Genomic DNA, 144,179 nt, shown 5'->3' on the forward strand with positions numbered 1-144,179 from the left:
GTCAACTCCTAGTTTTCTGTTCCTAGTTTATTTTCCAGTGTTTTAGTTTGAGTTTCTTGTTTCTAATTTCTAGTTGTGCTTTGTATTTGAATGTGATGTTTCCCAGCATTTGAGCTGCCGTGTTGAGTTTACTCTTCCGCTTATGAGTCCTGCATTTGGGTCCTACATCCTGCCTGCCACACAGAAAACCATGACAAAATCTGGTAGTCAGGACAGTCTGAGGCATAATAGTCCCCACTGTGTGCTACATATAAGAAAAAACAGCTCTGAAAAAATGACCCAAACTGACTCTTCTGAAACTGACTGAGGTCAGTGTGCCAAAAACACTTTTAACTCTTTATTGCTGTTAAAATTAAATATAGAAATAGAACCACTGCAGCAAATTTTATGGCGAATCTTCCATCTGTCTTTATGATATCTCATTAATGCTGCACCCAAACTAAGGAAAACAGCCTCTGTAGATCTTGGCACGCCCAAACTTATTGCAACTGTGTGCAATTAATTTCAAGTATGGCTACTTTGTAGACATGACTAGCACTGTGACCACTCGCAGTCAGCTGTCATCTTCATACTGACTTTGGCTGATCAAGCCAGTGACAAAACAACAATAAGTCTGCTGTCAGTCAGCTTTCAGTTTGTGAATGAATGAGGTCAATTAGATGCAATCTGTTTGTAATATTTCAGCAAAGAGCTGTCAGAAATGAGCAAAAGTCTGCACGAATAGTCATTCACATTAACTTCTTACCTTAAGGGTTCAGTCAGAATGCCATATTTCTGATTCCTCCATAAAAAGTTATTTAGTTCCTGCAGGATAATGATTTACCTGCAATATAACTATTATACAAGCAAATGGCAACCAGCTGAGTCAAGTCTGCTATTACAAGAGATATGATGCAGTTAACGTTAATCTAATTTGTGCAGACTGACTCAGACAGATTGCAGGACGTTGCCAATTTGTCTTTTTTTGATGCAAATTATTTACAAATTGTTATTATTTACAATAAATGCCAATCAGTCTGAGAGTGATTACAGTCAACTTGATTCAGGTCCCAATTGTTTGGAGACAGACTATGTCCAACAATCCAATCTGTGCATCCGCTTTGCAATCGACAGTGGTTGCGTAAACCACTACTACTTGCAATCAGAAATAAATGCAATTACTGGATAACCACAGATTTTTTTCTAGTTGCACAGAGGTTACCATACTATTTTTACTCTAGTGTGGCTGAGTCATAAAACCACAATGGTTAAAATATTTTACTTTCGTTTATTCCTGTCAGGACAATGAATGTCTTTCCAAAAATTCACAGTTTTTGAGACATTTTAGCCTGTACTCAAGTGGCAGAGCACGCCACGTTTTCCCAGAGACCACATTGTCAGTAAAAAGTCAGCAACATCCTGACACACACAAAGCAACAGATCAGAGATGTGTATCCCAGCCTCAGTGAGTGCTTCTAACCCCCCAGTGGTGGATGATGAAGCGTTTCACTGTCATTTTGACTTCCTCTGGCTTTGCTTGCCTCCACTTGACAGGCTGAGACCGAGGTAATTGGTGCCACATATGATTCTGTCAGCTTGGACAGCAGGTAACAAGAGACGGTGAAAGACAAAAAGAAATACAGACAGAAATTTACTTCAAGGCCCCCGGTGTAACTGGGCTTCAGTGAAAATTTCCATTTTGTCTTCGACTGCGACCTTAAATTTAATTCCTCTGTGGTTTGTTAATGCAAAAGTGGCTTAGTGTGGAAAATTATATATGTGTGGGTGTGTGTGTATAAATTGCCATATTTATGCAAATTAGCCAATTTTCCCTGACGTCTTTGCTTTCTACAACCTTGTCTAAATTTCTCAAAAGTCAGATATTCTAAAAAATTTAACCACCAACCCCGAATAAATTCCTTGATTTGTTTTTAAAAAATGCACACACACACTTTGCAGCACCAGCTCTTCTCCCCCATCAGCTACAGCCATGCATTTTTAAGCAGGGTGTCAGAAAACACTGCATCATATTCACACATGTACATATTACACACGTGTGTGCAAGCTGAACACAGAGAAGCATCCTCATCCTCAAGTCTAAATATGTGGCACTGATAATTCTGTCTACTACACGAGCAGCCATCGCACAGAATTAGGTCAATTCACACAACACCCCTCCTTCTCTCTCGCTCTGTCTTTGCTGATTACCAACTCATTTGCCTCATCTTTCCTCCTGGTTATCAGCTCTCTTTACCGTAATTTATATAATCAGCAGGTTGTAGAGCAATAACTCCCAATCCAAAAGTTGCCGTACTGTGCCTATTGTAAATATCACATTTTTTTCCAAGGGTTTCAAAGGTGCACAACCTGCGTTGAGACTTGAAAGGGTCTCCAGCAAAAAATGATCCGCCAGGAATCATTTCTGGATTTGCTTAACATGTGATGTGTATTTCTTTGATATGGAATTTTCAAAAGCTCGGTCTGTGATTGCTGATGGCAAAGCTGCAGATGTTCTGATCTTTGCAGATGAATTATTCGGCACAGTGCGCCTAGTTTAACAGTCTGGCTCATATACAGCCTTTAATTTAACAGGAGTGCGAGAGGCAGACTGAGCTGTGCAGCCATCTTGCCATCCCCGAATCGCACTCTCTTTTCAGTCTCATCTTTGGGCATGCAGCCTCCCTCCCCCCACCACTCCATGTGCCAGCCTAGAGGGTGTGCTGGGAGGGCATAACCAGTGTGTGTGTGTGTGTGTGTGTGTGTGTGTAACCAGCGTGCATGTGTGTGAGTGTGTGTTGATGTCAAGGGCAGCCTTGCTACTGTAGCTTTTCAAGCTTTGCTGCCAGTATGTCAGTGCTGCTGCCCTTTTCTTATACGTCTACATTTTCCCTCCAATGCTGCCTTCTTCTATCACCCATGCTTGACCTCATTGCCTCACTGTCATGCAGAGCACATGGTACACAAATTCATCTCATACTGAGGCTGATGCAGATTCTCCACATTCTTTGGAAACGATGTGACCTGTCTGTGGAGCTCTGCTGGGGTGTGTTGTGTGTTTTAATGTCTTGGATTTACATAGTGGGCCTTTATTCCCCACTAACCAGCTGACTGTCTTATCTTGTGTAAGCAGCACTGTAGGCTAAAACCCCCATATGGCTGCCAGAGAACCTGTCTCACCTTCCTTGTCTGTTTATTCACACCAATGGAATGATAAGATGTTTTATGCTGCTTACAGTCACAAATACAAACAAAGACCCTGCATTCACCGCGTTCAACGCTCCGTCTGGCCTATTTTTCATGGGAGATGGCGTCCCACTGGTGTGTGTGTTTTCAGAGTGTAAGGTCTCTAATGGGAATATTAAGGGGCCAGTGTCAAGCCACCCTAAAAGAGTGCACATCAAACCAACCTCCTCGCACCGACCTATCACAAGCTCTCAGTCAAATCACATCCTAATTCTCCACACTGTGTATATTTGTGTGACTCCTCTCCCTGGTGATATGTGTCATCGTGACTCTTGGAGTGTGTTTGTGCATAAAACATTATTCCAGAGACACATCTATCAGACTATCCTTGGAAAGTGTTGTGCATTTAATTAGATTTATATCTCTTTAATTGAAATACTGTTTCTTCAGTTCTCTACCATACTTATTTACTTGCTACTTTGCATGTCTCAGTGTGTTCACGCTATCAAGTAAGGCTGCAAAATGTAATCTACAAGCACGTGGATTGTGTAGTAAAAACCGTCAAAAAGTTAAATGTGGAACGAACGTTGTACGTTTCTCATGCTGAAAGTTCTCCATCTTGGCTACTAAGCAGAAAGACAGGAACCACCAAAGAATTATGAGACAGTATGAAAGAGGAAGAACTGTCAGCAACAATGATGACTCGAATCCTAGGAGTCATCATGTCATCAGAGAAATCCTTTTTGTCTGTTAAGCCACTTCAAACTGCTCTACAAATCATTCAATAACTAATCTTGTGTCTACACTTAACAGACAGCTTAGCAAATAACCATTTTTACATTCTTTTATCCTTAGGTACTTTGTTACTAGTATTTGTGTATTGGAGGTAGGAAGGTTCAGGGTTTAAGTAGTCATCATCATGGGCTCATCCGATTAGAATGAGACTAAGCAGTCATCAGTCATTTGCAGGTTTTGTCATTTTATTGGATAATGGAAATGAAATGTAAAGGAAAGACACACATGGACTGCTATCTCTGAAAGGAAATAGAGTATGATTTAAGTAACTCAACATAATACGCGAACTCAGGAGACTCAAAGAGAAACTCACCTCAGCTGCCGCCCCATGTGGGAGTGAAGAAAGAGTGAGGGGTAGGTGAGTGCAGTCCTTATATAACGAGTGACAGGTGAGTGCAATTAAGGCCAAGCACCACCCCCAATCAAAGGTGAGGAAAAGAAACGAGGTGCATCTGGTGAAGTGAATGTGCTGAAAGGTGAGCCTTTACAACAGCCGCCCCCATATTTCTACTGAGAAATATGTTCAAAGGATTAGAGTTGCTCTTTTTCACGAAGCGGGGGCATGCTACAGGTCTGATATAGGTTCAGGAGGTCAACCTGGAGGTCGACAACGTAGGCCAGACAGTTCAGGGGGATGATCATGTAGCCAGCGGTGGCGGCAAAGCAGGTCCAAATGCCAACCGCGTAGGATGCAGCTGCAGGCCCAGACCTGCAGACCGTCAGGCAGTTTTGCAGGTGCTGGGGGTAATTTACGGGACTTGGCAGGGGCAGGACCAGGTGATCTAGGAGCAGGTGGCGCCCTGACCACTGGCGGAAAGTTAGCCACAGGCGGTGGAACTGGTGATAGTGGCACTGCAGGTGAGGACGTAGATACTGCTGATGGTAGAGTAGGAGGTGGCTGAATGAATTCAGAGCCATCAGTGGACACGAGGATGTGCTGGAGCGGTTCACCTGAACCTGAACTGGAAGATGTGAACAAACATTGGGCATGCGTGGAACTGCTCTGGGGTTGGAAGTCTGTGATCGGACCTTGAAGTGTCCATCCTAAGCGGGTTTTGACTGCTGAAGGAGATCCAAATGGTCCATGTCTAACTGGTGCAATAGGCGTAATAAGGTGGGTATGATCAGAGCCTATGAGCAGTAGTGGGGCTGCTTTGTTAATGAAGGGTAATGGGATACCTTGAAGATGCTTGTATCTTTGTTGGAGAGATGATACGGGGTAGGTGTGGTCTGAAAGTGCTAAGTGACTTGTAGCGAAGGCATTATCAATTGTGTAGGTTTTCTCTGGGTGTGCAATGGGTGAGATTTTGAAACTTACGGAAGAACCTTGAATATTTTCAACTTCTTGACGGACAGTTCTAAGTGATAATCTCTCTGCCTCCCCAGTTAGGTTGAGATGCTGAGCTGTTGATGTCAGAAGCATGGTGCGTTGGGAGCCATCGTCAAGTACGGCATATGTTTCAAGAGTTCTTTTGCCATTTTGCAGGAGCACTTTCACAAGTTTTAATAGTACACTGGGACAGTCACTAGGTTTATCAAAGTACAGTGTACTCACTACAGGATTAACTTCAGTTCTAGGTCTCTGATTCACCTCACATAGGATCTGTAGATGTCTTCTCATGCAGGTAGCACAGTCTTTTCTCAGATCGCACTTTGCAGCCTGATGAGTTCTAGCACAACGCCAACACAGTTTGTTTCTCTTTATCCAGTTTATTTTCTCATCCTTTGTCTTGTTAATGAACTCAGGGCACTTGCTAATGTGGTGTTCAGGTGAGCAGCAATATGCACATCTTGCCTTAGTCGTTATGATGGGTTGTGTTGCCTGTACAGGATCGGATGGATTTGTCCCATGTAATATTGTTGTGAGTGGAGGGGTGTACTTATGGGCAGGTCGTGGCTGGTTAAAGGATGAAGCAGGACTGTCCTTTCTTGGTTGACACTTGCATTCCATTTGCAACCAGGACGAGAACAAAGGTAAGTCATACATCATATCTCCTTGTTCCCTGTAAATGTGCCGTTTGAAGCGACTGGAATGCTCTGCAGGCAACTTTTCAAGTAGGCGATCGACATGGGAGCCACAATTTAGTTCTGTCAGTCCTTGATCACCCATAGTGCTAAGCAAACCAACTAAAGCTTGCACACGAAGAGCAAAGTTATCCAGAGTCCGACCATCACCTGCTCTGATAGGAGGAAGCTCCAGTATATTCCGTAGCTCTTTCAATGCTAGCTGTCTTGGTTGCCCATAACGCTCATCAAGAGCTTTGATGGCTTGAGTGTATGGGTCAGGAGCATAGGAAAAGGAAATAGCTAACCGTTTAGCTTGGTCTACTTTCAGATGATCGAGAAGGACATGATATTTAAAGTGCTCTGTCTCATGAGGGTCAAGCAGGTTAGTAAGGGCCATTCGTAACAGCCTATACTGGATTTCATCTTCACTGGTAAGGTCTGGGAAAGAAGGACCCTCAAGCTTATACACATGTGTTCTAGTGCTAACAGGGTGACTAGAACTAGCAGTAATGGGTACCGAAGGTTTCTGTTCATGTAAGCCATTGGATGTAGCTGGTTGCTGCTTTACAGGAGGGTGCTGCCTTGGTTCTGGAATGCAAACGAGAGGTTGAGCGGGGTCTTCATCTAGAGGAACAGCAGGTTGAACACATGAAATCTGGTGCGGACCTTGCAGTGGCGTGGCCAGGAAATTAAAAGGAGTCTCATCTGGTGTAGGAAAAACTGGTCTAGGCAAACCACTTGAAGGAACTGCAGCATCTAATATTGTTGAATTAGGGAAAGGAGGGCTGGCAGCCGGAACTGCACCAGACTGACGGCTAATCTGTGGGGGCTGAAAGGGTGATTGACAGGTTGCTGGATCAATCGCTGGGAACTGCTCATGTTGCTGATGTGTTTGGGGAATGACTTGTAAACCGCATACAGAGGATTTGCTTTCATCAGATGAGACAGTGTGAATTGAAGATCTGGAGGAACTGCGAGAATGGGGAGGAGATAACTGAATCATAAATTGCCTAATCTCCCTCATCGTCACCAGGAGTTCCCTCATCACCTCATCTTGGTTGGTGGGTGAAGGAGCAGGGGATGTCTCTGGTTGACTGTCAGGATCCTGCAGCCCATGTGTGTCTGTGTCACTATGCTGGCATTCTGTTTGACTCCCTGTCTCACATCTAGCACTTCTACTCCCAGGGTACTGAACGTCATATTGCTGCAGGTAGATAGGAGGTCGCCTTTCACGACCAGAACGTCTCAAATCTTCAGTCAATGGCTGCTGTGAATCCATGATGATAACACTACTCCGGCTCGGAGGACCATGTATTGGAGGTAGGAAGGTTCAGGGTTTAAGTAGTCATCATCATGGGCTCATCCGATTAGAATGAGACTAAGCAGTCATCAGTCATTTGCAGGTTTTGTCATTTTATTGGATAATGGAAATGAAATGTAAAGGAAAGACACACATGGACTGCTATCTCTGAAAGGAAATAGAGTATGATTTAAGTAACTCAACATAATACGCGAACTCAGGAGACTCAAAGAGAAACTCACCTCAGCTGCCGCCCCATGTGGGAGTGAAGAAAGAGTGAGGGGTAGGTGAGTGCAGTCCTTATATAACGAGTGACAGGTGAGTGCAATTAAGGCCAAGCACCACCCCCAATCAAAGGTGAGGAAAAGAAACGAGGTGCATCTGGTGAAGTGAATGTGCTGAAAGGTGAGCCTTTACAACAATTTGTAACTAATAACAACAACAATTATAACAAGGTGGTTGCTGAAAATCCATTAGATAAAAACATGGCGTATCTTGGCATGCTGTGCAGAGTGTCCTTACAAGATTTGAGGAAACTGTACAAGTGGGGTATAAAGGAAGACGCGGCAGATGTAGGAAACTACAGCAGATGAACAGTATCCTTATCCTTTGTTAAGGGTGTCCTTAACAAGGAGGAAAAAATCAAGTAAAGACCTAACAAAGAACCTGAGAGATGCATCGAGCTCTTTGGATGAACCATCTACTGTTTGCCACATCAGAAATATTCTCAGTTGAAGGGAGGTTGTGAAGAAGCCATTCTTAAGGAATGGAAACAAGTGGAAAAGGTTGAGGTATTTCACATTACACTAGCTTGGCCTCCGGGTGTCTCAGAATTCCTTCTTAACCTTGATGGCTTCGTTCAACTTCAGTGTCCATTGTCTGATTTGGAATTACCATCATGACAGGAACCAACCACTTTACAGCCACAACTCTGTCCAGCCCCCTCAATAATAGAGATGCACGAGGTTTAGACTCCATGTCCCCAGCCCCGCCAAATGTTTATGGAGTTCTGCTGGAGGTAGGAATTGAGGATACCAATGTAAGCAGCCCCTGCCAGAACTCAGGTTCAGATCAGGCAGGCCATTCCATGTCGCCCCTTCAAGTCTCGCTGCCATTGCAGACATGGGTAAGCTGGGGATGGGACCGCCCTAGAATGCAAGCCAACAACCAATCCCTATGAGGCCTCCTGTGAATGGTGAGCCCATAGTAAGGCAGGGCCATGTCAGCTGTTCACCTGGCGCTCTCCCTTGTGCTCCCTCCAGTTCCCTATCCTGGGCAAACTGGTCTTTTGATTTGTACTTTTTCATATCAAGCAACTCTTTCTTTGTCTGGCCCCTCACAGAATTTTCCTTGGAAACCCTACCAGAGGCAAAAGCCCCAACATCATTGCATCTGGATCACTGGGACACAAAAAAAACCTCCACCACAATAAGGTGGGGAATCATGGAGGGGATTAATTGGGGGCTTTGCACGTACTAACAAACACATTTCATTACCTTTGTCAAACGGCTTATTAGCCTCCCCAAGTCTGCCTTACTGATCAAGGCACAAGAATAGTATCACTTGTCTCTTGAAAACGAATGACTGTGTTTTCTAGTGAGCCCTTTAAGAACAGTTTCAAAAAAGTCGAAACACTTCCAACTGGCTTTGACATCCTAACATCTCTGGCAGTGCTGCATTCTGCACCTGACAGTGAGGCTCTCCACCTTTACACTGCTGGATCAAATAAAACTCGAAAAGGAAATATCCATCCATGTGATTCACTCTTACTATAAGACCACAAAAGAGATGAGAGTGAAATATAGTTTCATTCGATTGATCCCTCACAGAAGTTGGTTACATTGAATCTCATCTTTTTACAGCTAATATTTAAGATTAATTTAGATTCGACATGTTGAATTATGTTACAAAATATCAAAACTACATTAGCTGTTTTGTAAAGGTCAGGCCTACACTGAACTCCATTATGACTTGGGGGGTTTTACACATGAACTTTTGGCATTAAGAACTTTATGTTTTTTTAACATATTATGGGGCTCATTGTCAATAGATTTGCCATGCTTTATGTTTGAACTGAAGTGCCTCTTGCCCACACTGTCATGACACAAGGTTCTGAAACTCATTAGATTTTCAAAGCCAAAAATACATCTGACAGATTTAGAAACAAAGTGTGGGCAAATCTTGTGAAACCTGGTTTATGTTTCCTGTGCTGGCAGAGCATTACTTCCTCCATTTCATGACATTTAACTACAGAAAGGCAATGATGTAGCAGAAGTGTGCTCATGTGAGATTTCCTCACTTAAACCAAGCATATACCCAGGAGTATAACAATGGAAATGCACATGATGCATAACTCATTCAAAAAAGCCCTTGTTGCAACATAAGGGAGTGTTAAGTTCGGTAAAAAGGGCTTAGTAAATTGTACGTATCAGTGTGAATTTCTGTGTTTCATCAGGCCAGTTAGAGCCACTGGCAATACAGCTGCAACATTAGTGGGTCAGTGTGCCATCAACCCATTCATCAGCACTTCTTCCTCTCTTCCCTCTGCCTCCATCTCCCCTCTGACTCACCATCAGTCCGTCGTTCCCTCGCTACCTACCGCTCACTCCCTCTCCCGCTCGCTTAAGTTTGTGAAGAGTGCATATGCAGAGTGCTTTAAAGCTCATGAATGAATTCCTTTAGAATGACAATTCCAAACGAAGTGTGTAAAGGAACTTCGCTAATAAGGTGCATTTTATAAATGCAGCAAGTATTTGACAGATAGGAAATTAGACAGTCAAGAGAAGTCGAGATTCTCGAGATTTGTGGCAAAACTAAGATAAAACTAAAGACAGGTCTGTTTTTTTGAGTTGTGACCATGTGTTGGAAGTTTTCTCAGTAGTTCAGTCAAATAAAGAAGATGTAGCTAAAAGTGTTCACGGTCATGCCTATAGTGACCTCAGAGACCACTTCTTGTGGGGGGCGAGTCAGGCCATGGGCAGGTTGTAGAAGATTTTGTGGCTTGGTGTGATGAGTCCTACCTTTAACTGAATGTGTCAAAAGCTAAAGACATGATTATTGATTTTAGGAAGTCCTCTTATAGCTCATCACCTACTATTATTAAAACTCCTGATACTGGCATTGTGGAGAGTTATAAGTATTTAGGTGTGGTGGTGGTTAGGTGGTGCTTGACCATAACCTGTGCTTTGAACCTCGTGCTGAAGCCAGCACTAAAAAAGTTCAGCAAAGACTGTTCTTTTTAAGGAAAATGAGATCCTTTAATGTCTCATCTGAGATGTTGTCTTTGTTTTACAGAAGTTTTATTGAATCCGTTATGTCTTTTTGTATCGCTGCCTGGTTCGGTATCTTGACTGTGAAGGATAAGAATTGGTTGGGACTTCTGGTAAAAACTGCTAACAAAATTTCAGGGCGCTGGCAAGACAGACTTTTGGCCATTTATAACAAACATGTGCTGAGGAGGGCTCATTCTATTGTTAATTGTTTGAACCATCCACTTCACAGTGAGTTTGACTTGTTGCCCTCTGGCCGCCGTTTTAGAGTACCTGTGAGGAAGACCAAAAGACTCCAGGCTTCTTTTATCCCTACTGCAACCCGTCTCCTTAATGGCAAATAACTGCCTTGTGGCTTTTTATTATTGTTATTTTTATTATTAATATTATTGTTTTGTTTATTCTTATTGTTGCATTGCTGCTAAATTAATTTCCCCTTGTGGAACAACAAAGAATTTGAATTGAACTTGAATTGAAATAGTTGGTTGGCTAGTTGATTTCAACAGCTGCTGGGTGAAATTATATTTTACAGAGGAATTCATGGTTCTTAAGGATTTATATCATCATCACCAAAATTTGTATTCATTTGCCAGTAAAAGTTCTTGAAATTTCCAAAAACCTTCTGATTGTTATTTATTATATCGTAGAATCATATAAATCATTTGTGCATTGGGATTCTGTCAAAAAATACATGGAACTCCCGATAATGTGGGCCGCTCTCGTTCATGTTGTGCTGTTTTTACTTCTTTAGCTTTGTTTCTGCTACACAAAAGACAGGAGTCAGAATATGCTTCTTTGTAGTAAAGTTAAACTGAGTGTTAAAAAACAATGGAAACTTTCAATTTTAGTGACTGGCTTGCTTCTTGTATACGCATTATGATTTTTTTTCTGTTGTTTTCAAACTACTTCCTCTTTGTGGTTAGCACTGTCTCATTCCCTTTCATGTTCAGGAGAACCACTCAACATTGTAACTACAGTACTTTGAAAAATTGTTTTTCCCCTTCCTGACATCTTATTCTTTCTTTCTTATTTATCACACTTAAATGTTTCAGATCGTATAACAAATTTTTAAAATTAGACAAAGGTAACCCAAGTAAATACATATTACAGTTTTAAAATTGTGATTTCATTTATTAAAGGAAAAAACTTATCCGAGCCTACCTGAACATGTGTGAAAAAGTAATTGCTCCCTAAGTGTTTGTGATAGCTGCCAATGAGTCTTTCACACTGCTGTGGATGAATTTTGGTCCACTCAGAGATGTTTAAATGCAGCTACATTGGAGGACTTTCCAGCATGAACGGCCTGTTTTAGGTCATGCCAAAGCATCTCAGTCTGATTTAAGTCGGGACTTTGACAAGGCCACTCCAAAACCTTTTTGAGCCAATTAGATGTAATCATGCTGCTGTGTTTTGGATAACCTTTCTGCTGCATATCCCAAGTGAGTTTGAGCTTCAGAAGACGCACTAATAGTCAGACGGTCTCCTTCAGGATTTTCTGGTAGAGAGCAGAATTCACTGTTTCAAGTCGTCCAGGTCCTGAAACAGTAAAGCAGTCCATAGCACTACCACCAACCTGTTTGACTCTTGCTATGATGGTCTTATGAAGTGGTGTGTTAGTTTTATTTCAAATGTAACAGGACTCTTCCATGGATGTTGTTTTTACCAAGTCTCTTTCTTATTGTTGAATCATGAACTCTGACCTTAACTGAGGCAAGTGAGGCCTTCAGTTCTTTAATGTTGTTCTGTTTTATTTTGTTTTTTCTCCATTTGGCTCTGTCTGTCTCTGGCTGGAGTCCCAAAACCTTAGAAATGGCTTCACAACCCTTTCCAGATTGAGATATATCAATGACATCTTAGTTGATTGTAGCGGTAGACTACTGTTCCCATAAGGCTGTGTGTGGGGGTACTTCCGGGTCTCGAGTAAAGTTGGAAAACATCACCCTCATCACCCACACATTTATACGTGGTGTCAGAAGTGGGATCGGCGGTCTCCACAGTATTTTTGAGTACAGTACGGTGCAGTTAACTGCAAGAGAAGTTTTCGCATCGGTAACCCGAACAAGACCGGCATGCAGGTGAAGCGCGGCCGAGGCTGTTACCGGCGCTAGCAACAAGGCGCGTGTGCGCGCTCGGTCGAGCACGAGCCTCACATGTCGGAGGGAGGAGACGGGGTCGGCGCACCGGAAAGCTTGGATTCTGAACGCGAGGAAGCCAGGGGTCCACACGTCACGATGGCGACCATGGTACAAATAACACCCCCAGAAACATTTGACTTTTCTCATCCTGCCGAATGGCCAAAGTGGATCAGAAGGTTCGAAAGATTTCGCATTGCAACCGCTCTTGATAACAAATCAGACGAGTATCAAGTTAACGCACTCCTGTACGCTATGGGAGATGCTGATGATGATGTTTTGGCAGTTTTACCACTGTGCGATGCAGATAAAAAGAAATATGCAACTGTCAAAGAGGCATTTGACAAACATTACGTAGGAAAACACAACGTAATTTTTGAAAGAGCACAGTTTAACTCCAGACGGCAACAGGATGGGGAAAGTACAGAGTCGTTCATCACTGCTGTGCACAAACTTGCAGAAAATTGTGCATTTGGAGCACTCAAAGACGAACTCATAAGGGACAGAATTGTGGTTGGCATAAAAGACAAAAGACTGTCTGAGCAGCTGCAAATGGACTCAGAGTTGACTCTTGCTAAAGCCATTGCGAAAGTTAGGCAGAGCGAAACGGTAAAGAAACAACAATCAATACTTCACAGCAGCGCGGCAGTGGAGAAAACACTGAACATGGACACAATACGGACAAATACAACACGTGGGAAAACGCAGACGTGGCAGAAGAAAGAACAAAAGCCAATCAAGCAAAGTGAAAAGGAATGTGGCCGCTGTGGTCGCAAGAACAAACACTCATGGAAAGAATGTCCAGCCAAAGAGGTACAATGTCGAAAATGTCAGAAAAAAGGACACTTTGCTGTGGTCTGTCACAGTAGTGAAGCTGCAGCGCTACGCGAAGTGACAGAAAAACAAAAAGATACAGACAGCGAGGATTGTGTGTTCTTGGGAGAAATAGAGACTGAGAGGTCACAGCCCTGGGTGCAAAAGGTCAAGTTAAATGGGGAAAATGTATATTTTAAACTTGACACAGGGGCGGATGTTACGTCTATTCCAGAGGGTTTGTACAGTCCAGACAGAGATGGTAAGATGCAGAGACCCAGAAAGAAGTTACTAGGGCCAGGCAGTAGCCCACTCAATGTTAAAGGCTGCTTCAAGGCACAGCTAACAGTGAAAGGGTGCAGTGTTTCTCAAGACGTCTACCTTGTGTCAGGTCTAGTTCAGCCACTATTAAGCAGGCCAGCGTGTGAGGCTCTGGGTCTTGTGTACAGAGTAAGCACAATAACGGAATCGGTGACAGATTTCAGGGCAGCATACCCAGATGTTTTTAAAGGTTTAGGTATGCTGAAGGAGCCTTACCACATTGAGCTAGAGCAAGGAGCTGTACCAATAGCCCTATCTGCCCCAAGACGTGTTCCTCTTCCCCTCAGAGATGCAGTGAGAAACGAGCTGCACAGAATGGAAGAAATGGGAGTTATCTCCAAAGTCACTGAGCCGAAAGCCCCCCAGAATATGTGTGGACCTCACACCCCTCAACACAGAAGTCAAAAGAGAAAGGCACATCCTCCCAGCAGTAGATCAAACACTCGCGATGCTGAAAGATGCTAAAGTGTTCACAAAGCTCGACGCCCGGTCTGGATTCTGGCAAATTCCGCTCACGCCAGAGTCAAGGCCACTCACTACCTTCATCACGCCTTTTGGAAGGTTTCAGTTCAACCGCCTTCCTTTTGGCATTGCATCGACGCCGGAACATTTTCAGAGGCGAATGTCACAGATGCTGGAAGATTTTGAAGGGGTGATTTGTCACGCCGATGATGTGCTTGTATATGGCAGAGACGGGCAGGAGCACGACCAGAGGTTGCACTGTGTGCTCCAAAAGTTTCAGAAGGAGGGTCTCACTCTGAATGAGAAGTGAGTTTGCTAAAAGTCAAATAATCTTTGTGGGGCACAAAGTGTCAGCAAAAGGCATTGAGGCTGATCCCAACAAGGTAACAGCAATCCAGCAGCTGCCGCAGCCTCAGAGTGTGGAAGATGTGCGCCGTCTCATGGGCATGGCCAACTATCTTGCCAAGTTCATGCCACAACTAGCCACAATCACCACACCATTACAAGAACTGCTAAAAGACAGAAACGAGTGGATGTGGGCGGAGCCACAGGAAACAGCGTTTCAGAGACTAAAAGGGATATTAAGCTCTCCAGAAGTGCTCGCTCAGTACTCCAACTCAGCAGATACACGAGTCGCTGCAGATGCATCGCCATACGGTATCGGGGCTGTTCTCACTCAGAAACAGTCTGACAACTCCTGGCGACCAGTCACATATATCTGAAGAGGTCTCACAGACACAGAGAAACGCTACGCGCAGATAGAAAAGGAGGCGCTAGCTGTAACGTGGGCGTGTGAACGACTGTCATCTTACCTCATGGGCCTACAGTTCACTCTAATCACAGATCACAAACCCCTGGTCCCTCTTCTGAGCACAAGAGGCCTGGACGACCTGCCTCCACGCATCCTGAGATTCTGCCTCAGGCTGCTGCGCTTTACTTTCACCATTGTCCATGTTCCAGGGAAGAACCTCGTCACCACTGATGCCCTCTCACGAGCACCGCTGGCGGGGCCTCCTTCTGCTGGGGATCTTCAGCTGGAAAAAGAGGTGGAGGTTTTCGTGGACTGTGTGGTTTCCCATCTCCCAGCCACAGATAAAAGGCTGGAGGAGATTAAGTTGGCGCAGGAAATGGATGACCTGTGTAGAAAGGTGGTGTATCAATGTGGGACAGGCTGGCCAGAAAAAGGTAAACTAGGTCCCGAGTTAAAGGGGTACTGGCAATACAGAATGGACTTCAATGTAGTCCATGGTCTTCTCATGAAAGGGGAGAGACTTGTGATACCACCTCAAATGAGAGCAGAGGTTTTGTCACGTTTACATGAAGGCCACCAGGGCGTTTCAAAATGCAGGGCCAGAGCAAAAGAGTCGGTGTGGTGGCCGGGCATCTCAACCCAAATACGTCAGATGGTAGACAGGTGCGAAACATGTCAAAAACATAGGTTACAGTGCCGTGAACCAATGCTGGCAACTCCTGTTCCCGACCGCCCATGGCAAAAAGTCGGCATGGATCTGTTCGAGTGGTCAAAGAAACACTTCCTGCTGATTATTGATTTTTTTCTCAAGGTACATTGAGATAGCTGAACTGAGACACACAACTGCAGAGGTCACTATTAATGTTATAAAAGAGGCCTTTGCAAGACATGGAGTTGCCGAGACTGTGGTGTCGGATATCGGGCCGCAGTTTTCATCAGTACAGTTCAAGCACTTTGCCAAAGAGTACCAGTTCACACATGAAACGAGCAGCCCTAGGTACCCCCAAGCCAATGGGGAGGCAGAACGCGCTGTTCGTACCAGTAAAGACTTGTGGAAAAAGGACTGTGTCTACAACAGAGCACTGCTAGCGTACAGGGCCACCCCACTGGAACATGGGCTCTCGCTGGTGCAGTTGCTTATGGGGAGACACCTGCGTACCCCGCTGCCACAAGCTGTGGCAAAGCTGGTGCCAAAGTGGCCTGACCTACAGGCTTTTCGCAAAAAAGATGAGGAGGGGAGGCGTGAGCAGGCAAAACACTACAACCGCAGACATAGAGTCAGACCGCTTCGGGAACTATCATCAGGACAGAAAGTGTGGATTACCACTGAAGGAACCACTGGAGCAGTAGTTGGACCTACCAATGCTCCCAGATCTTATGTGGTAGAGACAGACAGGGGTTTTCTGAGGAGAAATAGGAGCCATCTCAAAAAACTAAGGAATCAGGAAGTGTGCAAATACATTTTTGGGCTACATAGTGTTGGCTTTTTGGATGACTACATACAAAGGCATTTATGTTATGCTGTAGTCTAAATTCCCAAACATCAACCTGTCTTGATAAGCTATTGGGCACCAGTAGCAGAAGTTCATTTTTTCAGGTATCAGATATTAATGGTTTGATAGGCTTTCCTATCATAGTTGTCATATTCCAGCACTAACTTGTCTTATCTCTAAAATCATTCCACAAGTACACTTTCTGTTTTGATTTCTGTTTAATTCTCACTTTCCTCGAAGCTGAATGCCTTGCATGCGTACAAGAGATAAACACAGAAAGGCATACCAGCCTAAGATTCTCAAATTTTTGGTCCAAATAGCATGCACAAGCCTGATTTCCCTTCTTTCACTGCGTTCCCATTTCCCTACTTTACTTTGGCATTCCCTCCATCTCTCGCTGGATGGATGGTAAAGTAGAGAGGAGGAGGCAGAAGAGGAAAAAGGAGGGGGTGGATGTGTTGTTCAGTTCTGCTGAATGTGCTCACATGTATGAAAGAAGAAGCATTTATTTTAGGACTATCGCGTGGGTGTACACAGATTTGAAACACACACACACACACACACACACACACACTGGAGAAGTGAGAGCTCGCAAACCCAGAGATAGGCCTGACCTACCTTTATATCAATCTTGTTTTGAAAGCTGCTGGAAGGGTGCTTTTCTCTCTAGCTCCCAGACTCTTCCTTATACCTGAATACTTCAAATGCATTACACATCCCCTCTACACACACACACACACACACGCACACACACCCAGGAGAAGCAGGACAAATAAAGAGAAAAAAACACAACAGGACAAGAGGTGAGAGCCAGAGAGCATGAAAGGAAAATAAAAGGCAAGTGGTTTGCCTCTCAGCAACACATCGCACAATAAGTGTCCACGTTGTTGTGTCATATTGTGCCAGCATTGCCACAGCATTATAGTGTGTAGAAGCTGTTGTCATGGTAATAAGGTCACTGGCATGCTCGTATGTCAAAAGGGATTTATAATGGGCTGACACCATTTTCGCTTCTGCATGTGCCAGCCGTGTGTGCGTGCTTGTGTGTGTGTCCGTGTGTGTGTATGTACGTGCCTGTGTTTATGTATACAGTATGTTAGACAAAGATGGACTGGCATTTTGAGTGGGGGGGTAATTTCCCCAAGAGCAAGGTTGAATTTCCACATTTAACACAAACTCTACATTATTTCCCCCAAAACTCCAGCCCTATTTTAAAATAAAGCTCTTAAAAAATACCCTTTATGCCATTCAGAAAGTCCTCAGCCAACACATCCTTTTTCTCCTCCTCAGTATTTAACATTGGTATTTACATTGTGACACATAACTTGAGGGAAATCCCTGTGGGGATTTCCCTTCTGATAATATATTTGTTTGTAATTGGACATAAAAAGCAAAAGTAAAAGTAAAATGTCACGTGGGCGCTCACCGTACTTGATGCCTCAGTGGTAGTATTTGGATTGTAAATGGAAAGTCCCTGACATTGACACATTCACACAACTAGAATAAACTCCAAAGTGTCCCTGTGTCGCTCCAGAGAACATATTAATGGAACCTACTTAGCTGGGCTTGTGTACCACACAACACTCCACCACCCCATTTCCTTGCTCGTTGTTGTTTGCCCCCCAGCTCCGAGGCTTTTGACCCTAGCTACTAAGGGCATTTTTTTGCTCTGCTCTCTATTTGTCCATCTTGGACATCTGTCAGCTCAAATGCTAGGCCATATGCTGTCTATTGCTGCAAAGTCATTGCTTATGTGATTGTGCGAGTCCTAGATATTGACTGGCTGGCTTTGATTAAAATCCTGATTATAATCCAGGGCAAGCATTGCATCCATTTTCAAAAAGAAAAATTGGTGTTGTCGCCTAAAAACAGTTTCAAAAAGTGATGTTCAAAAAATAATACAAAGGAAGGAGGCGTTGATGAACTTTCAGAGCACTCTCACTCTCTCATCTGATGTAAGACCATAAGCCTCTGTCCCTCAGCCTTTCTGTCTCCTTCCCTCACTGTCTTCATTCAGCTCTTCTCTAACCCTCCAGCCAGAATTGTGATGCTCATACATTGAGTGAAACAATGGAGGCTTTAGGAGATCATCTGAACATCCAGGGCTACAGAGCTTCATTGACTGCGAGAAAACAAAAGGACAGTGAGGGGGTGGCATTTGCCGTCACACGTAAGATAAAAGAAGTAGCTGACATTAACATAAATTACAGCTACCGTGGGATTACAGACACAGGGCAGGTAACAGTAACTGGGAGATGTAGTCAGCATACCAAAGCTGTTTCAGGAGCCTCAGGCAATGACCTCAAGTCATGCAATCAAAGGGTGGGAGTAGGGCAGGTCAAAGGGCAGGAAAAACTCTGAGAATTCCCCGAGGCTCAGCTGTTTAGCTTGGTTTGATAAGGTGACAGCAAGCGGTGGAGAAAGTTAAAGGGTATGATTGGGCTCAGTTACACTTTTAGCGATGTACCTAATAATCCTTTTCTGACAGTTTGAGGAGGTGATTGGCTCGTTCAAGCCGAGGAGCTTGATGACAGCGACACTTTAAAGTTCAATGGTGCTGTTGGCAAGTTGTTTATTTTTGAAGCATACATGGAAACTTGCCATTCACATTCACTGCTTGTGCCGAACCAGTAAAAACAAATGATAACTGAATGAACTGTTTTCCCACTCGTGCGTGTTTGCCTTTGTGATTATGACATCATACTTTCATTTCCCACACGCTGTTAGTCACCGCAGTACTGTTACCTGATTGGAAAGTACCTTTCTCACACTGCTCCATCTTGACACAGTAAAACTGAAAAAGTTAGGTGACTTCCTCTGAAGAAGGTTGAATGCCCTCCCCCCACAAATACCAAAATATTTCCCTAAAACATCTGCTACACGTGAGTCCACGCTGTTGGCAGCTTTGACACTTCCCTTTATTCATCTAATAGCCCTTTCCAGTAGTACTCAGCTCGGCTTGACGCAGCTTGACTCAAATCGGTTTCAGTCGTTTTCCATTACAATCGAGTACCACCTAATGTGCGTTTGATCGTTATAGCAATGCGCCCGAAAGTCCAGTGACATCATTTGTATGTGACATGAACGCCACAACAATAGAGGATGTTCATGTGATGGTATCTATGGCTTTTTGTCAGACTTTTTTGTGTAATCATTTCCCTTGTTGCTGGGTTTTAAAATTTATGGGTTTTATTTACATGAAGGAGTTGATCCTTCATGATGCTGTGGAATGTAGTCTATTGATGTCACATTTTCGGACCACTTGGAACCCCAGCTGAGTAGGTACTAAAAATGTACCTTGTACCCAACTAATAGAAAACCTAAAAACCGAATCGAGTCGTCCTGAGTAGGTACTCAAGTCGGCTCAATTCATACTTGTTATTAATCTCTGTCTCTCTTCCACAGCATGTCTTTTGTCCTATCTTCCTCCTCTGACCCGAACCGGTTGTTGCAGATGGCCCCGCCCCTCCCTGAGCCTGGTTCTGCTGGAGGTTTCTTCCTGTTAAAAGGACGTTTTTCCTTCCCACTGTCGCCAAAGTGCTTGCCCATAAGGGGTCACATGATTGTTGGGTTTTTCTCTGTATGTATTATTGTAGGGTCTACCTTACAATATAAAGCACCTTGAGGCGACTGTTGTTGCGATTTGGCGCTGTATAAATAAAATTGAATTAAATTGAACTAGTTTGATCCTGATCTCCTCCTAGATGTTCTGTCTTGATCAAACTTAGCTTTAGGCACCAAGACTCGTAATGTTTTCACATGTTACACATACATTTTAACAGCCACGATGGCGGTTTAAGTTTTAACTGGGAAGTTCTCCTTTTCTATCTGGTGCGTCTTTATCATTATGCTCCATTACCTGAGGGTGACAGACAGTCACAACAGCTGGCAGAGAGAGAGAGAAATGCTTCTGGACATTTGCTACAACCTTCTTTGGATGTAGCAAATGTCCAGAAACATTAAAATAGGCTGCAAGAAGTTGCTGTAAACTGCGGGCATTCATTCCTTTGAGGTGAAGTATTGCTTTGTTTTTTCAGTTATTTCCATCTTCATGTTTACAATCTAAAGCTCCATATTACTGATATTAATGCGAAGATTAAAGTGTCCGACTGTAGCAAAACTGTAGTAAAAGCCGTGCCCTTTCCTCTTTTAGTGTTGCTCAGAATAATATTTAGCAGTAATTAAGCTATGTAGGCTTATGATTCTCAGGTAGATCAGCATTTCCAAATAACACAAAACACACATTATTGAATGTTTACCAAATTGAGGAGGTAGAATGCCTATATACTTTAATCTGAAAAATAAATTCTAGGTTTGTGCTTGTTAGGATGTGGCTAGATCACAGCCAAACAATACCTCTAATCCTAAATGAGGTTTAAATTTCCAAGGTTTTTCTATATATTTTCTATCTATCATCTTTTCAAAACTCTGTCGTTAAATGTGACTCATTCACGCCCACTTTGCTTCACTTGGCACCATTATCTTGAGTCTTCTTGTCTCCATCCCGTCCCTGTCCTGCCTTTGTAAATGCATTGGAATTGGGGAGGGGTTAACGGCAGTTTGATGACCTCTTATCACTTCTTTGCCTGCACCTCATGTTATCACCAAAGCTATCAGCACGTCATTCCAATGCAAGCGATGTCCAAACAATGCGTTGACGGACTCTACCTCCAGCTATCTCCTTTCTCCCCCAGCCACCGTTTTCTTTATATCTGAGGCCTTTGCTCTGACGTACTGATTAGAACCCCCTTTCCTCGTCTTTTTCCCCATCCTGTCTGCATTCCAGCCCTCAGCACATCTATATGAACCCTGTCACAGCTGACGTCCCAATGCTTTGTGTGTGTATAATGTGCATCTACGAGTGAAGGAGCGCTCCTTTGTGCCTTTCTCCCCCTGACGCTAGCTTGGTCCCATGACAATGCTTCCCTTATATGCACATGAAACACAGGGGCACATGTGCAAACACGCAGACGTACATTACACAGAGCAAAAAGTGTTAAGAGTGGCGCTGCGGAGGTGAGGAGACGATGAGTCTGTTCTTCGTCACTGCTCTCACAGCCGTCGTTGGCATCACACAGTGTCTAAGATTTCAGGGAAAAAGAAGAATGGAGCAGTTTATGTAGTTCAGGCTGCAGAAGTCAACCATGATGACGCTCGCCCCCCCTCAAGCTCCCCCCCTCATCTCCTCCAGGCGTGAGTTACCTCAGGAGGGGTGAAGAAGCCCATTCACAGGAGAAGATGGCTTGAGAAGACGGGAGGGCCTGCGTGCCAGGCATTCCACAGTACACAGTGGACACATTATTATGACATTTACAAGGGCAGCAAGAGAGATACAACGTGATATGAGAGTGAGAAAAGGTTGTCCTCTCAACATGACTGCTAGAAAGGGGAGGCAAAACCACAAACTAACGTCAGAGTAAAGAGAACCAAGTTCAAGCACATTCTTTTGAACCGTTGGATGCATATTTAAATCTGTTCTGCGATTAGGGCGAATGAAACCATTTACAACTCCTCATTATTTCCCCTGCTTACGTGTTCAAACCTTCAGCAAAGATAGCAATCATAGACTTTTTGAATCACTTGTTTTTTTGTCCTGCCACTATAACATTTTTTGTTTCTCAAACAGCCACCCATAAAGATGCTTCTTTGCTTTGATATTGACATTGAGAATACGAAGACAATTCCGGAAATGAGACGAAGGTAACAACAACATGGCCAAAAGTAAACCCCGTTCGGGATTCTCTTGCATTCCTCTGGTTTGGGGCTGTTTTCTTTGGTTTGGGCTGGAGCCATTTGTTCCAATTCAGGGGAAGTCTCGTTGCTTCACCATACCATGCTATTTCAGAGAATAATGTGCTTCCAACTTTGTGGCAACATTTTGGAGAAGGCCCTTTCCTGTTTTAACAGGACAATGCGTTCATGCCTCGAGTCCACAAATGAGACTAAGACAAATGTCTTTTGCTAGGTTTGTTGTGGACTGAGCTGTCAGAAGTGTAGACTGTCACTATAAGAGGATATGTATATATGAAAGATGGATGTAATTACATTGAAACCAGTAACGACCAGTGTTGGGAGGTTATGTGATTATATTTAAATGAGAGGTTCGAGAGTTTCGTTTTCAGCTACTGCTTGCTAGCCTGGTTAGCAAACTACATTTATAAGACATCTACTCATCAGTGCTAAGTAACAAGCTTGTAATATACTAGAATTTCACTCTTTCTATCAAAGAAGCCCATGTCCTTTGATACTATCTAGATAGATGACTGATAAATACAATTCATCCACCATAAGGAAGCTATCAGTAGTTGCTAAACACTTTTTTTTCCTTTTTTTTAGCTGTAAACATGTTTTTTAATCTTGTAAAGCTGACTATTTTAACATGGGACTCTATGGTGGCTGACTCTCGGAGACAGCCTCAATGGCCATTACAGGAATTTTCTTTTGCTCAGGAGGTTGACGCTTGATGAGGATACAAAGAGGAGACAGCTTAGCTTAGCAGAAAGACCTGCACATGCAAGCAGGAAGAGCTTGCATCAAAAGGTAAATATATTTTCCTAAAAGCACTAGGCGGTGACTTCCTGGAGTCTTGTCCTCAGTGAGTTTGCCAGGCAACCAGCACATGGAGGTCACTGCACCTGTCCAGGAAATACCACACAATAACACCATAAAACCGCAATGCTAATCAGCAAGCATCATTTTGATTTTGTTCATGTTTTTCTTGTCCTATCACCTCTTACTGATCTTATTTGCCTTTTCTGTTTCTTTGAATCTGTTCTGTCTACTTTTATTTGATGCATCTATATTAAATCAATATTCATGCTGGTAATAATTTCTTGGTTTCATTACCAATTAAATGATCCATCTTTTCTGACCACCATGGTAATTTGGTCATGCATTATAGCCTTCTTCCCTGATCACATAAGAATGATAACACTGTTTTTTTATAGTTAATATCTCCCAATAAATTTAACCTTTATTTCACATGGTTTTGTTATGCTAGGCTACTGAGGTCAGACAGTGACACAACTTAGACTCTTAACCTTTGTAGGAAGCAGATTGTTGAGGAAGTAAGGCCTGCAAACTCCACAGGAGCCTAAACAACATTCAGGCTAAGAGGCCCTTCTTCTTCTTCTTCTTCTTCTTCTTCTGCTAGTGATCCAGTAATAAAGTACATTAAACAAAGGCTGATTAAATGTTTTGCCCTGTGAGCTCAGTGTTATTTCTATCTATTATAAAGACTAAGATGTGCATAATATGTGAGCAACATTATGCTCTGAGTATAATCTAGCTTGGATCTTATGGCACTATATGACCACTAAATATACTTTAATTTGACCATATTTTAACTGCAAGAACTCTAATAGGTTATGGCTCTCTTTGTTTACTATCTATTAAAGAGAGTGTTATCTCACGTAATGTCTACTTTGATGCACTGTGCAGCCTGTTGCTACTTATTAATGTGTTGCAAAATAAAGTGAGACATTTTTTATTTCTTGTGTGCTTTGGTTACTTTCTTCTAACAGTCCACCGTGGAGTAACAAGTTGCTCTCATGTGTGTGAAAAGTGTCGATAAAACGAGCAACAATGTATAGTGTTTCCATCCTCCTTCAAGCCCTCATGCTATAAGATCAACTCAGTAGATCCCAGCTGTGAACAACTATGAGTGTGAACAACTATTAGTCTTGGCTCTCCTTTATCTCTTAGCAAGAATTTCATGAACTACAGATTCCTTATTTAATGTCATTATATTAGCAATTACTTAGACTATTACTTAGGCAGAAATATTTGTTTGCCTGCCTTCACACATACGAATGTGAGTAGCATCCCATTCTTCATAATCCACAAGGTTTAATATGAAGTCAGCTGATTTCTTGCAGCTATAACGGCTTCAACTTTTTGTGGAAGGCTTTCCACACGGTTTAGGAGTTTGTTTATGGGAATTTATGACCATTCTTCCAGACCCACATTTGTGAGGTCAGACACTGATGTTGGACGAAAAGGCCTGGCTCGCAGTCTCTGCTTTAATTTATCCCAAAGGTCGTGTGTCAGGTTGAGGTCAGGCCAGTCAAGTTCTTCTACACCAAACCCGCTCATCCATGTCTTTATGGACCTTGCTTTATGCACTGGTGCACTGTCACGCTGGAAGAGGAAGGGGCTATCCCCAAACTCTTCCCACAAAGTTAAATTGTCCAAAATATCTTGGTATGCTGAACCATTAAAAGTTCCTTTCACTGGAACTGAGGGGAACTGAGGGGCTTAGCCACCTACACCTCCAACAAACTTTATACAGCCAATCCCAGACACGTTGATTGGATTGCAAGATGAAGACGGGTGAATCGCTGCTCCAGGGAGCACATCTCCACTGCTCTAGACTCCAATGGCGGCGTCCTTTACACCACTACATCCGACTCTTTGCATTGTGTTTGGTGATGGTTCTTGAGCTAAATTTCACTACTGCACTTGTTGTTGAGGTCTAAGTACTTGATTTCATACACCCGTGGTCGTGGAAGTGACTGGAAGACCTGAATTCAGTGATTTGGATGAGTGAGTGAATATTTTTGGCATTTATAGAAACATAATGTATAGCCACAGCTATACTGGCCTGTTCATGTGAACAACATCAGTAAGGAGCACTCGGCATACTACAGTGAAAGTCTTCAGCTGATACAGTCACATGAATAACTTTGTATTAAACACATTGATGAAATGTTTGCGTGGACAATGCAGGACTGTGTTTTGAGCCCATTATAAATGCATTCATGATTACACAGTTCAGCCAGTATCTCAAACTCATTTCTGTTCATCGCTGATCAGGATCTGTACCTGCAAAGAGATGAGCGAGTGGGTTTCTAATCGGACACACATTTCACTGGTCCCGAGTCTCGCAAAATCAATTAGACAGATTGGTTGCAGTAAAGATTAATTTGCACCACTGAACACTGGAGTCTTTGGCTCGCGTAACTGAGGTTTTTAACATTATCAGCTGTTGTGAAGAATGTTTGTGGAGGCAAATGATCAGGTGAAATGTGCATGATCATCCCGTTGGCATATTTTAGCAATGGTATGTTGTTGACAAACGGAAGTGAACAACAATTCTAGTCACGTAGACATGAGGAGATGGTATGACATACCACCAGTCTCAACAAGAATCCTGTTCTCCAATCTGATGGCCAGAAATGTGTCCTCTAAATCTACAGCGAACAATAGTTGTTTTTTCATTCATTTGTATTGAATGACACAAGTAAATCCACTTTAGTATTCAGCTGCTCCTCCTGGTGGGAACAGATCTAGATGGCGTAAATTTTCTTCCATCACAGTGAGGGACTTAATGGACATACGGTAAAAGCAAGATTAAAAAGTGCTGAACTCCAAGACAGTGAAGAGGTGATCCATGGGGAAACAAGTTACTGATTACTGTTTTTTTTAAACTGCAAAAGAGCATGTTGGCCTTGGCGGAAGATGCACTCCCTGAATGCCCATTTAGGTTGTGTTTATTTCTGTGTAACCAAGATTTTGATCTAATTGCTCTTCCAGTGTACTGCAAATTAGTGGGATGCAGTGAATCAAACCCATGACAATCTAAAATTACTAGATTTTCACAACACTAAAGATTGTGGTAGAAGTATAACTTTTTAGAGCAAAAAGAAAAGCTTATTTTAGGGCAGAGTCATTTATATGGTTTTACTTGTTCTTCCATACATGCAAAATCAATAGTCTAGTGACCTCTGAAATTAAGGCCAATTTAGCCGTGCTTCAAAAATAGAGGAATTTTAAGATGGCTGTAGTGTTGCAAGAATTACTTCTTCTCATCTTAAATTGTATTTCAGGAGCTGTGTTGTGTTAGTAAAGCATAATACATCTACCTGATGGAACTACTATTTTTCAAGTGATTTGACTGCCCAGGGGAGACTCTGCCTGTGATTTACTCTATATGTAGGCTTTTGCATACCATAAGATGACTTTTGGAAACGTGCTGGCTTTTACTGACAGTCTGACTAATTGCTGAATCAGACTGTAATTTGAGATATGCTTTTGCCTACCATCTGTACTGAGACTGAAACCAAAAGATGTCCAGTCAGAATTCCCCCACTTACGTCAGGAAGCAAAAGTGAAACAATAACGGTGCAGTGCATTACTCAATGCCATGAAATAAGACAGTGGGAATTGGAGGTGAAAGCAAAATAAATCTAAGTAAAAGTCTTGTCTTTTTACTTTTTAGAACAGTTTTTACTTTTTTTGGATCTAGCAGTCAATTAATAACTCAAAAGAACTAGTTGAAGCCCTAAGGGTGCTTGTGCATCCTGTGTATATAAACTGCTACAGTGAATAGAGTTGTTATACCATGTTCATTATTTCTCACTGCTGATTTCTTGATCAAAGCAACTTTAAGTTATATTTATGCTATGACTGAGTGTAGCAGGTACAATGCAAACAAAACAAAGCCTGCACACACACCCAAACAAGTGGTTTAATGTTTACTATAAATATACCTCACTCTCCTCTGGTAATCACCTAGATGTTCTATGAAGCTATGTGCTCCACATCTTCCCTCTGAATCATCAGCCATCATGTGAATTGAGGTAAGCAAACACACTCATACAGTAATACTCACTACAAGGAAGGAAACTACTTTTGTGTGGGAGACTTTTCTCTTATCTTTATGCTATGTCAGCATTGTTTTTTTAGTTTCATGCCTATAAAACACTGAATTTAGTAAGGCTGAATTGATTTCATTGCTGGGGGTCCACTAGGGGGGCGGGGACAATTAGGGAGTCAGGGGTGATTGGACAAAGCCGGGCTGGAGCAGACGATGATTGGCCGTTCATGAACAGGCCCCGCCCACGGGTGGTGCCCTGAACCTGCTGTATGTTGAAGCGTTGCGTTCAGCGAGCTTCGAGTTTAGAGGGTCTCTCTCTGTCGGGGTGACAAGTCAGACAACGGGAACAACCGAAGGGGAGTAGCTGCCGTGTGAAGAAAAAAATTTAAAAAACACACACTTTTCACGGTTTCACCGCTGGATACGTAACTCGCTCTGGAGTTGGATTAACTTAAAACCCGCCTTTTTTAGTTTTTGTTTTTAATTTGCTTTAGAAGACCGCCACTCACCGAAGACAATGGGATCCCAGGCATCCAAGGGAGAGGTGGCCGCGGAGGCAAACGCTGCCGCCGCTGATGCTGCGGCTGCCAAAACCAACGGACAGGTAAATATACCGTCTAGTGGCTCCGTATGACTACTTTATCACAGAAGGATGGCATAATAAATTGATAAAAGTTGAGTTTCTCACACGAAAACCTCGCATATAGCGGATTTGGCTAACGATGAATCGATTAAACTTGAATGTAAGGACAATTTGGGGTAAGTCAGGTGGGGCTTTGTAGCATCTCGTCTCAGGCTCAGACGGGTGTTCACAGAGCTCCCCCAAAAAACATATCAGTCTGTGGGGAGGGGGGCTGTTATTTGTCACGGTTTTCCCAGTTTCAAGTAAGTATGTGTTTATTTGTCACTGAGGTCGAACCGAGAACGCTTTTTGACAGTGCCAGTCACAAAAGGGGGAGGGGGGCGGCTTGCTCGCACGTAGGCAGTCTACTACTCCTCCCTGAAAAGAGCCCTGTTGCCGTCTCACCGCAAATTTTGCAAATTGGTACTTTCCAAAACGTAAGTAAAATTAGTCATTAATGAGATGTCAAATGTCACTAATATTCAAAACGATTAGATCATCATGAAAAGATTTTCCGTCACTCTTATCAAATAGTCTTCCGATAGGGGGGGGGGTTATTTCATACATAAATATTTTTCTTCGGAGTTTTAAATATTTTTCCCCTGGAAAATTATCAAATTTTTCTTGGGTAAACAAAAAATAACAAATTATGGTGTTTTCTTTCGTCCATCGATGAGCTTCAGCCTCGTCTTTGTTGAGCCCGCCTGTCTGGTAACCCGGGCGGTCTGTGAGGCGCTGCCGCCGCCTATCGCCTGATTAGGGTACTGCAAGGCGTCGCCTCTTGAGCCAGACGACATGGTGGTTAATTGATGAGCGCAACGATGCTCGGCAAAGATATGAGACCTCCCCAACAGCAGTTATTGCTGTTTGTATTTTATGTTTGTTTTTTAAAATAAAAAACACAAGACTTGATAGAAACCTGACTTATTTTGTGGCTTTTTTTTTTTTCTTCTTTTTTTTTGTAACCCTTTCTCCAGGAGAACGGTCACGTGAAGACCAATGGCGATGTCTCTACAAAGCCCGATGGGGATGCTGCAGCTACCAACGGCTCTGCGGAGGCCGCCAAGGAGCCTGAAGCCGGTGCGGGAGGTGACACTATCGAACCGGCGCCTGCTGCAGACGGAGAGGCTGCGAAACCCGAGGGCGAGGCTGCGGCCAAAGAAAGCACCAAAGAGAAGAAGAAGAAGAAGTTCTCCCTGAAGAAGTCCTTCAACTTCAAACTGAACATCAAGAAGAGCAAGAAGAGCGAGGCTGTGAAAGAGGAAGCGGCTGCCGCTGCCCCCTCTGAGGAGAAGCCTGCTGAGAATGGAGCCGCTGCTCCTGCTGAGGAGAAGAAGGAGGAGGTGAAGGAGGAGGCTGCTGATGCCGCCGCCGCTGCCTCTGCCGCTGAGGCTCCGAAGGTGGAGGAGGGGCCGGCTAAGGAGGAGGCCCCAAGGAGGAGGCCAAAGAGGCAGCTGCTCCTGCCCCCGAGGCCACGAAACCGACAGAGGAGAGCAGCTCGACCCCCGCTCCGTCTGAAAAGAAAGAGTGATTGTACGTTTAGCTCACAATGAACTGGGTGAACTGTTTTTCAAGAGAGAGAAAGAATTTAAGAGTATATATATATATATATATTTATATATATGTGTATATGTATACATATGTATATGGATATATGTATATGTAAATATATACACATGTATGTGAGAGACTCCTTCGACGTGCCACTTTTTTCGTCATGATAATAAGACGACAGACTAGATTCACTAGATCACTTTCCTGGTTACTGCTCGACATCTGAACCTGGACTGAGTTTTAGGCTGCGGGTTTGGTCGCTGTGCGTGGGGAGGGGGGTTGGGGGGGGGTGGATTTTAATGGCTAGCTGGCCGGCAAATGACACCATGAAGTACCGATGGATGACGAATGGAGGTCGAAGCATCTTTTCCCTTAAAAATCTACAGCTCAAGATGCCTCCTGCCGAAGGAACGACGCTAGATAAGATACTAGGACACCACCACCACTTGAAATGACTGTTAAATAGAAGAAGAAGAAGAAAAAAAAAAAGAAATCAGAAAATTAAGAGACTTGCCAACTTTTTACATTCCTATATTTTAACCCAAATTTGAAGTATTTTGTGGTGTATTATAGAGAACCATCTTAAAGATTCAGAGAAGCTATGTCTTGTTTGTTCAAAGAAAAAAAAAAGATAGACGACTTTGATTTTTACCTTACTATGAAAAAAAAAAGAACACTTAAGCTTGCTATGTTCACTGTTGCGGTTTGATATGAAGCAGAGTTGTTTATCTGTCGTGTGTGAGCCTGAATCTGCTTTGTCTCTGTAAATAAATTGGATTGATTTCTGTTCTTTATTTTGCTAATGTTGACAGATGTTACTGGTTTTATTGTAAAGTTGATAATGGTAAATAAATGTTGGTTACCTGCCTGTTGACGTGTCTTCATGCTTATTTCCATCATGCATGGCACTGCTCTTGCCACGGTACAGTTGACTTAGAATCTCTTGAGCGTGTCTATCATATTATCACATTTATAACGAGTAAACAGGCGTCCACTCGCAGTAGTCAAGCAACAGGAAATTGAGCAACACACATAAACGCCATTAGACAAATACAAAGTCCTTAAAGAAGCAAACCTTTCCACTTGGACGTAATCTCTAGGCAGTTATTAGGAAACTTTAGTTCTTTGGTCAGTAATGTCTAGAAAACTGCAACTTTGTTGCAAAGATTTTGTTCAGAGTTCTTCGAGTACCAAATTTCTCTACGAAAGCACCGAGAGTAAATAAATGCAGCCGCTGTGCTGTCCCCTCCAGGTTTGACCTCAAAGTCTAATTTATTAAAGTGATAGTATCTCAAGTTTTAGAAGCTAGAAAAAATGTACCCACTCTTCCACACGTAGAGCAGTGTTACTACACAGTCTCTGGTTTGGTATAACCACTTTCATTAGTCACCACTGTAACAATACCTCTTATACCTGAATTATGCTGTAATGGGACTTACTTCGTAACTGGGAACTGCTTTTAACCCTACACTGTAACCTTTGACATAACCTAACGTGCACCTCCCAAGAAATGTAACTAAACATAAGGTCGATGCAGCCCGCAACGACGTCAGTGGCATGGCTGGGTTAAGAGGGGTTTCCGGTTATGTTGTAAGTAAAGATGTAGATTTCCTGCAGAAGTCTGAATCAAGCTTTAGTCAGCAATTTATACTTGTTTTGTGTGTTTGTATAAATACAAAGTAGTTAATGTGTTAACGTCGGGTGGCTCTAGTAAGAGATTTAATTTACTACTACTTTACTACTCTGACCACATACAGGACTTTATGCTATTTATAGATTCAGCCTTCTCATCCGAATCTATGGAAGAACTCTTGCTTTTGCAGAATTCCAGATTTCCATGAAAGTTCGCAAAATTGAAGATCTTAAAAATAGTAAAACTAAGCTTTTAAAAGCTTTCTTACAGTCTGCAAACTTTTCAGGCGATTTTTTCTGCTAATTTTTATAATAACATTTATACGCTGACACTGTGTGTGCATTTTGTTTATATGATGGCAACCATCTGAACAAAGGTTAACGTTTCAAAAGCACTAGGAGGCATTACAAGATGGCTTTCCAGGGAGAACTTTGCTGTTGTACGTGGTCAGAAACACCAATATTCCAATGGGAATCATTTTTTTTCTAGATGTATATTTGTAATCAGATACAACCCAGTAAATCTGAACAGGTAAAGTTTTATTCTACTAATACATAAGTAAGTAATAATGATCAAAAGGGACTTTTTCCTTCCCACAGTCGCCAAGTGGTTGCTCATAGAGGGTCAGCTGATTGTTGGGGTTTTCTATCAGATATTGTAGAGAGAAATATTACCTTACAATATAAAGAACCTTAAGGCAACTGTTGTTGTGATTTGGTGTTGTATAAATAAAACAGAATTAATACACAAGAATGAACTATTATAGGACACCCGTAATATTAAAATATATATATATATAAAACAGGACTGGTTTACTTGCATTATATTTGGCTTAATACATCCAATTGTCATGTCAAATTATTTAGAAATAGCTAAAAAGGTAAAATGTAATATAAATTTTAACAATTTCTGGTTACATATAACTTGCAGCCCGAGGCTGTATTGACTTTGTGCTTTTCCACTAATGGAAAACGACTGGAGACATCTCAGTGGGCTAAAAAAACAAAGAAAAAAACCCAAAACACATTCGTCTCATCATAGTATTGATGGTCCACAGCTCATTAAAAAACCAAAGCCCACTATTTCTATTCTTAGTGATAAGGAAATCCCACATGGCCCAAGGTTCTAAGATAATTGAGCACTCTTGACATTCCAGTGTGAGTCCGCTGACCCCTGGCTCCTCAATTAGTCCCGTGGCCCTGAGATCACTACAGCTACATCCACCCCCCGTCTCCTTCACATTCACAGTGTTCCTTCCATTAGAAGGAAGGCAACAAGGCAACCACCCTCCTGAACATGGCCAGCTGAACACAGCAGCCCTGCTCTGGGTGATCTGACCCAGTTCACATGCTGATTTGATGAGTTGAGATCTGAGCTACATTTGGATCCAGCCTTCAAACAATTCTGAATTATTGAAACAAAGCCGGAGCTCCCAGCTGACGAGGCGCCGTGCGTCTTGTAGATTTCACTTATTAACCTCCGACAGCAGACATTTTCTTACTAACAGACAGAATTGTGCATAAAATAATGGCAGAAGAAGCGCACTTAATTGTGTAAACCATCCACATCCGCCTACACTGCGCACGGGCACGAAAGATACAGTGAGCTACAAATTATTGATGGCTGCTCCGCAAGGAGTTCACCTCTCCATTGTGTGGTTTATTCTGTACATCGTTGTTCTGTTTGCACTGCGTGATGTAGGTGAGATACTGTGACTGATCACTTCAGAGCTGCTGCATTTTTCATTCAGCACTGACAGGCTCTGCAGAGATTTGGGAAGTTCAAACCAAGCACAAATGAGCGCACACCGCCATCTGGTGGCCAGTCTCAAATCCTAATCTGTTTCAGGTTTCGTCATTGAGTTCAGTAGTAAAAGGAAAATGGGTTCTTTATGTACTTCACATTACGTGCATTTGTTAAAGTATATTTAGTAGAAGAACGGGATAACATTTACCTCTGGCTCATTGAAACGCTTTTATTTTTCAATGAGAACAAACAAAGCAAACCAACCACCAGCTTCTTTCACTGTCCAAACTCAAATTTCAAGTTGAGACAACAGTCAAGAACCAACCTTACATACAACTAAACTATGTCTAAATTTTGAAGCTGATATCAGCATTTGGTAAAGATGTGAGAAAGTGGGAATGTTGTGGAAAACCGTTTATAAGTATGGTCGTCCACAACACTCCCATCTACGCAGTAGCAGGAACGGTTTGTTACTGCGTATAGAACATAGACATACATCAATAATCTCTGTCAAATTGAGTATATTCTCTGTATTATTGGAGGGTCCTGACCATACAATATAAAGCACCTTGAGGCAACAGTTGTGGATTGGCGCAATATAAATGTTAAAAGGAGTCCAGGAGTTTAGAAGTAAATGGGAAAATGAGCCCACTGCTCCCTTCACCTATGACCTCAGTAAACACATTCTTGATGACTTTATTGATTTATTTTCCATTTTTTCTGGTTTCAGGTCATATTGATTCCCACATTGTGTTCAGTTTGAAAACTACAGTCCCCCATTAGAGCCAAAAAGGATGGAAAAGGAGAGTTGTTTTTCTTGTTGGCCTACCTACTTATTGTTTCTCAGCTTTCCACGCCTCACTTGTCACATCTGGTTTCACAGCACCAAGATGGCAATGGCCAAAACATTCAGCTCAAGGCTTCAAGACTGGACTTCAAAAAGCAATGGTGTCCATGTACTTAATTTTATACAGTCTATGGTTTCACCCTGAAAGAAGTGGGTGATGACAAATTGATGTTGTTGAGTTTGTCTTTCTTCTCTTTCCCCTGACTCATAACCATTTGTGGTGACTGGATGCCCCGCTCTGATCCTGGTTGTACCAGAGGTTTCTTCCTTGAGTTTTTCCTTCCCACTGTCGCCAAGTGGTCGGTGACAGGGTTTGTCTGATTGTAGGTGTTTTTTTCTAATATTTTAGTGTCTTTTCTTTATTCAAGAAGAAGAAGAAACACTCAATGCATCATGGGAGTCCCCCAGCAGTCTACACCTATCGCAGCATAACTAAGAGAGGATTCAGGCTCACCTGATCCAGCCCTAACTATATGCTTTAGCAAAAGGGGAAGGAAAGGAAAATGATTCAGGCCAATTTTATGATTATTGCCAATTACTTTGAAGACACCTTAGTTTATCGTCATGGACCTCTGAGAGTCCCTAGACAACTCAGTTAATGTATTACAAAAGGTACTAAACAGAACCTTGCAACAACCTTGCTATAAGATAAAAGAATTTTAAAGAGATCAATAAAATGTTGGTGTAACTGGTGTGTTTATGTTAAAGGGTGGAACATACTGTGGAAGTGTGAGCTGAGCACAGACACTACCGTTCCTATACATATTCAGGTATTTCTTCTGTGAATATTAGAGGAGAGCCATCATCTCCTAGGAAATTTTAGGCATCACCTCATTTCCTGCCTTCACGTAGATTTTTATGTAACTATTTGTAGGTTTTTGTGTCAATTTATAGTTGACATGCAATTATTTATGCATAGGAAAGTACACAAATCAATGCAGTGAGGTTCCCAGGCATTTGGCATTTTCAGTATTCAGCTTTTCAGATAATTATTCTCAACTGAAATCATTTAATATTGTTCCCTGTGTATCAACACTCTTACATGTTTACGCATCTGCCTTCAGTATATTTTTTCCCGTTTGCTCTGGTGACCTTCTTTTGGCAGGTGGAGTGGGCTAGGGGGATTTGGGGGGAGTCCATGGATTTTAAATATCGGGGGGCGGGGGTCATTTCAATCCCTTCTCGAATCTACAGTAAAGCTGTTTTTCCCTGAAGTAAAAGGATTCTCGACACAGGGGAAGACGAAAAGTTCATTCTTATTTTATCAGCTCACAGACTGGTTGTTGCTGGAGATTACAGTGACCAACCGCACATTTTAGAACTGACACTGGCTACTGTACGTGCAGAAACTTGCCTTCATTGCTTCTTGCAGCTTGAACCCAAATACCAAGTGCAACTGAAAACGAAAAGAAATCTTTGCCATAGAAAGCCCTGAAGGCAAACGGCCTACAGAGCGCACTAATCTGTCCGGTGGAGGATGGATCTTAGGGCGCTCTTCGGTTTGTAATACCGGCGCCTCCCTGTAGGGCGGTTCAGCCTCTGTGATTGGTTGACAGGACCTCAACGAGTGCTCCCTGGAGCCACAGAGGAACCGGTGAGCACGGAACAGGGGGGTAAAATGGCGCTGTCTCAAGGAACAAAGAAGAAAGTTTGCTATTACTATGACGGTAAATATCGAACTTATGCACCTTGGTTTGCCTTGATATCGAAGTGGCATTGGAAGAGTAGGAAATATTACATGTATTTCATAAAGAATCGAAAAAGGGTGTTATACCACCAGGCTAGCTAGCCGGTGTGGTGAGCTAATGTTAGCTTGACTAACTAGCCTGCTTTAGCCACACGGAAAGCATAGTTAGCTGTTAGCTTAAGCCTGCACGCAGCACACTGGTGGATCTTCATCGGACTTTCAAGTGCTTTAGTATAGGGTCCAGTTTCGTGAAATTGTTAAAGCATTTTATTGGGTTTTAGATGCGTGTGGCTAATAAGGTCTTTCCTGCAGCGTGAAGGAGTCGTGAAGCGATCCGACGCTAATCACATCAGTGTTACTCGGGAATTGCTAACAACTTCCGAGAAGTGTGAACGATGCACCGGCTTCCTCTGTGATTGGCGCTATCTAGCCCAGTGGTTTCATAGAAGTTAGAATGCGTTTGACTCCATTTTTTTTTTTTACAAAATTAATGTGCATAACCGCATACATAAGAAACTTCTATAACACTGAGCTTATAAATTCCCAGCCGAATGATTTGGCTACATTAACGGGTGTATTGAGCGTGGTCCTTCTCTCAAGCCTTCTTGTGTGCTTTTTAAAATGTTTGTCTGGCAAAATAATTCCGATAAAAACTCCTACAAGTCAGCCCAAGACGTCCACTGTGTATTATGCAGTAGTCGTTTAGTGAATATGTGTTACAAGTTTTAATAAAAAAGAGGCTTAGAGTTGGCCAAGTTGACAAAAAATTCATCCTTACACGAAGCCTAGTAGACTTTTTAACTTAAAGGTGTATATAAAATGCAGATGAGCAGGTTTTGGGTGGAGCTGAGCTTGAAGTTGGCATTTTAGAAGAACTAAAATGCCTAAGGCAATGTGGCTTTTCTTTTTTTTTTTTCTTGAATATCTAAAATAAACTTGTCTGGATGATGTTTTTGCCCACAGGTGATGTGGGGAATTACTACTATGGCCAGGGCCATCCCATGAAACCGCACAGGATCCGTATGACGCACAACCTCCTCCTCAACTATGGACTATACAGAAAAATGGAGATCTATGTGAGTCATACCACCAGACACATCAGACAGAGATGCACACACAGGGTTTCTGCCAGGACTGACAGCTCTCAGAGCCAAACTGTTAATGCAACTGTACCTTGCAACAGCTTTTACACGCCTAAAAATGGGTAGTTATGTGCTGTTTACTGCAGAATTGCAATGAGGTTTTATAAAAAAAAATAAAACAATGTCCATGTTGAGTCACATTAATAGAGGCTCATGCAGCCGTAATTGTGGTTTGTGAGTCTGTGACTTGTTCCTGTGCAGCCACAGTGAGGGTTTGGTCTCCAGCAGTAAGTTAAACCCATTCCAAATTGGCATTGGACTCAGCCAGGGATCCCCTTTGTTACCGAGTCCCTTTCTAACTTTTATGGACAGAATTTGTAGGCAGCAGGTGAAGAGCTCTAGGTTTGGTGAGCTCAGCTTCACATCTTTGCTTTTTGCCAATGATGTGGTGCAGAGGGAAACACAAACCTTCTTGTTCGCAGTATTCCCAGAGTATTTGGTGTCCCTGTATATCGCCACCCAAAATATGACGCTATGCTGAATCTTTTTTTTTTTCTGCCCCCCACCCCTACTGGTTTTAATTGAGTGGTAGTGTCTGGCTCTAACTGGGGCAACTGGGCTGTCAGAGGCAGGGATGGGTTTTAGCTGGAAGTTCAGAATCATCAGGTTCTTGTTTGTGAGCGTGAAGTCGTAAGGTCGTTTGTTTTTCTTCCTAATCTGATTTAATGCCAGAAACTTTGAGTAGTGATCAGAATCCTTTAATAATCCCTAAGGAAATTATGTAAAGAATATGGTCTTGGATACATTCAGTAGGGCTCAGAGCAGAGCTGCTGCTACTCAGCATCAAAACGAGCCAGGTGAGGTGGTACAGGTGTCTTACTGGGATGCCTCTTGGGTGCAACTTAGATGACATATTTGAGGCGCGCTGAACCCAGAGGAGTCTCAGAACATGCTGGAAAGATCGTGGCTCTCTGGTGCCGAATCCCTCAATATCCCTTCTAGACTGGTCATGTGACTTTGACCTCAATAAGTGATAGAAGATTGATAGATAAATGGATAGGTTGACTGTGCAAGGTTTCCATATTTGTTTTATCTCAGAAAATTAACTAAAAATGAATTTTGAAATGTATCTCAAACTGCGTTATATAGGACTGTCAGTTATATAAGACAGGTAAATAGGGCTTGAATGATGGGTTAGCCTTGTCTGTATTCACACACCTGTACCAAACTGCACCGACATGTTAGTTACACCTAACGATTAATGACAATCTGTGTTATTTCAGAGACCGCACAAAGCCAGTGGTGAAGAGATGACAAAGTACCACAGTGATGATTACATTAAGTTCCTGAGGTCCATTCGACCGGACAACATGTCTGAGTACAGCAAACAAATGCAGAGATGTGAGTGTGCTGTTTTCTTCTCATTAATCCTCGGCTTTTCCTTCTGTTCAGGCGTATAAAAACTGTTTTTCTCTTTCTTACAGTCAATGTTGGAGAGGACTGTCCAGTCTTTGATGGTCTCTTTGAGTTTTGTCAGCTCTCAACAGGTGGCTCTGTGGGTACGTTTTCCAAACACACTTCACATTATCTCAGTCCTTTTGTTTACAAAGAGCAGCTAATCAGAAGAAATCTAAAAAGGAGGGTGCATGCTAAAATGACTTGTTTCAGACAGGGTGAACTGAGAGGCCCAGAAAATCATACATGAGGAATATTTTGACTGTTCAAATGCAAACCTACAAGAATCAAAATACAGTTAAAGCTTCCCTTAAAAGCTCCATCAGATTGTTTAAGCATTGTTTAATGTTGATTATTCTTTTTCATTCCTGTAGCTGGAGCAGTGAAGCTGAACAAGCAGCAGACAGACATCGCCATCAACTGGGCCGGCGGGCTCCATCACGCCAAGAAGTCAGAGGCCTCTGGTTTCTGTTATGTCAATGACATCGTGCTGGCGATCCTGGAGCTGCTTAAGTAAGCAGCACAGTTTTGCTCTGTTTTTACATGACTGTATATCGTTGTCCTCTGTCAGCAGAGCGCATTTATGAAAGCAACCAGAAATGCTCTGTTAGGCTCGCTGCCTTTGTCTTTGTCCTGTGTCTTTCTGAGTGGTTGAGTTGCGTCAGCATTAGTTTGGTTTTAAGTAGACACACACTGGGTGCACTTTCGACCAGTTTTGGAGGGTTTTTTGTTTTGTTTTTGTTTATGTTATTATACAGTAGTAGAACTGTGTATGTTTATTAACTGAGTTCTATGCCATGTTCCAGATACCATCAGAGGGTGTTATACATTGACATTGACATCCACCACGGTGATGGAGTAGAGGAGGCCTTCTACACCACAGACAGGGTCATGACCGTGTCTTTCCACAAGTATGGGGAATACTTTCCTGGCACTGGAGACCTGAGGGTTAGTTTTCTTACTCTTACCTCTGACACGTGACCAGTGCAACTTGAACATGTGTGAGCATCAATTCAACAATGTTCCCAATGTGTGCAGGACATTGGAGCAGGAAAGGGCAAGTACTATGCAGTGAACTACCCTCTCAGAGACGGTATTGATGATGAGTCCTATGAAGCCATCTTCAAGCCTGTAAGTTTTCTTTGATAATGTTTCTGTAGCCAACAGAGAGCATGTTCAGACTGTTCATGTTCTGACTTTATTATTACTGTGTGTGTGTTAGATCATGGCTAAAGTCATGGAGATGTACCAGCCCAGTGCAGTGGTGCTGCAGTGTGGAGCTGATTCTCTGTCTGGAGACAGACTGGGCTGCTTTAACCTCACCATCAAAGGTATAACCACACAGTCCAAAAGATAATGCTCAGATCTGCCTTTGTACCATCAGAAAATTCACGGCAATATGTGCTGACTCTTGCAGGTCACGCCAAGTGTGTCGAGTACATCAAAACTTTCAACCTTCCTCTGCTGATGCTGGGCGGTGGAGGCTACACCATCCGCAACGTGGCCCGTTGCTGGACCTACGAAACCGCCGTCGCCTTGGACTGCTCCATCCCCAATGAGCTGCCCTACAATGATTACTTTGAGTATTTTGGCCCTGATTTCAAGCTGCACATCAGCCCCTCCAACATGACCAACCAGAACACCAACGAGTACCTGGAGAAGATCAAACAGCGCCTGTTTGAGAACCTGCGTATGCTGCCTCATGCCCCCGGTGTCCAGATGCAAGCGATCCCAGAGGATGCCCCTCATCCAGACAGCGGAGACGAGGAGGAGGAAGACCCAGACAAACGCATCTCTAGTAAGAGACTTCAGCAGGAATGTATTTTTTTTTAGGATTAAAGGAAACAGTGGCATGAGGATTTGTACTGATGCCTTTTTGTGTGTGTTCTGTTTTTCAGTCCGAGCCCACGACAAGAGGATAGCCTGCGAGGAGGAGTTTTCTGATTCTGAAGATGAGGCGGAGGGGCAAGGCGGGGGACGCCGGAACGCAGCTAACCACAAGAAGGCTAAACGAGTGAAGAAGGAGGATGAGAAGGAAGGAGAGGAAAAGAAAGGTGAGGCTAGTGAGACAAAGGTATCATAGAGCATGATTAAAGATAACAGGAACAATATTTACCCATGTGTCTTTGCTTCCTAGAAGTCAAAGAGGAAGAGAAGGAGGAGGAGAAAATGGACACATCAGGGTAAGAAACATTCAGACTGGGACAGAGTGGTTCACTTTTACTAGTCTCGGTTGTTCACCACACTGGATATGGAGTAGGGAATTTTGACACCAGGTTCCCAGTTTGAAGCAATTTTGGATTCACGACATTGTGGTTTGTAACTGGTTGGTGTAGTGGTTTCTTACATTTATCATTTAGGGTTATCAGTTAAGGCCGTGTGTGTAGCAAGGCAATACTATCCACCCCTCTGCATACTGTGTGGCTCACACAACAACAACGAAGCAGCTAATGAGACAACAAGATGCATGTAGTGGAGTTACCAAATTCCAGCATAAAGAGAAACAATGTATGTTATATCAGAGAGGCTCATTCAGATGTAACAATGCATGATTTGACCTACTTTTTAGTAGTTCTTTAGACTTGTACTTTGAAGTCGTTCAGTCAGTTTTTTAAGTGTTTAAAAAAATGGCTTCATGCATACAGACAGGTGTAGTAAGCTCGAATCAGAGGAGCTGCTCATCACACACATTGATTTATACAGAGAAGAGGTGTGAGTCACTAACAAGCAAATGATCATCGTCCATCACCTGCCTAATCTGTTCTGCAGCTACTAATGTTGCTATATGAAATTACTAATGATTATTCAGTGCTGTTGGTAACTTGCTGTGGTTCAGTTGTTGTAAAGCACGAGGTCATTGGTGTGTCCTGGCACACTGCTGGCTAATCAGTCAATCAGTGATATGACCAAAGCTTAATCTGATTGGACAGTTGTTTTGATAAAGAGATGTATAGTGTGGGTGTAATATGGTGTTTCACTACATGACATTATAGTTAGTGTTTGAGAAAAGGGCCTGTAACAGAAGATGAGTTACTGAAACTGCTAAAAGAAAGGGAACCCTCTTTGTCTTTGTGTTAGCTGTTTAGATGATGTTTTCTGAGTAAACTCAGTGTAGTAACTGTAGCAACTTCTAACCTGTTTCAGACCAAAAGAAGAGGTGAAGACGACCTGAAGACCAGCACACAGAGGAATGGATGGTTTTATTGTTATCCTCAAGCCCCTCTTGATTCCTGTATTCTCCCACTCCAGTGATAGGACCTTTTTCTATTCCTGTTTTTATTATGTGCTCTTAGAGGCAAGCCTGATTTACACTGTCACCTGTTTACAAGCTCAGTGATGCGCCGGTATAAACCCCACCCGCCTGGTGCTCCATGTAGAATGAAATGAATCCCTGTGAGCTGGTGTGTAAACCAGGTTTGCTCTAATAATATTTGAAAGCCACCCAGAGTGTTACTGTTCCTATCCTGGTATTTCACTCTGAAGTCCCTGCAGAGATGTAGATGATTTCCAAGTGCTCACATGCAAAAAGGCTTCGTTAGTTTTCAGACATCTATTTATGATACTGTGATACTGAATAACCAGCATGAGGCACTGTTTGCCTCTGTGTTGCTTCACTAGTGAATGCATGTTTAGATTGGTCTCGCCTTTAGCATGTACTTATTACTGCCTTTGCCCAAACAGTCCCTGATCTCTGCTCAGTAACTTATTTAAAATCACGAGTACAGTCGGCCCCCTCAGCCCATCTTCCTATGAATATCTGCTCTGTTTTTTTATTTTCTTCCTCCATTGTATGTTTATGTAAGGATGAGTGTGAACCTCTTCTGGGGTTAGTGTTGGGGTATGAGTGACTTATTTTAGATATTTTGTACCATTATACATGAAGGTGGAGTGAGCCTCTACATGTGCTTGTTTGGAGTTCTATCCTTGTGAAATGTGCATTATCAGAACTTTGTTATAAAAAAATAAATAAAAGATAAAACGGAACCTTATATTGTCCTGACTTGTTATTCGTACTGACACTGTAAGTTAAAGATACAAAGGCAAGCCAGAATTTGTGTACAGTGTCACCTGACTTGTCGTCAAAGGTGTTTTAAGAAAACCCTTTTCCCCCCCCCAAGTTGGCTCGGTCACACTTCCACATGCAATGTACTGAACCCCAAATTGTCTGTGCATGTGACTTTGAATGCTCAGAGAAGAAAATGGCTACAAGTACATTTAGTTCTGATGAAACCATTAGAGGCATTTTCCTTACCACACCCTGACAGTCTTGGTGCCTGTGGAGATTAAGGGCTCAGAGTAGGGAGTTTTGTTTGGTGTAAGCCAGCTTCTTGCAAAACTTGGTGAGGTATCTATTGTATAATCACAGGACGGTCTGTGTAGTGAACTATCAGAACGTTTTCTGGTCCAGCCAACTTAAGATCAAAGTTTGACATCCCCATCCTACAGTATTGGTCAACTGCCTGTAACCACCTGAAAATTTCAGACCTCTAGGATATTGTGCAATTGTACAAAAATAAATCTCAAACTAAAAACTGCAATTTACTAATAAAAGTTCCCGTTTTTCCTCATCCAATATGTGAATCAAGCGCTAACGCAGAAACACTGAGTAAACTGTACTTTGATGTGTAAACGTTTTCTCATCACTGTCTCACCCTGCTCTGCTCCTTGGATCAAGTGTCAGAACTGCAACCGTGACTGACTTGGTGAAAGAGCGACCGATTCGTTAGATCATTAAGTTTAGTACAGAGAATGGAAGAGGTATGTCCTGCATGAGAGTATAAGGAACACAATCACCACTGTAAAGTTGTATCACTCCACACTGTTCAGGCTTATTTTTACTATCAAGTGTTATCAAAATGAGAGATCACAGACTGGGACAACTTTTTAAGGTATTTTATAGCGATTTTTGGGAGAATGGCTTCACAACAGAAAAATGATTGATAAGTCAAATTCTTGTCAATTTAAATACACTTCAGGAGAACGGGTTAAAGTCCAGTCACAAAATATGTAGAGATCCAGACGCCCCTGATGCCACAGGAGTGTCAAAAGTGATGTTAGATAAAAAACCTTACAATAAACACCACACTCTCCTCGCCTCTATTCCTTTATTGTGAAGTAATCTGGGAGAAGTGTACAGCGTAGACCTTTGTTGTACCCCGACTCCAGATCAGTTCAGATGAAGGAGAGGAGACAAAGTGTCGACTGTCCGTTATTCCTCTTTCCTGACTGGACTGAGTCTGATGTTAGCTGAAGCTGTGGGGTCAGGCGGGCCGGCAGTTTACGCCTCCAATTCAAAGTCAAAGTACTGTGGGTCAAAGTAATGAATCCTTACGTATCCGTCTTCTCCTCCACTGCTGTAACTGCACAAAACAACAACAGCAGGAGAAATGTGTTAACAACTGCTTCAACCACGCTGTCTGTATATTTGATGATGATGATGGTCAGGAAGGCGGTCGTCTTTTACCTCTTGCCGTCAGGGTGGAATGCCACACAGTTGATTGGGCCGAAGTGACCTTTGACCCTGCCAAACTCCTCTTCATAGGCAGCATGGAAGAACCTGAGTACAGAAAAGAAGGCGGTTACCACCACAACACTACGTCAGGTTCCTGAAAGGACTAAAGGACTAAAGTCAAGCATTAAAAGGGGAATCCACATCTGTCACATTAGCTTACCTGGCCTCAAACTTCCCGATTCTGGTGGAGGTCGTAGTGACCTCCATGGCTTCCTGTCCACCTCCCATCACCACCTGAGTGACACAGCATGAGTAAATATTAAATGTCAGACTGATCCTCTGTGCAAAGGACGTGCAGCACTGTGATGGGCTTCTCTTACATGGTCCATTATCGGGGAGATGGCAGCGGAGTTAACAGGTCTCTCTGTCTTAAATGTCTTGATGTGATCCAGAGAAGTCGAGTCAAACAACTACAAGAACATGAGGAAGATGACCAACACTCAGTAACAGCATCACAGACATCTGCATGTGACATTAAAGCAAACGTACAACAGTGACCTGATCAGGGAGGTTGTGTTTAAAGGCTTACCTTAGCAGTGTTGTCCTTGGAGGCAGAGATGAACATCGTCAGATCCACTGATGTCTGGATGTCGTTGATCTGCTTGGTGTGCTCCTTGGCCTTCTTCAGGATCTCTCCGGACTGTCCAAAACATGAAGCACGTTTCAACGTGACGCTTTGAAGCGGGATTCTTTTTTTTCTTGTTTCAACCCCCGGATTTTTATTCGTGCACTTCAACCATTCAAAGTAAGCCTTGTTCATTTTATGTTACAGTGGACCTCATCAGTTCATCCTGTCTGAAACAAGCCGTTTTGGCTCCGCTCCCTTTAAGCCATTTCTGACCTGATAAGCTGCCTCTTGCATGTGTGAGATAACCATACAAGGACGCCCTCTCTGACATCACACAGGGCCAAGGTAGGAAAAGAAGATGGTGTGAAACTGTTTGGAGCAGTCTGGCTTATAATGACTCCTTGTACATACTCCAATGTCATATGAAATTCTGGTCATGTTTAATATGAGCAATCACCATGGTAACAGCATATACAGAAAACAAGGGAAAGGTGAAGAGGTCACATTTTTGTAGCACTGTGAGCTATGTGTAGTTAGCACTTGGCTTTCTATGTTGCCTGTTTAATACACTCCCACATGTTCCCAGTGTGTGACACAAACCTTGGCGCTAAACTGGTTGATCTCCCCGTTCTCATGGCCGGCGATGACAAATTCTCCCAGTGGTCCCCACACAGCACTGGTGATCTTGTGGTCACTGCAAGGTACAGTCAGGTAGGGCTGGTTGTCCTCTGCAGAGAGAAGAGAGAAAAAAATTACAACTTTATACCACTGACATGAGCCATAATCTGCATGTACGACAATAATTCCACTGATACAGTAAAACTCTCTCTAAATACATATAAAACTGAGATAAAGATGAGTTACTTCACACTGGTCTATGGAGGAAAATGTGCCCAATGGTGGCTTCAAAGCACCTCTTCTGATGTGTGACTCTTTAGTCTCGTAGCCCTTTTTCTTTAAAGATCAACATGACTGCTAACACTGTGTATATGCACCTATCTGCTGTGGATCCCGCAGGTCAAAGAAGTTCAGGAAACACTGGTAACCCATCTGCTTGTCTGTGGAGAACATGATGATGTTGCCGCTGAAGTCGAAGCCGCACGTTCGGACAGCAGAGTTGGTGTTGAGCAGAGCCAGCTGTTTACCTGTGGACGACACACAGTGGGCTTTATGACACTGTAGAACAAACTACTTGCGGTTAGAGATGTCTCATACCTGAGTGGTTCAGACGATGCTGCAAAAATGGCATTAAAGTGGATACATTGTTTTTCCTTATTCTCTTATACATACACTGTTACAATGGTCGATGCTTTTATTAAACTCAGACAAAATTTAAAATGACAAATAATCCCCACAAAACCCTCAGTTTTTTCTACCCTTGGCTCTATATGATGTCATTGAAAACAGATTTTTTTAATATGGCCATCTCAGGCTGTGAGCACAGAAGCCCCACCCACCCCTTGTTCAAATCTTTTGTTTGCAAGAAGCAGCCAATAAGAATATAGTTACACATAAAATGAAAGGAGCTAAAACAGCCAGTCTGAGACAGAAGATCAACTGAGGGGGCAGAGCAAAGCCCAGTATACCACACATGAGGATTAGTTTGAAATCATGCAAAGCTAGTGAAAGAAAAATGATTAACTTGTTTTCAACCTACCAGTCTCGCAGTCCCACAACCGACAGCTGTTATCTGCTGATCCTGTTAGCACATTTTTAGTGTCCCCTGAGAGAAGACAAGTTAAGGATCCAAACATGCGTATTCTCAGCACAGACACTATCACAGGATTACAAACTCATCCCAGAAAGTTTGCTCTGTTCATCTCGATGTCACATATCTAAGACCACCTCAGCTCATGTTTTTAAGATGAACAGAATTACTTTAGTTGGATTTCCTTACCTGGATGATTGAGCATGCACAATCAATACATTACAATCCTAAACTACATCCGTTTGCTATAAAGCAACATTTCCAAGCATTTTTTCCAGAAAAATAAGGATACAGTCACAGTCCACACACCACACAGCTCCTGTGTGTCCGTTGTAGGTACCAAGCCTCTCGCCATTGACCGAGTACCATACATTAGTTACCTGTAGAGAGAGATGGTCAACGAGTTAGCCAGCTGCAAACAAACAATGGATCAGTGAACTTGGCTGTTATGAACCCACCGTGTCTTTAGCTACAGAGAATAGCAAGTCTCCTTCTCTGTTGTACTTGATCTGAGTGATGGACCTCTCGTGGCCCTGGAGCAGGATCGGTTTCTGTGAACAACACCAGCATTGATTTTAAATCAGCAGGTCGCCCTGTTTTCAAAGGGGAAACAATGCGGAGGACTCTACGATGACGAAACAACTATTAACGTTAAAATGTTTGACAAAACAGCGAACGACAGAAAATGGCAAAGAAGAAAAAGGGAAAACAGCTTTTCACTTGTAGCAACCACCACAGGCCGGCGCAACCTCTTTTAGCTACACCCAGCTAACACTAGCTCAAATATAAGCTGTAGCTGGCTAATTTTCGAGCTAAGCTAACGGTAGCACCAGCAGTTACGCTAGCTAAGCTGGAGGCGATCCTGGTATCAACAAACCGCTTCATTCGAAAACGATTAGCATCAAGAACCATTTACCAAGAAGCACACTAACCATTTTTGTCAGCTAAGTGTCGGCAGCAAGTCCAGTATTGTCGCCGTTCCTCCCGTGGAAAGAGAAATGATGAACACTCGTGTTTCAGGCGCCGGAGCCGCGGCGGAAGAGGAAATGTTCTTCTTCTCTTGGCGGATGGGGAAATCGCATTCGAGCGCATTGCCGCCACCTCCTGCTCTGGAGAGTAGAGTTACGCTTAATAGTTAAAAATAATAGTTATAAAGGAAATCCTTAAAAAACCCCTCTTGTTTATCTTTTTTAAACACAATTATTCCAACATATTTGTCTCCATATGTGTTCGAGATTATTTTCTGAAAATGTTATTGATATTTTGGCTCCAGTCTGATTAAATTCTTTTTCACCCATACTATAAACAGTGTATATATTGCTACAGATAGCGGTAATTTATAACAGTATATCATTTTAACTTCTTTCCACATGTATAATTTTCCCTTTGTCTTTTCCTCAATTTTCATTTCATTTTGATCCATTTCCATGTTGAACATAAAAACACATAAAACCAGTTTTATATATATAATAATTCAATACCAGGTCCAATAACTTGTAGATGAAGGTGGGGGAAATGATCATTAGGTTAAAAATAATACATAAATAAATAAATAAATAAACCTATCAGAGACTTTGCAAAAAGTGTAAGTGTGGTTAAATGAACAATTTGAATGAAAACAAACTCACTGGTCAGCTCAGCGCCTATAACACATGTGCCAAAAATAGTCCGGGGGCCAGAAACGGCCCAGCAAAGACTTCAATTCGGACGGCTGGACATCTTTGCAAAATGCGAAGGAGAGCATAAATTTTGGACTTTTAAGTACTTTTTAAAAAAAATAAACTTTACAGGTTTTCCTGTTGATAAAGGCCTCCCCTATTGCAGTTCATACTACACCAACATAATAAAGTAACAGTAAACAATTAAATGACAGAAAAGTTCTTTTTTTTTTTTGTAGTATCTACTATAGAAATTCATGGGTTTTTTTTAACTTTGTAGCAAAAAACTCAGCAATTTTCTGAAAATAATATAAAAACCTCGTGTTTGATAAATACAGGTCAGTCTCAGCAATGAGCTAACAGAACATTTTTTCTGCAGCGCATTCATTCCTTACAGTTTAGACCCAAAGAGTTTTGTTGACAGATTACTTTACTACAGTAACATTTCTCTATCATGCAGGAAAACCTGAGAGGTACTATTTAAATTGCACATCATTTCCTTATAATTAGATCACTCTGGGATTAAACATTTAATTCAACTTCTTTTCCCGCTTATAGTATGGGGAGCTTCACCGGGCCGGCCCCTTAAAAGTTCAAATTGGGCCATATGTGGTCAATGATGTAAAACGTCTTTGACATCCCCGATCTTAAAGGTCTGAAAGTCCACGGACTTCTGACACTCTGAAAATGAGGCACAGTGTCGAAAAATGTCTGGATTTCCTGAACAGTTAATGCGGCATTTTTGGAAATCCACCTCAACTTAATATCCACCGTGGTGCTGTAACTGAGGCAAAATTACACACATGCTCAAAACACAAGCATCACTGACCAAATATTTATAGAAGCATCAGATAAAAGCTTGAGTCTAGAAAGTCAAAGCTAAGTCAGTTCTTTTATTTAACAAGAAACAAAATATACAGAGCCAGAGAAAAGTACTGCAAAAGACCAAAAAACCCAACAAAAACAGAAACATCTTTGGTTCCTTCTCATGGTTAATGAACCTCCCAGTCCACTGTGGGACAGGAATGAATCTGTCCTACGGGACAATGGAAGAGATTAGGTTTGTCATTGCGATATCAGATGAAAATGAGTCGTCACTCTGTTCCCAGTGCTACATATTACGTAGTACACAAGAATGTCAGAAGACACGTGTTCAATGGTCCATTAAGAGGCGGTCTAACTTTTCCATCTGTATTCACATCGGCTCAGTCGGTGCATCTTTCAAGAGATTCACAACATTACGCTCAACGTCGAAACAATCCGGTGTAGCTCAAGTGTGGGCCAAAAGGAAAAACAAATATATATGTGTGTGTGTGTTCCTCGGTGAGATGTCATGTGTGGTACAGCACATCCATGCAGGACAGTGGATATAATGCAAATACATTCTCAGCTGAGTGCTTGTCAGATCAGACTGCCATAGAATAAAACCAAGACACGAGCGTTGCATAGAGGTCTTTGAACATTCAACTGGAAAAACTGGATTACAAAGTACTTCTATCACACACACTCACCATACACACACCAGACAACCATGGAGTTTAAAGAGGTCATTACTGCAGAGTGACAAACCCAAACAAAATTAGCAAAAAGCAACTGAAGACATAAAACTAAAACTCTTTAGAAATGCTCTAAACTAATGGCGAGTACAGCGTGCTCTGCCAGATTTCCACATTTCAATGACAGAGATTCATCTTCCAACAATGCAGACGGACCAAAAGTTCAGGAATGCAACGATATTGGAATATTGACAAGTAAAATGATTCGTCGATCAGTGGCTGATATTAATCTGCTGTCACATCAGTGATGTGCTGCCTTAATTTTCAAAGATAACATGCTTAACTGCCATAAAATTGCCATTTTAAAGATCAGTATGACGCTTTAATAAGTGGGACTCAAATTTCAGGACCGAAAAATTCAAGAAAATGATTGATTTTCTTCTTTTATGACTGGAACCTGCTAAAAATATTGTGCCTGATGCTGCTGTTAAGACTTCACTTGAAAGAAACACATAAAGTGGGTTTTAGGATAAACACTGACAATCAGCGTGCAAACTGAAGCAGACTAACTGGACACACACCATTCAGCCTCTGACTCTTGACACCATAAAGCAGGTTGGCTTCATCGCACACAGCAGTGTTGCTGTTGTTGCCGGGCCGACTGGACCGGAGGTGTAGCAAAACAGCACAAAACAGAGGCGGTCGGTGGAATTACATGCACACTAGTAATGAGGTTAATACGGACATATATTTTGGAGTTTTCAGCTAATAAAATACTATTTATTAACTGTCAAAAAAACATGATGAGATCTGAAGATGATGCGACAAAAACCTCTGGGCCTGAAAAATGTGAACACACAAAGTGCCAGAAACTGCAATTCCTCCTTAAACTTGAATAAACACGTTTCCAGCCCGGGACAACAAATCCCTTCATAACACCACCATGACAACCTGTTATCCATGTGAATCAACGCCTGCTCTGACCGACACAGGGAGCTGTAGTTAATCGCTGTTTGCTAGGTCAGCTAATTCAAGTCACTGAGCTGGACAGCTCCACCATGTCTGTGCTGCTGGGACCTTCTGGAGGATTTTATTAAATGAAATTAGTTTGTAATCTAGTTTGAAATTCTACTATTTTAATCTGTTGCAGGCATGTGTGCCTTTGCTTCGCACCCCTACAATTTATGAATGCATCTCGCTAACCAAGCTAATTAATATTAGCTGTTAATTTAATATTTCCACCTTCTTGTACAAAGATGAAAGGTCACTTCTGACTTTGAAAATCCAACACAGTCACGGCCAAAACACTAAATTTGAGGCTTTTAAATGTGACTTAGAAACCAAAGGGTGGCCACTGTTTACATACAGTCTAAGGGCAATATTAAGGCTCTGAAGATTATTTCAAAGATGCTATTATAATCAATATGTTAAATATGGATAGAGATGTTTCTGGAACTCTCATGGTGTGATTTAAAGCAGGAAATAAACTTACTGAGTACTGAGTACAGGAGTACATGTGTGAGTTCAGAAACAGAAAGGAAGAATATGGCAAACTTCAAAATAAGGGGAACAAACTCGAGAGTTAGAAATGAAGAGTCAGAATGATAAAAACTGGCTCTGGATCTTAGGAAATAGAATGAACAAAGTGATGTAGTTAATGTAAATTTATTCATACGAGCTTTATATATACTTTTAATTTGCTAAAAAAGCTTTGATAATTTGTATATACAAATTTAGATGTGTTAATATGACTACACGGCATGGTTTTATGTAGTTATGGTGGTCCTTTATGTCATCCTGGGTTTCTGTTCATTGATCATTTTTACACATGTTGACATTAATATGTAGATAATAACTTGTAAATATGATCACTATCCTTTGACTATAGTGATTTCTGAAAGTATTGTAATAATATTAACTTGCGTGGCTGATTAGTCGCTTCCTGTAGATGATCACGCTGGATAGATGCTAATAAAAGCCATGAAAACCAAATTACAGTGCATTATACATTCACAGTAACTGTGTGATAGTGTGCATGTAATTACACCAGCAGACTTTTGCAGAAGATTCTGGGAGATTACAACTAAACCCTTCTGTCAAACGCTGATCTGGTATTCTGGCCTCGTACATAAAGGTGTGACTTTGCAGTTTGTTTCCGTCCCAGTGTTTAACACGGGCTCCATCCAGCAGAGGAGTAGTGGCTTGCAGGCTGGTGGCTTATCTGTGGGTGGTTTGAAGAACGTGTGAGCAGTGCTGCTTCATTCCTGTGCCTGGACAGGCTGAGTGTTTGCCTCTTCCAGCAGGGTGTCTGTGTCCAGCTGTGGCTCACAGTGGCAGGAGTGGGAGCAAGAAGAGGTGGAGGCGGTGGTGGTGTCAGGGGCAGGGCAGGTGCCAGGCTCCAGCAGAGAGTCTGTAGGTGGTGGAGAGGGGGAGTCAGTCCCTGGGTTGGAAGTGGGGGCTCCCTCTGTGCCGCCGCTGAGGCTCTGGACCTTCTTGTTCAGCTCATTCCGTTCGACTTTGAGCGCCCGCCGGAGCTTCTCCAGCCGCTGGACTTTTCCCTGAAGTGCCTCAAACTCGCGATCCCGAACAGCTTTCTGTGAACAAACACACATCCGGACAAAATTACAGCAACTGTGCTCTCAGATTTTTAGCCATCTGTGCATTGAAAAACAGAAGATTCCAGTTTCAGCTGTAAGGAAGCTGAAACATCGTCGTGTTGTCACAGAAAAGATTCACATTAGTGAGATTTTTGGCTTATTGTATCCATAACACAAGTAAGCATGGATCTGTTTAACATCCTAAGAGAGACCCAAAGGCGGTGACATCGTTAGGACTCTGGACTGAGCCACTTATGAAGCTGTGATGTCGTAACTTTGCTGCAAAACAAGATTTGCAGGTTATTCTACGGTTCATGTGCAAAGTCACCAAACTTTTGGTTTGACTGGAGATTTGACGCATCCACTTCCTACACCCACACCTGCTTATAACATTTAATAGAATCACAAATGAAAATAAACACTGCAGCCATAATAAACTGTCTATGTAAGTTTCCACTGTCTAGAACCGTGGCTTGAAATTTTAAGGTTAGGTCACAAATGTGATAGTCTGTGAAGCAAATGTGATGTCATCGCAGCCTGTAACCATTTATACTGCAGCTTCATGCCAATTTCACTGCAGTCTTATCATAAAGTATAAAGAAACAACACTAGAATACAAATAAAGGAGGTGAAACGACAACAAAGCTCAGCTCAGCTATTGTAGCATCACTTTTAGCACACGCCTCTGTTCACAAGGGTGACCAGGGTGAGCATAGAAGAGCCAATAAACCTCGTTTTGCTCTGCAGCTCAAAATAGTGGCACATACTCCACTATTTATGTGACATCCTAAAATAAACTAGCTGCAGGTTAATTTGAGGATTGCCCTTCATCTTGCTAGACAGGTAGCAGCGACTGACCCTTCAAAATAAAAGCAAGGATGTTGTCCACTTGTATACTAGCTGCAGGTGGGGCTGTTCTCTAAGACAGCTGAAACGATATACAGATTTTTAAATAGCTACACTATTCAAACACTGGTTTACAGTGTCTTAACAGCAGACACGGACACAATAAGCACAAACCAGCTTTACCTCCTCCGCCATCTCCAGCAAGGCCTTGTTGCTGCTCTCCCACCTGGAGCGATACATGGCCGTCTCCTTCTCGAGCTTTTTGATCTTTTTAGTCATCTGTAAGCACAAAGAGAACAAGACTGTCACCGCAGCCGATAACCACGGAGATGTTTCATTCTTACACCTTCACGTTAGTGGAGCCACCTCACCTTCTCCATCTCCTGCTTGAAAGTGGTGAAGACCTCATTGCTCTTGGACAAGGTGGTCTGAAACTCTTCAAACTTCTCCGTGTACAGTGATAACTAGTGAGGGAAAACAACAACATTATTTAAATTCTAAAGTCAACCCGAGTTCAGCTGAAAATCTGAAAGGCTGATGGGAAACCTGCTGCTTGAGGTGAACTTCCTGCTGCTTCATGAGCTCACACATCCTCTGGGATTCTACTGCTTCTTTTAACAGCTGTGGAGGGAGAAAACAAAGCCAATGTAGACTGACTGTTGCATTTGTGTGTAGACTCAGTCTTGTGCTTGGACAGTGTGTATTTATTTTAAAAAGAAAAGGATAATTACAAAGTCTTTCTCTCTTTCGTGGCGGTCCTCAGACTCCTTGAGCAGCTCCTGGGCCTGGTGCAGTTTTGCATCCACCAGCTGCTGCTGCAGGTCTTTGTGCTTCACCACCTTCTCTATGTGCTGGTGGGATTACAAGATCAGAGAGGCGAGAGCTTCAAATAACTGAGGACTCTAACCAAGCGGGTGAAGGAAGACACTGCCTACTTACTTCTTCGCGGAGTTTGTACTGTTCATACAGTTTCTTCAGCTTCTCGGCGAGCTCTGCGTTCTCCTGTCGGAGGCTGGCGTTCCTCTCGTCGTGCTGCTGCATCTGAGTCTGGATGTCGTTCAGCGTTACCTGGAAATGAGAAGTCACCTCCTTCCTTTTCTCCTCCTCCAGCCGGGTTCTTTGCATTCCTTCCTCCTGCAGAGACATGATGTTTTTTTATGTGATCGTCAGCTTTACCCTCCAAACTGTTTTCGCTTCATCAGTAAAATAAGACTAAAGTTAAGGAGTCTCTGTACATGTACATTGTGTAAACATGTAACAGATGGAGGACAGGGTCTGTACCTTGAGTGTCCGGTTGTGTCTCTGCAGCTCCCTGCAAAGACTCTCCAGCTTGCTGCGAGCAAGGATGGCCTTGCTGTGTTCGTTCCTCAGGTTGTCTTTCTCCTGGACCAGCTGGTTCTGCTTCTTCTGCAGCGCCCTCATCTGCTTCTGGGTGTTTCGGTGCTCTTCCAACTGTAAAACACACACACGCTCTTTCAGGTGGGACACTGCCAAACTAACATTTATATCTTTTTATGCAGGACGCTGCCTTGCTTTCCTATAAGACACGACAGGACAAACTTGCCTTACACACTTTCAAATGTAAGAATAGTGCACGCAAACAATATGATGCTTAGCCTGTTTTTTTGTCCTTAGAGACAGACTGGAAATTTTACAGCAGTGAAAACGTTGCTGTAAATATGTTCTGAAGTATTTGTTATTATGTTAACGGTCACAAAGACGTTTACAGCCAAAGCTACAAACTTCAGAAGAACTACTCACCAGTTCAGCATACTTCTTACAGAGGCCTGCGAGCTTCTCCTCGGGGGTGCTCAGTGTGTTTAGAGTCTGCATGAGAAGTGTGATCTCCTTCCCTGCTCACAACAAAGGCAAATAAAAACATCAGGATGGAACCTCGGCTACCTCACACAGACGTTAGCAGCTTTTTAAACTACAAACTGATGGAGGAAAAATACATTTCCTTGACACTTTTTCTATGAGGACATAACATTTTTAAGAGATAGGCCAATTTACAGAAGACAGTGTAAGATACTTATTTGTAGTGGTAGCAGTAGTGAGGCGGGATGCACATGTGCACACGTGCATGAATGAAGAAGAAGCAGCAGCAAATCCTGCATATGTTTGGTCTGCAGCACTGCTATTTTAAAAGAGTAGATTAGAATAAAAGGCCACAGATGTATTACAGGCAGCACTTTTACAGTGAGCCGAGCAGTTTGTGGTGTTTTATGGTTTTAGTCACATTTCAAAAAAAACTGCAGAGCACAAGCTCAGCAGTGAACACACACAGAGCTCTGTGCCATCACAAATCCACTTATTTTTCTAACTTCCCTTAGATATAGAATCCTTCACTTAATACACTGAAGCATCTTTAAAAATAAATCTTTTAATGTGACTCAGACAGACCTGACAAAAATGTCACAGAATCTCACAGAATGTCTGAATCTCACATTGTGTCGTTCAGGTGCCACTAAGTGTAACACGAGATTCTGTTACTCGCAGCTGTCTGTGAGTCACACAAATGCAGGAAAAACAAACAAGAGTCATGAACAAGTTTACACAAACATTAAGTCCAACAAGACATTAACAATATGGTATCTAATGTTTTGTGTCCCTCTAAACATATCACAGATGAGCTGCTATATACAAATTTCAGGTTTGTCGAGCAGACAACAGCAGCCCTTCTCTGGATGAATACTGCTGCACTACATTAGCACTCTCAGTTTTATACAGAACAGCTGCCTCAGCCTGCAACATCCAACACAGTCCTCAATGATTTCTGATCAAAGGCCCGTATCTCAGATCATGTTGAGTCTGCTTCTCTTTGACCTAAAATGCTATGCTGTTATTAAAAAGATACACAAATTCTTTATCAGACCTACTCGTTTTATATCGCCTGATTTGCATTTCTGGACTGTGCTGGTGATTACCGAAACAAAATGGTTTTGTGTGCAGTCATAAATTTGCATTTTTAGTTGATTACTCACAATCTTTCCACTTGGATCACTCCTTGTGCAGGGCGCTCACGCTAATTTCTCCCACTTATTCCTATAAATCTGGCCAAAACACTGAACACACTTCCCCCTCTTACCTAGACCCTTCACTTTTTTCTTCTCCTGAGTTTTCTTCTGCTGCTTTCCCACACCGCTGTCACCACCATTGACTTTGCTTTCCTCTGGCTTGTCATCTTCCCTCTCATTGGTCAGGCCATTGAGCTCTGGGCTGTGTGACTGGCCGTTAGCTAAGGCGCTGGCGTCGTCTGAAATGCTTTCCCGACAGTAGGTGCTAAGGATGTCCTCCAGCTGCCGGCTCAGCTCCTCTGCCATGTCACACTGAGACAACGGAGCCTCTGCAGTTACACAGAATGGAGGGGAAAAAAATGACTCTAGCTGCTTTTCTTCTTCTAAAGTCAAATATGTTGCAGTTTGGTTTTTCAGTTCATAATAAAAAAAAAATTTTTAAAAACAGACAATGTAGAATTCGACAAATATAACGAGAGAAATATGAAGCTCACTCCCTACAAGACCATGTCAGAAATACTCCTTTAAAACAAAAAAAAAACCAAAAAAAAAACACCTAGATTATCAGCTCAGCAACAGTTTAGAAGTTTAGACAGTTTATTTACAATATCTTGAAAATAAATGAGAATCTTTAATTGATTTGTGATTTTGAGATGCTTTTAGGCACCGTCCTCAACCACGACGCACATCTGAAGGCCTGTGACTGGCGTTATCATCACAGATGATCACATGGTCAGCGTTTCTACTTCCTAACTGTCACTTTGGCCATGCTGGATCTCACTTAGCAAATTAAAGGCTTAAGAATAAGAAAAATGAAACAACTAATAATAATAACAACAGCAAGCAAACTATTCTAAGCAGTGTAGAGTCTGCAAACATTAGTGGTGCCAGCATTATAATATGGAGCCGGAACCTGCTATTAGTAAATTCTGCCAGTAGACTATCATTGTCCGTATCTGCTAACACTGCTTATGATGCGTGCATCTAGCATGGCACTGAAACTGATGCAGAAGCACTTCATAGCTGGAGCTTGACAACTGAGATGCAGAAAATGAAAGAGGCACTGAGCTTTTTGATTGTATACTTTGTCATACTGCTGCTAAATGCTGTTTGTCTGCAGAGGGTCTATTGTAGGGTCTACCTTACAATATAAAGTACCTTGAGGCGACTGTTGTTTTTCACAGCAGTATTTGAATTTATCAGTGAGGGGATAACTTTTCCTCAGTATAAAAAAAATAATTATCCTAGCATCAATATCAGGACTCACAAATGTCAGAAAATTCCTGGAGGGAGACTGCTGAAACTATCGGAATGGACGTGAAGGAATGTACACTAAGAGGGAAAACTTCCCTGAAAAAAAATTGACCACAGCAACAAGCGAGGACCCAGGAGGCACTGCATGTGAAACACCGGGACAAGGCCCTATGTTAATTAACAAATAATGCATCAGCACCAGCATAAATGCACTTACATAGGTTACATCTTAGGCTCTACAAAGATTCCCCACAGAAGTCTAAAGCAGGCCGGAGAGTGCAACCCCCCCACAGCTTGTAGTGGGAAGGACACACTAACTAAAGCACTGGATCATATGTTGCTATTAGCAAGCTTCCTTGCTTCAAATCAGAATAAGAACTATCACCACCAACTCCCAGGCCAATTAGGTAGACAGCAGATGAATAATTTTCAAAAACGAAAGATTTTAGAGCAGGAATTTCTAAACTACAACAGTCAACTGAAAAAAAATGTGTATGTGTGCCTCCTCCTCTCACAGGGACTAAACAGGTACATGTACCCTTCTGGCTGGCAGGTTAATCAGTGAAATAGAGAAAAAAGCTCTACTCCTACATCTTGGTTGCTTGGTAGACATACGCATGCACAACTGGGAAACAAGATGACAAACTTGAGTCACAAAGACTGATGATAGGAAGGTTTTAGCCTACTATATAATCTAGTCCAGCTGGGATTGACATGAATTCAAAGTTTACCTCCCCCTGCCCCCTCCTCGCCCTGTGGCGGTGTATCCGTCTGTGGTGTCTGTGGTTCAGACTCTTTGGGGCTGTTGCTTTCCAAGCTGTCCTTTGCAGCTGCAGGTGACTCTGTCCCTGCTGCTGCAGCTGTGGGTGGAGCATTCTCAGCAGCCTGAGTGGTGGACTCTTCGGTATCTTGTTTTTTCATCTCTTGTTACCTGTTACAAGGAGAAAAACCTGCCATGGTTAGCTCAGAGGGATGGAATGTAATAACAGCAAGTAGACTTATTTATTGAGCAACACTTAATCGTCAGCGCAAATGAGTCATAGAACATTAAACGTAATAAAGTTTCTCTTTCCTAGCCTAATAAAGCCTCGGCTGTATGGGGACACAAACAAAGTGGCAGCAGCCGAACCACAAGCGAAATAAACCTGTAGTTACTCCTGCTAGCTGTGCTCCTGCGCAGTGCAGTAACGTTTCCTGATGGACTTGTTTTTAAGTTTTGGTTTTAAGACAAGCTCCGCACGATTGGTTTGGTGAAACCTGAACTTTAGCCTGGAAATTCATATCCATTTCTATCCTCCAAACATTAAAGAGTAACTTTTTTTAGCTGCTTTCTTTTCTACCGTGCCCTGTCCCCATTAGCTTTCACTTTGCGTTAGCTAGCAGAAGCCGCCAGAAGCAGCTAAACTAGCTTACACAACTGCCAGGTAGCCACTGTGAGCTCGTATATATCGGGCACAAACTACTAAAACAAGAAGGCACACTACACTGCTACTTGCTTATAAATGATACATGTTGTTTACAGGTAATATACAACTGTTTACCTTTAGAGTCAAGGAGGAAATTGCTAATGTGTCTGTAGGTTTCCTTAACAGCGTGAGACAGAAAAAAAAAAACCTCACTTCCGGTAATAACTTTGGGTTCTTCTTCTTCTTTGAGGTTTATTGGCGCTCGGCAAACAACTTGTTGGTGCTTTATCGCCACACGCTGATCAGGAGGGTCAATTACAACGTTACAAAGCAGCCCCTCAGTCAAATTAACTAATGCTGAAATTAACTAATGCTTAAATATGGCGTGATAACACATTTACTGATAACATTTTCATCGTGAGCTTTTCAATAAATTGAGTTATTTCTTCCTATATTTCTTATAGCATAGCATGTGTTCTATTGTTTTCTCCTATCCACAGTTGTAACTCTTGCCTGTTTTATGTTTCCCTATTTTAAACAGTGCACGTCAGGGGTGTCAAACATAAGGTCCAGGATTAGCCGGACAAAGACCCACTGGGTGCATTTGGAAAATGTGATGAAAGACATGAATTTTTGGACTTATAAATATAATTTAATACATTTCGCAGCTTTTCTTACCGATAAAGATCTTCCTCATGGCTATTTTAACTACAGCAAATTAGTTAAATAACAGGTATTGACCATAGAAATTGTAATTTTTTTTTTTTACAAAGGGTCCACAAAAAAGGTCATGTTCTGTGAATTACCAGAAACTTTCTGTTTCTGGACCATCTGAGCTACAACTGATGTTTTTTGTAATTTTATACATTTACTTCTTATAATTTAAGCCCAAAGAGTCATACTGAAAGACTGATTACAGTAGCATCTCTTTATCACTGAAAAACAGATATTCAGATACACATATTATTTTTATTAAGATGTCCAATTGATTAAATAGTAGTTCAATTCGTGTACAGAAGGGGGATTTTCACTGGTTTGTCCCACTTAAGATGAAAATAGAATGAGTTTGACATTCCTGGTGTACGGTTTAGTTCAGGGTGTAAAACGCTTTTACAGATGTGTCCAAAAAGCAATTTCTGATGTTTCTATAAGTTTTCTATGTGTAGTACCTTTGCTTATAATTTTAAATAGAGGTGTCAACATGATTCATGAAGGGGTTATATATAAAATAAAGAAATGAACTGTATCTTTAAATCTTTAAATTCATTATAACCAATCCAGTCCTTTTTGGTCACAGTGTTTGCTACTCTCTTTGCCAGATCTCTCTGGAAAATACATTTTAATGTCAGTCAGATGCTTTACCAAGCAAAGCCACTTTGCCAAAAACTAATTGCAGCTTCTACCTTGTGACAGGAATGTCCTCTCGGGCTCAAAATGACTTGATGTCATTCTGCCAAACATGTGTTTGCCACATGTTTGGCAGAGCATAGGCCAACATATCATTTTAAACCAACTTTATTGAAAGTTGCATTGGGATCAAACACCACTGTGTACTTTTTGGGAGTAACAGACAGACTGAACTTAGATCAAAACTCACCATATATTAATAGATTTGTTCAATCATTTTCCACCCAGTTTTTACAATAAAACCCCAGCTGATCTGCTGAAGGTTTCTTCCTGTTAAAAGGGAGTTTTTACTTCCCACTGTCACCACGTTGTCTGACTGTTTAGGTTTTCTTTCACTTTTTTTTAAAAATTTTACCACCAATCACTTTTTGGCACAACTGGTTCCATCCTGCTAACTTTATTTATCCCAACTTGCATCTGTATTGTCATCTTTTCCTCCTCCCGCTGATTTTGCAGCCTTTCTTTCAGTTTTTGCTCATTTCTGTCTCCCGCTGCAGCTAATTGCTTAATCAATTAAAATGCTTTTTGTTTCTATGTTTGAAAACCTTGTCTGACATTTTGTTTCTTTTTATATCATAATGGGCTGGTACACATAAATGACTGAAAGCCCCATCATACTGCACCATAATCCTGCAATGAGAAATTCTGGATTTTTTACTGACCACAATCATTTGTATAAATATAACTGCGGTAAATTTAAGTATGTTCCTGCCTGTGCTGTATGTGCAAATCCTTTTAATGCTAATGATGTGTTTGATGTTTAACTGATCTGTTTCCATTTGTGCTGCTTTCTGTCACACTGCCCTACCAAGCTTGTTCATTTTCATTCTCTTTTCTCCTTCCTCCATCAGCATGTGTGGTGTTGGTGTTGATACAGTAGCTTCTTCCTGAAATTCCTACTTCATGAGTTGTTGGGATCTACAGGATTCCAAGTATTTTTTATTCAAATAAAAAGAAAGAAAGACATAGACTGTATATTTAAAAAAATCCATATGTTAGTATGACCTTGTTAGCCATTTCTGTGTCCAAACTGAGTTCAACTGAGTTTGAAGTTAGTACAACATCTTTAGATGGAAAGTAGCGAGCTATGCTCTGACTGAAGGATTTCTAAAAACCTGAAACATACAGCTCTGCTTTCACTCTAGATGGAAAACTAAACAGCAGCAATGTTTGCATGAAAGCTGGACTACCTGGTGGCTACTACAGAGCTCTAGTCCCATTGTCATGGTTAACAGAGCAATATAAACAGCACAGTTAATGGTTGAGAGTCCCTGATGGGCAGATAAATGCAACGGCAGGAAAAAGATGATGAAAATGGACCGAATGTAAAAGACCAGCCTCTGAGTGAGTCTTTCCTGAAGACTTCAAATATTTACCATTTGACAAACTGTCAACCCATGGGTTGTAGCATCTTAAGGCCTAAAAAACCACCTACAATAGGTGAAGAGTGTCTGAAAGTCATGTATACCTTACACAGGACCTGAGGGATCCATCTGCTGTTCACTGAAGCCTCATCAGAAATGGTCTGAGTGGAAGAATGGCTTCCAAAAAGCCAGTCTTAAGGAGGCTGAGCCAAATTACACAAGAACTGGACTGTAAAGTCAGTGGCAACAGGTGTGCTGGAGCAATTAATCCAAATTTTAATTTATTTTATGTGAGCAGAGCACAACAGTAAGTGCCTACAGCCATCTATAAAACATGGTTGAGGAAGAAAAACTGGCGAAATTCTGAATGCAGAAAATATGATTTTGATCCAGCATGCAGTCTCCATCTGGAAAGTGTCTGACTGGCAACAGCTTTATTTCTCCGCATGAGAATAATCCCAAACACACTACCAATGCAGTAAAAGCATACGAGCATAGAAGAGAGAGGGAAAAAAGTCAAAACACTGTTGAACACGATCAGTCATGACTGGCCTGTCATTGTGCGATCAGCTTGACAGGTAAAAGAACAATAGCTTTGAATGTCCTTCAGTAAGTCTGGAGAACGACTCCTGAAGAAAAATTTCCTTTGAGACATTAAAAGAAAGTTTGTCTACGAGAGTTCTGTGTTTAATACAACTGGTGACACCCAATCCTGAACATCAGGCTTGTAAGAATTATACCAACTGTTTTTGCCTTCTATGGCATATTTACATTAATGTTTCCACATTTCAATAATTATAAATCTAAACAAATTATGTTTCACATTAAATATCACCGTCAACATTCCAACATGAAAGAACACTGAGGAAGAAAAACTCATTAAAGGGTTGCAACATAACTTTATTGGATTTGTACAATATTTCCACTGAACAGTTTTTTTTTAACTCTATGATTTCTTTACATTTTTTATATTGTTGCCATTTCCTGTATGCATCTTTTCTTCATGTTCATGTTTGTGTGTCATGTTCAGTTTTGAAGTGTACTAGTTTCTCGTCGCTCATTCATACCGTCGGTAAAAGTCAAGTCGAGTCACAGTTTAAAGATGGGTCGTTTGGAGCAAATGAAAAACCATAAACAAGAATAGAGAAAATAAATACGTGTAAAAGAAATGAGAGGACCAGAGCAGAAGCACGACTGGTCAGTGATGGCATATGAAAAGTATTATTACAAACACGAAGCATTGTAAACATTTGTAGCGTAGACGTTGCTTTAGATTTTGATAAAGACACCAACAGCTCCTAGGACGGAAGACACGTCAGATTTGTGATTTTTAGTGATTTCTGTTCAATCCCCGATAGATTACAAGATTCCTGATCACGCAGCCTGACGAGGAACTTTAAACACATTTATCCAAAAATATAGCCCAGAATATCCTGATCAGGAAAAAGATCAAGAAAAGCAAAAACAAAAAAGAGAAGCTTGTATCCTCACCACCTATTTTTTTTTTTTTTTTTCGTGTGACATGTTCTAATGAGGCTTTTTCTCCACTTCTTAGAAGTGATTAGAATTACATCTGAATCCCTGTCAATGTATCAGAACATACATATAGTTTAAATTATAATACTTTTAATGTAAATCATTGTACTATTTCTGAATCCCAGATTTATTTAAACTTCTTTTGTTTTTATCTTAGAAAAATGTCAAGTAGTAGCCTGTGTTCGCTCCACCCAGTGGAAGGAGTGTCACCTGTGAGAGCTGCTCTTCCTGTAGGTGGGCCTTTGCCTCTCGGGGTGGCTGATTTTCTTTTTTTTTGGACAATGTTTTATTGCAGTCTTCTGGATTAATCTGCACATTTTTCCAACTCCTTAAAGAGCGCCTGAATTTAAGAGAAAAGAAAACTCAGGAGTGAGAGAGCATGCCATCTAGTGCGGCTTCTAATGAAGAGAGGCAAGGTTTAAACGGCCTGAAGGAATCTGTCAGTCATTCTGACCGGGTCGACACAAGCCAATCACATAAAGTCATACAAACTAAACATCAAGGAAATTTTTCAGCCTTCTTGAGGACAAAACTTTGGTAAACTAACGTGGACAGTTAGGTCAGTACCTGCATCTGTCTGCCCTGACAGCTGCTTAGGATTCCATTATTTGCATTATGTGCCACATCATTACAAAGTTTGTATCAGTGCAGAATTTTTTTTTTTTTTTTTTTTTGCAGAGGGCGACTGGCTGCAGGTCGTGACATCATGAATATGAACCCACTGCTCATCTGTGCACAGTGAAAACTATTAGAAGACTGTTACAGAGGGGACCATCACACCAATGGACAGCAGCTGGAAAAGACCAGTTTGATTCGTTCGTTTAGTCCTTTACCCCCCCGACAGAGGACAATTGGCTTTCTTTAATTAAATTCCTTTTTTTTTTTTTTTCCTTTTTATAGGCGCCCACAGTAAAGAATGCCACTTATCCAAACAAACCATGGGAAATCATGTAACTTTAAAGATAAGAAAAATAGAGCAGCAATGTTTTTGCACAAAAAAACATGTGCAACATTCAAGTAAATAAAAGATATAAAGAAAAACAAATGTTTAAGTCAAAGACAGATACATAAGAACCTCTAGTCTTTGTTGGTCGGATTGGCACTTTTGTGAATAGGAGTGCATTTTTATTTTACACTTTATCCCCCCCCCGGTTGATTCACTGATTTATTTATTAATATTTTTAAAAACTGCAAATTCTGTTATCATCTGCTGGCCAAGCACAGACTTGGCCATCAAATCAAAGACTTCAGTCGTAAATGCTGCCCCTACACATGAGGAGTGTAGAAGCAAGTTCTTGATCCTCATATAACTCTTGATTCAACCTTTTACATCTACTGGGAGGACACGCGTTCTGTGGACAACACTGCAAACCCAACGTGCAAACACAAAAATCTTGTCACCATCACGTGCTCTACTGCCGATCTACGCTGGAAGTCAGAGTGGAACAATCCTGAAAGTGAAATTGCCGATCTGTCTGTGCAGCAACACCCGGTTAAAATGTGCTGGTCTGGTGAAAGGTTGTGCATCACAACAACAGACTTTATTTGTTCAGTATTCATTCATGATAAATCGTAAAGAATTTTCTGTGTGTGGCATTTTTTGCCTTGAAAAACTCTCTCTCGTGATTTTTTCTGTCACCAGAGTTCAGTCTGTAGTCGTGTGTGAGGGCGAAGGTCCGGAGTACAAAATGTAGCGCAGTAGCAAGAGAGATAACAGCGCAGGTGGAGTCAATTACAGCTTGTCAGCCTGCAACAAAAATTTCCCAACAAGGATTAATTCCTCTAAAAGTAATGACGGATACCGACCGACTGCAAATGTCTGTCTCACAGTAAGCAACCACACAACAAACATAGGAGAGGTTTTAACTCTCACTGCACTTCACAACACCCAAGAGTGCCTAACACCACATAACACCCCTCCCAAGCTATGAACCAATAGAAGTCTCCCATGACGGTGTCATCCACTGAGACAGAAGATTAACACACACTTCAAAATGGAAAAATATGCCTGTGAATTTAATTTGTTTTTTACCCAATAAGAAAGAATTGCTTTTGTCAAAATATATTTGCTATTAAGCAGACTGATCTATTCCTAATCTCGCTGACAAAGACTTAATGTAGAGGTTCATGGTCTTAAGTTGGAGATGCTTCAGTAATCCACAGAACAGAGGGCTCCCAGACTCTGATTGGGACCTAGTCACTGAGTCAATCGATCCCTCCCCCACAGAGTGCCCCGTAAGTCAAACATCACACAACCACAGTTCAGCTCCATCCACAAAGCCTGAGCGCTGACCTGAGACCAGCTTCTGTTAGAGGTCAAACCGACTTCAGGTCAGAGTTTACAGGACTCACTTTAACCATCAGAAGTCACAAGGCTAGAAACAACTAAAACAGTTTCAAAGCAATCCTTAGGATTTTGGGAAATAACCCTTCATCTGCTCCAAAAAGCAGGATTTTTTTTAAATATAAAATAATAAGTAAAAAACAAAAAACATCCAATATGTTCACATTTTGGAGAATCAAAACTTCAAAACAAATTCTTTTAAATTTAGTTCTTTTTAAATCCAAAGATTATGGAAACCATTTTAGTTACTACTAGCCACTCATCTGTGTGAGGTGTGTGTACAGTGTGTGTACAGTGTGTCTGCTGGTGTATGCAAGTGTGCATGAAGTGTGCGCAAATATATTTATATATATATTTATATAATGCAAATACACCAAAATTCAAATATACACTTATACTTGAATTTCTGTTGCAGTTAGGCTTGTTATTTCTTTGAGCTCCATCCCCGGCTAAACACCATTTGTCGTTAGACACACGAGGAAGCGGTGCAGACCGTCCCTGCCAGGCAGAGAATAGGCAATTTACATCGATACATATTACAATGAACCCATGCAAAATCATTATGTCACTGCCATTCCTCAAAAATATATAGTGATATAGAATGCCATAGATTATAGATAAACTCTACCACTATACACGACACCACCACCGTCAATACACAATCACTGTTAACAGCACCGAATCCGGCCCGGTTCCTGCTTTCGACTCCAAATGCTGTTTACAAAGAAGCAACGACTCCTTGTAGTGTTTGGCCAGGGATGCTCAGGGCTGTAGGCAGGGTAATATAACACCATGCAAAAACCCTACCACATACACCAGGGGAAGTGGAGGGGGCTAGCAGGCCAGCAACAACCAGTTAACACTGGGGTTCAAGACATCGTCCCCAGGCTCTTAATTCTTGCTGCTTTTGCTGCCAACAGCTCTTCTCCTCCTAAATCCCCAACTATGCCTTTTTTAATAGTTAGATCACTTCATAATTCAAATGTTATTAATAACACGGCACACTACGAACATTGGATCTCTAACTATTTCACCCTCAAAACCTGGATATTTTTTCTAGATGTTTTAACATAACCTCTTCGAAAAAACAAAAAACAAACAAACAAAAAAAACATTCACAGCCCTTCTGTTTGATAAAGTTTCACCCTTCTTGCCACCCGCTTAAAAAACAAACAAACAAAAAAAACCCAAAAACAAATCATGCTTCCTAGCTTGGGCATCCAACTCAGGGCGACAAACTTTGGGGTTTACATCTGTGGCTCTAAACCCCATAAAGATTATTTTTTCTTCTCACCTTGAGCAGATATGCAGAGAGCAGGCCTAAGCCTACTGACTGGGAGCAGGCAAAGCAAAAGAAAATATCACAAGCACTAAAAATAAAACTAAAAAATTAAAATAATTTAAAAATAAAAAGGGGCGGAGGCAGATAAATAAAGGGTGAGGAGAAAAAAAAAAAAGGGATCATGTTAAGTATTTTTTGAATTGCACTGAGTCATAGTGACACGAAGAGTTGGGCAGATTCTGCTCATGCACCCCAGTCTGCACACTCTGTATGGATAATCCTGAAAACAGAAGATTTCCGGTTGGAAAAGAAATGAAAGTGTATATAAAGACACTAACAAATCACCACTGCCGCCAATGAGAGAATCTAAGCGCTGTCAAATGACAGGAAGATGTCTGGGTGTGCGTTTTGAAGCCAGGGAGGACTCACACACTGGTGATTACTTCCTCTTCTAGCTGTAATGGGAGTTTGTGTGGCGCCCTCCCCTCAGCCAGGAAACATGAGAGTCTGCCCTGCAGGAGGTCAGTACACTGATTGGAAACAATGAAAGTGGGCGAGGCATCTTCAGGCTGGAGAGCGGTACAATTTTAGCATTCCTCCAAAGGGTAGGGGGTGTGGCCTCATGGTGATTTAGTGGAGGTTCAGGGAGGGTGGCACGGTGGTAAAAAGGAGCCATCCATGAGAGGAGGTATGGAGAGGAAAGGGTGGCTGACTTATAGCTGAAAGCCTTCCATGGGGGCCTCCTGCTGAGGGAAGAGAAACTGCTGGTTGGCCTGGTCCACCTGAGGGGCAAGACTGCTGTCCTCGTCCTCCACACCAAAGTAGTGCTCAATTAGGTCAAAGGCCTTCTGGTAAATCTCCTGGTTGTCGTGACTCTGGAGGAACTCTATTTTGTCAAGACCTGGAAAAACAAGGAATGGAATATTAGAATGGCTGTTAAACTAAAAAAAAAAAAACCCCAAAAAACCCCGCAAACTTTTCTTTTTTTTAAAATTCAGCTGTCCTACGTCCTGCCTCTGGTGGTGTACTATGTATGACAGCCTTAGAAAAAAGCAGAAGCTTGACATTTTATTTGCCCTAATGGAGGGATTTAAGTAGCTGCCTCTCCAGAGAGTCTCATCCTGTGGAAAAACTCAAACTCTGGGCTGGACTGCAGCTCACCACAGTAATCACTATTCGGTCTTACATGTGAACCAATTTCAGGTTGTGTGGTTAGTTGCCCTCCAGGTCACAGGTGATCTCCAGAACAAAAGAATGAGTACCACTACCAGCTACAGATCATATACAGACGACAGATGTAGCGTCCGTAACTGCAGCTAATTCAGGCGCCTTAAACATGCATTCTTTCTAACGGCCAGCAGAGGGCAACTAGTATGGTGTCAAAAAGACAAGTGGCTTCCGTACTCTGTGACCTCAAGAAACTTTCCTGTTAACTTTATGACCTCAATCATTAGTTTTATGAGGTTCATTTAGGGAAATATGGCCTTAGTGTCTGCCAAAGTGATAAAGCTACCAGCCTATCAGCACTGATCATCTCTGTCTGTGACACTGAAAGTGTTCCAGTAATGCTGTATTATATGCAAACTGCATCAAATCCAAATCAAATGTTTTTTTCAGCATGCATGTTTGTGTGCATTTCCTGCAGCTTACCATAGGCTTCTTCAATGAGGCTGCAGTAAGGATTAACTCCGGTGCCGTTGTTCTCCTGTTTGGCTTCCTGCTCGCCCAGTCTCAGGATGTTTTCTAGTCCGTTGAGAGCAACCTGAACAATCTTTGAGTCCATCACAGTGAGCAGGTCACACAGGGGCTTAATACAGCCCAGGTTCACCAGATATCTTTATGCAAACAGACATGGATAAGGCAGATGAATGCAGGTGATTCATTTATTTACTTTACAATTAAGTCTGAGTTCTTCACAGCTCTTTCACATTATCGCCTCACTTTCATGCACTTATTATACCTCCTTATTTTTCTAATCACCCAAATTCTGCATGGGGATTTTCATTTCTAACAAGCTGTTAATTGATTTTCTCCTCAAAGAGAAAACCCCATTAGACTCATCAACCAACTGAAATCTTTTTTTGCTCCTTGAGAAAACATTTTACTGCAGAATGCTTTTTGAATCAATATAGTACCAACTTTAAATCATCTCTAAAAGTCTTATAATTAAAAACCATCAATTGACTTAAGCTACTCATCTGATCTGCTACTGATGTGATTAAATGACAATGGAGGGACTGTCAACTAAATGAATCTTGCGAAGCTAACCTGATCTGCTCTGGTGTTCCTCCAGACGTGGCATTGGTGATGGCCCAGGCTGCCTCTTTCCTGGTTCTGAATTCAGCTTTCTGCAGAATGTCAATCAGTACTGGAAAGATGTTTGCATCGATTACCGTCTGTGGAGGAGGATGAGAGATCAGTACTGGGGAAATGTAAAAGACATTCAAAACTGATTTGAAATCATTAACTTGATACACTAGATAAAACTAACAAAAACTAATGTTATTTGACAGGGCTTTAGAGGTTACAATATGACCAAAATACAGAAACTGACTAACATAAAAATAATTCTTCAATATAATCCAATCTTTGCACCTTGAATACAGTTACTGGCTAAGGTTGCAGTCAGTACAAGTTGAGTTAAAATACGTTTGAATTACAAGTAAGGCATAGTATCTCCACTAAATAGCCACCCAGTGCAGCCAGACACACATTAGATTAAAACGGAGCTGAAAAGCTGTGACACACAAGACACTTGTTTTCTGGCCCCTCACAAAAGAAGAATGTTTCACAGTGAAACCACTAAATATATAAAACACAGATAGACACTGAGAGGAGGAGAGCCACCTTTGTCCCCAAAGCCACCCTGCTTTTTAACTCCAGCCAATAAGAACATTTCCCACACCCATAAACATAAACTACACTCTTCTTACACTACTGACACTTTATTCACTTTTAAAATTACACAGTTATTTATTCACCTTCAGTCACTTTAATTTTAAAACCGTATATACTGTATATTCTGTGTATTTATTATTTCACTCCTATTGCCTGTTCTTATTGTCCTTATCTTCAACGTATGCTGCTCGGTTGTTTGTTAATTGCCCCTTGGGGATAAATAAAGTCTTCTGATTCTCATGCTGATTCTGATTACAGCTGTGATTACATAAAATTAATCAACACTGTGTAATGCTGACAATTAAATCCTACAAAATTCAAGCAGCAGGAAAACTAAATTTGCACCAGAATAATATGACAGTCATGATCACAGTGTCTGAGTCTAACAACACCAACCTATATGATTTAAGTGAACTAATATTAGCGGAACTACTGACAGTAGTCAGTTGTTCCGCTTTTTAAAAATCTGTTTCAGTTTTTCTCTTGCACGTTGTTTAATTTGTAAAAGATAGTTCAGGGTCATATAAAGTTAATTATAACTGAGAAATGAACTCAGAGTGTGATACCTGTATTTGTGCTCGGTTTCCTGCTGTGATGTTTGAGATGGTCCAGCATGCCTCTTTGCGAATGGACTCTTTAGCACTGCTGAGGAGGTGAAGCAGACAGGGCAGGGCTGAGCAGTTCAACACCACCTAAACACAGCAGAGCAGAGGGTAAAACTTCACACACTCTTTATAACATACGTCAGATCTTTGAACTGCATCACTGCTGTAGCAGCAATTATTAACAAAGCAAATAGCATTTGAAACATTTGGTAAGCTGAGAGAAACAAACACTCATTAAAATTAAGATGACAAACGCCTCTTCAACATAAAGTTTCTCTCTCAGATACTATATAAAATGCAAAGTGTCCCATGAATGAACTATATGTTGTTAAAGATTTAACAACAATCTTTAAAAGTTCTGATTTTGAATATGTTATGGCACTCTTTCGTGCAACAAGCTTTGGAGTCATCAAACCAACTTCAGTTTATTATCGTCTCACCTGTGTTTGGATATCATCTCCTGTGACAATGTTTCCTACAGCTCTCAAGGCAGGTGAAGCCACTTTATAGTCAGTGTGCCTGCAGAAAGATGGGGTTGGGAAATATTTTAATACATTTACAGGTCAAATTCACAGGTTCAGTAATGACACACAGTAAAGCCTGATCTTACATGAGTAGTTCTACAAGACGCCTGCAGACACCAGAATCAATGACGGCTTGGATCTTATCGTTGGGGCCGTCTGAGAGGTAGGACAGAGCCCAGCAGGCATCTGCCAGCAAGTCTGGGTCACTGCTAAATAATAGCCTGGACAACACTGGCAGGCAGGGTGACACCTAGACAACACAAACATAATGCATATGTATCATGACAAACAATGAATTCAGCATCAAACATAAATCACTGAGAGACAACATGTCAAAACTTTCCACACAGAGTATTTGAGCGAAGCAGAGCCGCCAGAGTCTTTAAGGTGGCTGAAATGGTCACACAAAGCAAGAAATGTAACAACAAAAGAGTGACTGTTTTAGAAGAATGCTGCAAGAAAAATTCCCACAAAATGTCAGCTAGTACACAGAGCTGCAGAAACCAGTGGTGCCGCCTGAGAAATGTTATTGTAGAAGGATTCAAGACCAAAACCAAACCATTCACATGCTGCAGCTGTGACCTGGGACAATCCAGCATCTAGTGTTGATCTGAATTGGTAAATACAGGCAACCTGACTGGTTGTGGGACACAGCCATGTGTTCCTCACACAGGCTGGCTTTTACAGACTTCTGTTTACTTTAGAATGTGTTTAACTTTTATTACAAGTAAATATTAGCAGCAACTTCCTGTCATATTCAACAGAAATGTTGCTTTTCTGAAGTCTAAATCTCTGAAACTTTTGAATTTATTAGAAGTTAAATACATCTTTCATATACTGACCATAGGAAGACAATGCATAATTGAAAACTACAATTCTCTTCCCACTCAACATTCGATTTAATCTGATATACATTTCATTGGTATTAAATTAACTTCTTTTAATGGTTTAGCCAGAAAACTCGTAACAGTACGGAGTGATCGGCTGATATAACAAAGAGCCTTTATCCGTACTTGAATGTTCAGCTTTGTCTGCATAGAAAAAGCAGCTAATTGAAACTAAATTGACATGAATGACCCTAAAGCCATGAGAGTCTCCTGGGAACACCCCTATAGGCACTCAGAGGAGTTCCTAGAACTTTCTGATCCTAAAGCATCCTTTGTGTTGACTCGATGAGTGGTACCTTGTCAAAAGCAGGTGGTGGGTTTTTTCCTCTGCACAGATTAGACAGAGCCCATACTGCATTCCTAGTCATAGTCAGTCTAGTGGACTTTGTCAGAAGCCTGAAATACCAAAGAAAATCAAAAGCCCATACAGGAAGTCATATTAGAAATATGTCGCAGGGAGAAAAGCTGTAGGAAGGTTTGACTCAAAAGCAGAAATAAAAGAACTTACATTAATAGTGGTGGAAGGATGTTGCAGTTCAGCACATAGTCCCTGCACACTGCACTGTCCCCTGCAATATTACCGAGGGCCCACACAGCCTGAAGAAACAGTGAGACATAAAAATCTTGGGTATAGCAGAGTATGGAAAGATACTTATTACAGCGAACAATCTATGAACCGGTGCATTACTTGTTCTTGAACATCCTCAAAATCAGAGTTCAGCAGTTCTATGAAGATCGGCACTGCTCCGGCCTCAATCACCGTCTTTGTCTGCAAGGATGTTCCCGACGCAATGTTGGTAAGCGCCCAGGCGGCTTCAAACTGCAGCAACACGACATAGCAGAGAAACAAGCAGCAGTTTAAGACATTTTAGCGAGACTCTCAGGAACTGTAGATAACAGCACTTACTATGTGCAAGAATGATGGCAATTAAAAACACTTTAAGTTTCTACTTCCTTACAGCTGGCTGGCTGCATCAACAAAATCTAACACAGTGTCATGGAGGACTGATGAACTGCTCTTGATATTGTTTGAAAATTTTGAACCGGGTACGTTGTACTGCTGTAGCTGGGTTGAAGACATGAGCGTACAATTAAATGTAAAGCGCCTTGAGGCGACTGTTGTTGTGATTTGGCACTATATAAATAAAACTGAATTGAATTGACAATTGTGCCTGTTTTTACAGTCATTTCAATGACAGAGACACAGATTATACACGGGGAAATATTTCCACAGTTTGAAAAGATAAGACTGAGGAAGTTTTGACTTCTTCTTCTCCTATATCAGCACTGATGAGGTGATATTGTCTGAGTGGTGACACCTATCATTCAGGAAAACACTGCAATGTTTACCTGTGCAGTAAGGTCGAGCATTACAAGAAGTGGCTGTGTGATGACTGTGTGATGATTACAGCACTATTTTCTGTTAAAGGCATCCTAAAGAGCAAAGTAGCATGGTTGCAACCAAAGACATGATAAAAATTATATTGCATTTTTTGTACTCAATTCAGAAGTCTCTGCATGTTCTGGAGGTTTAAGACTGTATATTTAAAAAATAAATAAATAAATAAATACATAAATAACTGACCTGTAGTGTGCAGTCGCTGCTCTTCTTCAGGAACTCCACAAACCTCTCCACTACTCCAGGTGTGTTTATAACTTCATCAATTGGTGGGTTAGGCTCTGGAATAACAAAGAGGCAAAACTACATGTAGGCTTTTTTGTGGTCTATGGGGAACAGGACGAATGGTTTCACTCTTATGTAGAATCACTCTCAGTACACTACAATGACTGGGTACCTTTGGAAAGTAATTTTCTGAACTTCTGTGTTGTAGCAAGCTGAAGCTCTGGGTCCTCTGAGAAAAGCATCTCTACCATGTCCCTGGTAATAACTCCTTCCTGTAAGAGGGCATGTACAAGCACTTTAAACACTTCATCCACTCAAAACGGATTCCCTTGTTTATAGGGGTGCAACGGATCAAAAATCTCACGGTTCGGATCGGATCACGGTTTTAAAGTCACGGATCGGATCAATTTTCGGATCAGCAAAAATAGAGAAAAAAAAGACAAAAATTCTACTCGCCGTTTACTTATTTAAGTATTTTTTGCCTATTAAAAAACATTCAACTGAAGACTGATTCCACGCACTTATATAAAAACAAATTAAGGTGCAATATGGACATTATGGACCATGCTGGGCATCCTCTGCATCATCTGCACATGGCCATAAACAACCAGAGGAGTCTGTTCAGTGACAGGTTGCTTCTCCCAAAGTCAAGGACCAGCAGACTTAAAAAGTCCTTTGTCCCACATGCCATCAAACTGTTTAACTCCTCGCTGGAGGGGAAACGGGGACAGAGGAGGCGGGAACAAGTAAGCTGTAGTGCCTTTTCACTGTGCAATAGTTTTTGTTAATATCCAACGGTGCAACAGACTCACAATACTTGAAATGTGCCGTTCCCTTGTATCCTTATTCCTATTTATTCTATTTATCCCTTTTGTATACTCTGTATTTATATATGTGTGTAAACATTGTATATTTCTGCTCACATTCTGCAACTTCTGTGGGTGCTGTGCTACTGGAAACTGAATTTCCCGGAGGAACCCACCCGAGAAATAAATAAAGTTTCATCTAATCTAATGTAATCTATAGGGCAGTGCAGGGCTTTGTATCTACCTCTCCGCTGTGATATAACGGGCGGTCACGGTCACGTGGCTTTCCGTTGCCCTGGAGCTCCACCCATTTGTAGTTGGAGCAACAGAAGATGCCTGGGACAGTTCAGCCATAACTTTAAACTTCTCCTGCTCATACATGCTTGGAACGATCTTGTCACTGAAGTGGACGCGCAACGGGATATCATAGCGTGGCTCAAGCACGTTCATCACAGTTTAAACCTTGTTTTGCACAACAGACGACGGCCTCCCGTCTGCAGCTAAACACCCCATTAGCTTTTAGCTTTAGCCCGGTCGGACTGGGCAGCAAAGGGCTGCTTAAATGCCGCAAACTCCTCTGCTCCGCTACTTGGACCGCTAGCGCTACCGCTTGACAGACTGACGACGTGCACCATACACATACTTTTTTTTCTTTTTCGAATCTTCGGATCACGTGCGTACCGAACCGTGGAGTGGGATCGGTTCGGATTTCGGATAAACCGTGATCCGTTGCACCCCTACTTGTTTACAATCCACAAGCTGGAGAGCAGGCTAAAAACTGCTTTACACAAACGTGATGTAAAAATGCATCTAGTCTGTGACCATCTTTTTGTCCATGTGAGACTTGTTAAAAAAAAACATAATGATCAATTACTCACAGTTACTGGAGAGCTGAGGTAAGAGTCCACCAGTGGGCTCTCTAACATGACTTCTTCTTCATTGAGAATGTCCACATTCCTCCGTTTGAAAAGCTGGGATTACAAAAAGATGTTAGAGACCTAAACACTCACATGCTGAACACAGACTACACAGTGACATAATCTCATCCAGGAGACAAATAACCTGATGAACTGTGGGTTTGTCACATTTGGTCTCATACCTGCTGTTCTCGTTTCTGTTTCCTGAGCTGGATGCCCTCCTCCTCTCTCCTGCGCCTCATCTCATCTGCATTCAGTGCTTTGTTCTTGTATCGGTTCATCCTGTAGTTATCCTTGGCCGGACTGGCTGACGGCTCTGATGGGTCAAAGACACATGACGATTAAATCAAAAACCAATGTTTGCACTTACAGAGGCTTTTTCTTTTTTTCATCCCTGAGAAACCAACAACTTTTAGTTGTATGTCTACAACATGTTTTAGTTTAACCAGAAACAAGAAAGCTGAAAGGCTTTCCCTTCTCACTCTAACTCTTGTCACATTTGGTGTAATACTTGTTGGGAACCTTTTATTGCACTTAAAAAGCAACATGACTACTATAGTTTAATTCCACCTGTCTAATGTCAGCTCTGCTCCACAGACCTCTGTGGGAGTTTGTGAGGAGGTATAGTTGAGACTATAAGCAGGAAAAGAAGGCCCCAGGTGACCATGCATGATCACAGCATGCAGTAAAGAATCTCATAATGAGGTGAAATGAAACTATGTTAAAATTGTATTATTTAACTCATAAGTACCATTTCAACAGATATACAAATTACATTCTTGAAAATACTTATTTAATTTTATTTTGCAAAATTAGGCCAAACCTAATGTTGCCGTACACAGACTGATTTCACAGGTCTTTAGACAGCTTATAAATTATACTGGATTGGATCGGTACTTGGTATCATCAGATACCTGAAGGCAGTGTATTGACATAGCATCTGAGCTGGAAGGTGTTGGATCCATTCATTCCTACTAATAATAAGCTATGATGATGATGAAACAGCTGTCACACATGCCTCAATATAAAAAGACCCTGCATAAACAAGCTCATGAAAACCGGACAACACAGCCTAAAAATACACACATGCACGGACGCAACCCCCCCCCACACAGCCAAGCTATTCACGTACCAGTCAGCCAGCCCAGAACAAACCTATTTATTCAGTTAAATCGCAGAGTTAGCGCAAATCGGTGCCCACACAGGCCAAACTGCCCATTCTCAGCATTTGTGCAGTCATGCCACCAGAACGGGACACCAGGCAGACCCCAGAGTCACATGTGAGCCTATTGGGGAGTGAAAGAGAGGTGGGGGACAGCACCGAAACCTGTCGACACCACAGAACGATGCCAACCTTGTGTGCCAAAAGCCCTCCACTGTAACAGTGGGGAGGTTCTGAGGTTAAATATCGGAACAAGTGTCGGAAATTGAGGTCATGTTATGGTTTCAGGGCATTAGCGTTTGTGAAAAGCTTCAGCACGTGTGTGCAGATGGCAAAGCCACAGGGATGGATGGCACACATGAACAGGTTGCAGCTGGATGCTCTCATTTCGGCAATGTGTTTGTTAGATTAGCTGTGGCACAACGGTGCCAGAAGTCAAACGCAGTTTAGTTCAGCTCGAACGAAGATGTCGCAAAGTGAGCTTTTGGTGTGAGAGATGCATCTATAGCAGAGGTCGGCAACCTGTGGTTCGTGAGTCATGGGTTAACATTAGGGGTAACTGTAACCTTATTAATACATATACCATATGTATTAATTTATCATCTCCCAATTACAACAATCACCTGTCTGTCTGCCCCCCTCATTCCCCCATCACCCACATGTGCTGCTCTTTTTCTTCTGTTATTTGGTAGGAGGAGCTAAAAAGGCTCTTTTGATGTTGAAGGTTGCAGACGCCTGATCTAGAAGAAGTAAAAGTCAGAGTAAGGCTTCTGGAGGTGAACCTGTGGAAGGATCAGCAATTGCAGCTACCCATGTTTCTGGATCTCTTGGGGTTTTTCACCCAGTCTCATTTGAAGGTGCACGACTGAGGTGTCCTGAAACCCACGAGTGTGCTGCATTAGATGTCTATTAAACTTCCAATATCACGTGACAGGCTTAATAGCTGCTGCGTCGACCCTTCTACTAGATCACCCTATAAAAACCCTTTTGCCTGATAGCTGCCATTTTGTGGGTATTAGAACTTAAAAAGAGGAATGTTTCTCCAATCAGATGGCAGCCACCAGCTTCACCCTGTCATTCCAATAATTTCACTTTCAGGGTTAACTCTAATAGGACCCAAAATTTACAAAATGAACATGTTTAATTCAATAAGCACTGAAACAAATCACTGAAATGATAAGCTCATCAGCAAGGTATTTGCTGAGATCACAGACAAAGAATGTCTTGCGGACAGGATTTAAGGAACTTCCCCACCAGTTTTGCTTTTCATACCTAGAACTTACATTCACCTTTTAATATACAGTTACATGCGCAGGGACAGAAACTGTACTTCTTACCCCTTTTAGATATAGGTTTTTTAACATGACATACTCCAGTAATGTCACTGCAAAGTGTATTTATCACAGCACTGTATAAGAACAGTCTGGAAAACATGGTGTCACATGAGCGCTCTGTCTTATGAGCTTACAGTCGGCTGTGATGATAGCAGTCTGTCATCTACTTGCCACATGGAATCAGTTAGCTCACATTTCCACTTCACTGCCGACTGACTAAACATAGGAATGAAAATTTATTATAAATATTTTACCTTATTATATAATTCACCGAGTTTGAAGAGCAAGGGTGAAATTACGCAGCTAATGAAGGCGCCAGCTACTGGAAAAAGTCAAATCACTGCCTCTCGACCACCACTATTAAATGTATCACCCCAGAGGCTTTGATTTAAAACTTTTTTTTACGACGCTGGAAGTCTCTCACCAAGTTACAGTCGCCATATCCGCCAAGCAGCAGCGACCAGACAGATAGAAAACGTTCATAATATAAAATAACAGCAGTAGCGCTTTAAAGCTCCTATGTAATGTGATAACTGTTAAGCTACAGGCGGTTGCAAAAACACAAAACCAATAGGGAAAATTGACAACTCTTAAGTCATATTTTGTTCGATAAAGCCGTTATATTGCCATCACTAATACTAACTTAAGCTCTAAGCTATACGTGCGTCTTCTCTGAAAAGGGTACAACGCGGTGCTAACGTGGTTAGCTGTTAGCCAAGTTTCCTCAAGTTGGCTAAAAACGGCACTAGCTGTTATCTCTGGTTAAAATTGCCTTAATGTGTCTAACATGACATACTGTAAAAAGGGAAACACTGTCCAAAGACCGGATAATTTGGAGACATATCAAATGACTTAATGTAAAATAGCAACTCATCTTTCCTTACTACGTAGCAACGCCGACTAGCCACCTAGCTAACGAGTTAGCGTACTGGCTAAACAACAGTAACAGGATGAAGATTTCATAACCGTCAAGTCCGACGACAAAAGTGAATCTTAAAACCACTTTGAACACATGTCTATTGTAGGAACTTGCCAAACAGCTTACCCATTGTGTCCTATGCGGGTTTATTGTGCTAAGTTGTGAAGACGTGATTCAATTTTAAATCCTTTCCCACTTCTAGCTTTCCAGAATTTGCTCCGGTAAGCAATATGTCTGCCGGAGACGGAAACGTCAAAATATAACGTCGACTTCCTGCCACTAGAGGACGCCCGAGCCCCACAAAACACGTCACACTCACTCACGTTCAGTAACGAATGCCTTATAGCCAAAATATATTAAAAATGTTAAAAATTTAATATTTACTACAGGATTAATTTCATTCTTAAAATTTTCCTCGGTCAAAACGGAGAACCAACTGTTTATTCATAGATTTGCCAGTCATTAAAGCACCACAGTGGTTGGTAGGGAAGGGTAGGGTTACAGTGCATCCTACTTCCCAGCCAGCTGTTACTCACATCTGTATCTATTTTACATACCCCCTGGCATGTTTCAGGTAGCTCCATTTCTCTTGGATCTGCATATCCCTCTCTAGTTTTGAAATGCTATTTGACCCGCCATGCTTCCCCAGTGTTTTCCCTAAATTGAATGTGACAGAGTAATACAGGTGAGGTTCATCCACGGTCAATTTGCTGGGAGCAAGTGGTGGTAAATTACTGCACTATATTGTGATGCAGTGTCCTCCTGACACGGCCCCTGAGGGGGCCTGCGGAGATACACCAGGAAAAGACTTTAGGGGGCAATGTTGTACAAATAAAGGAGAAGTAATTGCTGCTGCCAGGCTTGCTCTTTTCCACTATTAGAAAGGGCGGGGGAGGTCAAGTCAGCTGTAGCACAACTGAGATACTTTCCCATGATTACAATTTCTTAGCAGCTGTGAGCAAATATTGTTCATAGATTCCACGCTTTCTCAGTGTATCCACGGGCTCCGGATTGAGCTCCGCTCGGCCGAACCATAAGGGCTGAGAATTCACAGCCTTCAGCAGGTGTGCTGGCGCAGAGATGAAACAACTGCCGGCTGGATAGCAGCTCTCAACTGGTATCAAATAACACAAACACACAGGACCAATTTGTGCTACAGAGTCAGCACTGAAATGCTCTCAGATCCAGTCCGCGGGGCTGTAGCCAGGGCTCATCGAGTCTGATTTTACAGGGTCTCTTTTATGAGTTCTTTACCTTTCTCATTTCTAGACCTGCTGAAGCACATCATACAGCAGCCTACACTTCACACAGAAGCAAAGGCTATCCATTAGTCAATGCCACAGCGTAAGGAGAGCTTCTGTAATGGAATCATGAGAGCAAAGCAAGGCGTATAACTGAAGGATTTTAAACGGCGGTACGCGGGGAACGGTCACATTTTGCTGGAGTCTCCCACTCACTATCACTTCCGAATGGAGACATAATAAGCACTGTAATCAATACATTATTTTTTTCCCCATCCAAATTCAAAATGTTCTAAATTAAAGTGAGGCGGGGGACATCTAAATGAAAAAACAGAAGGACCCGTCCTTCCAGCCTTATTATTGGTTGTTATCTATCCAGACTGAATCAGCAATATTGAGAAAATGCACAAGGAAAATTAGGAATGTGGGCAACAGCTCAATGAGCGCGACAATGAGATGTTGATTAAGTGTAGATTTAATTAAAATGTTTTTTTTTCTCCTGTTTGTATCTGCAAAGAAGCTGCAGAGTGTTGCATTTCATCTACAGAGGCTGTTTTGGTGACAGTTAAAAGACCTCTGTGTACAGATCTTCACCTCTTTGTATGCTGAATGCTGACAGAAATCCTTTTCATTTGCGAGCAGATTGTACTTTATCCAGTGGAACGGTTTCATAGGCAAAAAAAAAAAAGTCTGCTCTGTTCTGCATCATGCTCCTGGCAGTCTATCCATGATAAAACATCAAGCAGGACTCAGATCTCTGCAGGTGGATACTGCAACAAGAGGCACGCAGTAAAAAAAAAAAATCCCTTTGTGCATTTAGTCCGCCCAGACAAAAATAATATGTCTCACACAAAGAGGCTAATAACATCAAGGAGCATGTTGGCAGAGCAAAAACTCAATTATGAGGCGTCAAAAGCAGTTTAGTTTTGATTGTGCTTATTTGATTGTGCAAATACGGCCAATTTAACCACTCCTTAATTCAATTATGGCAAATATGATAATAAGGCTAGTTTGCTGAAATGTGAGAATGTGGTCGGGCCGCCCGTGGAAGAGAACATCTGCAAGGCTCGGTGCTGAACGCTTTGTGCGAGAGTAATAAAGGCTGAGAGAGATAACGCCGTGGGGAGGATAGTGTGCGGAGAGAGCGGTGTGTCAGTGCATGTGGGCTCTGAATGGAAAAGAGGAGATATATCTTCATAATATAGTGTTGAAAATCCATTCAGCACCGTCCATTCCATACTTTTTTTTAATCTGACGACTAAGGGCCCCTCTCCCTCGCTCTCCATCCTCCTGTCTTCTGCTCACTTTCTGACATCTACCAGGTGGCGGGGCCGATAAGTAAGTTGCTGACTATATGATTTTTGAATATTCTTGTGGCTCATTCGATCACTCCCCGTGTGTCAGGGAGGGAGATTTGTGGGAAATATTTCAACACTGATATATAATTTTTACCTCGCTGGATAAAAGAGTCACAGAGACACACCTGAAGCTAACAATGGCATTTTTCATTTAAGAGAAATAGATTAGGTGGGAAATCACGTTCCATCTATGTCACTACCTGAGATGTCCTGCTGCTCTAATCCAATTGTTTTAAGCTACAATCCAGTGAGACCTGTCAACATATCACATGGGGAGGTTTTTCTGTGGGTTTCTGTATGCTGGATTGCATAATAAGGGACATGAACATTATATGCCAGTGCTGGTTTAATTCAAGTCAATTCAGTTTTATTTATGTAATGCCAAATCTCAACAACAGTCATCTCAAAGTGCTTTATATTGTTAGGTAAAGACCCTACAATAGTACAGAGAAAATCTCAACAATCACACTACTCTCCTCTGAATAAGCACTTGGCAACAGTGGGAAGGAAAAACGTCCTTTTAACAGGAAGGAACCTTTGGCAGAACCAGGATCAGGTTGGGGCACCAACCTGCTCCGAGCAGTCGGGGATGAGGGGAGGAATACGGGACAAGAGACACACTGTGGAACAAAGCCAGAGATTAATAATAACTAATGATTAAATGCAGAGGTGTATAGAGAGTGAAAAGAGTGAGTGAGTGAAGAAAAAACTGCCTATTGGAGTGTAACTAAGGGAGGGTTCAGGGTCACCAGATTCAGCTCTAACTATAAGCCTTATCAAACAGTAAAGTTTTAAGCATAATCCTAAAAGTATGGATGTTGTCTGTACCTCGAATCCAAACTAGGAGCTAGTTCCACAGAAGATGGGCTCAGGAAAAAAAAGACAGCAAAGCATACAAATAACCAGGTTTAAGGCACTTCCACATTGGCTTGACTTTTGAGATTCAACGTTCATCTTTTATGTACAGTCTATGTTGCAGTCACTACGTAACTAGAGCAGGATTTCCGAATTACACAGTTTTTGAAGTTAGCGATGTAGTGTCAGTGAAGGTAACTGATAAAAAGTGACAAATGACACTGACTAAGAACTGAGAACTTCATCTAAATGGCAACAGGTCACATCAACTCCAGCTTCCTAGTTAACTTAATAAGGTCGTTACTGACAATAATACTGATCTTAAATACCAGTCAAATATTAGTTTGCATCCCTAATGTGCACCCCAACGAATGTTCTTCAGGGACCCAAAATCCCTCACTGCATCCTTCCTCATTTGCATCCCAGTCACTGTGTTGCGCTTGGTTGCTGGATGGCTCATCATCGGAGATAAATGATCCTGTGAAATGGCGCAGCAATGTCACAGCGTGGGCTGAGGTGGCTGCATGTAATACAAGCTTGATGCCAAAGAGTGAGTGAGAGAGAGACACAGACAGAGGCGGGTGGTGGGGCGGGGTGGGCCGAGATAGTGTTGCATCAGGACAAAACTTAGGGATGCCAGCGGAGTAGATGAAGCAACGAGATCAATATGGCACAATTATTGTACACTCACTGTAATTGATGAACACGTGGCTTGGAAGGACTTCCTTTCTACTCTTTAAACCTTACAAGCCAATTTTAGCCCAATCGAATCGGCTCAATAAGGCCTATTAAGTCAAAGTGCTTTTATGTACCTTGCCATTGGTATCGGAGGACTTCTCTTTATTTTTAGGTCTTCTGCTGCGAGGTGCTGTAAACACTTTGACTGTCCAGGGAAATTCCACCGCATCAATTCCTTGTTTATTTACAATGCAATACTTTCAGTACTAAATGCAAACTCTTTCAACGTACCTTCCTGTCGTACACCCTCTACAGGAAATGTAACAGCTTTATAATACAGCAACTAAGGGCATTATTCCACTGTAACTAAATAGAATTTCACTACATTGTATTTGAAATTACAATGTAATTATAGTTACCTACAAAAGCTTAAAGGTGGGTACACTAGAATGAAAAGGTAACAGGTCAGGTAAAGTAAAAGCACAACTGAATAATAGAACATCCATCATTTACATCAACATAATGAATATTAAATGTTAGATGTAGATGTATATTAGATGTAAAAAGGTAAAATTAAGTGTTAATCCATTAATTCAATTGTACTTACGATTTAAGATTGGGAAATATTTGTTACTCTGAAAAATTAACATGAAATTATGCAGTACTACTTACAGTATAATTGTTTATTTGTGTCCTGTAAAAACCTGACTTGTTACCTCTTATTCTAGTCTGCCTACTTAAAGTATTTGTAGGTAAATATAAATACATTGCAATTTCAAATCAAATAATTTCATTAAATTACAGGGGAATTACGCCCTGAGTCGTATTATAAAGTGTTACTGCAACCAGTTCTGAAAATATTCAGTCTCCAGTCTTGCTTGGATGCTTTAATTGAGCATTTGGACTCCCACTATGGCCGGCTCTACAAGTAGGGAAGGGAAGGACTGACCATAAAGTTGATGTGTATGGCCGTGGATGTGCCGGAGCGCCTATCTACAGGGATTCACAGCCTCCCTGCGGCGGCCATAAATCCACCCCGTGATTGGAGAGAGGAGGTAATGAGGGGGCCTGGCGCACTACTTGGCCACACTGCCAGACTTGTGAGCGCACACACATTTCTCCGTAAATAACACCACCACTGACCCTGACAGCAGTCTGATCATCTCGGTCTGCCACAATCACCTTCCTGCAGTAAATCTATCTAATTAACTCTGCAGCTGAAGCCCAGGAGTCTCTCCTCCAGTCAATCAGAGGTTTCTGTGGCATAACAGTTTCTGACAGGACACAAAATTAACTGAATAAAATTAAAAGTCTTTTGACTCTCGCTTTCTTCCACAATATTAATTGTTGTTTTCAAAAGTGCTGGACGTGTGGAATTGATGGCTGCAGAATACAATTTAGTTCAAGGCGGACAAATGGCTTTTAAGTTAACTTCAAAAAACAAGGGCTGAATTTTCTTTGACAGCGTGTCACTTAACTAGATGTATTCCTGTACTGTGCATAAAGCCGCGCTGCCTCGGCTTGTTTTTCAAGCGGTCTATTATTGATATAACACTCAGATTGAGTGGAAAATGGGAAAAACAGCACAGAGTGATGATAAGTGGATTAGAAAATTGCCTCCGTGCCCTTTCAGAGGCTTGAAAAGTTCCTTTCTTCTTCTTTACTTTTGACTCCAACCAAACCAAACCCAACCTTTGCTGACCTTTCGCGTGTCGCATCTGAGTAATTGAATGAAAAACCTGGATAGAGTTAATTGGCTGTTTCCATATACTCTGAAAGCTGCTGATAATTAATCAGAGAGAACAAAAGCCACTACATCACCACCTAATTATGGGTGAACACTTGGCAGGCTCGACACACAGGATCCTCATCGGTGCGCTATTTCTTTTATCAGCGGCACGTCTCTGTGTGTGTGTGTTACCTGCAGTTTTGCCTCATTACATTCCCAACAATAGGTTTTGATTACAGCGAGGGAAAACATTCTTGTAACATATTTCAGATCTTTGGAATCGTTTGTCAAAATCTAATTACCTAATAATTATAGAACGTCAGAGAAATGTGTGAGCAGGCTTTTCTCAGATATAAAAAAGAAGAAGGTTTGACTTTCGAGTTGTGGAAACGTAGATAAGCTTAAGGACAAGATTCATCGCTTCACACATCCAAGTCCCATTTGTCCCGGGGTTTTAAGTTATTACAAATAAATGTATTTAAAGTATAAAAGGTCATCGCTAAGTATGATTAAACACTGTGGGCGAATGCATGAAAAAAAGGAAGCTCAGCCTTGTGTTTTGAGGGCACACAGACAAAACCAGACAGAGGTTGCTTTTAAATGAACGAGGTGCTGCAAAGAAGGTGGCAAATTTTGACTGTGTGAAAGTTAGCCGTGTAGCCACCATGATCTGACCCACTGGTTTGTGAACTGCTGTTCTGAAGCTTCAACTTTGGCTGTTGCTGTGTTGATTCTATTGAGCCAGGTGATGCAAGCATGTTGTGGATCTGACTGTAACACCAAGGGATGTTGCACCTCGTACCTTAGTGACCTGTCACTCACAAAGTAGGCCGATCATAAATAGGGCTCATTATGTAAACAAGACGAGCGGTCATGGAACCAAAAGCCCAAAACAAGACTCAATAGGTAGAGAAGACACTAGTAGACGTTGGCATTGGTAGCAAAGTTTTGCTCTTTAAAGTTCTTTATGGGTGCAGCCTGAATGCTCAGCTTTGCTGCTCAACCCACAAATATATGTTCGTTACAAATGTGGTTCCATTTAGGAGAAAACAAACAGGCTTTCCAATGGTGTAAGATTTACTGCCAATGAGTATTGTTACAAATAAGAAATAATTGACCAAACACAAATGTCATTACTTTTTCTGCCTAGTTTGGAAAATGAAGATCATGTTATGCTAAACAAGACTTCAAAATAGTGACTGAAAGCATAAATTGAGAGAAAAGTGCTCACTGAGGTCATAGTTGGAGGAAGCCAAGTGTCATTTCCCAACAGACTTTTCAGAACCAGAAACTATGTCCACTCTTTAAACTGTGTAGTTTCTAGAAATGACAGCAGTAGGCCAGGTTTTCATACTCCAGGGGTTGGGGTTAAAGTGATATTTCACTGTGGTTTAGTATTGGTATATTCTGAGATAGCAAGCTAGTGTTGATGAATGTAAATAGGAGCAAAAACACTGAATTTCAAATTACACTGGGTGAGAACTCAGCTGTCAGCTTAATGACAATAGATCATGTCATGGCAACTACCCAGTTCACTTAATAAGGTCAGTATTGACACCAGTACTGAGTCTCTGGAGTCGAGTGCTGTTTTCCTGCAGACTTCTCTACTATTGGACTTGTTTTTGTAGTCAGAGTCACTCCTGATGGCCATTAAAAAGAATGCATGTTTAAAGCACCACAGCACTGGCTTCACTTCTCAGATCCAGAAACTCTTTTTTAATAGTCTTTTCAAAGCTGTCAAAAAATGCTGCACAGACACCAGTACCTGCCAACAATGGCACACAGACCTCTTGGATTTTCTGTTTGTCACATAATTATATACATATAGCACATTTTTGTCTAACAGTTGGGCTTTGTAACACAAAACTAACATGAAACAGGCTTTGTGTTTATTAGTATTGTGTGGTTCCATGAATCTGGAAAGATATGTGACTGATGAACGGCATACTGCACTGTTAGTTAAAGGTATAGTGTGTAAAATCTCACCACTAGATGTCAGTAAATTGCTGATTGTGGTTAACTTGAATTCTATTTTCTTACTCCTCCAAATTCAAGTGCATAACTGCAGCTTTGGTGGCTGCTCTAGTCAGCAAAGAGAGATCAAACACATTAAATTCTGACTGTGCATTTGCAGCCAGGCAGCATTTTTTTAGTACTCTTAATGTTAAAAAAGAAAAGAAAAAGAAATTGTATAAACTATATTTTAACATATTTGGACAATATAAACAAAGAGCAATAAATAAGAAATAAAAAATGGATATGAATGAAATATTTGGGGGTATTTTATGTTAAAACTCTGGTTTTCATCTTTACTGAGCGTACCCAGATAGCAAAGTGACTCCAGACTGGAATCACTTTTCTATCTGGGTACGCTGTCAGTCTGCTGTTTAACTGAGCTGTTAATAAGCCGGGTGAGAAGTGCCCACGCCTATTTACTCTGGAAGAGGCTGTCAAACTTTGTGAATGGAGTCTGATAAGACTTGATGAAGCTTGCGTCTGATAATACAGATGCTGAGGTGAGTTGCTGTGGAATTGCTGAACTTTTCTGTTGATAAGCGCTGCTGTTTTTGACACTGTTAGCTGGTGTTGGTGTGCTGTCCACTCTAGTGGATCTAACATTATTGAACTTAGCAAATAAACTCTAATACAGAAAACTGTTCATCAGAGGCAAAGTGTGAATTTTTGGGCACTCAAGATTAGCTGTCATAATGTTAGCTTATAACCAGCTAATGTTGTTGTTTAGCTGACTCGTTGTCAGCTGCCTGGAGACGGGAGGGTTGCATGTTTAATCTGGTGACCATAAATAATTGCGACAATATCAGGAATAAATAGTTATATCTATGCATGATTTCATGTGTTAGAGCCCTGGCTTCAGCTCAGGAGACGAGGCTTGGAGTGAGGAGGAAGAGGATGACGTTTTATCCAGATGCGGTTGAACTGTCCCTGTCCTTCACATTTTTACTTCATTGGTGAAGAAGACCCCTTCTCAGATGACAAAACACGGGTATCATCCTTCATATCTTGAGTCTAAAGATGCAGGCACAACAAATCTCTTCTCCTCTGCCTTTGACGTAGCAAATATGTGGTCAGTCTCTAGCGACATGCATAAAACAGGATTTGGTGAAGCAGTGATGTTCACTTCAGCCACTATATACAAAATGACAGGCAACATGGCTGCTTCCACAAACCAGCCCACTGCTACATGTTTTTAATTTTTAACTCTAAGTTTATGACAATGCATCCATTTGATGGAAAATGTAATTACACGGTAATTAATTAAAAAAATAACTATAACTGCTTCACATGACCGACTTTCACTGATAATGCCTCTGCACCAGCGTTGTGTACACCGCACTGCAAACAGTGATTCTTTGAGATAAATACCAACTTCAGCATGCTAACATGCCCAGGCGATGTTTAACATGTGTCCGCAACCTAATTAACCACGTGGTTGAGCTAACAATGTGCAAATCAGCTAATTAAGAGGCAACACCTGATGCGGGTTTCATTATTAGTTTCAGGTCTGCTGATGGTGCTAGAGGAAACATTAAGATTGCTAAATACTACAGTTCCCCTTGACTAGAAAAACATGAAAATCTGTCGACCAGTGTTTAAAGCATTCAGTTAAAGACAAAACTTTTCATAAAGTGATCTAAATCTTGAGCTAAATGTAGCTGCGTAGTAATGTAATACAGGAGTCATTAAAAATATCGACTTGCTCGGGTTGATGACTGATTGATCCATAGGTGTTTTTGCTTGTGCACTCCTTCTGGAGACAATTATGAGCACTGAATGTAAGAAGATAATCAAACACGTATTGATCATATACTGCAACTTCTTTTTAACTCTCCTGTGACTTTTCCAGCTAAACTAACCCTGCAAAAAATAAACAAATAAAACGACCTGCGCTGTCTCATTGAAAATTGTCAAATTGAAAAGCATCACATCCCGACATAAAAACATTTTGCCTCAGACTTTCCTCTGCCCCGTTTTGTAAAACTTGTTACGGTACCATAAAGGACCCCACCACTTGGTCCAAAGTTGGCAGTAAGTAGGTGCGGGCATTATTTAATTTGCAAAATCGCTGAATGCATTATCTTCATTTCTCAGTCCCTGTCATGATTCTGAAGATGAAAATTATCTTTGAGATACCCCTTGTGTGATAAATAACTGCATTCCTTTTCATTAGACACTGACTTTTCTTTGCAGCAGTTTGCTCTGTAATCAATTAATTAATCATTCCACCATCAGAGACTTTAGTTCAGTGTCTGATGCTGGCACCAGATTATATTTAATTATTTTATTAGACTTTTCTATCTTCCAGATGATAGCAGACAGTCATCTAAAAAAAAAGGAGGATATTTTTTTCTTTCTCCTTCTGTTTCCTCTCCCTCCATTTCTTCTGCCCAGTCCTTGTGTGCCTTTGGCATCAGCCTTTTATTAAGGGATGTAATATCCGCCATACCATAGGGCCAATTTTCCTCAGGGCTCCTCTTTCCCCATCTTCTTCTTTCTTTTTTTTTCCACACTCACATACCCACACACGAGCAGCATGGCAGGAGCTCCATCTTAAAGAAATGAGGGGAGCTGGGGAGCAATTAGATTCAGCTGGAGACATTTTAATGTGAATTTCTCTCAAATGCAGCGCTGCTTTCCTCTGGAGAAATCTCAAAGTCAAATATAGGATCTTTGATCATTCACAGCCATATGGCATTGTGAGGCTTGGATCAAGATGATGATGATGTGCGTGTGTGTGCGTATGCATGTGCTCTGATGATGTCTTCAAGGTCAAATCATGCAAAACTAATTCAAATGGCATACATCCCATGGTACAAATTAAGAATAAATAAAAAAAAATACAAGGCAGGGAGGTGGCTTTCTAGATTATTTGCAAAATTAGATGGAAATGTGTGGTATTAAAATAGTGAGGAAGTCAACACTGGTGTGACCTTGTAGTTGAAAAAGTCAGCAGTTATTATAGCTGGATGAGACTGCACAGATTGCATCACACACTTATGGACAGCATCTGTAATCAAAGCCTGTAGATAAAGAGTTTGAGTGGTGGAACACTCTGACGCTGGGATTAGCCGAAGCTGGCCTGGTTACGGATGGACCTCTAGGATGCAGTGGATGTGGACGGGATCTTACCGAATGCCAGACTAGAGATCTCATACCTCTTTCTATATCCCTGCCAAACCCTGACATGGTGTACCACCAACATATTTTGAAACTTAGTTCTTGCATAACTGATTAATATATGGAGAAAATATAACATTTTTCATTTGCTTCCCACTCAGTGTCGCACATCACCTCGCAGTGATTATGGCATTCTGTTTTTTTTAATATGATAACAGAAAAAGACTGTAATGGCTTGAAACACTAGACGCAAAGTGCTAAGAGCTTTTGCTGCCCAACCGTAACCACAGTTATCGACTGCAATCAAAGCTCTTTGCTTTGCATTCCCACAGTCTCTGAAATAAGAGTACAGAAAAAGCCCGTTTCTGTCTCGACAATTATTATCATTATAACTTTCTCAAGCACCACAAAGGTACATATATGTCCCCCAGGAGCAGGGTTAGGGTGTATTTTAAGGTTCAGTATAATCTTTGTTCGACCAAATACAACTTCATTAGGTAAGAATTTTCAGCTGGTATAAAAAAGAACATAAAAAATGAATGTGCATAATTTATAAAGCTATGGTCAAATTAGTAGTTTATTAATTCCCTATTTGGGGTGACTGTGGTATCCTTGGGCAAGATACTGAGCGCTGAGTTGCTCCAGATGTGTTCACTGGAGTGTGGATGTTAGATAGAAAGCACTTAAACATAGACAAAAGTGCTCTTATGAATATAGTGTGAACGGGTGAACTAGGCATGTTGTATAAAGCACTTTAAGTGCTCAAGTAGAGTAGATAAACGTGCAGCGTTAGCACTATCTCCTCACAACAAGGTTCTCAGCTTGAATATTTGTTTTCCCTGAACATAGTTGGTTTTCTCTGTGTGTTTACTGCCAAGGTCCAAAGATTTGAATTGCATATTTACATTAATTACTTAATTACTTTAGTTTCTATGAGCGTAGCATCTTACATGTCATGATCCTTGCAGGTTCCAGGGCTTATGTTTACTTTCTGTTCCTCTCTCACTTTAGAAAAAATCTCTTTGATGAGTTTTAATGGTGGAGTAGAGGCCTCTGTGGGTCCACCTATGGGCGGAGATGCTCTGCTTGGATTGTCCTTCGCACACCTGAGAATTGCAGTGGTGTAGCAGATCTCCTCCAGACTGTCTTTGCTGCGATTGTGGTAATCAGGCCCTTTTTATTTTCTACTTATCCTTCTGCTAATCATTGAATATCATTGTTACTCTGTCCACTAATGGAGTTGCCAGCCTCATCCAGCCACATTAACCTGTTCTGTTCCTCCACCACTCATCTCTGGAATTTCGACCTGAAGGACTTAATTGAAACTTGACTCAGGCTACGTCCACACTAGCCCGGATAGATTTGAAAACGGTGTTTTCATCTGAAAACGCTCCGCGTCCACTCTAGCGTTTTCAGTCGTTTTCACAGAGTTGTGCGTCCATATTGAAACGGATGATAACGCTTACGTTCCAGTCCTGCGCATGCGCAAAAGCGAGTGAGCATTAAAGAATTTGAAGAAAAGCTATCTGGATCATGTACAAACTGATATTCATCTTTTTTTAGGGCAGTCAAACTTGAGCGCAATCAAAACAACCGCTGCATAATGCACTCCACTATCGTTGTTTATTTGGTCACATGACTGCATCACATGACTAAAATACGTCTGCGTTTTCGTGTGTCCACACTGCGACGGGACAGCTGCGTTTTGAAATGTATGCGTTTTCTAGAGCGTTTTCAAAACGCTGCGTTTTTCCTTGAGGAAAGCGCCGTCTCAGTGTGGACGGGAGGCCAAAACGGAGAGAAAACGACGCGCTTTCAAACGAAAAGGCATTAGTGTGGACGTAGCCTCAGTCACCAGTCCTCCAAAGCTCCTTGTTGTGTTGCTGCTGTCACAACAAAGTCTGAAAAATCACACTTGCTCCTTTTTGAGAACTGGTTGCCTTTTAATTTATCTTTTAAAACTATCAAGAGTGTCTTGAGTCTGAATCCAGAGTTGTTAGGTTGTTAAATATGACAACCTAACAACCTCCATGCAACCAACTATCCTCAAATTTAAATTAGATAGAAACACAAAGCTCGACTAGATTATATACAGATTTTATAGTCAATGTAATCACAGCCATAACTTTGTTTCAGAAAGATCATGTTTCATTTTGGCTGGGCAGCTCAAACATACCACAGTATCCATGAGGCTCAGTAAGTGAGTGGTAGAAAATTCATATTGCTTTGTATTTAATGCACTAGCAATAACATCACAGGAGCTGAATTAATCAAGGACTGACCCAGAATTTAAGAGTTTGAAGCTTGGGGATACGATGCTTCTCAAGGAAATACAGGGTGGATTTGGGTAGATTTTACCTTGAAGTTTTTACACAAACTTACTTTCTATTTAGGAATCAGAGGTTTTCTGATGGATTTGTTAATGTTTTTTATAGTGCAAATTTAACCCACTTCCCACCCGGACCTGACTTGAGAGCTGAAGGCGATGGACGGATGGGACACACTTTAAGGAAGGTACTTTTTGTTGCTCCTTTACTTTACGGGGTGTACCACAGAAGAAGAACCCCTACACCAGAGAGCTGCCACATCCTTAAAGGTACTTTTTGCAAGTACCACCTGAAGTATAGTTTTTGCGCGGACCCAAATGCAGGCAAACTAGAGGTGGGACTGACAGACTTAACAGAAAGCGAGGTGTGGCTGGTGACAAACAAAACTAACATGACGAAAGCTAACATAAAACCTAAACTATGCAGAACTAAATACATGAAACCTGAAAAACACGAGAAGGCGACACTCACACAATAAATACACATGACAGGTGGCGCTACTCAGACAATACTCAGAAGAAGTCAAAAGTGGAAGGAAGGACAGATCCCTCCGTATATCCAAGCTTCTGTAGTGGAACGTGATTAAAATGGTGGTAAAAACACTTGTGTCTTCAAGCAACAGTGCCCACATCACAATGCACCAGGTTACAAAAATTGAGAGGTGCAGGAATGAAGCCACAACGTCAAAATCAGCATGCAACACCAGGGGGCGACAGCGAGCATACCCCCCCCAAAAACTGTAAGGGTTACATTGACTCTCTTCACCACCTTGTGGTACAAATCGGTACTACATGAAATGTTAGTCTCAGTCCCCCTGCGACACTGAAGTTAATAATAAAAAAAAAAAGGCTGGATGGATGTTCGTGCATAAACAAAGTACCATTAATCAATCCATTTGAGAGTCAACAGTCAGATTATTAATAGTTTTGTCCATGAACATCAACACACATCTATTGTAAAAATAACTGAACATTCACTGATAAAATAATTGTTGATTAATTAGGATGAATTTTAGGATAATTAATTAATTAGAACAATAGGATAAAGAAAGTATTTCTCTTCTTCTTCTTCTTATTTGCTACTATATTTTGCTTTGGCTAACACAGTGATGACACTGTCACCTAAGAGGATGTACTGGTGCAGCGTGTTGTCAGGACACTCAGGGAAAAACAAAGAAAATGCAAGATCTATTGTCCTTTTCCTCCTGAACTTGACTGGGGATAAATGAAAAAAGCTTTATATCCGCCCCAGGAAAAAACAAACCAAACCCCCCACAAACCATCTCAGTTCAATGTGAACATGATCAGTAAGGCCGTCTTTGACTTATTTGCTCCTGCAGGTGTCAGGGACTTCAAACAAAGTGAGTTAAAGGAAAGAAAATGAGATATGATTTCATAAAAATGCCCAGAATAATGTCTGCTTTGTTTCACAAGATGTATCCACAACTGAACAAAAAGGGGAAAAAAAAATGCTTGTCAGTTAAAATTTCAGCATAAATAAGAGAGCTATGAAAGTAATTCCTGACAGCCAAAAGACACATTTACAACAAAAGAATATGGATATTTAAAATATGCATTCTTTTAAAAATCACTTTCAAACATTTCTTTAAAAAATGACTCCCTGTCTACCTGTCACTCTCAGAACAATGAAGTAACTCAACAGACGCCAATTTTACATGGTCTATTTTTTATGAAATGCTGGTGAGAGGAAATTCAAAAAACAATATTTTACTTATTGCAGGAAAGAGACGAGACATGTTTACATGTTTCACTGTCAGCAGAGACGAAAATAACAAATAGCAATTACTGTCATTCTGCGTGAACATTTTTTTTTCCTGCCACAAGTATTTTCTTAAAAGGGCAAGTCTGTTTTTCTTAAAGCTATTCTCCTTTTTTAACATGAATACCTCAGCGTTTTTTCATTGCATTTGAAGGTTGGAAAACTTCTGACCAGGTTTTCAACACATCTTGGCCCCATTCTAAAGCAGGATTTCCAGTGTAATGTGTTATTGTCTTCCAATAACAAATTTTCCGATCTCCCAGAACCACAAAATAAATCTGGTTTTAAAGGCTGAGCATTGATCTTATTTGTCCTTCTTCTTAAAGTACTTATGATAATCTAAACTAACAGCCTAATGCACTATCCAAATGACCCGACTGACAAGAAAGTAACTTTCTTGTCAGTAATCTTATCTATATTCTGTGCAGACATAAAAAAACATACCCCACAAAATTTGGGGGCGAAAGCCCCGTAGAACCATGTTGGATTTGTATTGATGATTGTCATTTATGCTTAGAAATATCTACTCATATATGCTTAGAATTTTATAATTAGTTGTAGATTGGTAGAGGTTTGATCCTTAATAGTCTGCAAACTTTGTGTGCATTCCAGAGCTCTCTGGCTTTCACACCCACATTCTGGGAGCATGGGAGAGGTCGTACCTTCTCTTATTGTTTTATGGTAGGATAAACGAGTAGGTTTAGGGAAGTCTGACCCCCCCCACACACACACATACTTACACAACGCACAGGCAAGGTACTCTTTGTGTGTATGTATACGTCGTATGTTAATGAACCTATGCATATTCATGTAACCTCAATAAAAGAGCAGTGTTACGAGGGAGCGGACGAGAGCAACTGGGGTCAAGCTAAGGAACGGCGTTTGTCCAGTTGGTCTCCCTCGTATACGAGTATCATGAAGCGCTCTGCTTTTGCTATGTAATTACATTGTCTTCAACGTTCCAGCGAATGGGTTTAAGCTACAAATCTATCAAACCACATTCATTCTGGACTACTTCTCGAGCAACTCCCATGAAACCAAAGTCCAGGGAGTGGGAATGCCTGAGTTTATTAGTTATTGAGAAACTGGGACTGTTGTGAAGGTTCGTGCCAATAAGCTGAACTCAATTATGTTCAGTAATAATTACATCTCTTTTCAAACATACTGGTGCCGCCCTCCACAACAGTCCCAGTTTCTGATGTGGCTCTTTGGGAAAATTAATAGTCCACCTCTGCTTTAACACAAACGGACTGCAAAAAAGAGTTTTATTTAGAGCTATGACAACTGATATGAATGTTTACTTTGTTTACCGTTAGTCTTTATCCATAGTGTCCCATTAATGCTGCAGTCATTCTGTGTTGCAGACAACTAAATGCATTTGTATGACTCAGTCTAGGTGGATGGATGATCCTCCACAGCAGAAAGTATCAAAGGCTGAAAGCTGTTACACTTATTCTGTTATTTTTTCTTTCTAAGATTTGTTTGTGTGGCTATAATAGTAGTTTCTATTACAGTTTGATATCGGTTTTCTTGTTTCTCAAAGATAACCAGAACAAGTAAAAAAAAGAAATATAAAAGTGGAGACACAACTGGACAAAAAGAAGTAGATGACAAAGTCCCAAACTGCCTCAATCAAATTGAACTGAACTGGATAAATCCTGTGGTTCACTGTGTTCTCTTGAACCAATTGAACTCGAATGTTCTCAGTGTGCCTCTTCAATTTTTCCTTCAGTAGCTTTTCCCACTTGGTACCATCTATTTTCTGTCTGATTGTTTCCATGCTTCATTGATTTCATGTATTCTTTAAAATGGAAGTCTGCTTTTCCTTTGCAGCATCATTAAAAAGACATTTTTGAGTGAAATCAAACCAGTGTGTCTTCTGTAGACATTCTTACGATTCTTGCCATGATACAATTTTAATTAACAAAATTCATCTATGTGGGTTTTTAACCAAGCTCAATATGTGTAATGTGCTCTCTGGGAGTCGCAGGTTGGGGATTTGATATTTATTGCCTTGAGCAGATTTTAAATCAGCTACTTAGTGCAAAAAAATAGCCATTAATATCGTAAATTTTCACAAAAGCATCATCGTTCTCCAAGGCAACCTGTTCTTTTATTTTAGTACTAGTGTTGCCTTTTAAAACTCAAGGTCTGAGTCTATCCCTCAACACTGGAGTGTTCTTATTCCAGGCAAGCGTCGTCAAGGCCTTCCCCAGCACATTTGTAAAACTGCTGACTCTGTATGTTTTAAAGCACAGAGAAAGGTAGCAAGGTATTAGAAAAATTCTCTCGCTTCTCTCCACAGAGACTTAAACTAAATTTACTATCTGCAGAGGCTGCCTCAGAGCTATGCTGCTCCCCCTGTGAGAGTGGAGTAAAAGGAAAGAAAGAGAAAAGAAGGATGAGAGACAGAAGCATACTAATCCTTAACAAGGGAAGTTGAGATAAAGTTTTTTACCGTGAGGCCCTTTGTTTATGTGTATGTGTGCATGTACCGTAGGCGTGTCTGCTTCTTTGCCATCTGTGGTTCCCCCAGCAGTGCTGTGGCAGTATTAGTGAGATTGTCAGACCCAGACCACAATAGTTGTAGCCTGGATAAACCAGTGCACAAAGAGGTCTCACCTCTAGTTAGTCTGAGCAAGACAGAGTCTAGCAGCCAAGTGATGGAGAGCAACTGCTAGTGCTGCTTAGCAGTTAACATAATCGCTCAGCGTGTCAGCAGTTCTTGTTTGTGCGTGCACAAAAAAAACATGTAAAAGGCAGGAGTAATTTTCAGGAAAATTCGGTTGATGTTTAAACAAGATGTAATATATGCTGAGCATGTATACATCCATTACAGATAACACTGTCATGGCCCTCCAGTCCTCTCCGATGCACTGTTTGTTTTTGTTTGTTCCCTCTCATCCTCACACCTCCCTGCCTGGGCGGTATTTGGTTCTGGGTTCCTGCCTTGGCCTACACAACTTGTCGCAATTACTCACCTGCTGCTCATCGCTCTTGATTGTTCCCGCCACTACTTAAGGCGACGGCTGGGTAAGGTTCTTCTCTGGGTTGTTGTACTTATTTCAGCAGTTCTTGCCAAGAGCTGGTTCCCAGTAGTCCAATTTCGTGGAATTGTTAGCCAGCTTGTCTCTCGATTCTGCTTATTGGCTGTACTTGCACTTCCGCTACAATCAGCTAATTTCAGTTTGTGTGCAGGAGGACAAAAATAGTGGTACAGTCTACAGTGGAGATATGAGCATTTTATTTATATTTTATCGTACAAAAAAACGAGAGTGTGATGGCAATACCCAAACTGGATCCAGGACAACTGCATTATGCTGCTAACACAACTTTAGCTTTTTATTAGCACCTATATAGATAGCATGCTAATGCTAAGCTAGCAAAGAACCAAGAATGTTGCTAAAGCTGAGTGAATGCTGACCCTAGCCCAGGGGTCTGCAACCTTTAACACCCAAAGAGCCACTTGGACCCGGTTTCCACGCAAAAGAAAACACTGGGAGCTGCAAATACTTTTTGACATCTAAAATGAAGATAACACTGTATATATTGTTTTTTACCTTTGTGCTTTGTGCAAACATCTAAAGTAAGTAAGTAAAGTTTATTTATTAAGCGCTTTTCACAGACAGGCAGTCACAAAGCGCTGTACACAAATATTAAAATAAACAATACAATCAATAGACATTATACACAATGTAAAAGATCAAATGTAAATAATGTAAAGAATATAAAATACGTAGATCAACAAAAGGCTTGTTTGAACAGAAAGGTTTTTAACTGCTTTTTAAAAGAATCCACAGAGAAACTAAGGTGTGTTGCTTATGAAATCCATGAAGTGCTACAGAGAAAATTACATTTTATTTAAGTAAATAACACATTTTAAACTCTTAAAGAAATATAACAAAAGGAAAGACACCCAGCTGAACTAAAATGATCCATGTAGCAAACAAAAACTGTTGTGAGCCGCCACCCTTTTAAAAAGTAATTGGAAAAAAAGCACTATGCCGCTAAAAAAAAAAAAAAAAAAAAAGATATTTGCAAAATTCTGCCCAAATATGTGTTTTACCTGGTTAATGTGTGTGGCGGGGCGTGGTCTGCAGTGCCGCTGCATGGGAGTCAGACGCACCTGAGCGGCACCCGCAATCGCGCCTCGCCGCCTTAAAGCCTGTGCTCTCTCTGCTGTTGTGTTGTCGGGCTGTGAACTGAAAAGCTACAGCCGGTGTTCTGGGAATCCATCCTACCCGACAAAACATCCTACCCAATGTTTCTGGGCAGATGTACAGCAACCGTGTGTGAAAAGTGGTCAATAGAGAGATGCTGAAAAGCATGTCCATGCAAACATCGTCCGGTCTGCTGTGATATGTTTACAATGAGACTTCTGGTCCCAAACCTCTGCGCACAGCGTCTGCAAATCGGGGCTTTCATCTTTACGCAGGACTGTAAGCTGTCATCTGTGAGGCGGGAGCGGTGTTTGTTTTTAACATAGTTCACGGTGGAGAACAGCTGCCGACATAATGTGGATCCGAAGATCCATAATTGGCCTATCTGGGGTTGAAAGTCTCGATAAATGCACGGGCTACACCGGCTTCCGCGAGTGTGACGCTTATTTTGAGCGATGAAAAAAATAATAAGATATAATTTTATTTTTATATTTCAAAATCACAATAATCTTCCAATTTAGAACTACAAGTTAAAAAAAAAGAACTAAACACAAATAAAATGCACTTCAGTGAAATACTTCTTCTATTTTCCCAAACCACCCGGAGCCGCAAAATAAGGACTAAAGAGCCGCATGCGGCTCCGGAGCCGCGGTTTGCCGACCCCTGCCCTAGCCCAACAACCAGACCCTGAACTTGAATAGGTGGTTTTCATCTTTTCTTTGAACCACTGGCTTTGTGTTCATACTTAAATTCCCAAGAGAAGGATCATACGTTTGTCCAGTGTTGCCAACTCCTCAGTAAGCTAAGTCGCTAGAAGTCGCTAATAGACATCATCACAAATTTGCATAATTGATCATGCTTATGTAACTGTAACCTACCCTTTAGCAGAGAGAAATAACATTGTGGAAGAGACATAAAGTGAGTAAAAAAAACAAACACCCTAAATGCATTTAGAATATATTTAGAATTACAAATTAATTTTCTTTTAGCAATTTTTTTTTTTTAATGTCACAATTCCAACCCTTTATCTGGGCTTGGGACTGGCAAAAGTGACCCGAAATAGCCACTCCGGTGGATTTACTTTTTTGTGTGTTTGTGTTTTTAAGTAGTTTTAAACCTTGTGACCCCCAAAAAGTAACAGTAAAAGAAGAACTGACTGCGTTACAGTCAGGGCGGGAGCAGCGACTTCACTCATGCGCGATTCATTTGCAGTTTTGATGCGTAGGGGGTGAACAACTCCTGACAGCAGCTGGGGGCGACTGCTGCGTGGGGACTATCTGCCACCTGTGAGGTAGGTATAGTGTTAAATGGTAATTTAGAGACAACAGGAAGGTAATGTAATGAGTAGTATAACGAATTACTTTATCCTGGGAGTAACTAATGAACCACATTACTTTAGAAAAGTATTCTGGGTAATATGTGTAATAATTACTTTTTTTGAGCAACCCAACACTGATCACAAAAAATCATGCCTGTGTCAGTTATGTTGTTTTTTGCTGTTTTAAAATCATGTTAATACCCCTCTTAGTATGATCAGGTGTGCCGTAGAAGATTATCTGGTTCCACCTGTACTCTAAGTACTCTAACCAACCAGCGTGAGTAACGGGCAGAACAATTACATTCTCTTTCACTAGAGGGCAGTACAACTACCTGCTCTAATTAAATGGGTTGCCAACTGCCAGTAAAACAGAAGAAGATGAAATGGTAAAGGGTAAATGGCCTGTATTTATATAGCGCTTTTCTAGTCCCTAAGGACCCCAAAGCGCTTTACATATCCAGTCATTCACCCATTCACACACTGGTGATGGCAAGCTACGTTGTAGCCACAGCCACCCTGGGGCGCACTGACAGAGGCGAGGCTGCCGGACACTGGCGCCACCGGGCCCTCTGACCACCACCAGTAGGCAACGGGTGAAGTGTCTTGCCCAAGGACACAACGACCGAGACTGTCCGAGCCGGGGATCGAACCGGTAACCTTCCGATTACAAGGCGAACTCCCAACTCTTGAGCCACGATCGCCCCAAATGAAGAAGAAGTTACATAATATTCATGCTGTGAGTGAGACAACGCAGCACGTAATAGCAATGGATAAATATCTGAAAGAAAAAGTAGTCAATCTGACCTGGGTCCTGAAGAAAAGACCCAGATGAAGGCCCTAGCATGAGTAGTGATCAGAAGAAAGCAAAAAAGGTATACTGGGACAAACTGAACCAATTCCACTATGCCTGGTGCGCGGGGAAAAATGATCAATATGCTTTTTGTTACATTTTTGTTTTGTGCCGTGTGATTTTTCTAATGTGAAATATGTGCAATGGCTCCAAAAGGTTGGGAAACACTGCTTTAAAACATTGTACTGAGTGTGGGGTCATGTGACTCAGCCCTTTCTTGTTTGTGACATGTTGACATCATGCAGGAAAACTCAAACACCAAGCAGAGAAACTTGTGCAATCTACAGATTTTGTCTTTTAGTAAAGAAGACATCAAACAAAAAGAAGGAAACAGAAAAACTGTGGGAAAAAAAATAGTTCCAGCAACCATCTTTTTTATACAGTCTTTTACTGTGTCTCATCATATAAGGCTGAGGTCAAGCTCCCTGTTGATGGCAAGTGATAAACAACTTACAGGTGGGCTCTTGCCAGAGTCACATGCTATGTGGAGCATACAGTTATTGATTATTAGAGTAGACCAAATAAGTAACGTCTTAAGGAAATAACTTTTTGCTTAGTAAATTGATTGTGACCTGATAGTACTTGACTGTGCTTTCAGGCATGTTCAACACTGCCAGTAGATCCTTGTACAACCCCTCACACATGTCCAGCAGCAGTAGATCTTTGAGCAACAGGGTAAACTCGACCACAGAGTTTACCGAGTGGCACACAAAGAAGCCTTACTAGCCTCCAGGAACCCTTCTTGCTCAAAAGCACTTAGACAAATGAGAAAAAAAAAAGATAACCCAAAGCAATTTCCCTATAACCTCGACGTTATCATCTCAGCATCTTCACAGAAATAGACCTCCATTTCTGTGGGGGAGGACCACACAGGGATGATGGAGGAGCCAACCCCTGAAGCCTAAAAAGTCTGCCATGGTAAATCAGACAACTGCAGAGGCCACACTCTCTGCTGCCTATGACACACACACACACACACACACAGAAATAGAGTGCTGGTGAATGCCTCCATGCATGAACGCAGGCGGGAAGCACACAGTTTCTTTCTCACCTCTTACAGTAAAAGAATGCTGGCTATTTCCCAGAGGGAAATGATCGGTTTTCTAGCTTTTATCACCCCAGTGGAGGTCAGCCTTTTTACACCCAGAGCTTAGATATCCCTACTATTTCTCACAATAAGATAAAGACACATGCTTCTGTTAGTCAGTGAATTTATTGACTTACATGGGTAATTATTGTGCATGTGGATTATTAAGTGTTACCTTTCCTGTTCGGCATCCACCCTTTGCCATTTTTCAATCCCTCTCCTCATATCATTATATCAGCCCCGCTCACTTCCACACCTTTGGCCTTCCCTGACAGAAAGCTGCCTCGCCCCTCCACGTCCCCTTCTCTCACTTTGTAATCCAACTGTCTGACCCTTTACGCCCTTTCCCCGTCTTCCTCAGCCTTTCCCGTCCTTTCCGTACGACCCTCGACGGTTCCCCTCTGTATCTTTAACATCTCATCAGATTTCACTAAATCTCTTCCCATCCCTCCATGTCTGCACACGTCCCTTCTGTGATCTGGGTGACATTTCCGCAGTCACGCCTGTCACGTTACGCAGAAGGGGGGCGCTGCCCTCCGATGCACAACCCAGGAAAGAGAGGGGCCCCATTAATGTCTGAGCCTAATGCTCGTACAAATGGTGAGGGGGGCTCTCATTAATGTACAACGCTTTATTTGCAGCTTTGCACACAGAGCGCATTTCATTGAGTATGCAAGAGCAGGGTAAAAAAAGATGAGACAGGGGGGAAGCAGGAATGAAAGAGCATCTAATTACATGACAGACTTAGCCTCTGGATCTCTGTGATTGAATAGGTCGCCCTTTCCTGATATTACTCCACAAAGCTTTCATAATATGCTCCCTCTATCTCTCATGCCTGTCATTCTTCTACACAGCTTTGCTGCAGTGTGTGTGTGTGAATTTGTGTATATTGAGCCACTTTTCCTTGCACCACGACCGCCAGCTCTGGCACATGCTTTTCGTTTTGGTCCTCAGCTTTCCCTGGGCTGTCCGCCTGAGTTATATTCGTCCCCAATATATTGACCCAGTGAATGAGATGAAGCTTAGGTCCTGTGTGCTGCCTCCTTTGTATGTGTGTGTGTGCGCGCGTCCGATTTCTCTCGGGGATAACTAAATGTTACACGCCTGCTGCTGTTGCCGTGCAGTGGATCTTACTTTTTCGGCCACTGGATAACAAGGTTGACTCTCTGCTGGAGGAAGTCTCAGCTTTCTGCTCCGTCTGGCTAAATAGACAGCGCCTCGGCTAGATCAGACTCTGTGGGCGTTCGGCTGCACTCTGCTGCTTCTCTCTAGAGAGATTCTTCAGTGTGTGTCGGTGGATGGTCTGGTGGGTGTACGCACCAAAGAGGCCTTCACATACATATGCATGTGTCAGTTCTTGGCCCCAGAGGAGGTCTGGATTGCAATTATTACAGGATTATAGCCTCGGGGAAACGGATACTTTGAAATGTTAAATATTTTCTTACATAAATGCATTTTATATTCCAGAAGCAAACTTTTATTCTTGACAGATGGATTATTTTCTCAAAAAAAAAGAAAAGAAAAAAGGACTTATGTGCAAATAATTGACAGCCTCTCAGTTTGATCTTGCTCTAAATGCCCCTGGGTGCAAAGCATCCAAACATCTGGCACTCTCAAAAAGTGGGACATCAGGTGTCGAATCCATACTCTGGTGCCTAACTGGGTCAATCCGAAGTGCTCGCAGAATTCAAATTTATATATTGAGAGCATTAACTTCCTGTAGAATTGGTGTGTGAGCAGTGGAAGCCAGCTGCTGCTATAAAAAAACAAGCAAATCCAGAAGCCTCTGCAAACAAGACGTTTGACAAATGAGACTTTTGCACTTTTTCATCTACCATTCTCCCTATCTGCTATAAGATCCTGGCTCTCCCTGACATCATTACTAGACTTCTGTGGAACTCGGGTGCTTTCTTCTATAAACAGACAGGCAGATTGGATCTAAACCCGACAAGACCTCGCCGGGAAATTCTGCACGGTGCATTCATCGTATAAAATATTGAGGTGACTGATCGGTCACATGAGCGCGGGTCATTTCTGTGGGAACCTGTTGCTGGAACGTCACATCACTCACGGCTTGTCAGCCCCCGGTGTTATTTTTTCATCTATCTTTAGTTCCTCTTTTTTGCAGCGAGGCGTGACATTTTCCAAACAGTCAGGTTTCAATAAAACATTCTGTATCTGTCACAGAAAAGGGTGGGATGGGGTGGGGTGTGTGGGGGCTAAGTCTGGAAAACAGCTAACCTTGTTTTTGTGACAGGCAAGGAAGCTTTGCAGAATATGACAGGAACGATTGCATGAAGTGCCTCAGAGGAAAGCTTTTTATATATTTACTCCGCCGTACAGTTATTTATTTATTTATTTTTTGCTATTCACAGACTTCCCTGCATTTCTCGGCCTCTGCCACATCTCTGGCCTTTCCTCTCTTTTAATTCCATCACATTTTCTCATTTATTCCCTCCCTCTGGTAAGCCGTTAAAGTCACCCTCTCTGCTCTGAGATGAACATACATCCAGGCTGTCTGTGCAGCAACAAAAACAAAACAAACGCAGCATTTTGCCCTGCAAGTAGACATCAATTTACCCTGATCGTGAATTGGCAGTAATCGTCCAGACTGATGGTCAATCAAAAGCACATCACGCGCTCTGAGCGAAAAATAAATTAAAGTCTGCTCGTGCGTGCGTTCCCTTTCAAAACCAATACCTTTTCCGGTGTATGTTGTACACCGTGTGTAACCTCCTCCTCCAAGAAAAAAAGTCCAGAAAACTGATGCTGTTTCTATAAACTTTTTTTTTCTAAGACCAGAAAAGATAGATAGTTTTTTTCGCTGAACAATGACACGGCTTTGTGAAACTTCTCTCCTATTTCCTTGGCTCACTAAAAGGAAATGTAGGGCTTCACTGGAGATTGTACCATTTTCTGTGCTCGGCTTGGTGTATACGTAGCCTGGGGTGCTTTGTAGTGTGAGCTTTGGAAGCTACAACAGCAAGGACTAAATCACTCCCAGTAATATTGTGTAATAGGCAAAGAGTGATTTTCATTTCACATTTTGCTTTTGTTGTTGTTTTAACATTTTGCTCTGGATCAGTCTGAATAGTTTCACATGGATTAAGAAAAAGTAACACTTTATAACTACCACTATCACTAATCAATATTATTATCAATATATATATATATATTTTTTTTACAAATCATTAGGTATCATTTATGTTTCTTTGTACTATTAGCTTGTGTACTGACACATAATTACTTAAAAAAACAACAATAACCATAAACTGTATATAAATGATGGAAGTAGCCACTGTTACATTATTTTAAAGCCTCTGAGGGACATGTGAGGGTGATGCTAAAAGATTTGTTGCTTGTCAGGCACATCAACTTACTAGACCACAATTAGGCTTTGAAACAGCTCCAAACTGCTGACCCTTTGCTCACGCTAAGCTAGCTCTGACGCTAGCAATCGGTACTGCTGCTGAATCGTGATTGAATTGAACAAACTGACCTCATATGACCCTTTAACAATTATTAAGAAGTATACTCATCAGTGAGAGACCTGACACCCAACATATTAAGTTTCACACATTTACGTTGTATCATGACTCTACAGATCTTTCTGTTGACCCCATCTACCTTCTTGAGGTATGTTACCCAACCCAACTAACAAAAATTAACCAAGCAAATGAAAACCATTAAAACAAAGGCGGCAAACAGGACAAGAGCCTTGATCTCTGCGATTTAGGTCTCCAGCATCACCATAATTCCTTCATCCTGATACTGACATTTTACATATTTCTGTGACAGGTGTGTTATGCCACAGACACCAAATAACACCTGCTTCTTATCTCTGCAAAACTGGTCGCTTCTGCAAAATTTGACACTTTGGCACGAGGTAGCACTAGGATTCTATTTTTAATTTGTGTTGGTCATGATGCCAAAATAAAAAAAATGATACACCAACAATGTATGGAGAGAAGAAGAGCAATGCACACACACTTTCTATCCCAATGTTTTTTAAATAACATACAGTGCAATCAAAGGGTATACATGAAGCTGCGGGGTGACAGCAATATATAAGTAGATAAACATTTTTTTTTAATGGCCAGTAGAGGGTGACTCCTCTTGTTTCAAAATGAAATCCAGCTACATATGAGTCTACGAGGAAATATACCTTCCCCTCTGCTACTCTCCTAATGGGTTTTATGACCATAGTCACCGGTGTGATTGAGAAAAAGTTAGATAATGAGTGTGCACCATCCCTTGGTTTTACAGTCAAATTTCTTGTTGCTGACAAACATTGAAAATATTGTAATAATATTTAGCTCATCATCCAATAAGAAAGTATGAAACAGAAGACTTTGGTTAATTTCTAATCAATAGATTAAGCCTCGTTTGGACACTTTGATGTATGCATCTTGTCTCTGACATAGTGTTTTTGTTTATTACAATGCCAACACATGCCCAGCAATCTGGACAATCTCGTGTTAGTTGTCATTTCAACTAGATCTAAAGGTCATGATGCAAACATCTATCAGGCTTTCTAATCCGAACCAGAGATCAGAGAAAGGGTAACTTGCACTTTAAAACTGCTGCTTAAACTTGTTTCCATGTTCATAGATTTAGGCTAGATGCAGATCTGATCAAGACTGAAGGTTATTGAGTGATTCGTGTGACCTTTTTATATGGAAAAGTGGATGCATTTATGTACCAAATTGCTTTTCACCTGCCTGTGATGAGAAAGGGAGATTTTTCTTCAGCGAACGACCAACCTGACCGGGACATCACAGCCACGGCTTCACCGGATCGGTTGAATCAGATACGGTCACATTGGAACGAAAGGTAGAAATGTCAAGTCTGAATCCAGAATAGCAATGAGATTCAGAGTGTGGCTTATCCAAGATGAACCCGAAAGGACACAGACAAAGATCATGTAGGATAAGTTAGTGCGCCAGAAAACCTTTTCCTAACTTAACCTCCTTGTTATTTAACATCCCAGCGGCTCAACACAGAGTTCAGGAAACACTCCAGAGTATTGCTTGCTTAATGGATAGCACACTGTTCAAGTTAAGGGATTTGATTTCCCCAGGAGTGCTCATTTAGTGGCTGAGTGATACAGCTGAGTATTTCCTGTGCCACCCACATGCACTTTCAGTAAAAAGATATGCTAGCATATCACTTATGTTCAAAAGCTGGTTTAGGGTAATAGCAATTGACTTGTACAGTATGCATTAGTTGGCTAAACTGCTCTTAAGAAGGGTGCTTGAGTATCTTGAGTAATGCATTCCTTAAGTGGTGAATAGGTAGAGGAGGAAAGGTGAGACTCTTCAGGTTCTTTTCCTCTTTAGATGAGCTCATAGGAACGGGTGAAGTGTGCGGTGAGCGATCACCGATGAAATACATCACTCCTGCAGACGGCCCAGTGCAGATCAAAGCGGATCTGCTGCTGGGAGGTTTCAAAGAGCAGCTGTCATCTCATTACATCCACAGCTTTCATGTGAAAGGTTGATGAAACAGACTGTCTTTCGCCTGTCTTTCCATCATGCGCTGGGTACAGGACAATTACATTAATTTGGCCTGTGAATTATGTTTCAGTAATTCCAAAAACGTTAGTAAGACACATCATTGGAATGCTGCCTGAATGTAGGATTAAGGGGACAGAGACTTCCCTGGATCACATCTGTAATGAGATGCAAAAAAAATTTAGGGGTTATTTGAAAGTGCAGTTATAATAATCAAAATAAGTCAAAATAATAATAATTGACATGGACATGTCAATTATTATTATGGACTTTTTATAGTGAAAGAATCGTTATAGAATTTGATGTAGCTCTTCCTCTGCATTGTAAGGTAAGTTTACCAGGCTGTACATCACAGCTTGCCCTATACTCCCCTGCCCAGCAACTGTAAATTGGATAAGCGGCTAATAAAATGGGTGGACGGGCAGATGGATCAATGGACTAATGGATGCAAGCTCACCTTTGCTAATTAGTGTTAAACATAAAGCACAGCTGAGGCTGGTGGGAATATTGTTGTACAAGGTAAAGAGACATGGGATCGCGGGGAATCCAGCCAATACATGCATAGAGATTAAACTCCACAAATATTAAGTTCATGGAAGCACTGGAAGAAAAGTCAAGGAATCATGAAAGTTGTAAGAACTTTCATTGCTTTGTCTGAACACCATGGGAATCTGGATGCATATCTTAGCAATAATAATAACAACACTACTAACTTGACATCTCAAACTTACACGCTCACAGTTAAGTGATTCTTTGCATTTTCTGTTACAAAAATATATATTAAAATTGACATTGGAGCTACACATTACCTAAATCATATTCTTTGTTTACTTGTTGTACTAAATATCTGCGTTGTTGGGTGGTTTTGGGTGTGTTTCGGGATCAATAACCAACACAGAACCTGACTTTTAAGTCAATGATCATTTTGACAGTGGTATTCACACAGGATGTGCGCGCCTAGTCGAACTAGTCGAACAATCATTACTAGTCACTTGTCAGCACCAAATGTACTAATCATTTATATTTAATTGTTTTATATTGTAATTTATACCCTTGCGTCCTAATGTTATGCAGCCATCTGCCGCCAGATGGAGCATCATTGGTGAGAAGGCCACAACACCAGTGCTCCTTCACATGGAAAGGAGCCAGCTGAGGCGGGCACCTCCTGGGGAAGGTGTTCCAACTGGGCATGTCCTACCGGGAGGAGTCCCTGGAGTAGACCTGCTGGAGAGAAGATATCAGTCGGTTTGGGAACACCTTCACGTTTACCTGGATAACCTGGATAAGGTGGAGAGAGGGAAGTCTATATTATCAGATTTTGTTATATATTATCAGTCCAAAATGATAATGATAGTGATCTAGCATCCGTGGTTATAAACCAGTGTAAGGTCTACATTTAGAGGTTTTCAGTTTACTTTTTCCACACAGTGTCATCTAAAGCTTGGTGACATAATGCACTGCTGGCAGCTTTTCAGCTGGACAGTGACTGAAAGACATTATAATTGCCTTAAACAAGCACCAGTTAACTGCCATTTAACAAATGTCACTGTAGTCTAAAAGTGTTCGCAGAAGCGTTTAAGTACATAATTACCTTTTCATTGTCGACCTGAATGTTGCTGTCGATTTAGAAGCCAATTTTTCTGTGATTATGAAAAATATCTTGACGTGTAAAGTAAATGATCCACTGTACCCACGATCTTCACTCTTCACTTCGAAATTTCTTTTTGCTTTAAACTGGTGTCAGCAATTTTGAGGACAAAAGAAAATCGAACCGAGACAAAAGGAAATGGAAAAAGAATAAAGTGGTGGAGGACATTAAAGGATTGGCCTCTCATGATCTTGATTTAAAGTGCATTCTTGCATTGCAGTGCTGATGGAGAGAAATGTATGAAGCAACAGCAAAGCCAGACTCCAAAAATCTGTTTGGTTAAAAGCTGCTATATGTAGTCTGTCTCAACATGGCGTTCCCAAAGGAATTCCTCATTGTGTAGTTCAGAACTATGACACCATCTTGGTGTACTGGTGTAGCGCGCTACACAGATGCAATGAAAAAATCCAACCAAAGACAGCGTTTAATCTTAAACGTTTAACTTAAAAAAGATCCTGTATTAATAAAATAATATGATCCCACTGCCACTAGTGAGATGCAGTGTTACATCTTTACAAGCTAAAACTATGCTTTACCCAAACTGTGGAAAACAGATAATTATAATTCTAGAGCAGTCAGCACCAGCATGTACTATGAATTAAAGCTAAAATAGCTCAATAAATCCATAGGTTACTGTTGTGTTTCATTAATATTAGTGCTGTCAATAGATTAAAAAGAATTAACTAACTAATCTCACAATTTTCTGTTATTAATTGTGATTAATCGCAATTACTTGATTAATAGCCTGGCTCCAATTACATTTTTTCAACTTTATATTTTAAGATTGTAACAGACATTTATGCAACACAATGAAGTAAATGCAGAATAAACACAAAGAATATGCTGAAATTCAAAGAGAATTTTAATAGTTTTCATCGATCTTTAACACAGTGAAAACTTACAAAACACCTTTAAGGCCATCAACAGTGACCGAACCCAGGCCTACAGGTTAAAGTGAATATCATAACAATAAAGGGTGCACAAAACTCAGTATTTAAAACACAAAAAGACACAGCTGGAAACCCGGAATGTTGAACATTTTTCACTTTAAAGGAGCAATCTGGCTTAGTCCTTCTTTGCACTCAGCCAGTTACTGAGGCAGACTATTCTGTTTACATTGTCTGATGACAAAGAAGCACGCTTCTTTTGAATGATGTGACCTGAGAGTGAGAATAATCTCTCACAAGGCACTGTGGTTGCAGGGGTTGACAGGTACTTGCGTGCAATAGGTGCCAGTCTGGCATGTGCTCCTTCTCTCTTTAACCACCACTGTAGTGGACACTCTCCTATGTCAATTTTGGGCTCTGCTTTGTACAGATTCAAACAGCAGTCTATAGCATCTTCCTCTTCCTCTGTATCTGAATCAGGAGAACCCAGCAAGGAGATGGACATCTTGCTCTTCTTTGGTGAGGGTTCCTCTGTTGTCTGAGCAGATGGTTGGTGTGCATCCGTCTCTGCCATCAGAAGGTCATGTACTGATGCCCATCTTTGGAAAGGCATTTAAGGTCTTTAAACCTGGGATCAAGGGCAGTAGCGATCTTCAGCCATGTGAGATTGCTGCTGTCCCTCCGCTGAGCTAGGTCTGTGGTAAAAACCTCTTAAACCTCAAAACGTAGACTGGGTCATCATCTGAGGGCTCCATAATCCTGAACAAATGACACAAGGCTGGCAACACCATGGAACAGGAGACATACCGCTCTCCCCCCAGCAGTTCGGTAACATATCTGTAATAGAAAGATCAAGTCTGTATTTTTCTATTAATCACACAGAGACAAACATAAATACCACATATGAAAATACACAGAGAGGTGGAGGTGGAGAACATACTTGAAAACAAAGCTAGAACACAAAGATAGACACACAATCATGAGAAACAAAATGATTTACCTGCAAGGTTCAAGTAGTTCCTGCAGCTTTTGCAGTCTGTCAAGCTCCTGGTCAGTCAACATGGTCACCTTGCTGTTTTGTTGAGCCAGGATGGTGGTCAGCCCAGATTTGTTTCTCTGGATCCGCTTGATCATCTCTAGGGTGGAGTTCCATCTTGTTGGAACGTCCTGAACAAGCGGTTCTGTTTGATGTCTATGTGCAGCTTGCTGTTCCTTTAATTCCTGAGCGTTTGCTGGACTATGCTTAAAATGTCCAACAATCTTGCGACATTTGGCCAGAGCCCTTTCAAATGCGCTGTCATTAAGAGAAACTGTGACCGTTCTTTGCAGAATGTGGGCCATGCAGGGCATGTGTTCAAATGGAAGTAGTCTGGCGGCTGCAACCATGTTACGAGCACTGTCGGTGCCAAGCGTGGTTACCTTGTCCTTGATTTCCCATTCGTTTGCAACATTCAGAAAATGGTCAGCACACGCCTCAGCATAGTGTCTCTCTTCAGTTTTACTCACTGTTAGTGCAAACGCTTGCATAGTCCAGTCGTTATCAATAAAATGCGCCATGACCCCCAAGTAATTATCGTTGTTCACCGAAGTCCAGTGGTCTCCGGTGAGAGCGACGTTCCTTACTTGCACAAGCTTGCTGCACTGCTGAGCCCTCTGGTCCCCATACAAAGTGTGCAGTCTCGACACAATGGTTCCTCTCGAGGGCAGATTGTAACACTCATCTCCTGATGCAGCACGAATGACTTCTCTCAGTCCATCATCTTCTACTATGCTAACTGGTCGGCAGTATTTAGCTATCCAAACAACCAAGGAATTGGTTAATTTTTCTCTTGCATTTTTTGTTATTCGTCCACGAGCACTATACTCCTGAAGCGTAGACTGGCGAGGTCCCGTAGAGGTGGATTCAGTTGGGTGTTTTGCTCTCAGGTGATACGCCAGTGATGAACTGCTTCTGTGGTACTTGAATTCAGCCTTGCAAATTGTGCATCTTACTCTCGTTTTGCAAGCCATCAGGCAACTTCTTAAAGAGAAACTTCCCACCCAAAAGTCCACCCTCGTCCATGCTTACGTGTGTTAGCTAGTGTTAGCTAGATAGTAGCATGGTGTCACTTCTTCTTCTTCTAATCATTTCTGTCAGGCCAAACGCCAGCATAGCACACTGTTGCCCCCCCCCTCCAGAGGTGCTCATGCGTTTAGAAGTCTTAGATTACAGGAAATTGATAAAAAAAAATCAGCGTTACATTTTTTAACGCGTTAAACATTTCGCATTGATCTTAACAATTAACGCGATAATTTTGACAGCACTAATTAATATACATTATGCACTTTTTCAGTGGATCACTGAGATCAAATGCTCTGCTTATACTGAGCTTGGAAAGTCTGTAGATGTCTTCTAAATTACTCTCTGTACACTTTTTGCAATTACTATATAATAAGCTCTCACTTAGATTTCATCCTGTTGTGTGCTGTGTAAACAGATCCACTTGTCTCTCTTTTTGTTTTCCTCTTGTTAACCTGCAGCAGCTAACTAGCAATCATTTCCCAGAGGGTGCATTGCTCACACAGGCAATTTCTGCCAAGGTGTAAGCCCAGGAGGGACTGGGATCAATTGGGGCCAGAGGGAGCCACGCCACAACTGTGAGGCTCAGGGACCTCTCGCTAATTTGGCCCCGCCACTAAAGACACCCCACAGCTCCTCCTTTTCACCGTTGACCTCTCCCCAACCCTGTTGCTGTGTTGACAGTTGGCAGCAATTTTTTTCATTTTACCTACCTGGACTGTCTTTTTCTTCAGTACAGTTTTCTTTCTTTCTTTCCCCCCCTTTTTCAGGCAGTAGGATTGTGACCTTTATATATTATGTCACAGTGGGTTAAGTTACTTTTACAGAAGGGCAAGCAGCGACTACACCCCTCCCACACCCTTCAAAAAGAAACAATCAAACACACAAATATTATAAAAATAAAATAAAAATATAGCTACCTGCGTTCTCCTTAGATGTTAGCTGTTTAATTCATAATGATGCATCATATTCTGTAAAATATATCTTTGTATCAGCTGTCCTGTGAGGATCACAACAGCTTTTAATCAGCTCACAAACATAGGCCTATATTTTTAGTTTAAATAAATACATTTATTTTAAAAAATCAGTGCCAGCTGCCAAAATCTACAATGGAATTAAATAATAATGAAAGAAGAGGAAGGAGGTGGTGTATTAGCAAAATACTTGATTAGAGCTTTTACAGTTGGTCAACCAAATCATTCCTCAAAGAAGCTAATCTGAAAGTGTTGGTGGAGTCTGCACCTGTTCATTTTATTAAATCGGACATGGCAGGAGTTCCTCTCTCCATCATTAAAGCTTTCATTGCTTACACGCTAAACAAGTTTTATTAAAAGTTTCTTACATCACACGTGTTGGCCAAAGCGGTTAATGTGTTACGATCTGTTATGATGACAAATACAAGTGCTTGTTTACTTTCTAAAGCACGATTTCCACAGCAAGCACAACTCTTAACTGATGTCGGCGCAGGGAAAGCGGAGCTAGGGACAGCTTGTCTAGCACGCTAATCTGCCATCAGTCATCCATCAAAGACTAGAGGTTTATCTACAGTGCACATGCGCAAACATCCAACTGCAAGCTTCTTGTTTGGGCACACTCAAGGATATGCTTATAACAGTGCCTACCCCATACAGGTTCAGTGGTACTGTTATCTAGAAGTGTTAATTGTGCTTCCAGAGACAAAAGCAAACTGTGGCCACAAAGCTGTTTGAGATAAAAGGAGAGAGCTTGCTTTACTTTGGCATGCTTTAAATGATGTCCATTTCTTTAGATTTCACTGGACATGCACTGCTTGCCTTCCTTGCCCTGATGAAGCACCACTGATGTCACATATTGATTTGAGTTTTATTTTTTTTAATTAGTGTTATTCTAATAATTTGAGGTTATCCTGCTGAGCAAAAATACATGTGGTTAGTAGTGGAACTGTCAAGATGTACCTAACTTTCTAGATATTACCCATAAGAGATTACCTGGCAGCTCACTAGTACAAAGTCATGATGCCAGGCCATGTGCTTGCCCAAACCAAAAGCCTACTTCAAGTAGTGGGAATGTGTGTGAAAAAGAGTACCTAGTGCTGCATCTCATGCGCGAGGAATGGTAGACAGTCTCCCCTCCCGATTCTCCTGTTATGCATTGACAATTGTGAGCACATTGTCTGCAATTCATGTGTGAAAATGGCTTGTAAAATGGGCAGGTTTCCACTCACTGGAGACATACGACACAGTGAATGTCAAACCACAGAAAATATGGGCCATACAGTTCTTTTCAAATTACCACCAATGTATAGATAGTATCAAGAGGGAAACTACCAGTAATACAGAATGGAGCAATATATATATGTGTATGTAGATAGATAGATAAATAGATAGATTTATTTCAAAATAAAAATCTTTAAATAGGTCATTATTGAAAAGCATCATATTTTTTTATTTAATATATTATTTCTGTCTGTTATTTGGGTCCGTTCACTTTCTCTCATGTCTTTCCATCAACTTTGCGGGCAATTAAACCATTTCTGAAAATTACCTTCAGTCTAGACTCATCTGCGCTGTCTGCCCCTCAGGTCAGCAGTGCAAGGTAAAGCTGTAAAGCTGCAGAACATCTGATTCTGTGTATTAATAACAGACCTACACTTTTTTTCCTTCTGCTCTGCGAATCCAAGGTGATTATTTCTGCAGCAATTTTGCATTCAGCGAGTCATATTTCCTCCTCTTTCTCAGACTCAAGTCATCTATCTGCGTGACCTGTAGTCTGGCGCTGACCTTGTGAAAAGAATTACAGAAAAGTGCCACTGAGCGCTGATGAAAAGAGAAGCTGCTGTATTAATGAGGTGACGAGCACTAATTCAAACTGAAATTCTCGCAAACACACGCAGTCAGACGGTGTCACACAGGCGTAGACGCAGTGAGACTCCTGGGAACGATGGATCTTGATTAAGTGTGGGGAAGGAGGGAGCGTGGGGAGTGGAAGACGACACGTCAGACTTGTTTAACGTAAAGTTATGACATTTTTATGAGGCTTGCTTTGAAAATTGGCAAATACAGTACACAAACTCTCTTTCTCTCTCTCACTCACACACACACACTCACACACACACACACACACTCACACACACACACACACACACACACACACACACACACAAATGCAGGCATATCTGGCTCAACCACAAATTCCTTTACACAGCACACAGGCTACAAACCAAGAATACAGATAGGCCACTAAGCCATTTTTCCTGTAGAGTCCTGTGCGCTGGAACTCATCTCCCTCCTGTCTCACACTCAATTTCTGATCCTAACTTGATGGAATGACCTTGACCTGAGGAGTCTGCTATTTTTTAAGCTTCATTTTGGCAACTGTCAGCATCTGCGTGTAGGTGTCTGTGTGAGCTAACTTGTCGTGATTCTTTCTTTGCTTTTTTTTAAAGAAAGAAAAAAGCAAAGAAATCCTTTGTGCTTTGCTTTTTGTACACATAGTTTGGAAGCTCCCACGCTTTGTCCTGTAACGCATTCAGACTCTGTCAATCAATAGCCTCCAATTACGAATATAATACACCCAATTGACTCGACGGGCGGGCGGCTAGATTGCAACGCGGAAAGCTATTAAAGGGGTGCGGTGTGGCATGCGAAGAGACAACCCCTGAGAGCTGTGTGTGTGTATGTGTGTGTGTATGTGTGTGTGTGTGTGTGTGTGTGTGTGTGCACGTGAAGAGAGGTGAGCGGGTGGGGGCAGACAGGGCTGAATGGAGGACGCTGTCAGGAACTAATAGCTTTGGGATGTAGTGCTGGGCTGTGTGTGTACAGCAATCTCACTCACTGTCCTCACGACGTAGGAAGATGCGAGATGGGGAAGGTGAGAGATGAGATTGGGGGGTGGGGGGTGACACATGTTTGGGCATTAACGGAAGACTACCTGGTACTTTCAGCGTGCACGTCTTGTCCCGTGTGTGTGCAACTGTGTGAGTGTGTATGCATGAGACAATGTGGCTGCAATCCCCTGCCATGCCAGGCCACACCAGCTGACTTCCACATGATAAAGTGACTTCTCCAAGATTGAGAGCCACCTCTGCTGTGATACACCTCTGTCAAGAGAAGACAGGCATAAAAAAAGAAAGAAAAAAAAGAGACTGAGGCAAGATAGCGATAGACAGTTGGGGGGGTTTGTGTGTGTGTTGGGGTGTGGGTGGAGGATAAAGAGGACTCCGGAGATAACTGAAGCATTTGAGAGACAGGTGCAATATAGAGGAGGAAGAAGAGAATGCAGGGTGGGAGGAAGCAACGCGGAGAGGGGTGGGGGGAGCGTTAGAAATGAAGGAGGATGATCTGAGGAAATGACAGAGAATGAAAGGTAGAGATAGGGTACTGGACAGCTATTTATTCTCATAAATATCGCTGCTATCTTTTGGAAAGGCTGTGAATTCTCTAAAGAGGAGAATCAGGGAGGCAGAAGTGAAGGAAAGGAAGCAGAGAAAAAGCTGAGATAATGAGCAATGAACAGAGAAAGCCGGTTGCTTTTACAAGATCATCTGGCTCATGGTTGCTCTCTGCAGATGTCACAGGATCCTACACAGCCACAAGAAGTGAAGAAGTATAGGATGAAATGCGACTCCTATTTATTGTCTGCAGATTTCTTCACATTGACACATAAAATAGTACAACCATTGAGGCTAGCTGTCAAGGTAATTCCCGCTGTACTGAATCAAATTCAAGAAGAAGGTGAATCTGTACAATAAAGAGGATAAAACGCTTAAAATCTGTTCTCTGGCAGTTGCTTTGTCAGTGCCATATGTTTTCTTCAACTTTAGCTGCAGGCCTTCACTTTCTGTGCTGGGAAAACTGTATCAATTATGCTACTACAGTCTCTTTTGGTCACAGAGGAGAGACAAATTAATTCCAGTACCCTTTTCCATTGCCCGTGAATAAGCCAAGCTGTCTCAGAAAAAACGAGGTAATGCATTTTTAAATCAACATAACAAGAATACTTTTATATTGAATCTGTCACCGAGCTACACATTAAGGATGCTGATGTCCTGAGTAGAATTTTAAAGAGCAGTAAATACAGTGTTCTCCTACCACAGCTTTATTCCTGACTTTGTGGGGAAAGTTTTAAATAAACATTTTTGGCTATGTAAGGAAAAACAGTTTCTGAAAATCAGATCTACACTACAGTGGCGTTTTCACTGCTGGATATTAGTGGATATACGAATGCTGTCAACTGAATCTGCTTTTTGCTTTCATTTCAAGTGCATAATCCTAGCTGTGGTGGCCGATATTTTAGTTAGCCAAGGGACATCAAAAACATTAACCTCCTAAGACCTTAACTCTTTTATGGCATGTATTTTTAATTTCTCTTTGCTATTTGGGCTGATTGGGACCTGATGAATGTAAAAACAAATAATTACCAATTTTTTTTACCTGATTTTTGTTTCTGAGAAAAATGAGATCCATATATGAGGACATTCGTTTTAAATTTTGATAGAACAGTGGCAGTATAATGTCACTGTAAGTGGATATCAGGCCCTTGTAGACCAAAAACTTAGTATTTTGGTCTAGAACTCAAAATGTGATGTCCACATATGTGGACACCAGGTCCTAGGAGGTTAAAACAGTAGTTGGCTGGTGTGTTTTTGCTAATTTTTGGACCAGATCTGCCCTGGAGTTTTTCCTTTATCCATGCAAGGCTGCTAGTCCACAGTTTACCTTAGCCGTCAATGCTAGGTGAAAAGCATCCACATATATTTATTCTGGAAGAGTTTATAAAACTTTGTGAAAGGAGTCCGACTTGGGTCAGTGAGTCAGAGCATCTCACTTACGACCAGTGACAAAAATACTGAGGTGAGTTGTTACGCTGAACCTTTCAGTCAGAAGGATTGCTTTTTTGGAGGTGTTAGCCTCTGTTAGCTGCTGTTAGGCATCGCTAGCTGCTGTTAACCATTGTTAGCTGCTGTTAACCATTGTTAGCTGCTGTTAGCCATGGTTAGCTGCTGTTAATAAAACTGTCATTGAATTAGATTTTATTGGACACTGAAATTTAGTGAATAAACTGTCATACAATGTGAGACCATAATCAAAGGGTTTATCAAATGGAAAGTGTGATTATTTTTGGACACTGGGGCCTAACATTAGCAGGTGTAATCACAGCTGTTGATTATTAGCTGGTTAGCTGTCCAGAGACAGGAAGGTTGTATATCTAAACCCCCAACAATAAGTAATTGTAACAATATTAGGAATAACTGAGCATCTTTATGCACATTTTCTTGTTTAAGAAACCTGTCTTCAGTTCAGGAAATGAGTTGAGGAGGAAGAGGATTACGTTTTATGAAGATGCCTGTCGTATTGCCTGTTTCCTTCACATTTTTGTTTTCTTTTGGTGAAGGGAATCTCTTCTCCCGTCATACAACATAGAGTTGGATACTATGTCTTGAGTCTGAAGGTGCAGACAAAAATTGACTGCCACGCAAAATGTGATTAGTCGGGTGTCCTTTCCTGCCACTTTATTCAAATATGGTGGAGGAACATGGCGGGTTTTCCTACCTATGTATTTGAATGAATTAACAATAACTTTTTGAGAATGCATCATTGTGTGTACATTTTTAGCAAAAATAAATTTTTGCTAAGACTTTTGCTCCAATGACAGTAATGATAACATTATGTAGGAGGTCAGGGGAGAGGTACAACTTTAAGTGCCTACATCCATCTGTAAACCATGGTGGTCCCCTAGTCCTCACCACATTTTATCTTTCTCTCCTTCTTGTTGTTCTGTCTCTCTCTGTTGTAGGTGTGAGTGTGTGTGCATATGTGAGGCTCCTGCCCTCTGTATAAGTATTGAAACATTTATAAGTAATTATCACAATCTCTTTCACTCTCTTTCTCTTTCAAATATAAAATCGTGTCATCACTTTCTCCCAAATTTGTGTGAAAATTTGTTTTCACCCAGAGTATGAATTCAAACATCAGGTCTTAAAAACTGGATATACTAAAATTCCCTCACAATAAAATGTTCTCAAATCTGTATTTAAAGCACTAGATGAGCCACATTAGTTAACTGAAAAATTGACTAAAACCAAAGAAGATCCCAAAGTGTTGGCTAAATTTACTAGCAACAGATTCCCTAATCACAACCTCAAACACACCATTTTGTGGGGAAAAAAAAACCCCCTTCAGTTTTAAATTAAACGAGAGATCAGTCGCACAGTTTTATTTAAGAGGAAGCTCTTAAACCACCCATTCTGGTATTGGCACTCAAGAGAGTTGTCTTATAGTGATGAAAGCAAATATTTATTTCATATATTTACTTTATGGAATGGAGGGATAGAATATAAGTACTTTTGTTTTGGAGTGTAGTGCTTATGTTTTTCCCTCAAACAGCATCAGCTGCTTTAACAGAGAGAGAAATGCAGTGATTTGACTGTGCAGTGCACACTGTGGGTGCTGAAAACAGCTTAAAGGTGGAAAGTCACAAAATTTATGCAATAAAGCACAAAAGCTTTGGAGAAGCTGTGTATTTGTACCCAGACACATAAGCAAATATAGGTCACCTGATCTGTTTTGTGAAACAGAACATCATCTGGTCTTTACAGTAACATTTAAGAATATGTCAGGACTGTATTGACTCCAGCAGAATGATCAAAGGATTGAAACTCCTTCTTAAACCCTGTTCAGTTTTTAGGCAGAGAATATTTTGCTTCAGTAGCTTTTTAGCTACTGAATCCCTTTCCGAATGATGTGTTTCACATTTTGGACACGCTGCATTTCCAGGCGATCTCCCGAGGGCCCTAATTCTCCAAGAACTTGTCTTCATTTTAGCCGCACCATGGAATATGTCAATGCGGGAAAAGAGAGGGGTTGGGATTCGTGGGGCATTAGCAGGGCTCGAGACAATCTGAATCTGTAACAATTTCCAGGTCAGCAATACTGACCTCTCCATGCTTGAGTCATTGCTTCCTCCTCCTCAGCATGAAGACAGGCACCTCTCTAATTTACTTTTTTCATTCAGTTATTTTTCCCTCAGTGTTTTAATTGACATGCTAATATGAAACAGAAACTCATATTGTACATTCCTATTCTCTCCAAGTGTCTCTTTATGTTGTGCTGGTTTGTCATTAGTGCGATCAAACAGGTGCAAAATAGTCCATCCTGCCAGACAAATCTTATTTGTTTGCTGTATTAGGGCTAAATCACAAACCCTAATTCAGTCAGGACAGCTATAGTCGGAGAAACAATGATATTTCCATCTGCTCCAGTTTATACTACGCAGCATGGCTTTGTTCTGGGACCTCCGCGCCCTTTCTTTGTGCATATGTGGAATGTTGGAGGTGGCGAGATTTGGTATGAAAGGACGTGCTGGTGTTGTTGTGTGCTGCAAAGGAGCTCGCAGATATGTAGTGATCGTAGGCTTGCTAAAGGACCTCAAATAGTGAGCTAATTAGAAGCACTGGATGGCATGGCTGAGCCATCAGCTGATATAAACATCAGCTTAGCTTGACTTTGTGGCCTGCTTGTACTGAACTGAACATCATGCTTTAGTTGTATGATTCGCCGCTGGTCTCACAGAGTTCAATGTTTTTGAGCAGCTCTCTCATACAGCTGGAAATCAGAAACCCAAGGTAGCAGATGGTGATGTTAAACACATGGAAATGACCCAGTAGGAAGCCTGACTTTCTGCACCACATAATATGCATCCAAACTCTTACATCTAACTGCGATTTATGCAGCAAAGTTAGCAGTTATGAAGCAGAAAATGTGCTTGAAATTTTAATCAGCCGGAATTCTGTCACAATTGTCACACTCCTATTCACAGGCAGTGTAAAGGGTCTCACATTTGTTTCCCACTCTCTTGCCTTTCTTGTTAGTGCCTTTCACGGAGACTTGTTTACGCCCTCAAAATGTAGATCCAACTGTCCAATATTATAAGAGTAACATGTATGAGTTCTGCTTTGGGGTTAGTTTTTCCTTTTAATGTGTCACATTAGGGGCATCATGTGCGCTGTCAGAACCAGTGCTGCAAAAAAAACACTCCAAATTCCACCAGAAATAAATAATATTTTCTGCTAATATCCCCCCTTGAAAATACTTCAATAAAACATCAGGCAGACATCAGAACGTCTTTGATCTGAGGCATTTCATCTGTGTTCTGAATGCGCCGCATGCTTCGATATTCGTCTGCGAGGAGAATTGTGAGAGTCTGTGTTTGCGCTCTCATGGACTTATGGGGTCATGCTGGGTTGTATGTGTTTGCACCCATGTGGCTGACTGTGTGCATGTGCATGTGTGTTGGGCAGGATGGGAAGAGTGAACCCACTGTCGTCAGTGGGAGTATTGACAGAAGACTATGTGCAGCCAATGTAAAATTCATGTACTGTGCTGCTCCTTTACAAAAGAGACCTGCAATGGTTTCTGGGGGAAGATTATGGCGGTGCAATGGAAAGACAGAAGCATGGAATGCAAGACAAGAAAAGTGGAGGAAAGAAAGAACGAGGAGAGTTAGACACAGAGGAGGAAAGGTGAATCTGCCTTTGAGAAGACAAAGTGAAAAGAGAAAGTGATTCATGGGGACAAAGAGGTGAACGAAACTAAACCATCATGTAGAAAGTGATACTGTAGCAAGACCAAAGGCATCACTTTCAGCTTTACCAAAAGATGGAATTTGCAAACTTAGCTAAAGCACAATGAGTTAAACAAACTATTTATTTTGGTTTCTCTGGTTGTCGTCAAAAGCATGATGTATGCTCTGCTTGTTGGAAGACTGTAATCAGGTATCTAGCTGAGAACATTTGGCAAGGAGAGAGGGAGGGTTGCTGTGGGGCTTTGCTAAGCTAAGTGGTCACCTAAGGCAACAAAGGGGTACAAAAGTAAGTTTGCAATTAATTTTCTATGTTAAATCTACTTTTAAACATGAATACTGGTATAAAAAACAAACAAAAACAAAAAACAAACAAACCCCAAACTTTCCATTTTGCCTTGTAGGTTGTCTCCCTCTGTTATCTCCTGTCTGCTGCTCATCTGATTGCATTGTATTTTCAATTTAGTTCATTGATTAATTCACAACAACAGTCACCTCAAGGCACTTTATATTGTAGGGTAAAAACCAGAAAAACCACAACCCCCCAATGAGCAAGCACATGGCAACAGTGGGAAGCAAAACTCCCTTCTAACAGGAAGAGAGCTCCAGCAGAACCAGGCTCAGGGAGGTGCAGCCATGTTCTGGTACCAATTTCAGAAGCTTTTAAAAAAGATATCCTCTAATGACTGCAAAATAGTAAAGCAATAGATCTATACCTGCAGATGCTGTATTGATTGCTGCTGTTTATTGGCACTATACTGTATTAACTAACCTGAAAACAGGTTGGACTCAAACGTGAGACTCAAGACGCCAGTTCAGTGAATTTATTTATAGTGAACAGACCTATCTTTCACATATAAATCCTCCACAAGGGAGTTAGGTATGGCTCCTGGACAGAAGACAGGGTGGTGAGAAGAGACCACATGGAAACAGACTTCAGAAATTTCAAAGTTCCAGAAACAGGAGGTGAATATCTACTGCGGCTGGTTTAACATTCAAGCACTGCCTGAAGGAATGTCGTCTCTATTTGAAGGGAGGCAACTGATCACTAGATGGGGAGCAGATGAGCTGATTACTGCAGGTGTGCCGGGGACCAGGAGGATAACACCCCTGAAAGGTAAGGCGTGGTTACTGCACACACGCGCGCGCACACACACACACACACACACACACACACACACACACACACACACACACTAACAGGAAGAGAGAGAGAGCCAAGGTGGAGAGCGATAGAAAGTGGCAGGAGTAACAGGAGGACCACAGGACAACACTATACATCAACTTAACCAACAGAACAATAGTTTAGCAGCTGAGAGCAGTGCATGTAGGTCTATGGAAATGGAGACGTGGATGCAGTTAAAAATGTGCTGTAAAAACTGCATCATGTCACTCGTTTAACTTGAAAGAAGAACTACAGACAAGTCATTTGTCCTTATTAGTGCTGCACTCGAGTGAAAGTCTTCTAACTTTATCTTTCTGAAAAACAAACAAACATACAAGTGAACAGTTACAGATTTAAGTGCCTGACAGATAATCTGGGGAATTTCGGACACTTAACACAACACATACAGCAATAAAGCCAGCTGACAGTTATTACTTTGATCATCTTATTTTGCACTTCTTCAATTAAAATTATTATTTTTTCTTTTAGGTTGTTGTTTGCTTAATGTAGTGTAAGCATGGCCACTTTACCAGTTATCTTAGCATAACACTGGAGTCAAAAATCATCATCACATCCAGCGAGCAAAGTGCAGCGACACTTCTCACAAACTGGGATGCAGCATCTTAATGCATATATCTATGAAATGAAGCAAGAATAATTTAAAGGATGGGACCAGTGAATCATGAGTGTTTCTACTGTGCACTGATGACACAAAACCACTGGTTCTCTAGTATTTTGGGTGACCCACCTTTTATATAGTCCTACTCAGAATCTATAACAATTGATTTATCTGTAGCTTTTGATCTGTGACACTGTGTGAGGGGTAAAAAAGTACACTGTATCATTTTCCAACAAACTGTGGAACCTTTTGTGCATGTAAATGCTCAACTTGCTCAATTTCATTTGGATTCTGCTGCTGTCAGAGGACGCAGGCATTTAATAAACACCTAAGATTAGCCTGGACAGTGTGAGAGCCTCAGACCAAGCCTGAAAGTTTTCCCCTTTGGGAACATAATAAGGTGCATCAACACACTTTCAACATTGACTGATTTGGTGAGGCTTAGATTGTCCATATTCCACAGATGAGTCTTTGTGAAAAGAATCAGGGGACTATCTTCAAGTAGGGTGGAAAATGTAAAAATAACTGACCGTATGATTTTCAGTGCTGCTGTAGAGTCCAGTGAAATCAGTAGAAAAATGAAAATTTACAGAGTGAGTAAAAAGCACAAATACTATTATACCAAACCTGGGTTGGCCCTTGATAACACTGACCTAAATCTGACCTGAGTATAGTGACATGGGAGGGGCTGGCCTCACCCCCCCATATCACTAAATTATGTCCTTATTTCAGTGCACTGTTTTAATTATGTTGATTGTTAAAAGGGAAAGCGGTTGCTCATGCACAGATGGCCTGGAGTCTCCTAACAGCAGATGAACAATAAAGAGTCCTTTCTACATTTTAAATGTTGAATCTAACAGCTAGTACAGTAATCAAATATTCACTTTGTTTCTCAAACCAAACTTATAACAGAAAACTGTGAGAAAAATTTCACAAGCACGCAGTGTGAAATGTGGAAAATCGTATTTTACTGTATCTGCAAGAAACAATATTAATATATAAATGATAAATGGACTGATTCTTATATAGTGCTTTTCTACTCTCTCATAGTACTCAAAGCGCTCTATACCAGATGCCACATTCACTGACATTCATATTAACTGCCTTACCTTTTTAAATCTTTTTATTTTACAGGTTTATTTAATATTCATTATATGTCTGTATATATCTGCATGATGGATATTCTATTATTTATCAACATTAAAAATTCCCTTGCCAACTTATCAGAAAAAAACTAATGTGCAGGCCTATGTGACCTTATACTGATGGAGCCAAGTCTAATTTAATTTTTTTCATTTAAAACATAAAAGACCTGGAAGTTAAGCCACTCCCTTCACTTGTTACCCCCTTATTCTTATGCATCTATCTATTTTTTGTTCCATCCATCCATTCACTGCCACTTATCCTTTTTCAGGGTCGTGGGGGGGCTGGAGCCTATCCCAGCTGTCTTAGGGCAGGGCATTACTACTATTTCCTTTAAAAACCCGAGTTGTTAACCCGTTAATCGTATTTGCCTACCTTTAAATATTTGTAGCTAAGTATAATAACAATTTACTTTTAAATAAAATACACTTACATTCTCTTTAATTATGCCCTTAGTATTTTATATATCTATATCTATAACTATATATATCTATCTATATATATATATATATACACACACACACACACACACACACATATATATATATATATATATATATGTGTGTGTGTGTGTATATATATGCGTGTGTGTGTGTGTGTATATATATATATATATATATATATATATGTGTGTGTGTGTGTGTATATATATATGTATATATATGATATTTTACCTGATACTGTATCTGCAAGAATCAATATTAATATATAAACAATATTTTCTCCCTATTGGCTACATTTAAATGCAACAGCTCTGACAGCTTTTCAAATAGTCGTTTCTATTGTTTCTTTGAAAAACACGATACTTATAATGTGAAGTATTTCATGCAAACTTCAAATGTATCAGGGAAAACGTGATCTTCTGCTAACCTTAACTAAAGTCCTTGGTAACACTTTATAATACGGCCCACATCTAAGGATGTGATTCACTTGTAATTAAATGTAATTTCACTGTATCTTATTTGAATTAAAATGTAATTATATTTACCTACAAATACCTAAGAACATAAGAATAAGGGGAAAAGTCAGGTTTTTTTATTTATTTTTTTAATTATACTGTAAGTAAATTCAAGTAATGGTTTTGAATTTAAGTTGTGTAAAGTTTCATTTGATTTTTTTTATTATAAGGTGTTACCCAGTCATTTTATTGCCCTAACGTACTCAAAAGGTTGCCCCAAAACTGCGCACTCATGTTGTCACCTAAACAAAAGCACAAGACTGAAAGGCTATTTCATAAAATACATTTATTTATAAATTTTTTAAAATACAGACTGACAGATGCCAGTTAAGAAAAGAACCTAAAAGGCCAGCAACTCCTCTTCCTCTCTTCAGACTCTTGCTCTAACTCATTGATTATAGACGTGAGTTCCTCTAATCTCTTCTCCATGTCCTCTTGCTCCTTCAGAGTCTTTAGAAGTGAGGTCTTCTCCTCCTCTGCTTTTTGCAGTGCCTGTGTGATGTTAGCATTCTCCTTCTTTTGCTCCTCCAGGAGTTCGATGTAGGAAGCTTTTGTATCGTTTAGCTCTTTCTCTAAATTCATCAGCTTCTCCTCATTTTGTTCTTTGAGGCCTTTAAGTTGCTTAATTTCAGAGCGTAAAGCCTCTTTCTCATCCTCGTGTTCCTCAGCTTGCTTCTTCAGTTCTTCCTTAGCGTTTTGAAGCTGCTGCTGGAGTTGGTCAATGCACGTCTGTTGCATCCCGCAGCACTGGTTCTTTGAAGGAGCGTCACTGATCGTCGTTTGGGTGTCTATAGAGTTTCTGTTCTGCTGCTGCAGCTTCTTGTTGGCATTGCCCAGGTTAGAAGTAAGCTTATGCATGATCTTATCTGCTAGAATCAACCTATTTGCATTGTTGATTCGTTCAACTTTAGCTTCACGAAGCTCAAATTTGAGCGTGTGAATGTCCTGCAGGTAAGACTTGGTTTCATTACTGAGCGCTTGGTCCAGCTGCTTTTTCAGATCGTTGATTGTCTTCTCAGTTTCTATATCCAAATAGTAGAACTTTCTGCGATACTCATCCACCTGACTCTCAAAATACATGGCCTTTGTGTTTGCTTCTCTAAGACTGGATTTACACATGTGTAGCTGCCACTGAGTCTCTTCCAGTTGGGCTCTGAGACCAGCATTATCCTGCTTCAGACTATATCTTACTCTTGGTGGAAAATTGGGCCTGCCATGATGATGCCAAGTCCCCGCAGGTTGCATGTTGTTCGGCCTTGGTCTGTGGGTCATTGCTGCAATTTCACAACGCTGTATATCGCTTCTCTTTGGTTTGACAACTGTCTGCTTCTTTTCCCTCTCCTTCTTCAGCACACAACTGACTGAGCAAAAACAATTCTCCAGGTTGCTCCCACAACATTCTGTAAACACTAAAGGATGTGATGACAACAGACTAAATGAGGATTCGGTTGTTTTCATTCAAAAGTTAACATAACATATAGGGGATTTCATTTTGTCGTCACCCAATTACCCTAAAAGTTAAAACCACTGATAGATAAAGCGAGTTAAACTGACCATTTTGTTACTCCTATCCTTTACCTGGCTTAAATCACCATGGTAACAGATGCCGAATACAGAATCTGGTCAGGTTGCGGTCGGTGTTTTGATTTAAAATTAGCTGGAAGCTGCAACACGTTTGAACTGCATTTTAGATTATATGATGGAGAGATAGATTTTATGTGTTCAAGTTGTTAAGCTGTTCGTTACTAAAACCATTGTAAACAGAACAAATTGTGCATTGCATTGTCACAGGATTGTCCATGTATTAATTTTGTGATGCAGAATTGCAGCTATTACAACACCAAGAATGTCTGTTCAATCAATAAAATTAATTTTACTTTTCACTGGCAAACTGAAGATATTCCCAGATTTCCTTTTAATAGGCTGTGGGACCTTTAAATTTAATATTTAAATGTATCAGGTTTAAATTTTCAGAGCTCTAATGCACAGTTAAAATGTTTATGTTACTGCTCTGAGCGCTAAATCCCAAGAGTGATGGTTTGCAGAAGGATTGATCTGTTGTCTTGTGAAAATGTTGCATTTCACTGGTATGTTTTTTTATATTCCTTAAAGAATTTTAATCAACATTTTTTCAATTTATCTGATAATATCTCTGATTACAGTAGGTGGCACTCATAGGGATCATTTTGTGTGTAAAAAGACTCGTGACTTGCAAAATATCCACATTTATCTGAGGGTGAACAGATGGTCTTAACAGAGAAATCTGACTTTAGTCGCGATAACTGTTATTTCCGACTGGGATTTTAAGTTTTGTCAAGCCAGCTGATGCAAACTAAAGTGCAGAAGTGGATCAATGAACTCACCACACATTAGGACAACTGTCTGAGAGCTCACAATGTCACCAGTGTTAATATTTCAACAACCTTTCCATTTCTCTTGCAATATTAAGGAAAAGGTGTGGTAAACTTTCCTGCTTATGGACCTGTGGAAAACTGGACTCAAATGACCCTAAGAAAGAGAAACAAGAGAGAGCTCAGTTATTTATTCTTTGTAAGTCACTTTGCAAAATCTTGACCTGTTGTTGGACTTTTCCCAGTGCATCTTGCTAGTGGGTCTTTAGGGCAAAGTCATGACAGTATGCTGTATTTAATACTTAGGAAATTAAATGATCCAGTTATTTCATTATTATACCTGAAAAGTCATTATACCTTTAGGGGTTAATGGGTTTTCATGGGGTGCTTGCTTTAAAGGTACCACCATTGTATGCTTGACCAAGGGTACGTATTTTTATCCTTATGGTCTCATGTGGACCAGTCATGGACCTTTGGTGATAATTCTGTACCTTAATCCAACAGTACAAAATTTGACTTTTCAAAGAGATAGATACTTCTAGATATGGACGACTTGAAACTTTAACTCACATCTGCACATACTGCCACCTGCGAGTCACCAATCAGCCTAGCACTGATCTCTTTAGACTGTGAAGAAGAAGCCCACCAGGAACAAAGGCCCTTCTTTCTATGTTAGAAAGTTAATATGTAACTGTAATATGTAACTGCTATGTAACTGTAACTGTCACAGTAACTGTAACTATAGTTGTTTTAATTATTTTTAACTGTTTTTGTTGCCTTTGTTGTAATCTGCTTTGCCACCTTGTGTGAAGCACTTTGATGGACAGTGTCCTTTTTAAATGTGCTATAGAAATAAAATATTGATTGATTGATTGATTGAGTTAACTGCTGCACTACCACCTCCCTGCTGTTGATACATAAGACTGATACAAAACAAAACTTGTCAGAATGTATTAAATGCTTTTCACTTAATCCAAACAAACAATCAAAATTGAAATTTGATTTGAGTTTATCTTAAAATCTAGAACAAAAAGAACAGATGGAAAATATATCGACATTTGGAACATCAAAAAAGGACATAGCGAAAGGCTATTTTGGGTTTGAGGTATTGAGATAGATTTTACTTAGACTCTATGTCGTTATCACTGATAAATATGGCTGCATGTTTTACTGTTAAAATTCAATAATCTTCAGGTCCAGACTAAAGTAATAGCACACTGTAGAAGTGTTCGTAGCTTGTGTTTCCTCTGGATTTGTACAGAGGTCAAGGCATGACACTGAAAGCAGAGAACTCCAAAAGTCCACAACATCAGCCAGCAAAAGGCTAAAAAAATAGAAAAAAAAAAAAATAAAATAAAGAAACTGCTAGACAGTGTTACGATCGCTGGGTTTAAGACCCATTGTTTTGAGATTAATTTAATTTCTGCATTTCCTGGTTTCTCTGTATATTGATAGTCTAAGGTTTTGTTTCACATCTAGTTCTGTTTTGGGTTTTAGTTTAGTATGCCCTTGAGTCTCTTCTGTAGTCTTGCCTCCCTTGTGTTCCCATGTTTGGTCTAGTGTCTTGTTTGTTGTGCATCCCCTCGTCAAGTTAAGTGTAGATCCTCATTATTTAGCCCTTTGTTCTTGTTAGCCTTAGTTTTCTCTGCATCAGTGTTTCTAGTTTAGGCCGCCTTAGCTTTATCTGGGTTCTGTTCTGTTAAGGTTGTTTGCATTCTGTCCTTCATTTTAGTTACATGTTCCCCTTTATTCCCTTTTCTAGTATTTGTGTGTGTTTTCCATGTTTTGTAACTTCCTGTTTTATTTCGCTAGTCTTCATGGTAAACTCGGTGCTTGCAGGGTTTCTTTTGTCTTTTTGTCTCCCTTGATAGTTGTCAGCTGTGTTTTCCCCCGTTTCCCTTCCTTTTTGAGTCTTTATTGTCTATGTTAGGCTCTGTTCATGGTCATGTCCTGCCTTCATAGCTGTGTTTGTCATGCTCCATGTTTCCTATGTTCCCTAGAAGGGGATTTTCTCTGGCAGCGTTTTCCTGTAGTTTATTTTGAACGTGTTGAACAGCCAGAAGATGTTGTGAACGTGACACACTTAGTTCAGATTAATGAGGTAAAATCAAACTAAACTTATGAGAAATATGTGCATACATTCAGAACTTGGCTTTAAGTGGCCCTGAAAAACACAACAAATCGAAAAATGCTCTAAAAAAAAAAAAGAAAAATTGGGGAGTCAATAACGTGATGGAACAGCTGCTTGAAAAGACAAGCTAACAGCTCTTAGCAAATATGAACCTACAGCATTTATGACTCATGTGATGGAAACAAACATTACCTGCATCTTTTTCTCCGTCACAACACAGATGAATCCTTTGCTTCTTTTAAGCGTGTCCTGGTGCGATGGGTTTCTGTCAGTCCTTCATGTTATTGTGTCCCCAAAGCACTTCTGTTGTGCTTTGTATTGTGCTGTTTTATTCAGCTTCCACTGTATTTTGTGTGCTTTTGTCGCATTTTTCTATTAAAATATTTAATTTGAATTAAATATTTTAAGAGATGGTGCATTTGATGGCGTTTTCTTAACTTGGAGTGCATTTCACATCTCAGAGCCAGCATATTTTCATGGTATGATACAGTAAACTGCAAGTATAAAGGTCAACTTGGTGCTAAATAACTACCAGGTATAAAAACAGCTCACAAGTTTCAGTATATGTCTTCAATATGTTCAGGGCATATTATATAGTTATTTTGAGATGTCTTTTCCATCTTGTGTTGTGTATGATGTTAATGCACCTTCTCTAGCAAAGGACTGAAACTGTGTTTCAGAGACAGTCTGTGTGTGGAGGTTGATCAAACATGGTGCAAACTCTTTTTCACCTTTTTGTTTAGCACTTTTTCACTTGCTGATTGGTCTATTCTTTGTTCTCTTTCATTCCCTGGCGAGGTTTATGCACTAAAAAAAATGACTTCTTTAGGTTTAGTAAAGGAAAAAAAGTGGTTTGGAGAAAATTAGCCTCTTCTCAACAGTAACTGTGCAGACTGAAAAATGTTGCACAAACATACTGTATCACACTGAAATATTAAAATGACAGGATCGATCTCCTCAAGAGAATCCGTCAGCAGCTACCTCTGAGTAGATAAGAGCCCTAGTGGGAGGACTTCTGAAGAGAATAAGTGAGCGAGGTGGGAGTGGATTTATGGGCCACACCACTCTTGTAATTAAGCCCCCCGCTGACTGATTGTGTTCTCTGAGTTTGCGGCGCAGCATGGTGCTGTGGCTGTCCACGTACTATACAGCCCTACCCTCTGTCCTCTCTTGGCTTATCGTGTTTACATGGCTGGCTTGATAGCATTGCACGCTTGTTGCATAAGAAGCTCCTGGTATGGGGTTTAACAGCTATATTGTGTGATCTGATGCACATTTTTCTTTCATTTTGCATCATGCGGAGATAAAAAAAGAAGCGCACATCAGCGCTGTTTGAAGTGCAAAGGCTGTCTGTACAGGTGGACTGTTTGAAAATATATCTACTTATGGACTCCTGTTGTCTTTATTTGCCTTTGGTTTCTGGCTTAAGCTCATTCAACATCTTTAAGCTTGTTACACTGAACACGTATTCAGGTGGCTCAATATGGGGCTCAGCTCCTGCTGTCTCAGTCTGATGCACCTTTCCAGTGTCTAAGCTGAGACACATCAACATGTGGCGTCCCCTATTTCAAACTGTCTTCCTCTCCATGGAAACAACCTCCACTCTCTTCGTTTTTCACAGTGTGACTTCCTAATTGCTTTGTGGGATCTCTTGTTAGCCAATGGGGGGAGTTGTTCTGCTGCGTAAGCCTGTTTTCTGCCCCCAGCTGATTTAATACGCCTGCTTTATCCAGAGGTGGTAGATTGAGGCCAAGGCACAATGTGAGGTGTGCTGATGCTTCTGATTTCCCTAGATGTGCTGAGGCACAATGATACTTTGAATCGTTACAGTTTCTGAAATTTCCATTCCCAATCAAAAAAACGGAGTACGGCCTCACCTCTGGCACAAAAGTCATTCCACTGCTTTGCTCTGTTTAAATTCACTGGAAATCACAAGTCTATTGGGGCTCCAAGAATAAAGACAGACACTTCACTCTTTACACTTCTATAACAACACACATTTAGCACTTGAGAAAATATGTGTCTAAAAGACTTTATGTGTATATGCAAAAAAAGTTTGAAGAACGAGTCCTGTAAATTCCCTTTAGCAGCAACTTGTCACACTTTAGCTGACAATTCTCTTTCATTCCCCACAGATCTTGCCAGCTGTGTTTGGAGGAAGTCACTCCTTCTGTTCTGCTGTTATACACTAAAAGCAACTTTACGCTGCATAGTCGCTCTTGAGCCCCACTCGTTTAATATTAATATAGTATAGGGATAAGTGGGGACACAATGTAGCAAAAAAGGGGAAAAAAGACAAAAAATAGAGAAATTAAAACTTTAGACCAAAAAGCAAAAAACAAACACATTATGTTGCACATCTGCACATTATTTGGCACCAAATTACAAACTTTAAAACTTGTGTGCACCTCAAACATTTAGGATATTCTGAACAAGTTCATTTAATTAAAAAATACATTTAATATTAGTAATAATAATGAATAATAATAATAAAAATTATTAAATTTAAAAATTTGCATTTTTCATGTAGTTCACTGCATACACTACACTATATGGACTATAAGTAGGCTACTGAGTTACATCTATTAATTTTTGAATTAAGGTGTTTTCAGTCTCATTTCCACAGGTGTATAAAATCAAGCATCTAGCCATGCAGTCTGCATTTAACAACATTTGTTTTCTAACAAGCTCACTGAATTTAAATGTGGTGCTGTTATAGGACACCACTGAAACACAGTATATCAAATGATTGCAATATTTCATTTTGGGTATTTGAGTAAATTACTATTCAGACAGCAGAAATACTGTGTAGCTCTCAGTCTAGTTCAGTACATCCAGCAACAAACATGAGGAAGAACTACTTCCTTGTTCTAATTTCTAAAATGAGTGAGTAAAAAAGTCACGTTCTTTGGTTTTGCCGGTCTTGTATAATTGCTTCACTGAGAAATTGACAAGGAAATGCTTCTGCTGATGTATGTAGGTTAGCATTTTCTGTCAATAGTTAATACTGTTTAGACACATACAGTCATGTGACAAAGTTTTCACTCTGTGTAGTCCTTAGTAATCTGATGTCACAGCAAATTTATCCCTAATTCAGACTGTTCAATGCCCAGAGAGGCTGCATAAGACCCAACAGGTCAGCCGCAGACTTTCTTAGTTAGCATGTTAAATGTGAAATTTAAATTAGTACAATCAGAAAAAGATCAAAAAAGTATGGCTTGTTTGGAAAGGTTGCCAGGAGAAAGCCTTTTACATGGCAGCACAGCTTAGGTTTGATTTGCAAAATGGCATTTGAAAACCTCACCAAAAAACTTGATATGGCCAAAGTGGAGATGTCTGAGCATAATGCACAGCACCACATTTGGAGAAAACCAAACAAAGAATATCTGCAAAAACACCTCATAGCAACTGTCAGGCGTGGTGGTGGTGGAGGGGTGCTGATTTGGGTTTGTTTTGCACCCATGGGACCTGGGTACCCTGCAAGCACCGAGTTTACCATGAGGCAAATATGAGGCAAATCTGTCTGATAGCTAAAGTTTCACTCACACTGGGCCATACAGCAGGGCATTGATTTTGAGCACACCAGCAAAACTGTAACAGAATGAATGAAAAAGAAAAGTGCTGCAATGACCCAGACCTTAATTTGACTGAAATGCCACTATGTGACCTTAATAGAGCTGTGCATAAATGAATACTCGCAAATCTCAATAAAGCGAAGCAAAGCTGTACAGAAGATTGGGCCAAACTTCCTCCACAGCAATGCGACAGACAGAGTTATTTCGGCCAAAAATGGTTCTACAAGCTACAGAATGATACAGTGAGCTTAGTTCTCAGAGGCCTACATGAAGTCCTGTGAAATTTTTCTTTTACAAAACCTTTGTCAATGACTAAATTTTGTACAAGTTGTTTTAAGTGACAGGCTCCTTTTGTCAGACTGTGTGAAGTTGAGGACTCAAAATTCAAACAGGGAAAGCGGACTGGTTTCAACAAAAGGCAAGTCGTTTTTTTAGGCTGTTTGCAGAAAGTCCAAAAGTGCAGTCGGTTAGGCCAAACACAGGAACATGGAACTTGAAAACACATTGAAGAAAGGAAGCAGACTCTCTGAGAAAGACTAAAGAAAAGACAGTGCTGACAAGTGGGGAAAAACAAGACACAACTGAATTAATGATGGGGGACAAAACAAAGGAAGTAAAGCTAAAAGTGAGGCACAAGGAATGAGTAACTTTCAAAATAAAACAGGAAAAGCAATACATGAAAACACCTAACACAGAAAAGATAGCAAAACGAAAAATACCTAAGGATGAAACCAACCAAATATCTACTAGAAAGCAAACTCAACATTAACAATGAACAGAAGTTAAAAGACCTATAACTCAAAACGCAGTACAATGTTCTAATTCTATATTTTTACATTTTGTAAAACAGTTTTCCAACAGTAAATTACGTAAATAAAATTACACAGACAAACGGGGAGCAGTATATTGTGGCATGTGAGTCAGGACAAATGGCCCCTACAGTCACTTCATTGTACTGTAATTTCATCCAGTCAGTTTTTCATTGCTATTTTCAGGAAAAGCTAAGAGATTCTGCTCCCAACACCAACATTTTCTTAGACTCGTTGCCCCCTAAAAGCTTTTTTCTCTAAAAAAGTAAAACATCCATTGAAGCAGAATGTAAATCCAATACTTGTTTAGCTTGTCCAACTACTCTTTGAAGTGCAGCTAATTAATTCTGTTTATCAGTCAGATATTCACAAACTCTCCTGTCATGCTGTGGAAGTGCTCTGAATGATTTTCTTTGGCACTTACCATTTTCTCAGACTGTTGACTTTTCGAGTCTTCCCCGTCTTCTCGCTGACAGGAACTATCCACCATAGCAGCTAAACATGTTACTCTTTGGACTCCTGTAAACACACTTGAAGAAGCACACCAGTCGAGAAACATTAAGGGTGAAAAGAAGCGTTAAGCACCGGTTCCCAGAAGTGTTGTGCATCTTTTATATTTGCAGCCTTTTTCATCTATTCAGAATTAGCAACACTTTGAAACAATAGAGTCAAAACGCCTTTTTCTTGTTGCATTGTATATACTGTATCCATAAAGTTGAATTTAAATATGATATTTTTAAGCTATGTGCCTAAGATGAAAATGTAAAAGATTATTATTACTTAATAGGTAAACACAAAATTAACATATGCACATTAACAGGTTGTAACATAAGGTCTTGTCTTAAAGTCTCTTGTAATTGCCGGTGCTAAAATGCTAATATTAATTTTAGCATTAGTATCACTGCTACAGTTAGCATTAATGTTAAAAATTATTGTTAATGACAGTCATGCTGGATTTGTCATTTAACACTATTTAAAGGGATAAGACCAATTCCTGGAAAACATTAATATTTATAAAAAGCAATTTTGGGAGTCTTCTTTTCTTTCTAAGGATATAAAGAAACAAAAACAGCAGAAAATACACGGCACGAAATATTGTGAAAAGCACAAACTCTGCACGGGTAAAATGAAAAGTTATTTAACAGAACAGCTTGACACAGTGCATGATGATATGTGTTTATTTGTAACATTTTAAAATTGTAAAAAGAACAACACCATCCAGACCAGTGTTAGCCAAGTTAGCAGTTGGTTGGGCATTGTTCTCAGTTATTAACATACATAATGCCTCTGTCAGTGCGCCCCAGGGCAGCTGTGGCTACAATGTAGCTTGCCATTGCCAGTGTGTGAATGTGTGCGTGAATGGGTGAATGACTGAATGTAGTGTAAAGCGCTTTGGGGTCCTTAGGGACTGAGTAAAGCGCTATACAAATGCAGGCCATTTACCATAATATAATAATAAATATAATAATAAATAATAAATAATAAAAAATATAATAAAATTAAATTACATTACTGAGTGCTTCAGATTCCTTTAGAAATGTCAAAGTTAACATGCAAAGCTTGTTTTACACAAGAAGATGCTTACACAAAACACAGAAGACACATCGAGAGATTTATTGATTATCTAGCAGCAGCTAGCATAGCCCCAGTGACTGCAGGGGAGTTAAGTGACTATGAATGTTGCTGTTGATGCCAGATGGGCTGGTCTGAATATTTCAGAAACCACTGATCTTCTAGATTTTCTAGAAGACTTACAGACTTACAGAGAATGGTCCAAGAAAGAGAAAATATCAAGTCTTTAAAGGAAAAATGTCTTATTGATGCCAGAGGTCAGAGGATAGATAAGGAGTGCTTTTAGCTTGTAGAGAACAGTGATTCAGTATAATCAAAGTGTGTACCCAAAATCAGATAATGTCAGATTGGGTTTCTTGAACATGAATGATAATAGACTGTACAAGTTAAAATGCTAGCACTTTATTCCTTTTTTTCAAAGACAATTTTTTGTACTGTGAATTCAGTTTTTCACTGTTTTAATACTTTGCTATATATCAGATATATTTATAGCTATTCTAACAAGTTTCAGCTCTCAGTTCTGTAGGCTGTGTGATTTGGACCTACACAACAAGGAGGTGGCAAACAAAGCAAATGCCATCATCCCTGAGCCTGCCCTTCTTCGCATTCTGTATTTAAAGTGCTCCCATCTGCTCTAGCAGCTGAGAAAAACAGGTCAGACGAGATCTTTACCTCTGCTCCTCTGGGCATTTGAAATGTTTGCAAATGGAGAAGTAAGGCTCCGATCGGTTGTCAGTCATGACAACATGTCAACAACTCGTGTTTGTGATACTTGTAAAGGTGATGATTTGCATTAAGCCTCCTAAGAGAAATTATGTATTGACACCTTGCATCACACGCTGACTATCTGCTGTTTCCTGTGTGAATAATCGTGCTTTTAATTCAAGCCGTGAAAATAATTGCTCATCAGGGCAAATGAAGATAAAAACTGAACTTGAAGGCAGATGATGGCAAAGCAGCATTGCTATTGCATCAGGAGTCTCACTGCTTACTCTCCAGTCCTCCAAAGACAATCAGTGCCTTCTCCTCAAACATGGAGATTCTCTTGAAAATGTAACTACTTTGCTGTAAATCACTCATTTTTTCAGCATATTTAAACAACTAAACATTCGATCCTCTTAAAAAGTGGCTGGCACTTTATCATAAACATGACAATATATATAATATTGTTGGGAAAAGCAAGTATAGGCTTCTTAGAAAGCAGCATTTCTCCCTTTGGTAGAAATAACTACCTGAATCAATGGCTGTAAGCTGCCCAGTATATAATGCAGCAAAACAACATTCCCACCACCTTACCTCACATTTAATGCAAAATTCTCTTACTGACACGCTGGTTTTTGTCTGCACCAAACATATTCGTCGTCACACATCTGTATCTATAATTCATCTGCTCAAAGCACATTAGTTCTGCTCGCTGACAATCCTGTGTTGCACTGATGAATTTCGTGTATGTCTTTCTGCAGTCTAAGACACTTGGAAGTCATAACCTGCATATACTATGATGAAACTTTGATTGTTCTTGGCGACTTCTTTTTTCATCAAATGCTCGGCTGTGAGACTGAATTTGGTCAGTTCTGGTCTAATTGGCAGTCGTTGGAAATCAAAGCTAGTGCAATGAATGATTTATTAGTCATAGGCATAAAATACCACACTCTTTCACAGCAAATACCAGAAGCTGCTGACAGTGGTTTAGCAAAAAGCAGGTCTGCCGTTACTTCCTAAGGAGTTTCTAATCCCTTGTCATGGATTTGAAATACGCGAGTGTGCAATATAACTAATCGGTTTTTTTAGTGTTTTCATATTGTGAATGCCAACCCAGACCAAACATGAATGATTTAATTCCAACATGTTTACAGTATATGTAACTTCTTTTACTGTGGTTTGGCTCTTTTGCCCTATCAGTCACATTACCTGCGATCTTTCTATAACCTGTCATCAGCTTCTATTTACATAAAAGTTTGAGTCTTCTTCTTTGGCTGCCTTTAGGGGTCACCACAGCGGATAATTTACATCCGTCTCACTCTATCTCAGCATCCTCCTCTGTAGCACACACCCCTGCATCGTCTCCTTCACTACATCCAATCCACAAAACAGTTCCTCAGGCCAGAGCCATCTGTGTGTTGGTGAAGATCAACTGTGCTCTGGGTTTTTCTGCAGCTGAATTAGAGTTCTGCACTGGGGCTGCTGTCTTATATCCTGCAGTTAGAGTACCTTGTTAAATGGGAATCTCTGAAGAAATGTTACATGTAGCATTTGTTGGCTTTGAAGTTGATGGTGCATCTGCTGTGATGTGAACACTCCTGAAAAGATCAACCCTAACCTGATCTTCATCTGCTGAATCATTAACAGATGTTTATAACTTGCTGTAAAAACATTACAGAGCAAAATCATTTTCACAGATTTCAATATAAAAAGTTTGGTAAACTGACTTTTGTGTTGTTTCATTTAATTGTGGCATGTTAAACCATTTCTATTGCTGCCTTTGATTACAAGTGTCTGAAGAGGAAAGCATGTTGGTGACGCTAATTTAATTAACCCTAACATTCAGATGTTAATATAACACAGTAATACTGTCTCATTTCTATCACCATTTCTACAGACATATAACAGAAACATGCTTCTTCATGTATTTGCACTGCTGAGAAAAACCTCTGTGTAAAAATGTAACTAAAAGCATGAAACACTGGAAGACACTTTGTTGCTGTAAAAAGTAAAACCACGTGTATCCTTGTATGCGTTTTGTATCAGGATTCTCCCAATGCCTCTGATGTTCCACTAAGTTCAGTTCAGTTCCGTTTCAGTAAAATCCCTGTTTTACTGTGGAGCAGGAATGTGTGGGCTTCAGCTCTAAACACTCAGAGTGACCACTGAGTAAAGGGCAACAAGGCAGAGCTAAGGTTTTGGCACAGACCACACAGCTTTGAGCCACCAGCCATGCCGATTACACTCTCATACTGGTAACATCCCCTCTCAGTCCAAATAAGTTGCCACAACGAGGGTTCACAAACATATTAGGCAAAAAATAAGAGATGCTTTTTTGAGCTAAATTTAGCACAATTTACTGTAAATTGCCTGCCACAAACTAAATTGAACTAAATTAGAGTAAAATTGATTGCAAACCTTCTATTTGAGATCTATTTGAGGGTGACTGCAGCCAGTGCAAGTCAAACTCAGACAGGCTGTTTCTCACCAGACGACCTTGTGACCAAAAGTGGTTGACCGTACACCACTTTCAAATAACTGGTGACATTTGGTTGCTGCAACTATTTGCAGTCAGTCCCAGACAGTGGAGCAATGTGACTGAGGCCTCAAGTAAACTGAAAGATGGGCAAATAACAAGCTGATGAGAAATAGTAAGATGAAGAAAAGAGGCACGAATGGGGAAATAAAACATTTGGAAATACAAGGAAAGTGAGAAAAAGAGGATTACTATAGTGATCAATGATAATAAAAAGAACAATAACACTATGACTGGGGTAATTCTATTGGTTAATGTCTACCATGCAGCAGATATTCCTGTAGGAAGACTGCAAGCTGTGGGATTTCACCTTACACGGATGAGAGGATGCCAGCAGAGCTCCAAATCCCTTAAAAATAGAAGAGTCGCTCGCTATATAATGTTTCTTATGCTTTATGCTTTAAAGACCAGGGCTCTAAGTGCTTAACTGCTCTCAAGCACGTTTAGGATGTGAGGCAACAGTCAGTAACAGTGAGCTTAAATGACGCTGTCCTTTGGCTCCATCATGAAGCATCATCCAAATTGTTGTGAGAAGGTAAACAGGAGACAGGGCAGACAGAGTGATGTGCTTCTTAATGTCTAACAGGTGCCATGTTGTCATTATGACACACATAACAGCTGGGAGATGCTGGAAAACAGCCCCATCATCAGGATCACTCTGATGCTTGTGATTTTGTGAGTGTCAGTGTGTGTCTATTAAGAGCCCAACTATATATATATATGTGTGTGTGTGTTTGTGTGTGTGTGTGTGTGTGTGTGTGTGTGTGTATGTATGTATATATGCTTGTGTTTCAATACATTCTCATTCACATACATTCTGTGTGTGTGTGTGTGCACCTGGCATAAAAGCAATTTCAACGCTACATTATTTTTTTATTGCATTTCACTTCTCTCTCTCTCTCTCACTCACACACACACACACACACACACACACACACACACACACACACACACACACAATAACACAATGATAATGCATGTTATATTAGGAGCCTTCTGCTTCTTCTCTCTTCCTTCATTTTTCCCTTCATCTCCCACGGTGACTGCGCACCCCCAGACGTGCGGGAGTGTGTGAGGTGTGTGTCGAATGTAGATGGAGTGAAGAAGCCGAGTGTTGCCCTGTCACTCTGTGTGGCCTTGTCACACTCTGACTGTGTGGAGTGGCTCCGACATGTCCTCTGGCCCTACCCATCAATTATAGATGGAACCAGGTGCCAGAGAGCAGATACTCTAAACACACACACACACACACACACACACACACACACACACACAGGTAGGGGTGTGTTAGGTGACAATCATGGTGAAAACAAACATACTTGAATAAACAAAACAAAGCACAAAGGGAACGTGTCAGCTTATCTGAGGACATATTTAAGAAGTTTTGGGTGATAACAAATCAAACTGGATGACAGCTCACTAAGCCTTGCCCACCGTAAATAATACCTGGCAAGCTTTCATTTCTCATGCAGCACAGACAGTTTACAACAAAGCTCACCAGTTTACTATAAAAACGTTCAAATTTTTTAAATCATTTCTTGTCTGTTTTCGGCTCAGTCGTACTAAAAAATAAGACGACAACCTCTTTGTGACTGTGAACACTCAGTGGTTGCCCAGTCATTGCACTGGAATTTGTTGACATTCAGTGACTTACTGGGCAACCGACTGGTCATCCAGAGGGTTGAGCCTACAACAATCTGAGTCTCTGGGTGACTTTCGATCACAAAAGTGCACAGGTCGCCCAACGGGGGGGCAACTGGTCTCCAAACGACCACGGTCTCTCAGACTGATTGCCATTACTCTCAGACACAATGACAAAGGTTTGCAGATAGTTCTGATTTATAAACTCAGACTCAGATTGCTAGCACACTGCAATCAGGCTGAATCCGTCTCCACTGAACTCATCTGTGTTGTATCTTGTGGCATTAGGGGGGGAACTGACCCTGTGACGCTGACACTGCTATTAAAAACCAGGGATTACATGAAGTAACCCAATGTTATATATCCCTGCATGTCTGTGAAGGTTCTCAGTCATCCAAGTCATTGTAGTCTATGGAACTTGGAAAGAAAAGCATCTGGACTTCTTTAAGTTGCTTGAAGACGTTTCACCTCTCATCCGAGAAGCTTCTTTAGTTGTAGGGCCAAATGGTGGAGAGTCCCAGATATAAGCTCTATGGGAGTAACCCCCCCCCAAGAGGAACAAAGACTGGATGGTCCATCTGCATCTAAAGGACAAAGGTCACTCCTTCGAGGATGCTAGTGTTCACATTTTGGACAGAGAAGACGGATGGTTTTTAAAGAGGAGTGAAAGAAGCCATTTATGTCCACTGTGATCGCCCATCTTTGAACAGAGGCTTACGACACCAACTGTCTGCCATCTATAATCCAGTTTGGAGATCCCTTCCTGGACGCCCTGACGCCCACTCACATCTGGGCCTTTTGACCTCAGGAAATCACATGATATGTTGGGGCAAAGTCTCACAATGGGTTCACCCGAAACTGTGGCTGATTGTGACCCACACCCGTTTTCACACCTTGGCTCGTGTGATTAGGTAGAGGATCATCAGGGAGTCCATTGTCCCTCTTGGGGGGAAACTCCCACAGGGCTTAAATCTGGGACTCTCCACCATTTGACCCTAGAACTGAAGAAGCTTCTTGGATGAGAGGTGTTCAAGCAACTTAAAGAAGTCCAGACGCTTTTCTTTCCAAACTCCTTGACTTATATTCATATATGTAACATATATATAAGTTCCCAAGGTTTTTTGCAGGTAAATCACCGTCTTGCAGCAACTCTGTCACTGTTTGTGGAATTATTTTTATTCCACAATTATTTTTACTTTTTACATTTCTATTTCAAATTCGGTTCTGGCTCAGTCGTTTTTAATGGGAATTTTTATTTAATCAGAATTTCTGTGTATGTTGTCGTCAACAGATTTGTTGCCATGTTTCAAGGCACCTTAAGGATGGCAACTGACTGCAAATCCCAGATGTGGTTCCTAACGTCAAAGCAACAATTTCAAAGTCACCAAGATCACAAGTTCACTGCACATAATTGTGGTTGTGCTACATTCTCCAACCGCTGTTTCCCTGGACTGACTGCTGCATTAGATACACAAATGCAGTCTTAATGCTAGCTGGGAACCTTTGATTTTGCCGGCCTAAATTAGATTTTATGAATGAGGGTTTAATGATCCGATTTGAACTGTATTCACATGAGAATGTTGCTAAATGGGGAGTTAGATGATATATTGCTGAACGTGTAATAATGTTAAGTCAGATTATTGTTATTTTTCTGCTTGAATTTTATTTAGAAAGAATAAAAAACACTGTGTGTCAAGCATGTTTATTAAAACATAACTGTTTTTCTTTCTTTTGCTGGGGGGCGATCATGGCTCAAGAGTTGGGAGTTCGCCTTGTAATCGGAAGGTTGCCGGTTCGAGCCCCAGCTTGGACAGTCTTGGTCGTTGTGTCCTTGGGCAAGACACTTCACCCGTTGCCTACTGGTGGTGGTCAGAGGGCCCGGTGGCAGCCTCGCCTCTGTCAGTGCGCCCCAGGGGAGCTGTGGCTACAACGTAGCTTGCCATCATGTGTGTGTGAATGTGTGGATGACTGGATGTGTAAAGCGCTGTGGGGTCCTTAGGGACTAGTAAAGCGCTATACAAATACAGGCCATTTACCATTTCTTTCTTTTGCTGAAACTTGTGATTAGTTTCAATTTTCACATAAATTCTGTTTTCAAATGGTAAACTGCAAACAGAAAAAGAAAATCCAAATGAAACAAAATAATTTCATCAGTTAATGGCATAAAGAAGATCAGATTCGATTCTTATTTTATTCACGTTTAACAGGCACATCTATGAGCTTTCAAACACTGGAGAAATCCTAAAGTATGGATTAGCATGTCTTCTAAACTGGACTTTTTTTTTTACATGAACTGGAACCAAGTTGCAATGTCTGGGGCTAAACATTGCACTTCCTCAATTGGCCAGTTTATCCTGCAGCTAAAAATGGATAAGTCTACATAGACTCATGTGCTAAAATGCCCAATTTTAGCTATGCAAATAACATCCTCATAGTATGGTACAAAAATAGTTTTTAGTCTCTATAGCAAATTTGACCCTTTACAAAACCAATACTGGGATTCAATTCAATTAAATTTCAATTAAATTTGCCGCTTTGCTGCTGCTTTATACAGGCAAAGATCGTACAATAATACGGAGAAAACCCCAACAATCAGATGATGCCCTATGAGCAAGCACATGGCGACAGTAGGAAGGAAAAACTCCCTTTTAGCAGCAAAAAACCCCTGGTAGAACCAGGCTCAGGGAGGGGCAGCCATTTCCCTGAGCCCTCTCACCTGATCCATCTCTCAGGTGGATGCAGACACAGGCTGCTATTGTCTCCTAGGCTTTACCTCTGTTAATTGCAGACACTCAGCTGGATCCCTTGGACTTTTTTTTGTGGTGTTGGCATCTTCTGGAACATTTTTAATTTCAGTATTCTGGCAAGTTGCATGGGTAAAGCTCAGGAGGTGTCGAGCAGGTCATCTACTAATTGAACGATTGGTGATTCAATCCCTGACTGCTCCATTCTGCATGCCAAAGTATCCTTGGGCAAGACACCGAACCCCATGATGCTCTCCGATGCGTTCATCGGAGTGTAAATGTCCATGAATGCTGGTTGGAATGCTGGGTGAATGAGGCATGTTACATAAAGCACTTTGACTGCTCGAGTAGAAAGAAATCTGCTTACAGCCAAAGCACAATTCTTATGCGTCATTTTGCTAGAATTAGACATTTCCTCTTTGGGGGAGGAGTTGGGAAAACAGTTGGTTGCAGAGATTGAAAACAGTGCTTGGCTGCCAGTTTTAAAGCCTTTGTTTCCATCAGAACAGCACAGTCTCTCCTCAAGTAATTTTTGCTCAGTGGCTTTTCTCTTTCACAGTTCGACCTGTCTGAAGAAGAGAATGAAAAGCTGGAGTGATGTATGCAGGGATGCTCGGCAATCGTCAAAGCATCAATCAAATGTTTTAACTCCGTGTGTTCTATTCATAGAGAGTCATTAATCACAGAGGAGGGTGTCGCGCTGCTGCCTCAAAAAGCCTGTAGCAACGATGGAGGCGTGAAACTTTTCTCTCTGAAACTTGAAACTGAGCTGCTTAAGTATGAAGTGTGAATCTGAGCAAAATGTAGGCGTTAACCTTCAACACAACAGAGTTTGCCAAACATGTGGAAGCGCGCTTCTTGGAATAGGTTCATGATGTGCACACTTGAATGTTCTTCGTTCTGCACATCAGTAGTGTTTGAGTGGAGGTGCAAGCGTTTAGATATAGAGTGCAGCTGTGCATGTTTTTCCAGCTGACAGTATATCGATCGGCCTCAGTTACATTGTGTTAGCATTCCTCACAGTGTTATTCACACCATTAGACAGACAGAAAATAGCACCATTGTGAATTTGGCATCACTCTGATGCCTGGGGTGCTTAAATGCCTGTCCTGATGGATTTCCTGAAATTAAAATTTTTCCAGGTTGCCCAGCAGTTTCCTTAACATTAATTTATAATATTTACAAAGTCTAGGACTGGGTGACAATATGAAATTCATAAACTAGTCACAACGTTAATGCAAACTCCATAGCTAAGATACCAGCACGTTAAAGCTGCACTGATGCAAACTAAGGCTACGTTCACACTGCAGGCGAAAGCGCATCAAATCTGATTTTTTTGACCCTATGCGACCCGTATCCGATCATGGTATGACAGTGTGAACGGCACAAATCCAATATTTTCAAATCCGATCTGGGTCACTTTCGTATGTGGTACTGAATCCGATACATATCCGATGTTTTAGAAAGCGACTGCTGTTTGAATGGTCATGTCGCATTAAATCCGTCTTTTACGTCACTGACACAAGACAGACGCCAATTATCAGCGCTGGAGAAGCGTCCGAGAAGACATCGCGAACGCTTCCTGGCCATCCAGTGTAGATGTCAGTGAAACTGTTGGGAAGACAACGTGAACATTTTATTTGTACTGTATAATCTGCAGATTCTGACAGAAATCTGCAACGATCCTTTGAAGCACCGCTCCTCTAAAACAGCAATAAGGATCGTTATTAGGTTATTTACATTATTATGTAAATAACAAAATAACTTAAAGCAAAAATTTGGAAACGTAAAGTCCGAAGTCAAACAATATTGTTTGCTCTGGGTCTAAACAGCCCGCGTTGTGTGTGACGTCTTCTTTTGCGCATGCGGGCCGCTTTGAGCGTTCACACTAGAGCACGTTTGCTGTCGCATTTTATTTGTAGTGTGAACAAGCAGACAAAAAAATCGGATTTGATCAAAAAATCGGAATTGAGCATTAAGACCTGCAGTGTGAATGTAGCCTAATATTGCATTAAAAGGTTGTTAAGACATGTAGGTTGCCCCTAAAATTCCCTAGTCAGACACATGTTTTCTGAAATAGAAATGAATAAATAAAAAAGAAAAACAACCCATCAAGCACGCCTTTACTTCATGTGCACTTACTTTATAGTCAGCTGCTCATGCAGTTCATATGCGATGGGATGAGGAAAATGATGAGCAGTCTGCAGCTTTCACAGATTGGAGATATGGACAGCAAGAGCGTGATGGTAAAATACAAACTGTGCCCAACCCCAGCCGAGCAGCCTGAGCCTTCAGCAGATAACAATGGCAGTGATGAGCAGTGTGGTTTGTAGCATTTCTACCTGTATATGTTTCTGAAGTAGAATCACTGTGGTGATCTCTTTGAAGTCTGGGTTTCGTATTTGTTGTCAGTTTTGTGTTCAATAAAGACTAAAAGAAAAATCATATGTGTGTCCTCATTCTGTGTCAGCAAGTTGGACTGTGGTCTAAGCTTTATTTCAAGTCATGATTATGGAGTAATGGGAAAGTAATGTAACAAGTACTGCAACAAATTACTTGCTGTAATGAATAATTAAGTAACGTACTGCTTTACTGTTACGAAAAGTAATGAGTAATGTGTAATCGGGTACTTTTTTGTGTAACAGCTCAGC

General features: G+C 41.1%; 6 protein-coding genes across 6 annotated transcripts; 2 read left to right on the forward strand and 4 right to left on the reverse strand.

Moving 5' to 3' along the window:
- Window positions 1-27,387: 27,387 nt before the first annotated feature.
- On the forward strand, window positions 27,388-30,150 carry marcksl1b (MARCKS-like 1b). Its single transcript, XM_003443768.4, is given in 3 exon segments — window positions 27,388-27,706; window positions 28,702-29,149; window positions 29,152-30,150. Coding segments are annotated over 3 exon segments (639 nt in total). The 5' UTR covers window positions 27,388-27,619; the 3' UTR covers window positions 29,256-30,150.
- A 4,874-nt stretch (window positions 30,151-35,024) lies between these two features.
- Window positions 35,025-41,712, forward strand: hdac1 (histone deacetylase 1). Its single transcript, XM_003443767.4, has 12 exons — window positions 35,025-35,171; window positions 36,155-36,267; window positions 37,557-37,674; window positions 37,758-37,832; window positions 38,103-38,241; window positions 38,535-38,676; window positions 38,767-38,859; window positions 38,951-39,059; window positions 39,146-39,526; window positions 39,627-39,782; window positions 39,866-39,911; window positions 40,873-41,712. Exons 1-12 carry the CDS (start codon window positions 35,123-35,125, stop codon window positions 40,898-40,900), a joined length of 1,449 nt encoding a protein of 482 aa, XP_003443815.1. The 5' UTR covers window positions 35,025-35,122; the 3' UTR covers window positions 40,901-41,712.
- An 893-nt stretch (window positions 41,713-42,605) lies between these two features.
- On the reverse strand, window positions 42,606-46,609 carry eif3i (eukaryotic translation initiation factor 3, subunit I). Its single transcript, XM_003443766.5, has 11 exons — window positions 46,449-46,609; window positions 45,975-46,067; window positions 45,809-45,896; window positions 45,466-45,531; window positions 44,804-44,953; window positions 44,409-44,536; window positions 43,770-43,880; window positions 43,561-43,650; window positions 43,401-43,474; window positions 43,193-43,285; window positions 42,606-43,088 (listed from the first exon to the last, which is right to left on the reverse strand). Exons 1-11 carry the CDS (start codon window positions 46,449-46,451, stop codon window positions 43,007-43,009), a joined length of 978 nt encoding a protein of 325 aa, XP_003443814.1. The 5' UTR covers window positions 46,452-46,609; the 3' UTR covers window positions 42,606-43,006.
- Window positions 46,610-48,047: 1,438 nt separating this feature from the next.
- On the reverse strand, window positions 48,048-58,065 carry txlna (taxilin alpha). The gene is made up of 11 exons (XM_003443811.3): window positions 57,926-58,065; window positions 57,116-57,315; window positions 55,202-55,459; window positions 53,875-53,966; window positions 53,395-53,565; window positions 53,053-53,247; window positions 52,845-52,964; window positions 52,660-52,734; window positions 52,485-52,577; window positions 52,297-52,392; window positions 48,048-51,264 (listed from the first exon to the last, which is right to left on the reverse strand). The coding sequence occupies exons 2-11, from the start codon at window positions 57,303-57,305 to the stop codon at window positions 50,929-50,931; spliced, it is 1,626 nt and encodes a 541-aa protein (XP_003443859.1). The 5' UTR covers window positions 57,306-57,315; window positions 57,926-58,065; the 3' UTR covers window positions 48,048-50,928.
- Window positions 58,066-61,440: 3,375 nt separating this feature from the next.
- On the reverse strand, window positions 61,441-77,681 carry kpna6 (karyopherin alpha 6 (importin alpha 7)). The gene is made up of 14 exons (XM_005450772.3): window positions 77,526-77,681; window positions 74,167-74,300; window positions 73,946-74,038; window positions 72,434-72,533; window positions 72,223-72,317; window positions 71,326-71,457; window positions 71,146-71,234; window positions 70,934-71,033; window positions 69,837-70,000; window positions 69,667-69,745; window positions 69,188-69,313; window positions 67,992-68,119; window positions 67,374-67,558; window positions 61,441-66,624 (listed from the first exon to the last, which is right to left on the reverse strand). Exons 1-14 carry the CDS (start codon window positions 77,527-77,529, stop codon window positions 66,437-66,439), a joined length of 1,617 nt encoding a protein of 538 aa, XP_005450829.1. The 5' UTR covers window positions 77,530-77,681; the 3' UTR covers window positions 61,441-66,436.
- A 46,058-nt stretch (window positions 77,682-123,739) lies between these two features.
- Window positions 123,740-125,070, reverse strand: LOC100703255 (early endosome antigen 1-like). The gene is made up of 2 exons (XM_003443809.3): window positions 125,022-125,070; window positions 123,740-124,876 (listed from the first exon to the last, which is right to left on the reverse strand). The coding sequence occupies exon 2, from the start codon at window positions 124,737-124,739 to the stop codon at window positions 123,795-123,797; it is 945 nt and encodes a 314-aa protein (XP_003443857.1). The 5' UTR covers window positions 124,740-124,876; window positions 125,022-125,070; the 3' UTR covers window positions 123,740-123,794.
- Between the last annotated feature and the right edge of the window lie 19,109 nt (window positions 125,071-144,179).

This window comes from Oreochromis niloticus, linkage group LG22 (genome assembly GCF_001858045.2).
Source record: "Oreochromis niloticus isolate F11D_XX linkage group LG22, O_niloticus_UMD_NMBU, whole genome shotgun sequence".
Taxonomy (NCBI): Eukaryota; Metazoa; Chordata; class Actinopteri; order Cichliformes; family Cichlidae; genus Oreochromis; species Oreochromis niloticus.

What these genes read in the sequence shown, in the direction of transcription:
- hdac1 (XM_003443767.4), top strand. Translation starts at nt 35,123, where the DNA reads ATGGCGCTGTCTCAAGGAACAAAGAAGAAAGTTTGCTATTACTATGAC. An exon ending in ATGAAGCCATCTTCAAGCCT is followed by an intron (nt 38,860 to 38,950) that starts GTAAGTTTTCTT and finishes TGTGTGTGTTAG; the next exon opens with ATCATGGCTAAAGTCATGGA. An exon ending in CTTTAACCTCACCATCAAAG is followed by an intron (nt 39,060 to 39,145) that starts GTATAACCACAC and finishes TGACTCTTGCAG; the next exon opens with GTCACGCCAAGTGTGTCGAG.
- LOC100703255 (XM_003443809.3), bottom strand. Translation starts at nt 124,739, where the DNA reads ATGACCCACAGACCAAGGCCGAACAACATGCAACCTGCGGGGACTTGG.
- eif3i (XM_003443766.5), bottom strand. An exon ending in TCTCTGTAGCTAAAGACACG is followed by an intron (nt 45,897 to 45,974) that starts GTGGGTTCATAA and finishes CTCTCTCTACAG; the next exon opens with GTAACTAATGTATGGTACTC. An exon ending in GTGGTGTGTGGACTGTGACT is followed by an intron (nt 45,532 to 45,808) that starts GTATCCTTATTT and finishes GTCTTCTCTCAG; the next exon opens with GGGACACTAAAAATGTGCTA.
- txlna (XM_003443811.3), bottom strand. Translation starts at nt 57,305, where the DNA reads ATGAAAAAACAAGATACCGAAGAGTCCACCACTCAGGCTGCTGAGAAT. An exon ending in GTAAGAAGTATGCTGAACTG is followed by an intron (nt 53,566 to 53,874) that starts GTGAGTAGTTCT and finishes TGTGTTTTACAG; the next exon opens with TTGGAAGAGCACCGAAACAC. An exon ending in ACGAAAGAGAGAAAGACTTT is followed by an intron (nt 52,735 to 52,844) that starts GTAATTATCCTT and finishes CTCCCTCCACAG; the next exon opens with CTGTTAAAAGAAGCAGTAGA.
- kpna6 (XM_005450772.3), bottom strand. An exon ending in GCAGCGACTGCACACTACAG is followed by an intron (nt 71,458 to 72,222) that starts GTCAGTTATTTA and finishes GTGTTGCTGCAG; the next exon opens with TTTGAAGCCGCCTGGGCGCT. An exon ending in ATCCTTCCACCACTATTAAT is followed by an intron (nt 71,034 to 71,145) that starts GTAAGTTCTTTT and finishes TTGGTATTTCAG; the next exon opens with GCTTCTGACAAAGTCCACTA.